The 128,322-nt window shown below is 41.3% G+C and overlaps 9 protein-coding genes across 10 annotated transcripts; 2 read left to right on the top strand and 7 right to left on the bottom strand.

Annotated features, from left to right (window-relative positions):
* Positions 1–3,723: 3,723 nt before the first annotated feature.
* Positions 3,724–34,122, bottom strand: akt1 (v-akt murine thymoma viral oncogene homolog 1). 2 transcript variants are annotated; one of them, XM_062439714.1, is made up of 14 exons: positions 34,000–34,122; positions 28,973–29,158; positions 16,201–16,329; positions 14,601–14,712; positions 14,168–14,294; positions 13,016–13,147; positions 12,807–12,872; positions 12,183–12,251; positions 11,901–12,026; positions 10,559–10,687; positions 7,450–7,664; positions 7,162–7,249; positions 6,844–6,946; positions 3,724–5,660 (listed from the first exon to the last, which is right to left on the bottom strand). In XM_062439714.1, exons 2-14 carry the CDS (start codon positions 29,016–29,018, stop codon positions 5,581–5,583), a joined length of 1,422 nt encoding a protein of 473 aa, XP_062295698.1. In that variant the 5' UTR covers positions 29,019–29,158; positions 34,000–34,122; the 3' UTR covers positions 3,724–5,580. The 2 variants fall into 2 exon arrangements, with proteins under 2 accessions (XP_062295698.1, XP_062295697.1); XM_062439713.1 differs by having other exon boundaries at positions 33,943–34,093.
* Positions 34,123–40,048: 5,926 nt separating this feature from the next.
* Positions 40,049–43,451, top strand: zbtb42 (zinc finger and BTB domain containing 42). The gene is made up of 2 exons (XM_062440532.1): positions 40,049–40,177; positions 41,466–43,451. The coding sequence occupies exon 2, from the start codon at positions 41,480–41,482 to the stop codon at positions 43,073–43,075; it is 1,596 nt and encodes a 531-aa protein (XP_062296516.1). The 5' UTR covers positions 40,049–40,177; positions 41,466–41,479; the 3' UTR covers positions 43,076–43,451.
* Positions 43,452–52,873: 9,422 nt separating this feature from the next.
* siva1 (SIVA1, apoptosis-inducing factor) lies at positions 52,874–57,115 on the bottom strand. The gene is made up of 4 exons (XM_062440214.1): positions 56,963–57,115; positions 56,475–56,639; positions 53,881–54,034; positions 52,874–53,104 (listed from the first exon to the last, which is right to left on the bottom strand). The coding sequence occupies exons 1-4, from the start codon at positions 57,081–57,083 to the stop codon at positions 53,056–53,058; spliced, it is 489 nt and encodes a 162-aa protein (XP_062296198.1). The 5' UTR covers positions 57,084–57,115; the 3' UTR covers positions 52,874–53,055.
* A 572-nt stretch (positions 57,116–57,687) lies between these two features.
* Positions 57,688–62,471, bottom strand: adss1 (adenylosuccinate synthase 1). Its single transcript, XM_062440213.1, has 13 exons — positions 62,171–62,471; positions 61,128–61,230; positions 60,980–61,042; positions 60,837–60,887; positions 60,645–60,711; positions 60,374–60,481; positions 60,214–60,295; positions 59,997–60,123; positions 59,737–59,891; positions 58,611–58,735; positions 58,352–58,449; positions 58,072–58,221; positions 57,688–57,844 (listed from the first exon to the last, which is right to left on the bottom strand). The coding sequence occupies exons 1-13, from the start codon at positions 62,354–62,356 to the stop codon at positions 57,792–57,794; spliced, it is 1,368 nt and encodes a 455-aa protein (XP_062296197.1). The 5' UTR covers positions 62,357–62,471; the 3' UTR covers positions 57,688–57,791.
* A 266-nt stretch (positions 62,472–62,737) lies between these two features.
* On the bottom strand, positions 62,738–67,040 carry LOC134000764 (inverted formin-2-like). Its single transcript, XM_062440239.1, has 9 exons — positions 66,926–67,040; positions 66,734–66,841; positions 66,575–66,645; positions 66,336–66,456; positions 66,064–66,228; positions 65,679–65,781; positions 65,414–65,566; positions 64,323–65,183; positions 62,738–64,046 (listed from the first exon to the last, which is right to left on the bottom strand). Exons 1-9 carry the CDS (start codon positions 66,986–66,988, stop codon positions 63,994–63,996), a joined length of 1,698 nt encoding a protein of 565 aa, XP_062296223.1. The 5' UTR covers positions 66,989–67,040; the 3' UTR covers positions 62,738–63,993.
* A 3,066-nt stretch (positions 67,041–70,106) lies between these two features.
* On the bottom strand, positions 70,107–72,476 carry inf2 (inverted formin 2). Its single transcript, XM_062440240.1, has 4 exons — positions 72,080–72,476; positions 71,321–71,436; positions 70,952–71,111; positions 70,107–70,144 (listed from the first exon to the last, which is right to left on the bottom strand). Exons 1-4 carry the CDS (start codon positions 72,474–72,476, stop codon positions 70,107–70,109), a joined length of 711 nt encoding a protein of 236 aa, XP_062296224.1.
* Positions 72,477–82,725: 10,249 nt separating this feature from the next.
* dnajc17 (DnaJ (Hsp40) homolog, subfamily C, member 17) lies at positions 82,726–117,025 on the top strand. Its single transcript, XM_062440191.1, has 11 exons — positions 82,726–82,886; positions 90,201–90,270; positions 91,635–91,693; positions 91,788–91,875; positions 92,113–92,189; positions 92,856–92,976; positions 93,820–93,869; positions 95,989–96,066; positions 97,988–98,068; positions 99,212–99,331; positions 116,759–117,025. The coding sequence occupies exons 1-11, from the start codon at positions 82,806–82,808 to the stop codon at positions 116,873–116,875; spliced, it is 942 nt and encodes a 313-aa protein (XP_062296175.1). The 5' UTR covers positions 82,726–82,805; the 3' UTR covers positions 116,876–117,025.
* LOC134001192 (cdc42 effector protein 3) lies at positions 105,268–105,867 on the bottom strand. Its single transcript, XM_062440760.1, has one exon. It carries the CDS (start codon positions 105,865–105,867, stop codon positions 105,268–105,270), a length of 600 nt encoding a protein of 199 aa, XP_062296744.1.
* A 3,323-nt stretch (positions 117,026–120,348) lies between the features above and the next one.
* gchfr (GTP cyclohydrolase I feedback regulator) lies at positions 120,349–122,459 on the bottom strand. The gene is made up of 3 exons (XM_062440904.1): positions 122,301–122,459; positions 121,664–121,758; positions 120,349–120,986 (listed from the first exon to the last, which is right to left on the bottom strand). The coding sequence occupies exons 1-3, from the start codon at positions 122,334–122,336 to the stop codon at positions 120,857–120,859; spliced, it is 261 nt and encodes an 86-aa protein (XP_062296888.1). The 5' UTR covers positions 122,337–122,459; the 3' UTR covers positions 120,349–120,856.
* Between the last annotated feature and the right edge of the window lie 5,863 nt (positions 122,460–128,322).

Here is a 128,322-nt window from a genome sequence, read left to right as displayed (position 1 = left end):
TCAGACCAGGCTAATTGCCAGGGTTAGCCTGAAAAAATGAGATGATTTAATATATTATATATTATATACACGTATATAGATAGATAGATAGATAGATAGATAGATAGATAGATAGATAGATAGATAGATAGACAGACAGACAGATAGATAGATAGATAGATAGATAGATAGATAGATAGATAGATAGATAGATAGATAGATAGATAGATAGATAGATAGACATATGCATACATATGTGTGTGTGTGTGTTCATAATATCTCACATTGAGACATTGAGGCATATGCTTAGTGAATCTAAATTACCCTGACAAAATAATAGCCTCATAAATATTATTATTATTAATACGACTGCAAAAATATTTGGACAAGAGATGTAATATGTAAATCCATATGCCTTTAACTGTTATATTTCTGGTAGGAAACACTATTTTAAAAGGTATTGGTTTCTGATTAGTAGCCTACATTTAATAGAATGTCTAAAAAGTAGAACTAGAACGTGTTTAGTGGATGCATGTCTAGGCCCTTTTTCTCTTAATTTATTAAGGTCAAGTCTATATAACGACCTCAACCCATACGCTGTTTCTCTGTTAGTCATGGCGTGTCCCTTCATTGAGGAGCTTGTAAATGACAGAGCTGCCATAGTACACAGGGCACTGCAACAAGAGCACATCTTCAGAGACACATCAGACTTATTCAATCGATCAGCTATTTCCTGCTCTTGGATTTTATTTATTGTTTTTTGTGATCATATGTCTGCTGCAGACTGCTGCTGCTTTGTCGCTCTTTTGTAGTGGATTTTGTCATTATGAATCCGTTTAATCTGAGTTCGATGTCATTAGTCTGAATACTTATTATTGAGTATGAGACAATGCCATTTATTTTTATTTTTCTTTGCCACTGTCAGTGGGAGGTGGTTTTGTACGGGGGGGGGGGGGGTTATAACGTCATTTAGTACATTAAAAAAACCTGCAGGTGTATAACTCATACAAACAATACATTTAATACAATACACTTAAAGGTCATGTTTGCAGACATCGCCAGACTTTTAACCACCGGGTGATTCATCTTCTTTATAAACTATCTTTGACTGTGATTCACAGACAGGACTGTGTTGATCCGGCTCTGCTTCACGTTGACAGACAGAATAAATGTCACAGCTACAGGTGAACTATTACAAACTAATTCATGCGTTTTGCGAACTTAAACTGTTCAAATTAGTAACTGCGTCGATTCAGTGTATAAAGGGAATACATTTAACTTGTTGTTGAAAAGTTAAATTAGTGTAGAGTAAATGCCTCACTAATTATTGGTACGGTTTAACATAACATCACCCAGCGCGATTCAAATTCAGCTCGTAAGTAGTCAGTGTAAGTCATTGTTTGCTCAAAATTAGAACAAAAAAACCCCCCTGGTGATGTTCATGTGTTTGATTAGTTGTTTAATATTAACCCAGTAGCCAGTAGGTGGCGCTTTAGGTCCAATTACTGTAATCATCTACTTCATTACATGACATGACATTATATTACGTTACATTTTTGTCATAGGGAAATTAAGTTGAGTGAAACTCTTATGAAGTGACAATGACACAATATAAATAAATCCATCCCTCTCATTTACCTCATGTTTACCTCAAAGTATGATTTCCAGTCTGGATGTCAAACATCTCTACTACACTAAAATAATCTGCACATATTACACAAATACATTACTTACAACCTATAAACAGATGTTTATTCATATTATTATTATTATTATTATTATAATTATGTCACTTTGAATGAGTAAACTTGATTTAGCATAAAACGGATGGTTATAATCAGTTCAGGTGGGTTTGTACCCTCCACTACAACCCTGCTCTAGTATTGCCAAGAGGCTTGTAATGAATAGGATGAACCTGTTTCTAAGTGCTCTGATCTTGTTCACACTAAACCCACCCCCATAATAAGAAACCTGCTCTTTCACCAAATCATGACACCAGCTTCTTACCAAGCCCCATAAACAACAGCAGGACTGTTCATGGAAAACATTTCACATGTAATAGTGGGAAAATCACAGGTGAAAATAATTAAATTAATGACAGCGATATTCCACGCAGCTGCTTCAGGTTCCCTTGAATAGAACAGAGCCATCGTTAATGTTATTAGTGACACTGGGTTTTTTCCTTTTATGACACAAACACATTTACTTTTTTAAGGTTACATCACCTGAACCTGAACTGCATATTGTGTTAGAATTGAAGAAACTGACCTGCGTGACATCGCATTGAGTGACTTTATGATCAAGGTAACTGTTCATGAGTCATCCTGTCCAGTGTGCTCCTCCTACAGCTACTATGAGTTTTTTGATACTTGTCTTCTCTTTCTGGTTTTGGCAGCAAGGCTGTGCAGTCACTAAGAGAATGCAGGTGTCTGCTCTGTAGCCTATCTTGCAGTATCACCTCTGTGAACGCAAAAGATAATGAATCTGTATTTTGAAAGTAGAAAATTGAAGGTACATCCCTGATCTTGGGTTTCACATGTTCTATCCCAATTGCCACAAAGCCAACTGTACTTTTTAACATTTCTGTAGCTTCAATAAGCCAAATCATCATGGGATATTGGCTTAACTGGATTCACATACCTTTTTTAAAGAAGACTAATACTGCCTGATATTTCATACATTTAGACTATGTCAGCGCCAGCCTCTCTGTATTTTGACATCATACTGTAACAAGGAATATTTGTTCCTCTAGTGAAAAGCAGAGAAGAGCTCTGTCTTACAGTGTGTGTGTGAGTGTGCGTGAGTGACATGTTCCTCGCACAGCACTACATCACCCAGGGGAGGCCCGTGGCAGAGCTGCAGCCACAGCACGGTGTGTTTTTGGCCAGTGCAGCTGGAGTCAGGTGAGGGATGGTTGTCAGGTGAGCGCCACACTGGGCCAAACCTTGGTCTCGCTGTGTGGCGCTGTGCATTGCAGCTGGCCAAAGACAGACTGTGAGCCCTGGCTGTCAACATCTGCTCCAGAGACTGTACCATCTGCCCCAGGCCCAGGGGGAGCATCTTCCCCGTCTCAGACCAGCTGCAGAGCCCCAGACGTAGACCTGAGCAGTCCTGTGGAGGCACAGAACACAGCCAAGACACAGTCAGGAGCTGCTGAGTGCTGGAACATTTGTCTCACAAAGTTCGCGATGTTTTGTCTGTGGGGTGTGATCACAGTGAGGTTTAGATAAACACAATTCCTGCTCGCATTAATTAATTTTTATTATTTTTTATTATAGTCACTTTTGCACATTAAAGGAATTTACTGGTGAGAAATGTAAATGTTTTTTACCTGCTTAAACACACTTTTTTTAAATTTATGTAAATATGGTAAAAATCCAAATAGATGTGGCAGGATTTTCTTAAATCTAAAGTGGCCTTTTATTTAAAAAAAAAAAAGAAAAGAAAAAAGAAAATGAATGCAAGGATAACACTTTTTTTTTTAAAAAGGGGACGAACATGACCAGGTGTAAATAGGACAACAAGGATGAACATTTATGTGGAAAAAAACACAACTGCACAAAAAAAAACAATTTTCCTGGAAAACTCAACATTGAAATTCCTGCATATGTATAGACACAGTCTACCAGTGCTGTTAATGACTGAATAATGGATGAATTACTTTGACTTCAGTGCTCATTTGTGTGTCTTCAAGTGGCAGGACTGTAAGATTGGCAGTGAAAGAGGAGTCTGTACAGCTTATTGTTAAGACCTTTTTATTTCATCAATTTGAAAGAAACAAGTAAAAACAGTGTACAAAGTTTATATTATTTGTTTACTAAAGCTGGTGTCCTCGGTCTCAGGAATATGGGAGGGTAGGTACAAAAAAAGTTGAAATAAAAAAACCAAAAAGTATAAAATGAATTTCCCTATTTTCAGAAGGTGACAGCAAAGGGTGAGTGTGCATAGGAATAAGTAACAATCAGATTTAAAAAAAAAAAAAAAAAAAAAAAAATGAACAAAAGGTTTGCAAAACGATTGAAGTGAAAACAATACCATAAAAACCATTACATTCAATAACATATGATGCACTTTTGAAAAGTGATTATGCCATCTTAAAAACACCCGAGGCATTCAGGAAACCCAAGTCCCAAGAGTCTCAGTTCAGCCTCCGCTGTGCGTAAAAGGGGAGTAATCATACAAACAAGCAATTCTTTTTATTTGTATCCACAACATTTGAATTTACATCATAATAGACGCTAATTTAATCTTTACCAACCATAAAATACAAATAAGAGTCCAAATACAATCATTTTGGGGCAGCAAAGTGCATATCATTGGCACAGTAAAACTCATTTTAGTTAATGCTGGTCTCATATAAATAACTAACAAGCTCGTGAAGGGACACAAGTCCCCCTAAAGTAGCAAATCAAAGATGTAACTTTGTGTGTTTCCCCTGAAGCCCAGTTTGCTTGCAAAGTTTTCCTAAAGAAATGTATTATGTTAAAGTGACCTCATTGAGGCTGCAGTGAATGCACTGGGTGGAAAACACCCAATACAGTACATAGAGGGAAAACCCTAAAGGAGAGAAGAGTTTCTGAAGGGTCAGAGAGGACTGGGGTGCCTGACTGATCCTGATCAGAGGGAAACCAGGAGGTGTTTGCAGCACAGCATTGAGATAGGAAGGCATCAGGAACTATAAGCACTTACTTCAGGGGGTCTGGAGAAGCTATTTATTATCTGGACAGGAAACCGGGGTTCTCTCAGTGACTCCGATGTGCAAACAGGAATCCACCGCAAACCAGCTTTTACTTTAATGATTAATCACTCTGCGTTCTTTGCATGTCTGCCATTCCTAACATCAGGATGTATTGCACAATTGATTCATCAGACTCATCATGGTGTTGCATGATAATATAACAGACCGACTGGTGTCAATTTTGCATCAGGGTTACAGAAAAGTCATACAAATCCTGTCCAGATGATGGCATTTCAGTCTTAGGAGAATCAACCATGTGTTACAAAATGTAAATATGCAGAAAGATTGACTTTATTTGATATGGTACATTCACCTTTGAAGCCAAAAAAAAAAATGTCTTGAAGACTTGATCTGAATGGTATTTGAATTGTTCGGACATGGTTTTATCACCCAATCAACAAACAACACACTCTGCTCACATGATGTTTTGGTCCACAGTATGCCTACTTCTATTTGAAATGGTTGATTCATATTCTATCATATATTTTCAATACAAAATGGCCCTTTTTGAAATTCATAGCAGTGGCCTAATTTGTGCATAACAATACTACATTTCCTCATTCATTATGGTGTATGGATGCCTGCTCGGTATACAACGTAACGACCAGGAAATGCAGGGTAGTGTTAACTCTCTCCGTGGTCAGTCTTCAAAGGCCAACACAGAACAACCACAGTTATCTTTGTTTTTGTCTTGTATTTCCTCCTTCCTGTAAAACACAACTTGCAGATTGTAATGTTGCGTCCAACCAACGGCATCTGCAGACAATGCTGGGAGGACGGGGACGTGGCCCCGGTCTATTGAGAGTGCAGTCGGGTGGGGAGAGAGGGGAGATGGTGGGGCCAGAGGAATGTATGAGAGTCGTTTATGCCGTCCCACTGGCAGAGTAGGAGAACTGGGGGAAGTGGGGTCTCCGCTCGCTGTCGAAGGACTCCATACTGTCATCTGGGGATGGAGGGCAAAGAGTTGGTTAGTTTAAATGTAGAGATTATGGACTGACAACATGACAACACATATACACACTGTGTGAGTCTCCCTCTTTGATATCTCTGGGCGTGGACACAACACAAACTTGTAAATCAGTGTGAATTAGCACCTTAGTTTTTTTCAGTTAATTTTCCAGAAAATCTACTATTTTACGGTATTATAATATATAACATTACATATACTGTGATTTACTGGATTATATCCATATCCTGCATCCCTAGTAGAGATACATATTAATATTACTATTATGGGAGATAAAATGCTATATTACTTGTCTTGAATTTAGCTTTTTTTTAATAATATTTAGTAGAATAGAGTACTGTCTTCATCTTAAAAGCTGCATAAAAATGAATGTAAGTTAAACATTGTCTAATCTTGTTAAACTGTCTTAGCTGAGTAAAATTAACAGTGGATTCTCTACCTACATGATCATCCCATCCACATTATTAATAGTTATTAATAAACTTATTGTGTAAATAAATTGAAAACACAAAAATATTAAATAAAAAAACATTTTATTCCAATATACTGCTATTTATCTCAGTATATTTTCTTTATACTGTATAATCTTTGCATCAATCACAGCTGTCATTGTCATGCATATGATGACTTTGTAACGTACTATCCTTCTGTTTTTATGCCACTGGCTCTCCAGAAGAGGGCAGACTGTTCTCAAGGGAGCCAGGTATGCCTGCAGAATGGTTTGTTTACTCACATTATTAATGAGTTTGCCAAAACTAACTCATGTCTCATCCCAGGAACGCAGTATGAAATTCAATATAAAATGGAAAACACCTAACTTCTTCAGTTTGAAAGTAAATTCATAGGTTATTTTCTCACAGGTCAGTCAGCTTGAAATGAAACTTGAAACAATGATGATCTCATGTCAACTTGCATTTTGAGTGTATTGAAAGTTTAGTTTCTCATTAATAAAGTCTCACAGCGTGGGTGGGAATATATCACACGTTAGGTGACAGTTCATCTCCTCTTTCACAATGCTCATCACATTCAAACACAGGACCATTCACATTCAGCTACGTGTTACAGGGAACAGTCTAATCATTTGACTTACCGTACATAACTAAGGCCCTATTTAAGTATACAGTATGTAAGGGTCTGCGAGTGTATAGTAAGGTGCTACCTTGTCCGGGTGGCGTAATAGTGATGGTCTGTGCTGTGAACTCTTCGTCAAAATATCGTGTGTCCGTCTCCGAGGTAACTTGGGGCTTAAACGGTGGGACCAGCTGTTTGAGGGGAAGAGACGCAAACATATCAGCTCATCAGTGTCATCAGTCAGGTTGGTAACAGTTGTTGGTCTGATGACAATCTACATATTTTTTTAGATGGTGGTGCTTCAAGTGACGTAACTTTATTGATCCTGGGGGGGGGTCATTTCAATAACATCATCACGCCAAGAACAAGGGAGAAACGCTGAAATGTGAGCATGTTAGAAACTGACCTTCTTCTCATAAACATCTTGCCATTCAATCCCGGAAAAGAACTTGTGCTGCATGATTTCCTTGGCATCGTCAGGACCGCCACCTAACCTGAAAGATCAGCACAAAATGTGTTATGATGAGATAAATATCAATAAATATGCAAACTTCTCACTGCTGATCATTTTCTTGTCACTTTTAGTGTTTAACTTTAATTGCAGTTTTCCAGATATTTTATCATAAAAAAAGATCATGAGCTCATACTAGAAGCATGTCTTTGATATAGGATACAGTTGGGGGGGGGGCCTAACCTCTGCATTGGATCTTTCTTGAGAAGGCCAGAGAGCAGCGAGCGTGCCTCGGGACCGAGTGTCCGCGGGAAGCGGATGTCTTCCATAAGGATGAGCTCAAACAGCTTCTCGTGGTCCTGGTTGTAGAAGGGCAGTCTGCCGCACATCATCTCGTACATCACCACCCCCAGACCCCACCAGTCCACAGCACGCCCATAGTCGTTGTCTTCTAGCACCTAGGGGGGCGAGGGGTAAAAGTTTATTTAATGCAGCTGTTGGGTTATTTGCAAGGGTATATAGTTAGTTTTCATACATATTTCCTTAACATATAGTACAAATAACTGAATTAGCCCCAGGTCATTTGTGTTTGGACATCACAAGGCTGTGAAGACAGCAGCTCTTTCGGCTGAATACACAAACCCTAAAGCAACTGGGTAGCCCCCATCACCCCACCCCCACCAAAATCACCTGCTCTCCCTCCTGGTCTGGGGTTTTGAGGCAGCCCCAGCCAACACTGACTCACATCTCACATTAGGAGCAAGGATAGTGTTTCCCCTGGAGCACTGCATATTTAATCACCACAGGGCCTTCCACATATACACAAACACACATACAGATCAACAAGCAGCAGAGGTGTGGGTCGCTTAAATAAGCAAACGTGGAGCAACAAACACAAACCAGGGTCCTACAAACAAACTGCTCAATGAACACAACCATACAACCATCACAGAGATGGAAATATTTAGAAATGTATTATTTCCATAAGATTACTTTTCTCAACAGTTCTTAATGAGACAAACTCCTTCGGTGTTGTGCTTACTGAACAGTGCAACCTGTTGCATGACTAATGTGCTGCTGAGCTGAGTTGTTCCAAGGTCCCTGGGGACATGTACTGGATTCTACCTCTCCAGGCGGATGTTGAAGGTGAAATCAAGACAAGGAGAACAGTCTGTTCTCTTAAACAAGCAGCGTGATGCTAGGCAATTCAGACCTAAGAATAGCAACTTCGGTAAAAGACGTGGGTGGATTAATAGAATTAGATATGGACACAACAGCACACAGGCCAGGAGAGAGGGTCCTGGAAAACAGATGGACGGATGTGTCCGTAAAAGGAACAAAACTACTGTGTGTGTGCGCGCACCCAGCCGCGTATGTGTCTGTGGGCACGCCGCCTGGCGCTGTGGTGAGTGTTGAGCATCGAGGAGGAGGACTGAGAGGGCAGGGGGAGTAACGTGAAGCCGGTGTGGGGCTAGGATTACTGGGCCGTCTCTATTTCCAGCGCTGCTGTCGTGTGATTCACACCGTGCGACAGCTGGGCCCGCAGCTGCCCCATATATGTAGAAGAGCACCACAGCTGTGAAGCTGCCAGGAGCGCAGGAGCCAAGCTCATCCCTCATATACGTAACCAGCACTGCTTGTCTGCTTGGGCCCCAGCCCCAAACTAATACTGTTACACTGCCCCTAAGGAGCAGAGACAGGGAGAGGAGAAAGTGAGGAGATGGAGGATAAAAGACACAAACACTTGCTGCTGTTCCGGTACTCTGTACTTTTGTTCACAAACTTCTACTCTAACAGCCATTAATCTTCCAAGCTCCTGAATCCAGATCAGTTTCAGTGGCTAGATTAAACTCGTCCACATTTTTCTTGGTAGATATTCCCTAAAAGCTAATTCCCTCAGAAATATTAGTTCTCTCTTTGTAACTAATTAATAAAAGTGACAAAGTGAATTTGTCCCACTCCTTACTCCAGAGACACACTGGTCAGGCTTTGCAGATTGGATCTCACCCTCCTCTTCCTCCCCCCAGCTCGGGGTGGAATATTCCCAGACGTTACAGCATTCCTGTGCAGCTCACACAACAAGGTCATTGTTTACTGCAGAACAACCTGTAACACTGCCTGGCCCGCACTCCATAGAGACGGTCGCCAGCGACCCTGTTGCCATGGTAACGCCCCCTGGTGTCTCCCTGCTCTCCGCCGCCGAGGCTGGAGCTGTCACACACTGTGCCTCTCTGTGGAGGAGAGACTCGGGCTGGGAACAGCTCAGGATGGACAGGTGGGGGTTGGAGGAACTTTCAAAAACTCATGTATGAGTGCATAGATAATATACAACTTTTTATGTATATGCAAGGTCAACCAAAGCCTTGCCTTGATGTCCTGGTGCTCATGGTTAGAGGAAGGTTTGGTCTGACTGATGAACACAACAGGTATGTGTTCCAGTGCGGCAGTCTGAAAGATTGTAGGATTGCGTGCTCACACTGGCTCTGGCTCTGCCCAGGTCAGCTGAGGCATCCCAGCAGTGGTGGGTCTGGGGCTACCCTGGTTCCACACAACAGCTGTAGCCAATGTGGTCTCTTTTTTTTTTTTCCAGGGGTGGAAGCTCACGTTTCCTCAGGCGCTGTCAGCCAATCACCCCTCCTCCTCCACTAAAGAGAAAATTCCAAATGGAGGCTAAAAACAATGATACGACAACTGTGTCAACATGGACACCCTTCTCCCGGAAAACATTTTTACGGCAACAGGCGAGGGGCTAGAGCAAACACTCGTGCACTTACTCTTGCATACACACCGCCCACGCTCACAATGCTGTATCAAGTTACACAGCCCACTCCAACACTTGTCATACCTGCACGCAATAGGGAGTAGCCACACCCCTCCTCATACAGCAAATATGAGAGCAGGCTGCCCTACCCTGGGCACACGGCACACTGATTAACTCAGACTTCAGCTGGAGATTAGAAAGGCATTTTGGGACAGCTGCCCTTTCTTCCACATGCTTCTTATTCACTGATGTCCAGCAACACACGCTGCATTTTTTGTTTGGAATCTACTCATGTCTCATGTGGACTAGCATTCATTATTGGGCTCCACCTTTATGCTATTCTTTATCTACTCCAATCAAGATGATCTCACTTCATTTTTGTTTATTTTTGTTACACTCCATTACAGTCAACAAAGACTTGAGCTCTCTATAAAAACATCTATCCAATAGGTAACATACTGGTTAAGCTGAAGAATTAAGGTGACAATTTAATAAATGACAGAAACGTAACATGCAGATTCTTCCATACAGAGAAAAATGACACGAAAGAAAGACATCATTATCTCAGATGGAGTTAATCACTGTCGTTACCTCAGGTGCCAGGTACTCTGGTGTCCCACAGAAGGTTTTCATGGTGGCGCCATCTTTGATCCCCTCCTTACACAGGCCAAAATCCGTGATTTTTATGTGTCCATCTTTATCCAGCATGAGGTTTTCCAGCTAAGGGGGAAATAGAACAAGGAAGAAAGTGAACTTAATTTTATTATGGGAGGTGATGTGAATATTATTGATTCATGTACAAAGATACAACTAGTTTTGAAGATCTGTTTCTGTCAGCCTATTACATTATCTCTTTTCCATATGGCATATACATCCACTTCAGCCCAGTATCAAGTTTCTTGAGAAATGATGGCTTTATTTTCATGCTGGTCATTTAAACTCAAGTTTTATTATGCACAGATTGAACATTTGCATAAATACAAGTGGACAGAAATGCACCTTGTGCTAAAATGTACAGGTTAAATGACCTAAAGGCCTAAAGGATGTGCATGATGCAGTGTCATGACTTGAGGTTGCATGGTCTTTTAATATCTGTGTGTCCTCCCCCCCCTCTCTTTCTCTTTCTCAGTTAAAGTCACCTGGCAGCTGTAGCTCACACGTGGCCAGCAGTGCCCGGCCAGAGTCAGCACATCCTCCAATCCTGCTACCCTGGCATTTTCAGGAGAACCCTAGCAGGCTGGGAGCTTGCCTCATAAACCCAAGGGAGAGAAGGAGGGAGGGGTGGGGGGGTGGCAGAGGGAGGGAGTGCTGTGCTGTGCTGACCTGGCTGGTATAGTTTTATCAGCTGGAAGTAGTAGGGCTACAGATGCCAACTGCGACACTGATAACCCCCCATAGCCCTCCTAAACCCAAACATGTCGTATCAGTCCGCAGCATCCGTCACTGATCTCATCTTTAGAGTGTTGGTTTTGTTTTAGCTTTTCAACTCAAACACAGAAAAACAAGCAGCTGAGACTTTGCAACTTCTTTATTTTAGGATAATGCTGGACATTATCCCCTTGTTAACTATTGTGCTTTATTTCCCGCACATAAAATGAAATCACTCACACAGAAAATGCACAAATATAGTGACTGAGAACACGTATGTGTGCTAATAGGGGGAAGCAGCGGTGATCTGTTCAAGTAGGACTGGTGGTTATTTCTGTCTAGCTCTCAGTAAGCGTGTGGACCGAGACTCCAGCTGCAGTGAGATCTGGGGAATGATCCGGGGGAGGCGGATCAATAGGCCCTGGCCACTGCCACTGTTCTGGATGGAGGCAAATCCTATTTATATCCTGCCAGGGGAGAAATGAAGGGAAGCGGGAAAGGAGAAAAACAGAGGAGAGAGGCTGACAGTGAGGATGAGGGAGAGTAAACGCGCTTCCCCACCCACCTTTAGATCTCGATAGACCACGTTTCTTTCAGCATGCAGGTAGTCCAGAGCTGACACTATCTCTGCTCCGTAGAACCGTGCTCGCTCCTCTGAGAATACCCGGTCCCTTGACAAATGGAAGAAAAGCTAAAGGGACATGGGAGATTGACAGTGAAGGGGCAGAGGAAAGATGAGGAGAGAGATGATTAGTTCGAGGAAAATAGGAGCAGTAACACAGTTTAAGTTCACAAGTATTCTGTCACAGCTACAGGTGCACATTTACTGATGATTAAGATTGTTTACCTCACCGCCGTTTGCATACTCCATGACAAAGCACAAGCGGTCATGTGTCTGGAAGGAGTATTTCAGGCCCTGAAGACAAAGAATTAAAATGCTCAAAGCAGAACTTTGAAGTGTGTTTCCAGCTAAGTTAAGGGGGAGCTGGCATTTAAACAGCTGATTGTAACATAAAAAATCACAATAGTGCATAGTGCAATAGTGCAGCGTTGCCCCTTAAAGCTTAATTTTAAAACAAAAGTCTGAAAGGAAGAGAATTAGAAAAGCTACGGCAAAGTATATCCAGTGTTGAAGCTTTTTAATAACTGTTGTGTGGCAAACATTGGTTCCATTCATTGCACTGAGCACATTGCATTATGTGTGCCCCCCCACCACTTATTCTGAAGTAGCTTTTCAATCCAACCCACCTCAGACTTATAGAGAAAGGGTTAACTAATAGAAAGGACATCCAGTGTTGCTATAAAAAGGCCTGGCTCGACTGCAGCCTTTGTAAGAACAACTCTTCAAAACATTCCTGGTAAAATGCCCCCATTTTCTGAATGGATGCTGCTGGGTTGGATTGAAGAGGCCACTGAGGATCTCTGCGAGTTAAAATAAGGTTTGGTATAGGTATATGGAGGGGATCCTTACTGTCAAGAACGGATGCTTTGAATTCTGGAGGACTCGGTTCTCTGTGAGTGTGTGCGCCACTTCATCCTGAAGAAGAAAGGGGAAAAAAAGCCACAAAGAGTGTTTGTGCAACTATCACAATGCCTAACCATTTAGGTATCAGTCATTGCTCCACTACCCTCCCCCCAGTGTGTTTTCTCCCCTTTATTTGCCCACTGGCAACCACTCACTTTTGCTACGATCACCTCCTTTTTCAGGATCTTCATGGCGTAGTAGCGTCCTGTGGCCTTCTCCTTTACCAGGATAACTTTGCCAAAAGTGCCTTTTCCCAGGAGTTTGAGGTATTCAAAGTCGTGCATAGTCTAGAGAGCCAGAGGAGAGAAAGTGGCGTCTAATTACAAATAGAAGCATTAACAAACTCATGCTTTAACTAGCCAGGACACACAATCCCACTGACAACAACATAGAAGCATTTAAGGCACTATTTCACCCACCACGCAATTTCCACTCCATTAATGGTTTGTCCTATATGTGGTTGTGTCTCAGTTAACCTTTGACCCCGATGCTACGGAGAATGTTGGAAATGGTTGTGCGGGGGACATCCAATCCGTGGCCTTGGACCTTTATGTCATGCCACATGTGGGGGTTGCGAAACCCAGTGGACACGCAATCTGGTGCTAAGCCACCCACGACTGATGTGGGGAAAGTAAAAAGAAGCTGGGGAGAGGCGAGGGAAGGTGGGCTTAAGTGGTGCAAGTACAAATAAGGCAGGGCAGAGTTGAGGAGAGGAGTAGGACGCACTGCGGTTGAGAGGGAATAAAGGTGGCTGAGTGAAAAGTTTATGTTAATTAGAGCACAACCAATATATCGGTCAGCCGATATTATCAGGTCTATTACAGATATATCGTTATCGGCATATATGTTGTCTGATATGTGCTGATAAATATACTTTTTTTGGGGTTTGTTTTAAGTAAGATAAGCAGCATTTTATGTATAGTTGATCTTTCTTAATTCAAGTCTAATATATACATAGATATGTTTTTTTTGTTAAATGTATACTTCTATGATTATTAAATTCCCAGTTAAGTTTACTGCTTCAGTGCACTGATGTCATTTTATAGAATAGAGTTTATTGTAAACTGTACATATCTTTGTCACAAGTGTTTGTTAACCACATCTGGGGGATCAGTGAAAAAACTGTATGTATACACACACACATATATAATCTGTATATCTAAGATTATCAGCCTATATATTGACATTTGAATTTTTAAAATAACCAATATCAGTAAAGGGGCCAAAAATCCAGTATCGGTTGGGCTCTTAAGGTAATGGACACAAACATGTGTCAACAAACACAATAGAGTGTAAATGGGCCATACCACTTTTTGCCTGGGTTTGGTCAGGTAAACCTCCATGTCCATGGGGTCCGGAGAGGAGTCCATCATCTCCTCCTCTTGTTTCTGCAGGCCTTCAGCCACTGCCTGGATGGCTTTAGTCCATTCTTCCCTGAGGGAGGCGCAGGCAGCAGAAAGATTACATCAGCCCATTTACCATCATGCAAGCCCAGCAGCCCAATCACATAATTGTCTTCTTATCAACAGGAAGGCAATTTCAAGTGTGAGTTCTGCCAATAGCCAGTGGACCTTGTGCGAGAGCACAACAATGATTAAATGTGTATAATTATGTGAGCGTCTACATGCTAGAAAAACAGAGGTCCTAAACTGCTTTCTAGAAACAGGGGCAAATTCTCTACATGTAAATGATTTGTCTTTTACTGCTCTGTGAGTTAAGAGGTGTGTGCTTCTCGCTTGCCTCTCCTCGGGGGTCTCCACGTGGAAGGTGCGCTCGATGACAGTGGTCCACTGCAGGCAGCGAATGATAAATGTGTTGGACTTGGGCCGTTCCGTCTTCATCAGCTGGCACTCTGACCACAGCCAGGGAAGGAGGGGAAATAGACGGAGAGAAGGGCCAGTGTGTAGGGGAGCAGAGAGGAGAGACAGACCCACAGTTATAGCCATTTATCTTTATCGCCACCCTAACAGACACTGCTGGCCAATCTGGAGAAGAACAGGTGCACTTTGGTGAAGGAAAACAACTCTGATCGTTAACTTGTCCACCCCTAAAAACGTAACATTTGCTGATACGGGTTTTGATAATGATTTGAAATCTGTGGATTATCAAATAACAACAGTTTTCGAATAAAGAATGAATAAATACAGCATTTTATTTAATTCAGTCCGAGTTAAAAAATTTGCAATTGAAAATTTGCTTTTTTCAAATATACTGCAACTGCCACACTTTAAAAATGACTGCAACACATTTTCCACAAATTACTGAAATAAAAGGATTTTTATAAAGAAAATCTCCTTTAATGAGTTCTCTCAAATCTTCACACTTTTGCACCAAATAATTGTCTTGTAAGCAGTCTGCAAAACAATTCATCAAAACAGTCTAATAAAGCAATTTAGAAAAGCAGAGATTTCCATCTGCACCTCCTTCGCATTAACATCTGTTACCAAATGAAACATGTCAGCAAATATGTCAGAATGTGACACAAAATGGCCTCTGCCTGATAGATGGAGGACAGAGGAGTGGACCACCACTGAGATCCAACATGGCTCCATCAGGGTGAATATGTAATCCAGCTGCAGCAGCCTCGTCAGCAGCAACGCACCATGTGTCCTCTGCGGCGGGGTCGCAGTGGTGACAAAAACCAAAGCCGCCGCTGATGGAGACAGCGCCTCAGAGCAGAGCCTGGATAAATACTTGAAATCAGGCAACTAATAGCCACAATAACTCGAGAGTGTCAGAGAGGAAACGTTTTGGTAGACAAACAGTATGCTGGCTAATTGCTGTGTTCAGTCATTCACGCAGCTTATCACAGCAACTTTCTCTGATGTGAAGATGGAGTGGGCTATGCTGCTCTGGGCATTTTTTTTTTTAGGGAGCTGGGGAAGATGCATACAGAGAGGAGGCATCCAGTGTATTAATGTCAGAAGGCAGACATCTTGCATGCATGTTCAGCTTGCTTTTTGTCTTGGAGCGGTGCCCCTATTGAAAGAAACTTGCAGTGATGCTGCTGAGACGTTACTACAGCCAATCTGCTAATGTTTCTATTCATAATTATTCAAAAGTAACATGCGATGATAGATACACTATCATATCTTTAGAGATTACTCACATTTATTCCTTTACCTCTTAGGCTCTTGGACAAGTTTTTAAAATAATTTCATCTTCTTAATTACTTTTCAAAGTGGGTATACAGCTGAGGTAAGTGTAAAACAAGTATGTGAACATATTGGTTACAACAATGCAAGTAAAAACAAGAAAGCAGCAAACAAAACCAGTAAAAAATAGCTGCCAAGAAACAGAGGGGAAAAAATGTAGTGGTTTCTCTGAAGCAGATACTCACGTGCTACAGAGAAGTTATTTAAGGGGGTTTCCAGCTGGTCAACATCTTGTGGTCGCTCTTTGTAGCCAATGAATGTACCATCACTCTTCAGGAGAAAATACCTTGGCCTCCAGGTCTTGATGTATTCTCCTGATATGAGAGAGAGAGAGAGAGAGAGAGAAAGATTGAAAGGGGACTGCTGAAGTACAGGAGAGAAAATTAAACTTGTGGCAAAGTAATAAAAAGCGTTTCTGCTCAAAACAATTCATGATGTGCGTTGAGAAAGCATACGTGCTTCCATGCACAACAATTTTGTTTACATTGTGCTTTCATGATTAATGACAAAACTGTGTTGTCCTCTTTCTTTCTGTTTCAATTCCCAGAGGTGCAACCCATTTCCTGCAATCTAATTACTATGCAATTCACTAGGGCTCACTAAAATGACCGTCTTGTCACCGTCTTTCTTTTAGTGTAGGTCAGCTGCAGGACAAATGGTGGTTTTAGTAGGAGTCAGGACCCTTTCCCCTGCCCCGTCTGTCCCCTTCCCAGCAGTCATTGGCACTCTAGATAGACTCTCAGGGAACATTCAAACTGTCTAAAAACCTTCCCACCATTACCTAGAGCTGCTGAGTTTAAGCTTTGAGTCTAAGTCTACAAATGCTACCAGGAAAAAGTTACATAGACACAAACAGTTAATATTCAGTATGATGCTATATGTCACATGTCAGATGCTATATTCCGTAGACGCAGTTTAACTTAACATCAACCACAGTCACTTTTCTGACTCTTTGCTATCAACCTTTTATAACACCAGCATCATGTCCGGTCAAACCTCAACCTGCTTTTCAAATAAAACTTGCCACAATGCCCATTTTCTAGACAACACCCATAACCTCAGGCCATGCATGTCCATCCCATTCACTTAGACACACTAGCATCACACAGATGAATCTCTCGTAGGGCAGACGAAACTCAATTTATTCCGGTGATGATTCAGGAAATGTCGTGCCAGATGTTTTGCAGACGGGGGAAAAAAATAGCTTACATACCATAACAAAGCAGTGGCACACAGTGGAGTGGGACTTGAATATTTATACAGGAAAAGTGTAATTTATTTTTAATTACGGAGCCGCATATTAACCCCATGCAGAGCCGTAGCAAGCTGTCCTTAATTGCCCCATTTCCTCCAACACAGAAGTGTGGCATGCGTTTGTGTGTGAGAGGGAGAGAGTGTGTGTGTGTGTGTGTGTGTGTGTCTGTAGGAGAGAGGTAGCAGATCTGTCAATATGAGCTTCTGTTACCCTCTTTCAAACACACACACACACACACACTTCTGACTGATGAAACTGATAACAGATCAGTTTGAGACAGCGCAGAACAAACGGCAAGTTGTAATGTCGCCTCTGTTTAATATGTGCCCTTATAAAATATTTAAGGAGAGGAAAATAATTTACTCTGACTGAATGTCACTTTTCAAGATTTGTCACTTTTGACACATCAAAATTATGAACTTCCTCTTGCCGCCTCTTTTCAGCATTTTTTTTTTGAGAAAGTGATGACACGAGCAGCCAACTCTAATAGGACATCCTCCATATGGCTTTTCTCTGTCAAGATAAAAAGGAGGGGAGGAAAGGAAAAGGACACTTTAGACAAGTACAACCACTCTGGCAAAGCTGACCTCATACAGCAGGATGAAGCCTTGTAAAACACACTTTACATCACCTTTCAGCAAAGCATCAAGTCATTAAACCCAAAGCAAACACCCAAGTGTAAAAAAAACACCTGATTACTGCGACTAGCAAGGTGGTGGCACCAGTCACCACTCTAGAGGAAACATCTGCCCCATAGCGTGATATACTTTAGTCCTCAATCCACAGCAGATGTCCAATACATTATTACATTTATCATGGCACAGGAGCAGATTTTTCATCCAGTTTTCTGCAGCGTTGGTGTTTTCACACCAAACATAGCTCATTTATAAATTAGCTCGACTTTGTCAACCGTCAGATTGCCATTCTCACCTTCCGATAAAGCCACTCATACTAGATGTGCTGTCGTAATTGAAATACTCGCTGGCAGGAATCAGTTTGGTGGGTTTCCCTCATGCCTGTTTCAGTGTAACACGATTACTGTGATGAGTCGTTTGTCTGTTTTAAACTACAAGCCGCACCAATCAAATAGCACATCAGTCACCCACACGTGCGTGCTGGTCTCCAGAGAACACACATGCGTAGTGTTATTTATCACAAGCTTTCAGGATAACCAGACTTCCTTACTTCAGCACATTGGTGGTTGCAGACATGGATAGCATAAAAATGTAAATCATCAAAGCACAAAAGAGCAATTCAAGAGTACATGTACTCGTACAAATATCAGCATGGAATTCAACCTAGAGCTGGTTCAACACAAACATAAGTTGCCTCAATCTTTCACACTGCGGCCAGAAAGTCTCCTGAGCCCTCCGCACCGAGCCTTGTTTTCCTCAGCTGGGCCCCAGCTGGTGCCTCACTCTGTGGTCAGGTTTTGGCTGACCCATATCCCCCAACTATAGTCCATGCCAGCCCACACTGAGGACAGTATGTGCACAATGCAGAGCCAACATAATGAGCCCCGTACCTGACATAGTGACACCAGATGAAAGGCGCAACGTACATGCTTGTGTAGCCGGTGAAGTCTAAACTTTCAGTTTAGAAGTTTTGGTTTGGCAGCAGGAACGCAGCAAATCACATCCAGACTGATTCCTTACTTACACTATAGCATTCAGATCGTGATAGGCAGAGGCAGGTGTTTATGTGTACGCATGTATGTGCTTGGGTGTAAATACATTTGTGTGTACGCTGCTAGTATGCATCGGAAGGATATTTGTGTGTAACAAATTACAACAATGGTTGGAAGGCTCTCAGCTTTTGTCCTGCCAGTCCCACTGACGCACAGCAAACACCAGAAGTAGCACGGGTGGTCATACATGACGCAGCAGTGCATGGCTTGGCATGCATCAGCGAAACATTCTCCAACCATGAGGTGGCCTCAGTCACATGGATGTCAGATGGATGACGATACCAACTCACCACTTTTAGTCACTAGACTCCTCTGATCACTGTCACTGTACCTGAATGATGTAACTGTGATAAAAAGGGCATTGTGACAAATATGTACAGTCATAATGGAGAGGCTGCACACAAGGAGGTAAATAAGCTCATGAAGGAATGTGACACTTGTGAATCTAAACCCCTCCTGTGATTAATGAAACAGCTACTTTGATACTATGACTGTAAATACTGAAAAAAAAATTCACACATTCACCCAGACACCCATCTCTGTCATCATCAATAGAATGTTGCAGGGATGCGGTGCCAAAAAAAGATTATTGAGAAACAACACACATCTTTCACTAGAGCATGCTCTTTCTAGACAGGAGGACGCAGCGACTTCCTTGTCTATAACCACACAAACCTGGTCACATGACAACAGTGGAAGCAGCCATATCCGGTTGTCTATGTATGTGTGTAACGCCGCAACTCTGCAGTGCAACCCCCCGCTAACAGTCTGCATAAACAATAAAGATGACCCTTGTCAGCTTCCTATTTACACCCATTTCCTCTTCTACTCTTATTCAGTTCTATTTTCCACACCGTGGCCTTTCTTAAGCACTGATGTGATGGTGCCAATGAAATTGACAGTTAGGTATATTGCATTTTTGTTGTTGTTGACTGCATCACACAATTACGGTAGTAAATCCTTAAAATGACTGTGTTATGGGTGTTATGCAGCTATAACAGAGCAGCAAAATAAATCAATCAATATTTTCACTTTACATTAATATTATCTGAAATTTCTGATGGTAGCTCTCAAAATTGTATTCTTGACTTCAGTGCTTTGCAGAGTATATGCTAAATACATCCTGTGTACAGTAAGAGAAACAGTGCAGACTGCTGACAAAGGACAATGGGCCTCATAACAACACAGGAGAGCCTTCTGCTTTTAAGTCAGTTCATCATCACAGCCTTCCAGTAAACTAAACCCGTTTGATGTCAACATGTTCTCCAAAACAGGAAACTGGCCAATAGACAGACTGACCACAACCTAGATAAGATAAAACCTGCTTCGAGTGTCTAAATGTTACTGCTGAGACACACAGACACATTTAGATAAAGAGGAAATGCACTACGCGGTCTGTGCCCCGGAATCAAAGCTTTTCTAATGAAAGTACAGTGTGACAGCAGCATGTGGCTGAACTCAATGAAATTTGGGGGGAAGGACAGATGAATAGGAAGACTGATTTGACACCAGATGAGAGATGAGAGATTTAGAGGTGATGAGAAACTACGCAGTGTGCAAAGAGTTGTGCTGAAGAGAGTGGTAGTGAGACAGATCACTACATATGTTCCCCACATATGTAGGACTGCGAGTGTGGGGGGGGGCACAAGTGAAGTGTGTATACGCCATGTGCACTGTGTGTGTTTGTGTGTGTGCATAGGAGGAGCTGTCAGGGCCTGATAGAGTGTCTTTACATGACAAGCAGCTGCTGAGGTCTGGGATGCGCGCTGGGCAAAGTGGAAAATAATGAACGGAGAACCGCTGCCAAACACAACAGAATTCATCTTTATTTGCCAACTGCTGCATGGCCCTGTGTGTGGACAGCTCCAGGCTGCCACGGCCACGCCCTCTATACCCCTAACACACACATACACACACATCAAGGTAAAGGGGGGAAGAACAGGTTCCGCCACAGCTGCACATGAGGGGGAATTGTCTTGTTTGGTTATGCGTGCATGTGTGACAAATCATAAGCACTGTATAAAGTCTGCGTATAATGGTTTGTGATCTACCAAGGTACCCCCATCAGAGTTTGCATGAGAGCAGAGGTAAACCTGTATCACAAGACACCTCTTAATCAAAGTTCATTAAAGCGAATCTTTCTACTCCAGATGCTGGACTGCCATTTTACAAATCTTAGTTCCCCCTGATTCTATAAATGAGAAAAAAATAGGGATTAAAGAGATTAAAATTTACAATACTGCTTCTTTCAATATTGAAGCCATTAGCAAGTAAACGTGGATCAAGAAGCTTTAACAGTGAGGGCTGGCCATCGAGGGGTCAATAAATAAAAAAAGGGAAAAATGTGGACGGCTTTAGACACTAGAGGCATAGAGAGAAAGAAGAGAGAGAGAGGAGACAGAGAGTGACAGAGGTTAGTGGCTGTTTCCGAGGAGCGTCCTGTTCTGTTCATCTCTACATGACAACGACAGGAATGTTGAGGTCCCAGCTGCTGTGGCTTGTTGGCTTTTAATAAGACACATCAAGCAGCATTCATCGTGGCGCCCCCAAAAAGAGAGGCCACAGTGTCCTCACAATGTGTCCAAACTAACAGCTCTGCTGCCTATCATCTCTTTCTCTCCCCCCATGTTCGATCCCATCTTTTAACTATTTCAAGAGGCTTTAATAAAAATCCAAAATAATAATCTTAAAACTGAGTGGCCCACCTTAGTCATCTGGTACAAGATAAGCCATACACACACACTTGCACTGTATGCTAGTGACACATACACATACACACATACACACATACACACATACACACATACACACATAAACATATACACACATACACACATACACACATACACACATACACACATACACACATACACACACAGGGTGAGAGGAACCAAGAGAGTGTCAGACAAAATGCGCCTCTCAGTGCCCACACCCAGTGGTTGGACTTCCTGAGGGGGCTGCTGTTGGGTTTTGTCCCCGTCTGGCCATTCATGGCTTGGGGATGAGAGGAAGGGAGCCAGTGGTAACTGCATGAACTGTGCGTGTGTGTGTGTGTGTTTGAGTGGTGAGAATCGGATGGCGAGGGGGGGGGGGGGGGGTCGAGGATTAGGGAATTAGAACTCCAAAGCGAGGGAGGAGGGGGGAGGGGGCTGCGCCTTTTGTTGGTTTTTCCTCAGCCGCCCCCGCCATCCCTTCGGCCCTTTTCTGCCGGGTTCTGCCTGTAGGCTGCAGCTGCGGCCTGCCACCCTGTGCCCTGCATCTCAATGAACCACGGGCCACCGGCTCCAGAGGAGAGGGGGCTCCCTGATGCAGGGGTCATCACTGAGCCCCAGCAACCACAAACTCCGCCTCCACCATCCTCCTCTCTGAGGCGCAGAGCTCTGAGCTGGGCCTCTCGTGCTGCCCAGACGCCCATCTACCCATTTGTCCATCTCATTGTGTCCATATAAGGCAGCACCAGGCTCACATGCCATCCTAAACTGTCCAGGAGTTTCTCCTTCATTTTTCCCCCCTTCTCTTTATGTCTTCCTGACATCCCTCCTCCTTCCCAATCCTCTTTTGTTGGCCCTTCTCTCTCCCATGCAGCTGGATAGTGGAATCCATTGCCAGGGCATTGGCAGAAGCATCAACAGGTTGTGGGGAAGGGCCACCCCAGCCTCCAATGTAGCCCTCTCTGTCTCTTCCCCTTATCCCTCTCTCTTTCTCTCTGTCACTGCGGTTGCTGCTGCTACCCCAACAGGGGGAAAAAAACGGGGGGGGGGGGGGGGGGGGGGGGGGGGGGTGAGGGCGCAATGGTGGCTGCCCCTCTTTCTCACGCTTGTAAGAAAGCCCTCACTTCTTCTCTGTGGTGAGTGACACCTGCTGATTACCATAGAGACACTGTGGGAAGTTCCCCCCTGCCACCCTGGGGCTGAGATTTGCCCCCTCTCTCTCGGTAAACAAGCAGTCCATGGATTAGTTAACTGGGTTACTGCATGGCAAACAAATAAACACACATTATTTAGAGCAAATTAGTGCCAATGAACTCTCAATGACACTGTAGGATCAAAAACTCTCGAACAAGCAAGGAATAAACTCCAGAGCATACATTTTTTGTAGAGACAGGTACTTTCCAGCTGTTGATACTACCAACATCAACTTCCTTCTAAAAGTATGCTAAATCCTTTTGCTTTGGTGTACATTTAACCTCTGAATAATTTGCAAAATATGTTCCCAGTATCAGAATATGCTGATGTGGAGTTGCACATGCCCACATATCTGAGCATACAGTCAACTCTTAGACTGCAGACAGCTGAGCATCCCCTTCATCTCTCCGTCTCCCCTGCCCTCCCTAAACTGGAGAGAGGTGCCAGTGATGTGATTGATGTCAGAGTCTGGGAGCTTTTCGCTGGTCCATAGCCGCTTCCGCCATGGGTCTGAGTTGTCAGCAGGGTCATTATCCTAGCAACAGGGTGGTGGGGTGGTGGGTGGTTAGCATGCGCTGGAAGTGGGGGTGGGGGGTGGGGGGGTACTGAGAGGCGTTGAGCTGGAGGGGGCAGGCAGAAGCAAAGAAGAAAGGGGGGGGGGGGGGGTGTTAATAGAGACTAGGATAAGAGAAAGAATGTGGGAGTAAGAATGAAAGAGAACAAGAGGAAGGACAGAGATGAAGATGGCGAGGAAGCGACGGAGACAAAAAGGAAGGACAGAAACAGAGACAGAGAGCACTGCTGAGTACCACAGTTGTGGTGAGCAGGCGGACTCTGCACAGCAAAGTAAGCACACAGCAGGCTTGCCGTGAGAGGAGGCGAGCGGTGGAGGTGCCACCTCCTCTCAGCCTCCTGGCCCCCCCACCCCCACCCCCACCATGCCAGCCAGCCTGCCTGCCGACAGCTGCACCCCAGTAATTTACTTCTCTCCACCACATTTAGCAGGAAAACTGCTTCCCATTACCCAGAGCAGGGGGTCCACGCTGACGGCCAGACACCCGGCCAGAGCGCTGGCTTCCCGGTGTGACACCCTCTGCTGCTGGACTCTGCCTACAGGGGCCCCAGCTCCCTCTATCTGGCACTACAACTTCCACTGCTGTTGATCAATTGGGTCTCAGTGGTTGTTCGGTCTCAGTATTTAACCACCAATGTCGGAAAGTTATTTGCAAAAAGTTATTAAAAAGTAACACACGCTATGATCGTTTTGGATCAAACTAATAAATTACCAACATCAAACGATATTTAACAGTTTACTTGCTGTTTGCCATCTATAAAAATCTATTTTCGCTCTCTCAGCTTTTTAAAAGAAAACATATTCTTATTGATCTTCTTTAATTGCCTTTATCTGACAGTTGAAAGACGGGAAACGTGTAGAGAGATGGGTAGGACATGTGACAGAAGGTCCACAGCCGTGGATGTTGCCGTCATATGGTGTGTGTCTTAACCAGTAGGCCCGGTAAGGTGGCCTGAAATTCAGTAACTCTCTGATTCTATGCCTTTATATGAACTAGCTTCTTAAGTGCTTATAAATTGAACTTTACTATATAAATATTCAAAATCTACAACTCTGCAGATTGATGATATAACATATTCCATAATGTTTAGTGGCCATTGATCAGTTAAAAAAATTCAGCAGACAGCAATGAACTTACAACAAAAGGATACAATATATAACTGACATATAAATTCATGTCACACTTCTAAATTTAACCAATAAAGCACTGCACATTGATAATTATTAAAGTAATTTCATAACTGTAAGACATTGTCCACAAGCTTCAAACAGAATAATTTTGGGATGCATTCAAAATAGATTTTATATGCACTTGAGACTTTTGCACTATATATGCAAATGCCTCACAAAGTAGCTGAAAATATTAGCAAAATGGATGAGCTATTGTTCCAGTTGTGCAGTACGTAACGTGTGTTGCTGCAGTGTGTGGCCCATGACAGCCATAATAAGGGGATGTGTGGAAGCCTGGGCGAGCCTAGCAGCAGAGCTGGCAGCCAGTCAAAAGTCCTGAAGTCCTGAGACAGTCAGCATTGCAGCATCATGAGACATTCTTAATCAGGTGGGTCTGCTCCTTTGAAGAGCTTTTAACAGTACAGAAACACCACATTCCCTAACTGAGCTCTTACAGTGAAAACTAATACAAAGGTGGAAAATACTGGCTGAATTGTTGCAAGGCCTGCTCACCAGATGCACACGGCACAGATATTCAAAAGATGAAAAAAAAATTGTTTCAGCTACACTGACTACTGTGTCTGCTGTTTCACAAAACCCGTGCATTCTTTTCTCCTCTTTCCCTCCCTCCCATTCCGTCTCTGTGTCTCATGCGTTTTCCTGGACCACCAACAAGGTCTCACTTGGAGGAGCAGCTCATGGGTGTCCTTCAGCCGCATGACCAGCAAAGGACCCAATCAGCTGATGAGCTCCAAAACAAACCATGAGAGGGTCTCTGTGGCACGTCGCACACAACATCCATCCACTTTCCTGAGGCTGCCTGGGTCACTGAGCAATGTTCTGGGAACATCACAAAGACGCTGCACAACTTCTGTCCCTCTTTCTCTCTCTCTCTCCGCCTGCCCCCTCTACCTTCCCCTCACTATCTCTACTGGTGTGCTCTCTGCTTTCGCTCCCGCTCTCTCGCTCCAAACCTCCTCTCATGAGACGATGCCAGCTGAGCGTGCTACCCAAATCCAACAGTTGTTGCGGCCTTCGTTAGCCTAACGAGGGGGCCGGCTCTTTATACTTGTCAGGGAGCAAATGAGTCAAACAAACAAGGGCCAGGGAAGAGGGGAGGACAAGTGAGCGCTGTTCTGTCGAGCTTCACTGGGTTCTTGGCCGCAGCACTTCCCTGGAAACTAGGGAACCCACAATCTGCCTCTTTGATGTCTGATGATGCTCTGGCTTTGATGGAAACTTTGGAAAAACACACTTGCAAAAAAAAAACAAAAAAACAAAAAAAACATGCTGCTCGGTCTCTGTGGCCACTAGAGGCCGTAGGCACATTCAAAGTGTGTGGGTGCACTCTGTGAAGGATCTAAAAGGGAAGTATCATTTGGGGACGTATAACAACTGGTTAGGATAGTAACAACAAAGTTACAGTGTTTCTGCAAGCTTGTACTTGCGATGCGGTCTGTGCATAAGAGTAATGTCCTGCTGCCGTTGTAACTTCTAAATAAATTCCCTTCAAGCTGTCCCCACATTCACACATTTGCATATGTATGTCCAGACTACTCTCCTATTCGGCTGCTTTGTCTCGCATTCCAACACTGTCCTTCCAAAACAGATAACCAAGATAACAACCGCAACAACACATCCCAGGCGGTGTCCACAATCCAGGCGCTTTACTACAGCACAAGGCTTAAGGAGAAAGTATGAAGGTGTGTCCTTCAGAATGAGATCATCTCACAGACTGCAGCCTGTCTGGAACAAATGTACAGAGCACTCCAAGGCTGAGAATCTGGAGCTCTAATGACAGATTAGCTCTACTGGGGGTTTTTACAAGGTACTAAGGCACAATGCGTGTAGCACTTTCTTTCAGGAGCCTTTAACATGTGCACGCTGAACATGACTAATCAGACAGGAATCAAAGAGTGAGAGTGAGTGGCGTGGATGTGTTTAACTGAAGTGCCAGAGCTGCTGTGCTAGATGCATGTGACTAGCCCACCATGAAATCCATTCATCATGTAGCACCATTAAACAGGCATTACTGGAAGATGTGGCCACACTTTAACTGTACCTGCTTTTGTTAAGACCCATAAGAACACATTTCGGTGCTAGACCGGGTCCGTGGAACACACACTAAATGTTGATGGAAATATAGGGCTATCTTTTGTAAAACATTAAATTGGTGTTTTGAGTGCACACATGGGAGTAATGAGCATGCTGAACACACTTGGAAGTGGTATAAGCCATTTATTATTACGCCCACATAGAGATGTGAGTCACTTGGGTGGCGCCACCGCACAAAAAAACTCCACACAAGGTGCAACATGGGAGGATAGTGGTTGAATGGGCTGCCTTGCTGAGGTGATGGACAGCGAGACAGGGCTACTGCAGGTTCACCTTCTGTGCGGTGGCTCTGGGGCAAAGACTGCATGACAGTGATGCGACACTAAAAGCTTTCCTGTCAAGGAGGCAGGCGGACGCCCTCCAATCAAAACACAGAGCCTCTGGGTGACATTTCACAGGGCACAGCTGCTGGGCTGCGACAGCATGCCAACTCACTATTCCTGAAGGGTTGTTTGTTTAGTGTGTGTGTCACCGCTCGAAGGGTGTCACTGTTAGAACTCTGTGTGCATGCATGTGTGAATGTAAGTGCACATTCACTGCTGCGCAACCTGATTGTTTTCTTACGAGTGACTATTTGACCGCTCTTATGGTTATATTTTACACCAGCTCTCTATCAGATTCTTCTGTGCTGATCAGCGCTGCCAACGGTTTGGAAAAAGGAACCCGGGCCACTTTTGTGCTCCAGATGACACACAGAGAGCCAAAAATAAACTAATTTGCAAATTTACAGACTCAGAATGAATGACACTTCAGCCTTAACCTTTGACAGGCGTGCCAAACAAATGTGATTTTACATGTTCCCTTCCAAAGAAAGAATCTTCCTGTTCTCATTTTTCCCCTGAATAAACATAACAACACAGTTTGACTGTGAAAGCATCTGACACATAACAGAAATGTAATTCATGAAATGAACTTGCTTGTAGATTGCTCGTGAAGAGCTGCAGGAAATCATGAAAGAATGACACATAAATTGCTATATAAGACTTCCTAACTCTGCAGGATTGATTTATACTCAAAGCTGATGAAACACTAATAGCAGCTAATGTTTTATCCTTACGGGAAGGACCAGGGTGTGTCTGCCTGAAACCAACTGAGCCGAACCAGGCTGACCCTCTTTCTAAAACAGCAGTCTGTTGTGCTCTTAGCCCATGCCTTGAGGAGGGGGAGCGCGGGCTAACACACCACAGCGGCACTCTGTTCCCCCCAGAGTCCCAGGAACTCTCCTAGAGACCTGCTCCCATCACCTTATCCCCTGACTCAGAGTCTTGGTTTCCCCTCTTCCAGTAAAAGCCAGGTTCTTTGGCACCAGGCCCCAGATCCTTCAGTGGATTTGGAGAGGTTTCTTATCCTATTTTGACCCTGGTGTTGGTGTGGTGGTGGTGGAGTGGGCTCAGCGAGGCAGCCGCAGTTTGAAGGCAGAGTTAGTATGCACACATAAAGCGCTCAAAGCCAGCAGGTATGTGAGGAATGCCTCTTCGTCCAAACAACAGGACTCACGTCCGACACAGAGCCACGCCACGCCACGCTACACAGCGCTGTCAGAGCAGCTAAATGGGGCCCGCTGGGGACTCTGCAACTGGATGGCTCTTTCCATTAGATTGAGCCTATGCCTCGTTTAGATAGGCTCACCCTGGTATCAATCACCTTAAATAATTAGTTATCCAGTTCAGGTATTACTTAACATATCTGTCTATATTGCACTACTGTAAATTCATGCTAATATCATTAACCCAAGAGTGACGGTAACACAGATTTGTGAAATATTTGAACTATTAAAAAAAAGTACATTTATAATGTTTGCACTCTACTTATTTACATTATATTTCTTTTTAATATACTACATAAAAACCGTCATGTGCCTGTATTCCTCAAAATCAATTACAGTTTGTTTAGTAGTCAAAATGCATTTCCCCCCGACGTGTATCGACAAGGGATTTTGAAATATTTGCATAATGAATATATTTTAGGGCCATTGCATATTTTGTGCTCTGCGCCAGATTGGTTAACCCATAAGTTTGCACAGTTGGGGTTTCTAGTACATGAGGTGATGATGACGGTACTACATCTTGATTGAATTGTAAACAATACATAAAAGAAACCATGGAACATAAATGATGAGGGAAAACAGTCAGTAATTACCTCCAGTTCAAGCACAGAAAAGCCTCAACTGCACTTAGGTTGAAATACAAATAAAACTTTACAGCTAATATTAAATCCAACTTCATAGTAAAAACTTTATGCGTGCGTTTACCTCTTTTATGCAGCCATCCCTCCTTGACGATCACCACATTGGTCATGTTGGTGGGCAGGATGGAGGATCCAGGATTCCCACAGGGAGAGTCACCACTTTGTTTCCCAAGTTTCCTTCACTCAGCCCTGTGCGGGAGCCTGGAGACGGGGTCCTGGGGTTTACAGCTACCTTCTCAATTGTGGTTACCTATTAGTAGGAAGAAGAGTAAAAATGGGTTTACAGCTACTTTCTCAATTGTGGTTACCTATTAGTCGAAGAAGAGTAAAAATTAGCCCTGTTTTGAGGTAAAAGATTTTTTTTCCCCCACTTGTCTGAATATTAACCTTCAGGTCAACACAGAGGAGAGGCAGTGCAATCCAGAAGATCCTGTTATTCTGTGGCCTAGTTAGCAGGGGGTATATGCTTAAACCAAAGTCCCTTTCAACTGTGGAACCTGCAACACAGCAAGGTTTAAATATCTTGAGTTTTTTGGCATTCATCATGAAGTCTCCTGTATTGTAATGTTGCACAAACACAACAAAACCATTCCTGGTAGATTATATCTTTTTTCTTCTCATGACCAGAACAGCAATGAGTTAAAACAATTATGACGTTAAACAATTATCACACAGGCTGCATAAATAACAGGTCTGAAAACTTAATTAGCAGTTTCGTGGCTGTTTCTCCTTATGATTTAGCCAAAGCTAAGTTTTTATTTAAATCCCATTTGTCAAATGCTCCCATGTCAATTTTGTAACTATATATTTTTTTAATTATTATACTCTAAGCAGCTGGTGACAAAAGTACAAAATTTAAGGGATCCTTGTTTATTGGTTTGACGATTGCAATGTTTTTGTTTGTACTGTGTTGGCCTGTGGGTTTCTGAGGAGGGTGACAGGGATTATTATCCCACTTACAGATTTATGCTTTGGATAAAACTGGAGGACACACTTAAAAAGGTGCTGACAAACAAAACAGTTTTTTTAAACACTCTGTTCTGAACAGAGCATCACTCAAATGTGTCTTTATCTGCCACAGTGAAGTCCAACGTACATGAGTAAAATTACTCATCGGTCATTAAATTCACTATATTATACATTCATGTTTCACCCTATATGACAGAAAATATGGGCTCAGCAAATAAGCAAGACATTTTCATAATTGTTCTAAAGTCATCTATCTAATGATTATTTCCTTGGACAAAAGAAATCATTAGATGTAAAATTCACTGCAGATTATTAGACTATCTTGCAACACAGCATTTGTGCTACTTCCTCTGGTTTAAATACAAATAAATGTGTGATTGTAATGTATTCAATATCGTATGACATCATGAAAATGGTGTGATATGATCAAGAGCTGAAAGCTACTAAATGGACCTTGAGATGAGATTGTTTCGTCAATTGCCACCTAGTCATGTTTAATTTAGGAAGCGTATCCTGATTCAAATCTTCAATGGCCACTGATATGTTTTTTCTCATGATTGAAAGCTCCAGAAGAGCTACTATATAGACTTTGACATTTATTGCTTTGTCAAAAAAAAGTATACATCTGAAGAGAAAGCACACTGGTCACAGTGATGATGAATACTGTATGTTAAATCTGTCAAAAAAAACGTAGATACATTTGTGTTCTGTGAGTGATGTTGCTGTTATTCACACCTGACCTGTGGTGGAAGTTTACAGAAATGTAACTCTGATCAGAAAAAAATGTTGACACATTTATAGAGCTCAGTTCAGTACAGAAACTATATGCAACAGCTATCAAAGTCAAGCTCCAGCAATACAGATGACTGTACAGTGAATGAGGATTAAACTACTTTACTAACTCCATTACAGAGTTATCAGCGATTGAGCAACTGCACATTAAAAAACTTGGAGGCTATCACAACAAAAACACTTGACCTTTTGATTCAATCAGTACTTCTCTTTGATATAAAGACAGCTTTGAATGAGGGCAGAGGCAAAAGAATGATCAATTGCCATACTTGTTCACACAAATGTCACATAGTGCGCCAGGCAATATCTGACCCTCGACTGAAATCAATTTGCCTGCTGCTGCTCCGTCAGAGTAAAGCCATCAAAAGAGAGCTCTGTTTGAGTGGCCTCATCCAGCTTACTGGTGGGGACAACAACAGGAAGTGGATGTGACTATTGACAGACTACGAGTTATATCAGTACAGCCCCGGGCTCAAACACATGTGTCAGTGAATGTGTGATCAGCACGCCCTTTTACTGCCATTCTGCTCACTTCCATCAATGAGCAAAAAGTGAGTTTATGAAAGCAGGGTTTATTTTTGCTCTGTGTTTTTGTTTATTGCTCTGGGGTTGTGGTGCTTGTGTCACACAGTCGATGTTGGAAGGATCTTGGAGAGGGATTTGAAAAAAGCACACTGAGTGCAATTCAAACTTGAGATCACACAAACCGTTGGATCCCTTCGGCATCTTGGTGTGTACTCTGTGACACAGGCACGCACACATTATACATACACATTGGGATACATCACACAAACAAACTTGAGCGCACACACCACAGCCAAAAAAGCAACACATGCACAGGACCGGCTCTGGAGCCACAACAGAGTGCTGCTGTTTTAATGGGAGCGACCTGTTGCTACTGCGGCCTGTGTGGAAAAGCTGGGCTGCTGCCAGCGCTGCAGCCAGCAGCCACTGAATGAACCCAGTACCCTGACAGCGGGTCACATGGTCCTCAGGCCTCTGGGCCACCGCCTGCCTGCCTGCCTGCCTGCCCGCCTGCCCTGCTGTCAGTGCAGCTTTCAATCATTCATCTTTCTGGCTCCAGGTCCAGGGCCACCTCATTCAATGCAAATCAGTGTCATGCAGCAAAGATGCCACACACCAAGCCTGTCACTGGGCCAGAGAGGACAGTCCCATGTGTTTATGGCAGGAAGCAGAAAATCAGGCCGACATCACCACACACTACTTCCTTCATCACAGATCGATAGATACAAGTCTGTTTTTGCTCCATTTTCTGCTGCAGCTCGGGTAAACAAGACAGTCAGCAGCTGGTTACAAAGCTGTGACATTTTCACTCAAATATTTAAAACAATTCAAAGAAATGAGACATCAAACATGCTCACCTGTCACAGGGAAACGGCTCCTAAAGCGTCACTTAGCTAGTATTACAAAAGCCACAGTGGAACCAGTGCTGGTCTGATCTACAACACTGGGCCAAGTTCCTCTTTCAAGTTCCCTGAAAACACATCACTAATGATAAGAAGATTGTGGGTAGGTGTAGTTGAATAATAAAAAACAGTTAGTGCAAGTCTGAAAGTCAAGTAGACTGTTTAATCCTGGGACGAAATTAACAGCAACCCCGCTATGAGTCATGTTAATGTACTGTAATGTAGTTGTTTTTATGCAGGTTAACATCAACCATCAAAAACTAATGTATTCAATCCATTCAAAGATGATCCTAAAAGTTCTGTTGTTGGAAATTTGTCGCAGATCAAATGACCTGGCTGCTAACGTGAGCAACAAGATAAATTAAGCTAAAAGTATTTTGGGCTGCAATGTTCTTAGTTTTGTGACACCAACCGAGAAGCCCACAGTCAGCATCATGTGATGCTGACAGTGGGCTACCATCATAAGGAGCGTATCCTCCTCAGTGATAATACATTAACTCCAGTGGCGCAGGCAGGGGGACGGGCACAATAAGTCTGACTGTGTACAGGGACAAAATTTCAAACAACATTCCTCAGATTCTGCATGCAACTGGTGGCACATTTGCGTCAACGGGGCTGCAAGGAGATTGGGTGGGAGGTGACTGGTATTTTCTAAATAGAACAGGGAAAGCCAAGCAGTCACTGGCTGCATCATTACACCAGCTTGTTGCGTCTTCCTCTGGTCACATGCCATGTCCCCCTGCGTACACAGTGGACAGACGTAGTCTCATGACCGAAAAAACATTTTGACAGTAAAGGCTTATCGGGTACAATATGCCTGGGGACAATGTACTCTTGGGAGACTGTGCAAGCACATATCAACCCTGGCAAACAGTGATATCTGCAATGTCAGTAATATCAGCAATGTGAGGTTTTGGGTTTAGCTGGTCATTAAAACCTTTGAATCTTACATATATCTATTAAACTTTTCCATATCAACTCCCACCACATCCTTTACATCACTCCCATTTTGGAGGAGATCCCTTCAAAAAAAAAAAAGCCACATGACAAAATTCCTGTAGTTAACACTGATTTAGTATAGACATGGATAACTGTCATCACTGTAGGTGGCATTATAACATTGAGGACAGTGAAACTTACCACCATGTTACAGCTAACCACATGCATTCTCCAGCTGTACTGATTACAAGGGAGGAAAATCAGAAAATAACACTACAACACCCTGCTCTTAGGAGGTCCCGGGGCCCCATTTTGAGAGGCAATAGAAGATGGGGGGGGGGGGCAAGCAGTCACAGCAAAGATGTGCCACATTTTACCATTAAAAGTGGGTGCAACAGTGTAACATCACAACAGCAACAGGCCAGGGAAGCTAATGACTAAAACTATTGTCTGGCAATAAATAGCTCACTCAAACACGTAAACAAACGCAGTGGTAGTTCATAACAATGAATGAGCTGCTCTCTTGTTGAGCTCATTTGTTTTCATTTGCCTCCTGGGCCACAAAGCACAAGCAAAAACAACTTTCTCGTAGAGGTGAAGCGTTTAAAGTAACATGACTGCAGATATTTTGGCCTGAGGGCTGAGTCTCAAAAGTGGTCATTGTCAAAAAATGAATGGAGAGAGATTCACTGTTGTTTGTGGATAAAAAACACACAACAGCGCGTTGTAATTCACTACAAAACGCGTATGTGCCCTTGACTTTACTGCTAAGTAACTTCTACAGCAGACTGGAGCTAGGAAAGTACCTCATTTCAGGTTTGCATTTAGCGATAGAAAGGATATGGGGCCTAGCAGGGCAGCTTGGGTGAGAATAACCGCATCCCATGTAAGTACAATGGGGACCTACCCTGTCTAGCTGTCGACCTCTTGTAGTTAACCATGCGAAGGAAACGCGGACATTTACCTGGACAGGAATTCAACAATGTGTCCGTCTCATTATAGTGAGCTGTTTCGGCGGTATATAACGTTGATAAGTCCTTCAACAATCTGGACAAAAGTGCTCTCATTGACTCCGTTTCTCTTGCCTTTCTTCCACTACACCTCCCAAACGCGCTGTCTGCAATGCCTCTGTGGCAGCCTGCTCTCCCGGGTCCTAACGCCGACCCACTTTATGATTCACAGGAGGAGTAGGAGGCTGTCAGCGGTCCCATTGAAAAAAAAAATCTGCAGTGTTTCTGTAGGGGCTTATTCTGCATGGCCTTGTTGAACTCTGCGGTGCTGTCTGTGGCGGTGGTTTCCAATGTGGGGTCCGGGGACCTACCGAGGCCCCTGTGAGGCATCCAGGGGATCCTCGATTCAATGTTGGCTATCACCGTTTTGTGATTTTATTTTGGTACTTGCTGTACGATGGGTTACAGCTAATTAATTGTTTTCATTGTCAGTTATTCTGTGGATAATTTCCTTGATTAACTTATGAATCGTTGGTTTATAATATGTCAAATAAAGGTTAACATGGACAATTTTTCAGTGTTCTATAGTTGACATATTCATATTGTCAGATTTCTTCAAATATTCATATCTGTGGAGCTGGAACCAATTGCATTTGAGCAACTTTTAAAATGGACTTAAACAATTATCAAAATCAATATCTCTCAATGGACTAATCATGAGACAGTTTTTTATACACCTTAAAGTCATATTACAACAAGATCTTATCAAATGTCATTTAATTATGTAAAAGTAGTGATGTAAAAGTACTCCAAGCAATACATTTTGTGCTTAAATATCAAAAGAAAAAAAGCTTTTGAAGAGTGGTCCCTTCTGAGAGAATTAAATTATTTATGTGTTAAGATGTAAGATGTTGCATCTGAACCCTTTGGCAAATTACTTGTTGTTTTGTACATCAGTCAACAGCAATGTGAGATTTTTCATAAGCTTAATCATATTTGGACTGTTTATTTGTAATGTTACTAATATACTGTAGATATGGAGAAAACGTACAATGTTTTCCCTCAGAAATAATGTAAAGTAAATGTAAATGTAATTAGTTCAATCAATCAATAAAATTTCATTGATAAAGTACCTTTCATACATGTCTTTACAGTTCAAAGAACTTTAAAGTAAAAGTAACTGATACAAAATGATTACTAAACTAAATGAGTGCGGAATATACAGTTTATTATAAAAGGTTAAATGACACATGGTTAACAAAAATATCCACTGTGAAACAGTGCACAGACGGGGGTTTCCAAAATGTAAAAAATATATCAATAAAAGAGAAGTGTGCTTTATCTGCGTCTGTGCAGACTGCATATAAAGCCATCTTTTGTGCTGTGTTCATAAACACTTTGTGAGATATGTGCAATTAAAAATGTTTATCTTTGCTTATTCTGATCTATTTAAAACAAATGCACAAGTATAACATTTAAAGATTGAAACTCAAAAGAAGAAAACAGCCAAATGAGACATGCCAGACAAATGGCAGGCTTTCCTAAATGAAGTGCTTCATGCTTTAGTAAAATAATATTAAATAATAATTTTTGAAAAAACAGATAATCACTGTTAAGTATCTCAGGAATAGATGTGATGTTTTCTCTCTTTTTATCACTCAAGCAGAAGTGTTGGTTTGTCTGTTTATTAATTATTTTTGGGGTCACCTGATGGGAGATAATTACACAAATCTGCTCATGCAACACACACACACACACACACACACACACACACACATGCACACACACACGTGAGTTGGAAGGGCCTATAGACTTTTTTTTTTTTTTTTTAAAGCTGCCTAAATCATGAAGTGACGTTCAGATTTAAACATAACCTTTAGTAGTGATCAGATATGTCCAACATGTACTTTTGCAGCCATGTTCTCTTTTTTTAGTACTTCAGTTCTTCATGGTTGAGATGTAGAAAACATTTTCTCATGCTTATATTAATAACTTAAATACTGCTCATTTAAAAATGGCATAAAGTGGTCTTGAAGACGCAGCAACCTAAAGTTACATAACATCAGGAGAGCTATGTCCTGATAAAACTGCCACAGGAAATATAAAGGCCTTCATAGTTCTCCGTGAGGTCGTAACACAATTTTATAGCTATCACAGTCATCTGCAGTCATGAAGAGCTCCTTGCCGGATATGTAGGAGTTAAACCAGTTTAGGACAGGTATAGACAGGCCAGCTCAGTCTGTTCAAAGAAGTCACGAATACTCTTTATCAAATGAAGCCCTCAGATGACATGGTCGACTTGGTCAAAGTGTGGAGACGGTTGTTCACAGAAAATTGGATTATTAACTGTGATATTTGTGAACTTTGAAATGTTTCTCTCTTTTGAAGATGCATCAATTATTTTTCTATCTGTAAGTTTAACACAGCCTTGCTTATCATGCTGAATTTTAAGCAGTGCAATGCAGAAAATTTAAAATGCATATGGTATAAAAATGCAAAGCAATAACTGTTGCACAATCACTGATTTTTTTATTTAAAAAAGTGTTGCAAGACCAGGATAGCAGGGACAGCTGCCAGCGCTCTCCCAGTGCTGAAAAACTTATTGGCCTCTGCCCTCTGTCTCTCAGCCTCCTCTGTTGTCATTTCCCCTCTTTGTCACTTACACTGTAATGTGTTCTCCACTGCTACTATGCGTCAGCCTTGCCAAGCTGTTCCTGTCATACAAACAGAGCTGACTGAGGGTATCCCATATCTTCTGCTGTTATTCAGCCGTGCCCTCCTCCTCCTCCCCATCCTCCTCCGCCTCCACCTCTTCGCCTGTCTCTGGTCTGGTGATGGGAATGCCTACCCTGTGGTTTTGAAGGTTCAAAGCAACAAGTAACAAGATCAAAGTCCTTTTCCAGAGTCGCTCTGTTTAGTTTGCGAGTTAATAATGTCTTTCCCATCAAACACTCATCTGATCTCTTTTCTTGTGTTCTTACATTTTTACAGAATGTAACAAACCACAGAACTTAATGGGTTGTTGAAGCAGAATGGATGTTGTGCAGTAGCAACAATTAGACACAGAAGGGCAGGAGGGCTATAATAGGGAGGAGGTGGGGGGTCTCACCAGCACCGCATCTCCCGGCAACAGCAGTGCAATGTTGATAGCGCTGTCACATTATTTTCCAGGATTTTTAATCCACCTACAGCTTTGCCTACAGCGCTGAAGTTTCAAGATTCAAAGCCCTGTTGTCGTTTGCACAGAAATTGAGATGCACTGAACACTTAAATTCTTACCTTGCTGTCCCCTCTAACTGCCATACATAGAAAACAATTCTTAAAAGTCAAGTCAGTTTAAATCATATAGCTTAAAATCCCAAATTTGGCTCAAAGGACTTTTGACACACAGCATTCTCAATCTTCAGATCCTCAATTTGGATGTGGAAAAAATATACCCAAACTGTACAGAGGAGTCCAATTTGGAAAAGTAGTGTAATTCTGTAAAGTCTAACAGTTGAGCAAATCTGTACTATAACCAGTGGTGGAAGATGTACTTAAATCTTTAAGTATAAGTGGTACCACAGTACAAAAATGCTATGTTACAAGTAAATGTACACAAGCATTATCATATGTACTTAAGAAGTAAATATATTCATTATAATTTCCCCTTTTTTTAATACTCTTTTATTGTTGATGCATTAATGAGTGAGCAGGACTTTGATGTTATAGCTGGTCAAAGTAGAGCTAATTTCATCTACTTTGTCAGGTTGTCTAATTTCTACAATGGCATTATATCTAAGAAGAACTCTAAATACAAATACAAAATGTGTTTTGTATTTCAAATCTTAATCTACAAAGTAACTATTGTTGTCAGATGAATGTAGTGAAATAAAAAGTACAATATTTGCTTCTGAAATACAGTGAAGTAGGAGCATAAAGTAGCATTAAATGGAAATAAGTACAAGTACTGTCAAATGAATTGCAGTGAATGCTTAGTGTTACAGCTTAATGACAATACATGAGTAAATTTGAATGTTACTTTCCATAACTCAGGTGTGCAACAGTAGAATAAGATTGTACAGTATATTTAGATGTGTGTGTAGAAGAGATCAAGAAAAACTACATCAAAAACTGATACAATATATTTCATTAATGGGTATTCTATCAATCTTAACTTGCTGCAGGTGATTTTTTAAAATCAGGACGCGCTACAAGCATCCTCAGACAAACACCTACAACGCAGCTGAAGTTCACCCCTGTGATGAGACTTGGGTCCAGTGGGGAGAGGGATGTGGTTCAACTGTGGCTGGACGGCTGGCTGGTTGGCCAGTCAGGCTACACTGGAATGCGGGGTCTTTTGTTTGTCTGAGAGAGGAGTGGGTCAGGGGGAGAATGCCATTGATGATTGCAGAGAGGAAGAATGAACCTCCAGGAAGTGTTCTCTCTCTCTGCCCGCTCCCCCACTCTCCCACTCTCATTCTCTCTCCCTCTTTCTCTATCTTTTTTCTGTGTGTGAGAACCTTCACCGTGCTGAGCCTCACTCTCTGAGGCCACGGTCCCCAGGCACAACCACTGCTTTGTCTTGCCCTGTGAACACACACCCCTCCTCTACTGGGCGCCTACGTTTGCCAGGGCCAGAGAAACACAGGGCCACTGCTCCTATTCTTATCCACATCGCTGCTCCTGCATGGATGGTGTGTGTGCGTCAGCGCTGAATGGTAAATTGTTTTTCATGTGGCACACACATCAGTATAAACATTTAGTTTACTGCTGTTTTGTGACAAGCAAGTCATTTATCATTTTGTGTCTTGCTCAATACACCATTATTTACTAGCATCCAATTAAGCTTCCAGACTAAAAAACAAGAAAAGGAAATGACTAATTTTATTTAGAGAGCTAGACACTGCCTTGCTTTTGCTCATCTGGACATGAACAGAGTGAAGATATCCACCTTCTATAAAAGTACCAGCCAGACTAAAAATGGAATAAAGCAGTAAGTGGATAAGAATCTAGCCAGTGGCCCCTTCCGACCAGTGGCTGCCGCCTCCCGTCACATTGCTCATTCCCCTCTGTGTCAGAAGGCTGTGAGGAGCTGCAAATGGCCCTTTCAAAACACACGACAGCTGGAACACAGGCCAAAGGTGACCGAGGCAGTTGGGGGAGCACAGGGAGGGACAGGATGAGGAGGAGGGGGCTTGAGGAGGGGGGGCACAAGATGAGCAGCTGCAACCTCGAGCCTGTTTCTCCACTGTGCCGCCATCTCTAGCTTTAACAATTACCGAACAGACTCTGCTAGGAGAAAAGAAAAAAACGTTAATATTGGTGTCCCCTAACATAGTTTTTTTTTTCAATCTTTCCCCACTTCAATCAGCATCATTCCTGTCTTAAGACAATTTAGGCTAAACAAATCACAGCCAGGTCCTGGTGTGGTCTGAGAAAACAAAGGCACTGGGTGGTTTGGTGCCAGGGAATTCCACAACTCAAAGAAGGATTAAAAAGAACAGACCTTTAAAGTTCCCAAAAGCACTGACACTCCAAATTACAATGCATGATTTATAATTCTTGTATCACTTGAAATTCTTTAAAAAACATGCCTTATTCATCCACAGCTGATGTAAAACCACAGGCAACACTTTGGGAAGCTTGTTAAATTTAATCAAATTAACAGTCTGGATTTGAACTTCATAAATCCCATTTTCCTCAAACTGGTCTCCCTAACAAAAGAAAAAAAGCAGTTTCTTCAGTAAAAACAGCCCCATTTTCAGTTTTTAATGATATAAAAAGAGATTAAAATAGCCAGACATCCATTTAAAAAAAAAAAAAAAAAAGACAAATCTTTAGTCTAAAACACAGCAGTTGCTCCACTTGTCCACTTCCTCCTCTTTGCCACACTTGAGGAGTTTCTGCACTCCCCGCTCATGGGACAGGTGTTGTAATACGACAGCCAATTGATGTTCCCAATGTACACTGCTACTTGCTGCCGCTGTGTGAATTCACGGAGTAGTACAGAACTTATTGTGGCCTGGTGATATCGCGAGACTTGTGCCATTATCAACCTGCTTGACACACAGCAGCGCTGAGTGCAGCCTGCCTTGCCAGGGTCGGACTGAAGCTCAAGAAACGACAAGGAGAAGCGAACATCTGGCCGCACATCATGAAAGGACATCGGGGCTTCTAGGAAAAAACACGACGAACTGGGCGGAAATAAATGTAAGTACGGCGTTTTTTTAGGCTTTGAAACGGGGAAAGCGAAAGTTAAAAGAGTGTCCCCCCCTCGCCGCTTCGTTCAGCGCAATTGGCTTTGCTGTGAGTTCCTCTGCTGTTTAAAAGGCTCCCAGCAATGCGTTTCCCAACACGGACATGGAGCTCGGTTTACTGCGCCCTTGGCCCTGCTGTCTCCTGCTTGCACTTTTCCTTTTCCTTTAAAAGAATCTAACTGCTGCGCGGAGTATTACACAGCTGCGCTATGGGGCTCGGCAGCATCAAACTTTAATATCCGATTGACTTGAGTTAAAAAAAAAAAAAAAAACCCAAACATCTGTATTTTCTTTTTGCGAATTCACCCCTTTAAATAAATATTTCCCAGTTGTGTGCGTGTGTCTGATGAGTGCGTAAAAGCTTTTTTTTTCTCATTCACGGTTGTCGGCTGCAGTTTTCTTCCACTCGATTAAAAAAAAAAAAGTTGAGGATGCCGGTGTAATCGTGTAACATTTATACATCAACTCTTTATCTATTTCTTGTATTATTATTTTTACAAGTTGTGTGTCTTTTCTGGACTGCGTCGCCCAGTGTTAACATATGGCATAAAGGGGAGCACAGCTGGAGGTAGCGTTTCCATTGCGGTGATGTCAGAGCAGCTGACTCCACAGCTTGCAGTGTAATTAGCAAACAGAGCACCAGTTTACTCACTCTGCACTGGTCTTATTTTTTCACGTTAGTCTCCTTCCCTGATGGACGAGTGGTATCATTCTTAGCCCCACTTGCTTGTTCTGTAAACATCGGCGCTTTGTGTGCGCTTGGAGACGCGCCGGTGCGTCACTTTTCGCAAATTTTGGGAGGTCTAGAAGTAGGCAGACCACTACAAATCGGAATACTTTGGATCATTTGGAGAGTGGATCCCTTTTTATACCGCGATACATGGGTGGGTGAGCGCAGCGTAGCGTGTCCTGCACCACTGGAAAGAATGTAAAATTGATGTTTTCAAGTTTGAGAAACTTAATGTAATAGACTGTTAGTTAGGTCAATCTTTCAAAATTCAAATGTGAAACTGGGACTTATCTTTATGAACTTTTTAATTTTAAACATGAGAGTTTGAAGTAACGGTATAATTGCTGACACTTTTAAATCATTCGCGCTATTTGGCTCAAGTTATTTGTCACGTTTTCTGTGGTTTTAGTTGAGTTCGTGTTTGCCTCTGATGTGCTCGCCAGCTCCGCTCTACCCTCTAAATGGCTTCATTTCGTTTATCCAGTATCCTGTTTTTCCTGTTTTTCATCAGGTTATGAGGGAAGAATGGAGTTTCCAGACCATAGCCGCCAGTTGCTGCAGTGTCTGAGTCAGCAGCGTCACCAAGGTTTCCTCTGTGACTGCACTGTTCTTGTCGGGGAGGCTCGATTCAAAGCGCACAGAGCAGTGCTGGCCTCCTGCAGCATGTACTTCCATCTCTTCTACAGGGACCAGCTAGACAAAAGGGACGTTGTGCATCTCAACAGTGACATTGTGACAGCCCCGGCTTTCAGTCTGCTCCTTGAATTTATGTATGAGGGGAAGTTGGAATTCAGCACTCTGCCGGTGGAGGATGTCCTGGCCGCAGCCAGTTACCTCCACATGTATGATATAGTCAAAGTGTGTAAAGGCAAGCTGAAAGATAAGGAACTTTCCCCCATTGATGAAAAGGTTGGTGAGGGTTTTGGACTCAGCTGTCAGGACAGGGAATATTCCTCGGATGGCGAGCTGCACAGTAAGCAGCTCATTCGGCGACAGCCCCAGACACAGTCTCATGGGCTTCATAGGCCCCCCCAACCAGAGGAGTTTGACATGGACAAGAGCGAAGTCAGGCTGGCTGTCACAAATTGTGATAGGTCTACACAGAGCAGGCAGAAGGCAAACGGTCACTCTGGCAGGTCCCCGGACCTTGTAGGTGTCAATTATGTGTCAGCAGAGGCCGAGCCCTGTGTCCAAACAGCTGGAAAAACAAAAGCTGATGTCAGTAGTTCCACCGTATCGCTGTCCCAGAGGTCCCGGGCTTCGGATGACATGGACTGTGCACTGGATTTGTCTTTCAAGCCTCTGTCTAGCAGAGATCCCTTACACCCCTCCTACGTCTCGGGACAGCTGGCCCTCGACAGCCAGCAGCAGGGCACTGAGCCACTTGTTAAAGACGAACACGACTTGCTGTCAGAGCAGGAGGACAGTGAGCCGATGAGCCCTGAGAGCCAGCGCTTTGGGAATAGTGCCAGGAGCTCAGTGGTGACAGGGTTCGCTGCCCTCTTCCCAGGCAACAACGGCTCCACAGCCGCCCTGCTCTCCCAGGAGGAGGACCTGATGGACGAGGAGGGGGAGGCCTGCAGAGGGAGGGAGGGCGCCCCAGGAAGGGAGGTAGAGGAGAGGAGGGGTAGGCTGCTGGGGGACAGCGAGGAGGAGGAGGAGGACGATTTGGCCTCTTCAGACATCTCCACCTCCAGCGGGGTGCTCCTGCCCCCGGGGCAACAGGTGTGTGTGTGCCCCCTCTGCAGTAAAGTCTTCCCCAGCCCCCATGTGCTGCAACTGCACCTCAGCTCACACTTCCGCGAGAAGGACGGCGCTCGCTCCAAGCTGTCCCCCGACGGCTCGGTCCCCACCTGCATGCAGTGCAACAAGACCTTCTCCTGCATGTATACCCTTAAGCGCCACGAGCGCACACACTCTGGCGAGAAGCCATACACCTGTGGCCAGTGTGGCAAGAGCTTCCAGTACTCCCATAACTTGAGCCGGCACGCTGTAGTTCACACACGTGAGAAGCCTCACGCTTGTAAGTGGTGCGAACGGCGCTTCACCCAGTCTGGAGACCTCTACCGCCACATCAGGAAGTTTCACTGTGGCCTTGTCAAGACTCTCGCCATTGGATAAAACGCCTCTCACCAGTGCCATAACATGAGACAGAATGTCTTTTCATACACTGAATATTACTACTGAACAATCTTTCCATTAGTATACACATGTTGGCAGTTTGCTGGAGACATATCTTTTGGATTCTACCCCATGTGGTATTTCCCATGTTTAAAATGTAGCAACTTAAAAAAAAAAAAAAACTGGAGCTGTTTTCTGAGCAGGACTGTGTCAGAGATGTACATGATGGTCAGAGGCCGACAGTTGAAGGTGCACAGGCTGTTCAGATTAACATGGGTGCTGTGAAACTCAAGCTGGATCTGTGTCGAAGGTGAACAAATCAGATGATGCACTTGTTTGTTTCTGTCTTGTTTGAGTTTATTTGAGGAGTGTATTTGCTAAAACAAAGGCATCCTAGTTCATACCCTATTGGGGGGAGGGTGGGGGGGGGGGGTAGCTAACGCTAACATATGTTAATACAATCGTCAGAGTGAGTGAGACTTTATTTGTGCACATGGGAGATCAGAACCGTCCATAAGTAGCAATATATGATTTTTTTTAACTCTTATTATTTTATTATTATTATTATTATTATTATTATTATTATTATTTATTTTGGGATTTGTTTAGTCCTTAACAAGTAAACTATCATAAGGCAGCAAAACTAATGAAGTTTGACTACTGGAAGTATGATTTTTTTTTTCTTCATGGAAGTAGAATTTTTGTTCGGTTGAAATGAAGTTGGTTCAAGTTTTGTTGTTTTTAATGAAAGCAGAGCAAACCCATCATATCACCAACTTTTTTTCATCTTTTTTTTTTTGCCTTGGGGAGAATTACCAGCTCTTTGGTTGTTAATGTGAGCAGGCGCATATTGATGGAATTGCCCTCTAACTGCTACTTTAAAAAGAAGTTGTATAATCAGAGGAGGGATGGAGAGTAGGGAAAAGCTACAGCTAATGCCTGTAACACTGGTGCCTACTGACATTCTTAACACTTCACCTAGTGTACTTACATAAAGAAGAATGGGACATATTGCCTTGCCTTCTTGTCCGGTTCAATGAGTTTTCAGGCCTTTTTGTTTAAAAAGAAAAAAAGAAAAATCTGGATTAGACTGACTCCACATACCAGGTGGTAGTAAGGTAATAGTCTACTCTGGAATGCCAATTGATCCATGAGTGCCCTTAATTAAATCATTTACAAGAATGTAATAAAAAAATATGTAAATCACGCTCCTGTCAATTAAATCTTTAGACTCATTTGGTTAAAAAGGAAATAGGTGCCAGTAAATTACCTTGTTATTTCCTGGTATAAACAAAAGGGTACACTGACACAGTGTTTAGGGCAGACCCTCAGGAGGCAGGGAGGGTACAGAAGGAGACCGGTGAATATTCGGTGCTGTGCATGCGCCTCAGCCACGGATGGACTACTGTGTGTGTCTCTTGGCAGCGCTGTTGGTTCATCAGAGCCATGCTCCACGTTGCCATTCTGCTGAATCTACTGACTTTCTTTCTTTTGAATTAACCTTTTCACGTTATCAAACCTTCTTACTGTATGCGTGTACATTACTACTGATGAAGCTGGAGCCTTTAGTGATGGCAGTCCTTTAAAGGGTCTTTTTGGGCAGGAGGAGCGTCGAAGAGCTCAGTCTGTTCAATTAGTTGCTTAACGGGGGCGTAGCACTAAAAGTTCGTGATATTTGTCTAATCTGTCCTGAGAAGACTTGATCAGAATTTATTTATTAGTTTGACTTGGTTCAGGGTTTACTTTTAGGTGTAGTTCTTGTTTCTATAAGCTTGAAAGATGTTGCGTCTTGCCTAGCGATCTTGGTACTCATTAACTGGTATTTGGGGCTGTTTATTCATTTTCTCTGTGCAAATCGAGTTACTGTAATTGTATGTAGAAATCTCCACGGAGCATTCAAGATTTGTCACATGGAACATAGAGAAGCACTTGTTTTTAGCATGCATATAGTTTCAACACTATTGTCTAGGCTGCTATTTCTTACTACTTGTATATTTAATGTAAATATATATTCTATTTATCAAACTGTTTTTGTTTTTCCGTGTTACAACACACGTAAGGTCGAAGAGAGTCAGGTGTCTTATTAAGGCTGTGGTCCTCCTTAAAGTGTCACGTCTTCCCCAGGGAGTTTTGGTTCCTTTTTTCCATGTCCAAGACTTGATTGAATTCTGCTTCACTACAAATCAGAACAGTTAATACTGCTCAGACTGCTGTTCTGCAACAGGAAACAGTTGTTCACAAGCACAGCCACTCTGATACGGCGTAAGCTACCTATAGAAATGAGACAATATATGCATTGTCTCTCCCGCCACCCCACCACCCCCCCACCCCCCAAATCCCAGGTAGCTCTCAAGGGGTCATTGTGTATCTCTCTCCTAGCTGTGGGGAGAAGACGCAGCGCACGTCTCTCTTTGCACTTTTTCTGTATTGAATGGAGCTGTTGGAATGTGAGAAATGTATTTAGCAAAGGGAGACCAAGGAGACTGTAAACAGGTGTATTGTGTGGAGGCATCAAAGAACAGCCCCTCCCCTCTATCCCAGCATGCAGTAGATAAACGCCTCATTGTTCTTCTACATGGAGGAGATACCACGGTGATTTGATTGCACATCTATCACGAGAATATCGGAATTATCACAGTATTGTTTTTCCAAGTGCGAGATTTAGACAAGTAATGTTAACGTATCTGGCAATTGTGATTTTATTAACAGCAGAAGTCAGATATACAGTAGGTGTTGACCTGTTCATTTCAGCATAGACACCTTTATTGTGTTTGGGGTTTTTTTTTCATCACCAAGACTTCTTTCAGGTGGTGGCTGTGGTTTGTCAGCAATTTCTACAAGAAATGTGATCCGGTTCCCTGTTTACTTGCACAAACACTCAAGAAAAAAAGCATAACCGTTTTAGTTTCATCACTTTGGTTAGCCGATAAAACAACTGATATATTTCAGATACGTAGTCATTGTGTAGTGTTGATACTGTATATTTCAATCAGAACATGCAGGAATGTAGTTTTTGGTCACAATTTCATTTTATTTAAAGGAACATTTCTAATGTGGCGCGAGTTACATTGCTTGATTCTCTAATGTACATGTGTACAAAGGTAGAAAAACTAACAATATGTAAAGAATTTTGTTTTCTTTTTATTGTTTCAAGTCTTTATTTATACCTCCAGGATGATCACCAAATGTGCCTTGTAGACACACTAATAGGTGTTGCATCTGGAGAAGCCCTTTTTCTATACTGTACATTCTGCCCTCCACTGCGGTGGTTAAGTTCACATCACAGCAACAGTGGCCCACTGATACAGAACAATTCACAACTGTTGTTCCTGTTTTGTTTTTTTGTTTTCAAGTCCAAATCAAAATGTTAAATCAGACAAACTAAGAGATGGAAGTCAATTTATTTTTGCTGCTTTGCGGGAGATTACATTGAGATTTATTTGACCTTTTTTTTTGTGAATAAATCAGTTTTGTTAAATGTTAATAAAGACAAGCATTTTTCTGTTTTGGCTGGTATTAGCCAATGCAATTGGGAACTAACAATCTGTTCCTTTAGTTAATGTCACTGTTGAATGTGAAACACTGAGATTTTGATTGTTGACTTTTATGGAAACAGCGCTACTCTTGATTGAGGGCTATGTTTGCCTAACTCATGCTGTATGATCTTTAAGTCTAAAAATGACTTTATACTGATACTGGAATTGTCCTCTGCAGGTTACAACTGTGAAATTGTGTATAATCATGAGAAATATTTATTATTGCATTTTGCTTCTTGTGCAACATTTGACTGTCTCAGTTTTAATTTGGTTAAAAAAAAACTTCTAAATGTCAAACGAAAATCTTTTTAATAGAATTTGTAGAAGTGCCATTAGAATTTAATATAATTTTTTAATAAGAAAGGTATATTTTATAGTAATCGATTGCTTCAGTGTTAGTGGTGTAGAGATTAGTGGACAATCTTTATGCAGAATTGACATTGCTTAGATATTGAGGCAATTTACTTTGATCTATAACTGTATGTGCATTTCATTTGTTTGCGCTTTTGGAGTGTGCTTGTGTGTGTGTGCTGTGGAAATGTGACAATCTTGATTTAGGTCTTTATTAAGATTATGCATAGAATTAAATGGAACAACTTTCATTTTTGTGTGGATTTCATTCATTTCTGTCACACGTGATTTCACACTTTAGAGGTTTATATTTTGTCACACCGTTATCAATATCAGACCAAAAGAAAAAGAAAAAAAAAGAACCCTGATTACAAGCATAAGATGAGTTTTTAATTTAATTTAATTACACTCTGATACACTAACAACCTAAGAATATTACAGAAGGGCCTTCGTCTGAGACACCGCAGCAATAATCAGCCAGACAGTGTGTGTGTGGGCAGCACTGCAATGTGTACAGAGACAACAGAATGTGATAATACTGCTGGTCTTACAGGCCCTATCCCTCTGAAACCATAAACTGTGCTCAAGGACGCAGTGATTTCAAGATGGGCCCCCATTGTTCCAGATCTGTTGCCAATACTATCCAAAGGAGATAAACCTCGGATAACAAAGCCAGTTGACTCTGACATGTAATTATTACTTAAACTCAGCTTGATTGTATCTGCTACAACAAACTAAATTGCACACACATCTATTTAGAAGTAAACAAATAGTAAATGTGTGTGTCTAATTGAGGTGCTCCGTGCCAATTCCCTGGACATTTTCAATGGCGAGAACTTTTAATTATTTCCCCGCTGCACCATGAAAGAAATCCAGCTGCTCTGCTACGTGATCCCAATGGGGATGGACTCGGGTTCCCACCACCCTCCCCCAATCCCAGTGCACCCTTTCTGGGAACGCCATATAGACAAGGGCCGCATCTAACTGCCCCTGCCCCCATCTATCCTACCTCCACCCCCACGGCCCCCAAAACCTCGGCCTCATCCCACCACTCTATTGTGTGCGTGGGTAGTAGCTCAGCCAGGCTATTGTCTGGCCCAGCTCCCCAGCACGTACTTTATGCACAAACAGACGACACAGCGGCGCTAGCCAGGCAGCTCCAACATAAAGAAAACAATGTCCTCCCAAGATCATTCATAAACACCCTGAACAGCCCCAGCCAGCTCACAGTAAATAAGGGCCCTCTGCAATGCTGCGGCCGTCTCACACTGTAAACATCCACAGCAGCAGGCCTCCGAGCGCTCACTGGCACCAACATCTCACATCTGCCTAATGGGATCCAGGGCTTGAGCTGCCTGGTGTGTGTGCGTTTCTTATGGACCAAAACCTTCACATGGAAAGTAGGGGCCATGTGATAGGGCTTAGCTGCAGGGTGACGAGCTGGGATATGTGCAGTGTAACTCGATGGTGTAATAAAACATTCCTCTCCGAGGCTCAAAGCTGGGCTCATTTGGCTGCGAGCGGGTTTTGTGTGTATGTTTGTGTGTGTGTGTTTAGAGGTACTTGAGAGAAGTTGAGAGGAAAGTTGTAAGTGTCCACCACCTCAACAAGGCCAGCGGTGGGAGCCCTTGACCTCTGAAGGGACGGACTGCCAGGGACAGCTGGTGTGGCCTGTGTTTATTTATTTATTTCTTAACAAAAGACAGGTGGTCACACTTGAAAAGGGCACACAAACACAGACACAGACACACATGCGCTTGTGTACAGACAATACACGCGCACACACACACACACACACACACACACACACACACACACACACACACACACACACACACACACACACACACACACACACACACACACACACACACACACACACACACACACACACACACACACACACACACACACACACACACACACACACGGGTAGTTTTTCTTTCTCTCTCTCCATATTAACGCACATGCATATGGTTATCATCCACTTAATTTTTGAGGAGCCATTCTTTTGACTTTCAGAAAATCCAGATCACATTGCTCCCAAGAATAAATAATATTAATTGGAATTCTTAATGATATAATAGTCTGATGTAAATAAATAAATAAATGAATAAATCTCAAAAATCAGCCATTATTGCTACATTTTTAAACACAATCTACAACTTAAGTCTGCTTTCCTATAAAGTGCTGGAAGTGCATAAATACATATCAACTAGTGCTCTCACACTGGGTTTGCCTTTTTAGGAGTGGCTCGCCCTGACAGTGCCAAGACAGTGTGTCCTTGGTCCACTGTACAGCTGTCACTTACTCACACTCGTTGACGCATATTTATAGCAGCAGCATCACTGGGCTTGACGCTCGCCACACTCAGACCACAGCTGGTCCCCAAAAGAATGGGTGAAAGACAAAGCCACGTGTTCCCCGTGGCCGGCTGCAGTTGGTCCTATCTGGAGCGCTGTGGGTGATTATGTGGCCCCTTCTCCGCCGTACATGCATCAGGGAGAAGATGAGGACCATTCTTGGGGAGGGGGGAGAGCAGACTCCCCCTTTGGGTGGCACAGATGGGGATGTGCTGAAAACCTTGACAGCTGCACTCTCCTGTTTTGAAGGTACATAAACCCACATCACATCATCGTCATTTAACAGACAGCAGAGCATCAGTATCCGCCCTGCTAATAAATCTACAATGAATATAGTAAATATTTTATATGGAAGACAGACATGTCATGCTTAATTCCTCTGAACTGGGTTTGCTCATAACTTCAGGTTTATGGGAAAAAAAGGCAGTGGAAACGTCTACGACCAATACTTCCTGATATAATTATCAAAGCAGTAACTGAGATTACAAGAAAGAATGATCAAAGTGAATGAAAAGTGGATGAAGAGGGTATGACTCATGAGATGCTAGTCTTTTCAGACACTCTTTTCTCCACTCATACGCACTGAAATCCTGATGCTATGATGATGGATCACAGGAAATGAAGTGAAACAACTGGATAGAGGAGTTACTTTATGTTTATATATAACTGAAACAGGGCTCCAGATATTTGTTCATAATTCCTCACAATCTTACTCAGTTTATGGCAAACTCTTCTCCCAGGTAAAAAAAAGAAAAGAAGGGCTTACTTAAGTTCTTACTGGGATGCATTGTTAAGAGCTCTTGTATCATGGATTAAATCAGACAGACAGGTAAAAACGGGGAAAAAAAGGTTTTGACAATGTCAGCTTTGTTGGAGATGTTTTGGGATTTACATATTTTAATGAGAAAAAACAGGCCAGGAAAATAAAGACAATTTTGAAAATTGACTTCCTGTTTGAATCTTTTAATTTATGTACATTTAGGGAACATTTTAGGAAGATCTAGTTCTAATAACTCATCAGGGCTGCAACAGGATAATTGTCAGTATTATTTAATCTAGATTATCTTTACAATAATTTGATTAATTGAGACATCTCCAACTGGCCACAAAGATAGTGCATTCATAATACTTACACTTGAGAAGCAGGATATAACCAACATTTAGTGTTTTTCCTTGATAAATAATCAATTATCAAAATTCTCTGCTAGGTTTGTTGATTGAGTAATCATTTGGGCCCCACAACTCACAATATGCCAACCATTAATTGGCACAAACTACACTTGATCCACCTGATTTAGTTATGGACATAGATTGCATTGTGTGAAATAAGCATGTGTCATATCAAGAGTTAACGTCTTTCTTAAATGTGTACATGTCCACCTCATAGTTCTTAAAGCCTTATCAAGAAATGTGCAGACAACTTGACGCCTGGCTTGCCAGCAGCTGCCTGCTCACTCAGCCAGAAATCAAGCGGTGCCCTCGGACACCAACTGCAGAGCTCCCCAAAGACCGGAGCCACAACTGGCCCGCTGAGCAGGGGATGTGACTCAACAGCTCACAGGCGCATTTGCAATAAGCTCCAGGAAGTGCACTCATCCAAGCTAATATCTATAACACCATGTCATGTGATTGATTTCTATAAAGCAGCGGTGAGGACTTCTGCCACCAAGAACAATTACTCACAGTGTACAATACCTGACCCTGAAACCAGTCATCATCAGTGATGAGCCAGAGCCAAGAGAAAGTGATGACTACACCTCAAGGTCATGTACAGAAGGGATAATTGTAGCCAAACGGTCTGCTACGAAGGCCTGGATTTGTGTAACCTCTGGGTCTTCTTGTTTTAATAAATAAATTTGATAGCACATTCTCAAGGTCAGACCAGACAGGCTGGATTGGAATTTCATTATCATCACTAAGCAAAGACAAAACTTTCATAGTTCAGCTAAAAAAAGGTTAACTATGTGCTATTTTAGCATAGTGAGATAAATGTGTTCTTCCACTGAGAAAAGGAGGGTTTATCCGAAACACAGCCCACTGCGAAACACATCTTCCAACCAAGTCCTTGAAGTGTGCTGCCCTCTGCTGATCTATGCATCATACAACACATGAAGACAGTCGGGTAACCTTTTAGCTAACTGGCAGCAGAGTTGTTCACAAGTCATTTTTTACAAGTCCAAGTCAAGTCTCAAGTCTTTGAGCTAGAGTCCAAGTCAAGTCTCAAGTCTTTGAGGGTCAAGTCCAAGTCAAGTCTCAAGTCTCTGGTCAAGAGTCCGAGTCAAGTCTCAAGTCTCTCGCCAACACTAAATCAAATTCAAATTCTGACCTTAGAGCTGTACAATCCTTCATCCTGATCAGTTAGCCTTGCGAGCACCTGCCCATGTCTGTTTTTGTGGTGTTTTAACTGTCTGCTGTCACTGAAGTTTGTATGTAAGTATCTGTTTGTATGTTGAGATGCCCTCTCCTGAAACTGTAACCAAATCTACCTTCGGCTATTACCTTGACCTAGACCTTGATATAGGACAGTATGAAAATGTATCAATTGTAGGTTCACTATAGAGAATCTACTGCAATGTGATGTGAAGAAACATACACTAAGAATTATTTCAATTCCATAACTGTATTTTCTTCAACCATAAAATAATTATTTTAACAATGTTGTAAAATACAACAAAATGAACAAAACATGAACATCACAGAAACACTGCAGTTTAGCACTGTGGTACAAACAGATGTTCATTATTTTTTTCTCCAAGCTGCCTTTTATCTGCTGCTTAACACAACACACAGCAGGGGATGTGTGGGGATATTATAATATATATATAAATAAAATGACCATAGTTAACGCAACGTTGTGTTTTTTAATAATTAGTAGCGGAGCCACTAAGTTAGTGGCACTAAATAACGGAGTTGCGGTGGTTTCCTGTCTGAGCTTTCAAAATAAAACCTTTGCTATTGTGCGCTTCTTATTATTATTAACAAACAAATTTGGGGCTTGTCAATTACAGGAGAAATGACGGGAGGGCGGCGGGAGATGGGTTCGAAATATGGGAGAACCAGGGAAAAACGGGAGTGTGAAGGCATTGTATCCAAACGTAATGATCTGAGGCACTCCTGCTGAACTTGTCGCACTCGCCATTGTCAATGTCTGATACTGAAGATGCGCGCTTCACACATGGCGCATGCGCGTGGCATGACGTTGGCGTTTACATCTAGCTCAGAGCCAGAGATCATACAAAAAGATGAATGACAGATAAATAATGAGAATAATAATAATAACATGAAATAAAAGTTGTTCGCGAGTCTCAAGCCTCGAGTCGAAGTCAAGTCTGAAGTCTTTTGAGGTCGAGTCCAAGTCGAGTCTGAAGTCAGTTTAGTGAGACTTAAGTGCAACTCGAGTCAGAGTCGCGAGTCCGAGTCCCCAGCTCTGACTGGCAGACATTTGTTCAGTCAGTTTTCATTGCTCCCCTAATCAAAAAGACATTAACTGTGAAATGTACTTAAAAATATGTTACCAGATAACTTCATACAAAAGTGTTCAAGTTTATTTCAGTTAATGTTGGAATGAATTACATATATACACACAAAAAACCCATTTAGATCCCATTAAAAAAATAAAAAAAAATAAAGAAAAAACAGGTATAAAACATAGTCTTAGTAATATCTCATGTGAGGCAATTTATATAATGTTCAAAGGGTAAACTTCTGATCCCTCCCTTTAACGTTCTCTTTACGTCGAACAACTGCAGCATAGTACTTCATCGTATTGTCCACTGTAACTGTGGGAGAGAGAGAAAGAAAAGGGGTTTAAAAAAAAAAAGAAAAAACCTCTACTGCTACACAAATGCAAGATTAGTATTCATTGGCGACAATTTCAACCCTCAACAAAGCAAATTTTGATGCTCATTTCCTCATTTTCTGCAGTGATGATGAATGTATCATAAATCAGTCTGGCATCCCTTTACTGTACAGACACCCTCCTCCAACATACAGCGTGTTTGCTAAAAGTGACTTGTGCTGAGATCCGAACTCCTTAGTCACGATACTCAAAATCTTTGTTTTGAGCATCTAATACTCACCCCCTGCTGGCTTGTGTGTAGTTTGTTTCTGTTCATACTCAAAAGATAAATAAGCAGCTATATTTCTTCCTGCATCCACCTTTAGAAGGTCTAGGAAATCTAAAAGGACTTTTTTTGTCCAGTGACACTGATGTATGCAACTCTACAGTACTGCAGTTCAGAGTGTCCCTATGGTACACTCCACACACGCACAAGAGGAGTGTCTTTTACAGGACAGATGAACCCCCCCCCACCCCTAAAGCAAGTGATTTTCCAACTGACACCTAATTAACCTCAGCATGGAAAAACCCCACTGTTGCTGGATTCCAGCTTGAATTTGAGACCAATACCTGCCTGTCCAGCATACATTTTAATTTGTAAACACAAATACTGGTGCAGAGGAGGTGAAGCTTTGATGACATGCCTACTCTTTGAAGGCGTTGGGGTAAAAAAAACGAAGAAGAATAAGCTGAAAGAGATATCAGGATGTGACCTACTCTATAATGGTGCAGACAGAGCAGCAGAGGCTAGAGCAGCTGGAGCACTGTCGGGTGCAGGAGGAACAGGCTAGACGGTCACACTGGAAGCATGGTGTCCGGGACACAAGGCTCTTCTGACACACGCAGCAGCCTGTAGGAGCCGTTGGTGCACCTAGAAAAAAAAGTACACGCCCATACGGCACACTGGATGAGCATTTTTAGAAGAACTTTAATTAAAAAGTAAACAAACTGTGCATCTAAATCTGTTACAATGCTGACATCTGCTGCTGAAAGGCATGAACTGAACTTACCAAGTGACCTCTGGTAAATGTTTGTTGTAGTCAGTAACTTTGTTTCTATTCACATGATTGATGCTTAGTCTCGATTTCTAGGCTGAATAACTCATAGATAAAAAAAAACAACCCTGTCCTATTTCACAGGCTCCTCGGTTTGTGGATGGAAACTGATCCTTTTGTGCAGTTTTGGAAGACACAAACCATTAATAGCCCTCAACACACAATAATCTACTGTGTTTTAAAATACCCTGAGCAATTTGTACTCTGGATAATGTGACCACTTCATATTTATCATGCTTATGATTTTAGGCCAGGGGTGTCAAACTCGAAATCGTCACATTAGCATTGTGTTTACCCTCAAAGGCCTGTTGTAAATCTATGTCAATATAAATATCTACTTGTTATCACATTTGCCACTGCAGTTGATTATTATTGGTTTTAGTAATAACTTAATGATGAATAACTAGCTCCGTGAGCAGAATTCCAGGAAGAAACAATGGCAAGCCAACATTGAAGTGTACCACTAATATCAAATTCATAAATGAAATATACTGCCAAGTAATAGTCAAAATAACAATAGATAGCTTTGTTCAAACAGGCATGCTTTGTGTGATGGTGGTGTTTGCATTCCCACTCTTCATTATGACCACTGTATGATTATAGTTTAAGCACAATGGTCTCATTTCATTGAGGCAAAATCTCAGTCCAGTGTTCATCACTGTCAACCTCTTTTTTTTTTTTGTATCAGCTAGTTAAACAAGACATTTTATTTTACCAAATGGACCTCCAACGTTCCTCTTCACCCTTACTAACTGTGGTGACTAGTGGCAGCTAAACGATGACAGGTGATGGGATTGTGATGCGTCTCTCAAAAGCACCTCAGTCTGGATCTGGACCAGAGTTTGCCTATTAAGCATGTATGATACAAACATTCTCACGTATTTTAGACTCAAAGTCAGGCGTTATTTGGACCATGGACTAAAAGTTTGAAACATGCTTTCCGCGGTTATCAATTACTGGTAAATGTACCACTTTATAGTTTGAACAATTTTTCAAGTCTAAAACAACAGTCAGGTTCCCAAATGAACATGTTTTTCTTGTTGTAATCATGCCTCCTGTAGATACAAACAATTAAGAAATCTCTTCATAATGCACTTTTAATGTAAGTGATGGGGGACAACAAAATCCAAAGACTTCCTCCTCCGATGCAAAAATGCATTTAAAAGTTCATTGGACGATAATTTGAAAAATTAGTCAAATCAAGTCAATATCTTGGGGTCTCTTTCAGTTACCATCGTTCTACTGCAGCTGAACAAAAACAGTGTCCACTGAGAAAAACATTTTTGTACTGTAGAAAATATCCACTTTACTCGATTTTTTCCCCCAGAGCACCAAAGCATCCTTATCTTTAGATTAACTTTTAAATACATTTTTTGTCAAAAACACGGACTGGATTTTATCCCCCTATCACTTACATTGCAAGCACATTTGAAGGGGATATTTTAATAGCCAGTATGAACAGGACAAATGATCACAGTGAGGAATACCTCTTTCAGTGTTCATATGGACACCTGACTGTTTTAATACAGACTTCAAACATTGTAAACCTATCCTTTAACTATACTCATAACAAAGCCCCTGCGAGATGTTAATAAGGTAAGCCAGGCAGAAGCTCCACTGCTTGTCTTTGTTAGCAGCCTGGATGTGTTAATGACGGAGCACACTAGATAAATGGAAGTTATGTGGATATATTTATTAGCTCAATCCACACTATGTGCTACATTGTAACTTAGTCTTAATTGAGGTGTAATTTAACTTTTTTACAAGTAACAGTTACAAGCTACAACTTTTAATTTACAAGGTTTACAAACAAATTTAAAAACGTTACAGGCTCCTCAGGGCCGCTGAGCAGCTCAGTTTTGGTCAAAGCCAAACATCACCTTCTCAGATGTGAAGCTCATGTTTTTCCAAGATAATTAACCATTTTAACATTTAGTCACACAAAACCAGAAAATTGAAGACGTTTGTGGCATTTACCGCTACACTCTAACATTTCATAGGCTAAATTATCTTCTTATTGAGAAATGAATCAGCAAACTGATCAATAATGAAAGTTAGTTGCAGTCCTATTTAAGTGCTTTGTTTGAATCAGTAGATGTCACTGTTGTCCCCTATTTATATACATTTATTTATTGGCACTCCTGATTACTGTCGGTCCGGTCATCGACTGGGGACATGTTCCATGTGTTCCTTGGATCTCACCCAATATGTTTTTTGGGGGTTTAAATTTCAACTTCAAACCTGGAGGTGGCTCACCTTGTGCTCTGGTTGATTTTGTCAGCCTGCCATCATGCCCAATCAGTGTCTGTCCTCTCAGCAGTGTTTGGCTGCTCACAAGTGTCTCAGCGCGCTTCTCCTCTCCACTCCATGTTGTGCCCACCACTGCCTTGGCACCGTTGAACAGCATGCTGTTAGTCTTCTCTGTGATGAGAGTTAAGCCAGTGAACATTAAATACAGTCTCCACCAACGAGTTATAATGACAAGAGTGACTATTAAGCTCAACTATCGCGTTACTTATCGTTGTTTTGTTAGTCCAAACGACCAAACTACAGATATGACATGGACTGTACACAACTGGTCGTTTCGTTAACATTAAGAAACGTGTCTGAAGTAACAAACATTAGTGTTTTACAAGTGTTTAGATACATTTGTTTGCATCGAAACATTGAAGCTCAATAACAACTGTACGTGCAGACGACGCTAACACTGCAACGCGGCGACATATCCGCTAGCATAGACTTACCGTAGATTTCTTGCTTATATTTGTGCCCAAACACGCTTGAGTGATTCAACTCCTGCTGCCCCACATGTACTTTGTATTGTGAAGAGAAGGTTTCCGAAAAAGGACAAGCTCGTTTTGGCATTTTTGGCTGTGAAAAAGTCCGAAGTGCTCCTGCTGCGCGTTCCGTGGCCGTACACTTGTTTGTTGCGGGAAAAATGCAATGGTGGATTCATGGAGCCAATCACAGGAAACCTTTATTGTCACGTGAAAGCTCAGAGCCAATCCGACAGCTGTTTTACAAGCTACGTCATTTTTGGTTCTATAACTTCGCCCACATTGTGCTGCTTTCACGGGCTGTCACAAATATTGGAATTTACGCCTTTGAAACATCACAATACCTGTAGACTCTAGGCTGGATCTTTATCTTGAATAAATCTCCTCACTTCCATACAGTCAAGTTTTGCTCAACAAATTAAAAAAAAAATGGATGATCTATGGAGTGATGGCCATAAATCTATACATTTTTATTTGTAAACATTTGTGCTGGTTAAATTAACAGATTTACATCTTAAAATCAAACCAAATTATTAAAATGACCAATGAATAGGAACATCTAACTGAAAATAAGAGAGAGAGAGAGAGAGAGAGAGAGAGAGAGAGAGAGAGAGAGAGAGAGAGAGAGAGAGAGAGAGAGAGAGAGAGAGAAAGAAAAGACACCCAAAATCTTAGCCACCACTGCTAAAAGGTTTCACAGATGTACTGTTTATTAACTGATGAGATGATCATTTTAGGTGATGAGAATATGCCACATCATCTGTGCTTCCATCAATGGGGAGGTAAAGCTTTCCCTCTAGAACATCTGGATCATGCACTCTCTGGACTTGCCAACGCCGACCCACTTGACTAAAAAGAGAAAAACATTAGAAAAGTTTTAAAATGTTACCATTAATCCACTGTAAAAATAATAATAACCATCCTGATATTCTGAGAAAGGAAACAGTACCATATAAAGGAATTGCTCATGCTAGTTTGGGAATTGCTGACAATTGTTTTCTCCATTCTTGTATATTTAAATGTGTGTGTTGTGCAAGATAAATATGTACATGTTTGTTGTATTGTGTCAAACCTACTGGGAACTCCAATGTGGTTCTCAATGAAGCGGATGTAGTTTTGTGCCTTGGCTGGGAGGTCATTCCACTTCCTGGCTGCAGATGTGTCCGTCTTCCAACCGGGGAAGGTCTCATACTCAACTTCCACTTTCTGCAAAACGTCCATGTTGGCTATGATTAAAAGAAAATAAATATTAATTCAATACTGGGTCTTGAATGCCATCCCCACATACATCTATCTTATCAGTGATCCAACAAAGCAGACGGGCTTGTGACATGTATTTTACACGTTGCTAGTTACCTGGGAAATGGGGAATTCTTTTTCCATTGAGTTTGTAGGCGACTCCAACTTTGATTTCATCCAACACATCCATAATGTCAAGTTTTGTCAAAGCAATGCTGTGGGAAAGGTAACATGTTATAGGAGAACTGCTTAACATGTGCAGTCTATCATTCTCATCATGTGGTTTTACTGGTGCAGAAAAGTACTTCAATATTCAAACATATTAACCACAAAACACCTGTTGATTACAATTGGTTTAACTGCTTTAGCCACTTACGCAGTGAAGCCATTAATCATGTGAGCGTATCTGACGATAACAAGATCCAACCAGCCACAACGCCGCTTCCTTCCTGTGGTTACACCCACTTCGTGACCCCTTGTCTGCAGCAGCTCGCCAACTGCCTACAGACAACAGGAAAACAAAGCATACCTGTTACCTTGGTGCTAATGGACTCAAATTATATTAGACATTCATTGTTGGGACGTCATCTTCAATAGTGTTTATTACTCACAACAGGTAGATGTGTGCAGTTGTTTCCATCACTGCAGTAACAGCCACTAATTACTGAGCAAGTGTTAGCATGTGGCTGGCAGACTTTATGCTATTATCTTTGATTTCAACTGAACATATTTATATTGCCAATATAAATTCAAGCCACAGAAAGACACATTATACAATTCTTCTTAGATGTTTCTTAACAAACACGTGCATACTGTAATCACTGGCACATTCAAGTGTTTGCAGGCAAACTAATGACAAGGGAGCTGACTGGCTGATTACTATAGAAAGTGTTAGCATGTGGCTAGCAGACTTTATGGTAATATCTTTGACCTACAACCAAATTGAGTGAAACTACTATAATACACAAATGAACAAGACCTTCATCATAATAAAACAATTCTATAAAAACTTAAAAATATGCTACCAGTACATTATTTATATACTTTTTAGTACTTTTTTTGAGTACAATAAAGCATTACAGGGGCAGGGGGACAAAGTTTTAATATCTTGACTTATATTACAACAGTCAGTTCTCGTGACAAGTAACATGATGCTGGCTCACACAGTAAATATATCCTGAACCCGGACTCTGGCCCTAAATTTATCCCTGTACACGTGACCAGCATAAGAGGTAAAGAGTGTTTGAGCCCATCTCTCACAAAATTTGACAGCTGCACTCACTCACTAAACGCCCCCACATTCCCCCTGCCAGCTCTGCTGCCTGTGTGTTAGCCACATGACCAGAAACAAAATATACACGTCAAGCTCGGTATTAGGGTATTACATAACATGTCATGTGTTTTTTCTTCATACAATGAGACACGGCAGGCGAGGAAGACACATCTAGCTTACACGTCCCCAACAATATCAGTGATTGACTTAAGTGATATTAAAATCTTACATTAAGTTGTTCTGTTGGGAAGGCTCCAATTCCAACCCTGGTGGTGTAGGCCTTTGCTACACCAAACACATCACCAATATTCAGCGGAGGGATACCAAGACCAGTGCATGCCCCTCCCACGGTGCAGTTTGACGATGTCACAAAAGGATATGTGCCTATAGAGAAGAATTTAGTTTGTTAAAATAGCTCGGACTACTTAACAAATTCCAAATATCACCTATACATTTTGAAATAATGCAGCTCATCATTGATAATCCTACCAAAGTCAATGTCGAGGAGAGCAGCATTGGCCCCTTCAACCAGAATTTTCTTTGGGGATCCATGAAGAGCTTCATACATGTAATAGACCCCATCTCTAACCATTGGCCGCAATCTCTCAGCATAGTCCTGCGCATAACAGGGAAACAGAAATATGTTTTCCTGCTGGGAGCAGTGACAATTCATCACCTTTTAACAGTCTGTTTTATCAGTGTCTACCTTGAGTTTTTTCAGTTGGTCCTCAACGTCAACTGTCAAGGATGGATACATGGATTGATACTGGTGGACAAGGTTCTTGAATCTGAAAGGATCCAAGAGGAAAACATATGAAAAACATCAGCTGGTTGGGGCAAAAATAGTCAAGAGATTATATCCCTACTTGGTAGAGAAGTCCTTAAAGTCACCCAGGAGGTCACAAACACGTAGGCCAGTGCGAGATGCTTTGCTGGAGTATGCAGGTCCAATGCCTTTCTTGGTTGTTCCAATGCTGTCGTAATAAAACAAGTGATTTGAAGACAAATTTGGAGTTATAGATAGTATTAATTGTAAAAAAAATAAATAAAAAAACCCCAAAAAAGCTAAAATCTTAGCTTTTGGCAGAAATTAGGAAGGTCTGAAGTTTCTGTCCTGATCTCCAACCCTATACTTACTTCTTTCCATCTTGTGCCTGTCTTTCAGTTTCCTGCAAGCCATCAACAACCTGGTGGAAGTCAAACACTGTGGAGAGACATGAACAAAACATAACCTTCACAGACTCTTAAAAAATATGATTTATGCATGATTTCCATATTTTAATGAAGTAATGAACCACTATGAATAATTAGCTAACCAACTGTACGTACCAATGTGAGCTCTGTCAGAGACAATTAGTCTCTTCTCCCAACCTTTCAGCCCTTTCCAAAGAAAGCAAACAGCATTTATGAGTTTAAACCAATATTTTACGCCAATACAACATGTATTTAAGTGTATTTTTAACTCAAAATACCTTTCTTGTCATTTTTATCACCCTCCTCAAACAAGCCAGGTAAATGTATGACCACACCGTTACCTACAAGAGTGGAAAGATGAGATATTAGTAAGACTCTATGGTAGACTCAAATGCTTTAATATCAAAGATGCTTCTCCATTTTTACCAATGAGTGATATGCTTTTGGTGTTGATGATTCCACTGGGGAGAAGGTGGAAGTCATACTCCTTGCCATCCACTACCACTGTGTGTCCTGCATTGTTCCCCCCCTGTAAATCAAAGTTTATACGCTCAATATTGATGACAATCAAAAGCAGTATGACATTAACACCTACAGGAGATAGCACCACAGGAGCTGAAGCCACATGCCACAGCTACGCATGTCCGCTCTTTATTTTCGTGAGGTGATAAGCCACCCTCTTCCCAATTCACAGAGCTTTTCCAGCACCTATTTTAACAGACTTGGCTGGTGCTGGTGGATCTTCCAGTTTGTCCCCCCTGGCTAAGACCTGGCCTTCTCACATATCAAGTCACCCTGAGAATGTGACCTCTCTGTAGCCCAGTGGGTGGGGCTCTCAAGCCTCCAGAACACAGGGTGCTAGTCCTGTCAGGGGAGAAAGTACAACACGGCAACTGTTGGCAGGTTTCACCCTGCCGGAGTGACGAGAGTGTTATATATCTTATGTAGCCTAAGTGACAGCAGCTGACTTGTCTGGAGCTGTTTTTATTATGAATTTAATGCAACTTAGAGTCATGCTTTTCATCTATAATCTGTTTGATTAGTTGAATAAATCAGAGATTTACACCTGATTTAAGAGTGGGTACAAGAATCAAGAGATAAATCATGCTTATAAATTGCACTTGCTCACGCTAAAACAGACGGGCATTCTAAGTATGCAAAATGTTTTTGGGCTGAATGAACACAGTCCCCATTTTACATAATTTAAATTCTTTAGTGCACCCTCACAAAACTACAACACATACACAGCATGGCTTCTTATAATAGTCAAAAAACGTAGATAATAAATGTGTTATGCTGTTCAGTATTCCCCAAATCATAGAGGTAAAAAGTGTTTTCACTCGGTGCACCTGTTGCCGTCGGTAAATGCGGATTCCGTATTGGCATTATGCATCAGAAAATGGAATACAGCAATAACACAAGTACATGCCCGTGAATGATTTTCTAAAATCATGAATCCAAACGTTTACCTGACATCTGCACACAACATCAGCTTCAGTCGCCAACAAATCAACCACTTTTCCTTTGCCCTCATCGCCCCATTGCGCACCGAGGACCACAGTCGCTTTGTTCCCGACGTCGTTGCGCGATCGCTTCAGTCCCGTCGCGGCGGGCTGATTCGTTTTGAGGTCTTTTGCCGACCAGGTGACCGACATGTTGGTGGTGGCTTTAGGCTGTCCGTCTCAAGAAGACTAAACCCTCTCCAAGAGTGGCATTGCCATATCTGTAACCCCATAGCTCATGATGTCAGAGCCAGACGCACAGTGCGTAGCAGTGTCTAGACTAGCTATCTGCCAGGCTGATAAAGCACTGACACAATGAATAAAATACAACAGACATTGGGGTGCATCATATAAATCGATTCGCCAATCAAAATCCTGATTAAGATTTAATGTGTAGCCTGCATATTGGGCTTTTCGAATTGATTATTTGCCTCATTACTGCCACCCATCTGCGTGAAGAGGTAACAATCAAACACTTCATTTGTAAATTTACTTTTATTAAAATATATAACATTAAAAAGATACAATCCACTATACACTCATTATATGTCTTGTTAAAGATCATTTGAACAATACATAAAGAAATTAGGACGTACGATCCAAGCAGTTTTCTTTTGATAAGTGAAATTAAAGTATATTTTTTGCCAACACTGCATCTCTTTTCTATAGGGGCTGCAAGATAAATATAGCAAAACAGATTCACTGCATATTACAACAATTATACAAAGGCCCATTCAACTTTTTTTTAAGAGTTCGGAAACAAAACCACTCATATAGGCCGTTACACAAACTACAATTCATTTACATAAAGTGACATGTTTACATCCATGCGTGAAGATCCCATCCAGCCTTAGATGTGTTTACTCTTTTTGGTTTAGATTAACAAATCATTGCAAAAGGAATACTCCTGCATTTTCCTGAAGAAATCAATGTTCATGTGGTCTCACAAAATACAATATACTTCCAGTTCTGATCTGTGAAATTAACATTTTCTTTTTCTTCTTGATTTCCTTTTTCTGGAGTCACCTAGGGAAACAAAGATTAAAATGAATGAACAGAATAATATATTTAAATGAAATATTTTAATACCCTTTAAAATAATTATATCTACAGTAGCATTTTTAAAAAGGCTCTAATGCACTTGGTAGAATAATTTACTTACATACTTGTTAAGCACTGAGATTGTTTTGGCTTTCAAATAGGGTTACATCTGCTTTAAAATGTTTTTTTAGTAGTGAAACATTCATGCATTTACATCATGTACAGTATCTTTCATCCAAGTCCGATTAACATAGCACAGTTTACAGGAAGCACACAAGACTGTTAGATTTTTTAAAAAACAAACAAAAAAAACAGTCCCAGTTGCAGATTTGGGGAATGGACAAGAAAATATGGAGAGAGAGACACAAAAGTGACAGCTTTCATGAAATAACTCAGTCCACGATGACGTCACGATAGCTTCAGATACTGCAGGGCTGCTTAAGATCAGTGTAGTGTTAGATTTCTTAAACATCAATTAAATTAAAGCGAATTAATCGTTTAATAGACATTAGAATCACCTCAAGACAAATATGCACCGGGTCGAATGTTAAGGTTTTAGCCTGACACCATTGGTTTGGAAAATTGTTAGATATAGCGCATGTTAAAAGCTGGACAACACAGACAAATGAAACCCAGATTCCAGTTAGACCAACAAATGAAAAGTTATTTGGAACAAAGCTTTGATGGTGATTGAGTTCAGTAGGATGACACTCCTGCTTACAGTTTGCCATCCCATCGATTGACCTACCTCACTGCAACACACAGCCTTTTTTATGTTTAGTGTGTCCTTTTCCACTGTTACCTTGTGTTTTAGAGAGTCAGAACGGAAAACAGAGCATTCAAATAAACCGGATCGATTTCAGTCCATTCAACATTAAAATCTGCACACTGCATCCATACTCTTTAATAAAAAATGCATGGTGTCATGCAAAATACTCATGAACATAAGCTAAAATAGCCCATACATAAAATATAAAATGTAAAATGCAATAAAAACAAAACAAAGATTTCCCTTTAAGAAACATCAAGAGACTAGCATTCCAAACATGATCTTTATTTAAGTTAATGGATTGATTACCTTGGTTACTCTTCCTTTTGTTTCGTTTAAAGAGGCTCTGCTGTTTCTTTGGTTCGGGCTTAGGGGATGAAGGCTCTGCCTCAGAGACTGATGTCTGATCACGTGACTCCAGTCCATCTGGGACGTCAAATGCCTGGATTTCCTTACTGAGTGTTTTCTTATTGCTTTTAGGGTCAGAATGTTTGTAACTCACAACCTCATCTTGGTCAGCCGTTCTTGGACTAATGCATTCTTGCACGTCTAGACCAACAGTGTCTTTTGAATGGCTTATTTTATTAGTAGTTTCAACTTTCCCACCTCCCATTATATTGCTTTTACTACTCTCTGTAACATTGTGTATATCAGGAGCAGGGCTTTCTGTGAGCTGAACATTTACATTAATGTCCACTGGCTCCTCAGGAATCAACTTCTCAGGTACTAGGCTGGAAGTGCCATCCAACACAGCCTCTAGTAGGTCAGAATCTGTGAGGGAGGATGGGCTGAGGGTGCTGGTCTCAGTTGAATCTACTGAAAAGCCATTTGTGGGGAGACATGGTTGATATTCTCCTTCTGCCTGAGGGTTAGGTTGCATCATATCTGGGGACGATGCAGGGTTCTTTGGCCGTTTCTCCTCCTGCAGTGATGCAAGTCTTTCCAGGGGTGGCAGTGTCATTGCGGCTGGTTCTCCTGGGGGTGCATTTGGAGGCGTTTGGGGTCCGCCTTGCACCACTGTCTGAGGTGCTGACGGAGTCTCTTCTGGTGGACTGATGAGGCCGTTCACCTTGCCTGTGCTGGGCTGGTGACCCTCGGCCTGAGATTTGGTGGGAGCGGACATGGTGGCTGATTCTACGGCATCTTCGCCTACAGGCTTCACACTTGATCCTGAGGGACAGATGTAGGTAGTATCAGTTAATTAAATTTTCTCAGAAATGGATTGATATTTCAGAGTGAGCAAAGATGCATGTAAACAAACACTCATGTAGCTTAGCAAGATGGGAGTGGTGAGCAAACACAAAGAGCCTAAAGAAAGCAGCAAAGCTGTGGCTCGTAGTGAAATGGCTTAGGAGTGGAGCTAGGAACTGCAGATGGAGGCCACAGTCTCTTGTCCTTACCAGGTGGGCCGGTATCCCTATGCATTTCACCTGAAGGGAGGTTTTCCGAATCGCACCTGGGCCTGGTCTTTCTTAGGCTGAAACCTTTCCTGATATCTGCAAGGAGGTGGTCGATAATGCAGCCTTCGCTCTGTGGCACAAAGCCTTTCTTGACTGGCAATAGAGGGATAAAAAGGACAGCTGACAACACAGTCTATCCAATAAAGTCACATTATGGTTTGGGATTTCTAGCACAGTCAAAGAAGGGGGTGCCATCACAACTCACTTATTTTTCCATTCTCTCCCTTCTGTCTCTTGGACTCTTCCTCTGCCAGCTGCTTCTTTCTCTTCTCAGCCTTGGCTGCCTGCTCTTTTCTGGTTTTATTTTCCTGTTATTGTGGGAAAAAAAATGCGTCACTCACTGCCAAGCACAAAATGTACATAGCAATTTGTCTTAGTATCATTTGGGCAGAGACATCTTAACATCTTCCCAGTTGTTGCATGCACACATTCTAACAGCACAGCAGATTGAAAAACTACACAACATAAGCCCTTTAGTGTATAAAAGGCTAGAATCAGTCTCAGCTTTTGTCAGATAGAACTGATGAATAGTGGATGATTATAGGGATGATCATACAATGACTAAAAATCAACTAAGTATCCTTTCAGACCTTTTTTGCCTTGATAAAGAGTCCTCGGAAAGTCCTGATGGTTCCGAAGAGTTCCTCAAGCGAAAGCTTATTAGCATCTTCACATAAGTAGACTGCCAGTTCACTCCTCTTTTTGTCAATGTCAGCGAACCGTTCGTTCAAAGCTCGACATGCTTCCAGATTTTCCTGCAGTACAGAAATGCAAGGCATTTGCGGGTTGGATCCAGCATCTATGACAGTTTTAAGTCATCCATTTTTTAAAATTGGAGGCAAAGTAGAGATTATAATCTTACGTCAAGCACTTTTTCATATTGCTCCTTCACCTCCTCCACAGAGTTGGAGACTTTCTTGGCTGACTCATTCAGCCGTTTTAGTAAGGCATTGGCTTCTGACTGAACACAGTCCAGACTTACTCTAAAAGGACAAAACAGAAAACCTTTATGTGCATGTTAAAAATCCATTGAGAATTACATAAAAAAAAATTTAAAAAAAGAAGGACATGAGCAAGTGTAGACGTGAAAAGTTGCTGTACCCTGCTGCTTTTTCACAGATCTCTATATCATCTGGTAGTGCCAACAGCTCCGGGTGGTTCGCCTCTGCTTCCTTTGCAAAACAAGCCACACAGTAGGTAATTAAAAAGGTTCATGACTGAGGGGGAGAAGTTATGGCGGCTATGAGGCAGTTTGTGTACCTCAAGGATGTGATGAAGCAGTGTAATGCGGCTCTTGTTGGCCTTGGTTTCTGTAAGCTTGAGCAGAGAGCTGATCTTGAACCCCTCTGCGTTCCCAGTGTGACTTCCCTGGAAGTAGACCGATGATTAAAAATGCAGGCTCTCTAAATGTCAGCGTAAGTGAAATATAAATGAGACGGTGGAAGTTCTTACATAGTTGAGAAAATTTCCCACATCAAGGATGAGCCTGCAGAAACTGGGCATGAGCATGCTCATCCTGAGAGCTGTGAAAATTGTTAAAGCTTGTTAATTTTATTGTAAACTGCTTGAGCTTGAGTTCGACATGTTGGAGAAGGACAGCAGGGACGATCATAACAAGCTGTCATTTCATAAAAGCAAAGCTGAAGGCATACTTACACTGGCAGGCCTCCTCCACCAGTTCAACTTTAGGTTTGAGCATATCCAACACTGATGCAGTCTCCTCACACAACAACATGCACTCAATCCTTAACTGATAGCTGAAGACCATCAAGAAATCAGAGTCAATCAGGATTTAAGCATTGTGATATACATTAAACATAAATTGAAGTGAAAACGTTAAGCATTCAATATGTACATAATTAAACCAGAATTCCAGTAGAAAGTTACCATGGCACAGTGAGAAGAGAGGTATAGAAGCGGTCGACGTTCGCCAGTTTCTCTTTTTCTCCTTGGAATGACTTCAAATTTTCAATCTAAATGAAGACAACACTGTGACTCAGACATGCAATGTCACTTTTAAACGGCAGACAAGTGTGCATAAACCTCTACAGAAAAGGATTCAGGAGTGTTCATAGCACAAACCTCATGCTTCTCTGGTAGGAGCTTTAGAAGCTGTTTTAGCACCTCTACATCAAACTTAGTTCGATCCCCATTCTCAATCATGGCTACAAAATCCTCATTTTTGCTGGAAAGAAAAATGAAAATGATAAAGCTGGAAAACAGGCCAAAATATATCTAAAACACATCTAAACAATGTGCACTCTTACCATTTGAACTGCTTTAGAAATATGTTCAAATTCAAGTTTTTCTTTGGATCAATGAATGTAATCTACAGAGCGAAAAGACAATGATTAGGAGCCATATTGATAATTCAGCTTTGATAATCAGGTGGGTTTGTTTTCAGTGCTACAGCTCTGAGGAGCTGTGTCGAGTGTTGACCAAGCACACCTCTTTAGGCTCCTTCTTGACAGGAGCAGCTGCCCCCTTGTCTTTGTGCTCAGTCACCGGGTAACAGAACAGCTGCTCGATACTGCTGTAGTCCGGCTCGCGAGTAGGAGGCTCTTTCTGAACCGAAGCCCACATGGAGTGACCATCTGTGTGTGCATGGAGAGAGAGTAACCTGTCATGAGCTCATGTGGCTCCATTTTGCATCATCAAAACCCCGGCTGAAAATCACATCAAAGAGATGTTCTTTCCTCTGAACTTGGGGGAATTCCATATTGGTTAACACCCAATTTTGGATTAATGTTCTGTTTCATTTTCAACTGAAGTACTCTTCATGTTAACTTTCCACACCTATCAGCCATTTTCTACTCAGGTACCTTCTGTCAATGTGTTAATTTCCCCAAGTTATCGCCTATTTAAATCATACAAAATGGCCTGAAGGGGTTAATACAGACAGAGGCAAAACTTTCTAAAAAACGTTTAAGTCTTAGCATATATCAAAGATGGCTTTGACACTCTTAAATTAAATTCAGTTAAGGATTGCTGCATTCAAAAAATAAATGACAAATTGGTACTGAAATAATTGGAGCCCTCAGAAGAAAGGTTTCCCCACTTACCAGTAACAGTACGGACTTTCTGCCAGTTGAGCTTTTTCATTCTCAAAGTTGGGCATCGGTTTGCCTTGATAGGTGCACTGCACCCCAGGGTGTGGCTGCTCTGAGCCACTATCATGCCAGCGGGAGGAGGTGGGGGAGGCGGCATGCCAGGTAAGGGAGGTGGTGGTGGGGGTCCGCCTCCGAACCCTGGTAGGGGTGGCGGGGGAGGAATACCTGGACCGCAGGGCAGTGGTGGTGGCGGTGGCATTCCAGGCAAAGGAGGAGGCGGAGGAGGTCCACCAAATCCTCCATGTAGTGGTGGAGGAGGAGGAGGTGGTGGTGGTGGGGGGCAGTGGTTAACACCTTGGAGTAGGGGCCCAGTCATACTTGGGGGTAGAGGAGGGGCAGGTGGAGGTGGAGGAGAGGCACAAAGGGGTATCTGAGAGGACGTTGTGCTTTTGATTGGCTTCTCTATGTCCTGATGATCCAGATCAGTCTGCACAGCCTTGTCCACTCTGACCCGCAGCCCGTCCACTTCATGATGACCTTTGCAGCTCTTGCCTTTAGAGAACATCAGACGCTGCATGATCTTCTCACAGGACTCCATCTGAGCTAGAGCACAAATCCAAACAGAGACACTGATAAACCCTATTTGAATTTATCTTAAACGAAAACTTTCATCCATTCTGTCACTAGCTATCCACAGAAAACCCTATTTCTACACCATGATTTGTTTTACTGGATAATCACTCCCTTTCACACATTAATCACTGAGGAGGCCATTTGGCTCATCAGAGAGTTGAACTAAAGTGAATATATTATTGCAGTGCTGACTCACAGTCCTGGGCCAACAGTATTGCTCTGTTAGTGATGGCCTCCAGAGCCAGCCAGATATCCGAACGGCCTGGCCCCAGAACCAACAGTGTCTGTAGGATGGACAGCAGCTGGAGAGAGGCCGGAGAGCTGCTCACCTGCACACACATGCGAATGCACAAATTAAGAAGGCACGCCGTGTTTACACACTTAAGAATGATAGTAATGTGTGCTAGCACAATGAAAAGTCAATGCACAAAGCTTAATTAAACCAGAAAGATAGTTTAAAAAAAAAATGTTATTGTGCACAATTGCAACTAAATTTTCATTCAGTCAGTCTCAAGCTTACTGGACCATCCTAGTTCTGAAAGCCAGTCAAACAGTCAGCTCTCACCTTGTTGAAGAGTGTAGTGAAGACCTCCAAGTGATTACTCATATCAATGCCCCCATACACTCGCAGCAGCTCCTCCTGATCTTCAGCCATTGCTTCTTCAAAAGCTTCACATTGAATAATCAAGTCTTCATCTTCCTGCTCCCTGCACACCACACACATACAGATCAGCGAGAGGCAGCACTTCTCTTCACATTTAATGCCATTTTAATTACACCTGCTTTATTGAAGACCTTTGTGAATTGTTCCCCCATTAATGGACACAAATGGCATTAAGTCTTCTCCTAAAAGCTTAATTTTACTTGCAATGATTGTCGACTATTGTATAAAATCTGCTTCAGAAATGAAAGGAACTGACTACATCAAATGTGAACAATGGAAGGAAGGCTCACCTTAATTTTGGCAGAATACCAAGTAACTGAAGCCCTGCAAGACAAAAACAAAAACAGGCCTGGGTACCACAACACTCAATTATAAGTTTGTAAGAAAGTACATCATAAAAGAGGCCACTTATGTCATCACAGTGGTAAATGTTAGTTAGTTTGGGAGTTGGCAGGAAGTCACAGGTGAGCAATCACAAAAGAGGAGTTGCTAATCAAAATACTGATTGGCTGAAGGTGTGCGGTAGCGTTTTAATGAATTTAGTTTCTTTTTATATAGCTGCAACTATTTGTAAAACAATTGCATCAGTCTTTCTATGGATTTGAACACAAAAAAGTATTGTATTCAAATCGGTGTTGCTACTTTCTCTTTTGCTTACATACACAACAGGTCCAAATTAATTTCCTGCGGTACATCCTGGCTCACTACCCTTATGCAGGTACAATAGAAGATGCCTCTGTGGATAAAGCGTGAGTTTCAGCCAGTTGGCCCACTTTGTCTTAACCATATCATCAAAACTTCATAAGGTCAATGCGATTTAATCTGTGTAGTGATGACATTTTCCTGAACCATAAAATGTGATAGTCAAATGCATTACTTATGATGCAAAATACATGAATGCAATGTTTCATACACTTGGTTTGCTTCGTTCTCCAGCGTCAAAATGAGGCCATTTCACCTATTTTTGGAAAGACCCAGTGACAGACATATTTGTAATACAACTCCACTGGTGGCTTGTTCTCCCTATTGTATTCACTTTCACCACAGGAAACACTGTATAGCTAACAGTTTACCACAGAGTGACCTTTCTCCTGATTTAATTGTTGGATAGCAGTTGAACTGAGAACCTACCGATAAACTCCTTTCTCATCTTATCCCTCTGCCTGAGGTCATCTGTCCCAAAAATGAGGGCATTGACGACACTGAGGAGGGTGACCATGTAAGGGACGTTATCTGTGGCCTGCAGCTCGTTCATGATCACACTGAAGCGATACTGCTGTGTCTTCACGCCCTGAAGGAGATATCAAAGTCATATCAAGTAATTAACACAGTTATCATTGAGGAAGACTGTAACTCTGTAATGCTTGTGCACCCAACTCCCCACTAGAGGGCATTGTTAAGGTTAAGGGCTTTATTAAGGCTGATGTAGGATCATATGAGGCAAATCCCACAGCAACTTAACTTTAAAAAAAAAGAGAGACATGTTCCACTTCTACTTGCCTTGTAGTGGTCCAGGGCATCCAGAGCCAGGCGATGCCCATCTGAAGAAAACATGCTGAGGGCTGCAAGTAGCTCAAACACCTGCTTCTTCACCATGGTGTTGGAAGTGTCCAAGGCTGTGGAGCATCATGATCACACACATCAATACAGGTAAAGCATTCATATTTACAAATTATGTCTCTGACAGGAAGCTTTTCTATCTACTCTTAGATAACTTTTCTCTAGTGTTTAGACCCAAGCAGGATGCTTTGTTTCGCTGCCTTTAAGGACAATTTGAACTTTGCCCTTCAAAGATGTGGCGTTGTGCTATAGATAAAGATGTTTGTGTGTTTGAAATCCAATATTTACTACACAGAATGACACTATACTGGTATGGTTGTCCCAAAGTAACCCCCAATGATTCATCTCTGTATGAAAAGCTGAGCACATGGCTGGAAATTTCAGCACAGAGAAGTGAGTCATGGACAACGGTCAAATCATGTGAATTATGACTGATATATTACAAATGTTACATAATATGTAAGAAGTGTCAACTTGAGATGCCTTTCTTTTAAATATGATTTAAGTGTCTTATAGTGCATAACTATAGTGCAGTTATATTAATTACTGTTAAAATAAGTATACTTAAAATACTACATCTGAGCCACTCTTTTCATGAGTAAAGCTAATCTGAGACATAATTAGACAAACACTGTATGGAGAAAGTAGTGGATGACAATTTTTTTACAAAATGAAAAGCCTGATGCTTGTATAGTCAACCTTGGGAGAGCTTCCGAATGTATCCCTCATTGTCAATAATGAAGTGGATCCCTGCTGAGGAGTTCATGACTGCCCGGACGCAGCTGACACAGGTGAGCTGCAGAAGGGCATCGGCAATGCGTGAGCACCCTCGCCCCGAGAGCCGGTCCAGGGCCTCCAGGAGGAGATCCAGCCCACTGAGCTCCAGGAACTGGACCATCCATGTCTGGTCACTGCCCTCCAGGCGACGCTTCAGCCCAGAATAGTTAACCACAGTGGGAACCTGCAGCAGTCTGATGCACAGCTCTGGATCAGCACTCTCCAAGTTGGCCTCCTGCTGAGTATCGGAGTCCTGCGAGGAGCCCAGGCGACCCCGAACTGCCGCCCACTTCTTTTTCCCATCTGACTTCCCTGACATATTTGCTGGTAGGACTGTGGAGGAGAGAAGGAACAAGTGTTTACAGTTGTGACAGTATTAGTGTGGGCACAAGAAAAGAGACATGTTTTAGTAGCTATTTTTCAGGACAAAATTCAGCTTGCATTCCAACGCTGCACTCCCAACGCCTCACCCTTTCGATTTCTTGTGCTCAAGTGTCTCTTTGCATGCAAAACTCTGTTTTTAACTTTCGCTAGAATTGCCTTTCGGGCTGCAGATGGTGTCTGGTTTGCAAAGATATCCAATAGTTACATCCACTACACTGTACAAAGTCGTCATTGCTATCCAGAGCAGAGGAAGCAGGCCAAAACAAGGCCTTATCAGAAAGGGAAAGTGAATAGGAAACGATAGCTCTACACTTTGTGGATGAGTAAAAGATATGTCAGCAGTACAGTCATCACCAGCTCTGCCAAACATTCCAACTTAATCCTGCATGAAAGAGAAGAAAGTCACTGTCAGCTCATCAAAACGCCACAAAGGTTCAACGCCGTCTGGACAGTGCATATAGTAATTTATGATATGAATAAATGCATTTTAGAGCTCATCTGGGATTCTACCATTGAAAACATGCACATTAGCAAGGAACACTTGTGAATACACTACTACATAGAAACTAATGTGAAGGCAGAACGCTTTAAAAACATATACAAATATATTCGACACTGACATGAATGCACATGTTGATCCTACAAGTAGCTACCCTTTTCTGCTCTAATCACAGAGTACAGTCACTTCTTTTACCAACCTGGCTCACCACCCGAAACTTCTAAAAGACATCTACCACTAGTATAAACATGTTCCCACATGCTAATAAAATCAACAACATGAGGTTTCAGCCCAAAAAAGGGAAAAACCTTATGCAAAAGTCTAAAAATACTTTCTCTGTAATTCATTTTGTGATATTAGGTGGCCCAGCATGAATGGACAAGTGGTTTGGTCCTTCTGTCTCCTGTTGTTTTGCCTTACTTGGCAAGGATAAGATTTACAGACGAGGCATTGAGTGATGAGCATGAACAAACACAATGCTTTGCAGAAAAGGTCACTCGGGAGCTTTGGCAAGCCTAGTAGGAATGATATCTGCTGCATTTCCCCTATCTTGATATAGACAATGTAAGACCCTCCTCAGGAATCTTGCTCTTTTTAGAGAAATATGTTTAGAGATTAAACCAAACACCACTTGGAGCCATTTGCAAATGGCTCCTGGTGGTGTTGACTTGTTAAAAATCTGACAAACTGGATTTCTAATCCCCATGCAGAGTCAAGGTAAACTGATGTTTTTCTTTTCTGATATATTCGTGTGAGGCATTTGTCAGCTCTAACTGCAGCATTAGCTCTGCTGCCAGTGTGAGAGTGTTACCGTGGCAGCAAGCAGACAGACAATGGGGTTTTACAATAGGCCTTCTCAATACTCTCAATAGAGCAGTGTTCATTAGCCATGAAATGGATGGAATGCTCCCATCCCCATTTAGGCAAATAAGATTAAGCCAAACAACCATTTTGGCACTTTCTGACTCACATTTACACATTGTATTTTCATGATCAGTGTGAGGAGGGAACAAATGTTGCAAGTTTATACTTGTAATCTGGAGAATTTTTACAGTCACAGAGCACTTGTGAAGTTATAACAGTTCACGGAAATGCACTGAGAGTTTTGTTTAATTAATTCTATTTAGAGCAAAGCCATAGTTATGACTAATACTTCAAAGAAGATGGTGTGCGTGACATACCGGTATGTGCTCTATACTAGACTACCCAACATGGATCAGGAACTTTTCAGGAGGAAGGAAAGGACTTTCTGGGGGCAGGAAACTTGGTTCAAGATAAAAATGCGGGTGTGACAACTCACGTTCCTCTGTTGTAATTCCAGTTTCATTCCTAAGAATGTTGATTTGGAGAAAATGGATATTCCATTTATGTACAAACTGCTGTTTGAGCATCTAAAGTAAAAGTCAAAGGTTAAATGTAATGGAAAAACAACATTTGCATATTATTCTGCACACTGGTATATAAGCAACTTACATTTTTTTCGACCTTGTCTGCCAGAGCTCCCACATGTACTGCTAATAGCAGCCTGATTCACTGCACACAGGACATGCCTACTCATCTGTCCTCTGGTTCAGCCGCCCACACAGCAGCCCACTGCTACTGTACAGCATCGACACTTCTGAATATGCAGAGACATTTCCACAAATTTCCTTCCTATGAGACATATGGAAAGCTTGTGCAGGAGAATAATGCTCCCATCATCATAACTGAGTAATTGATTAGATTTAGTGAGTATGAATTCAATCTCATGGACCATTTAAACATTTTTCAAATCATTTTGTATTTCTTCCACTGAAATGCCAAATTACCATGGAGATATACAGTAGGATAGTGATACTGTGAAAGTGGATTGTACCTTTTGAGCACTGACATAATTGTTTTGATATTGTTTCATATATTAACGCATGGATCATGTAGTGTAGAGCTTGAGTATAGATTATTAAAAGAAAATATCCAGGTTTTATCAAAACCTCCCAATTTTGTATAGTATTACAACATCTGGTACTTATTTACCTGGCATCCTAACCTCCCGTCCTTTCTCTGCTATTTAAGGGAGTGACCGACATGCCAGCAATGTCCACACAACCACATTTTGGAGAGGTACTGTAGTTTCCTGAAGTAGTTAAAGTTCCAGGACTATTTGGGGGATTTCTCCAGCATTATTGCAGCATTGTCAGATTGATTCCAAATTTGCACAGTGAAAACAAACAGGAGTGACAAGTCATTCGGTCCAAATGCAGCCTTAATGTAATTAAAGTGGAATTTGGCAACACTTTTTTTCATTACAGGCTTCTCTCCTTAAGTCTGAGGGAACAGCCGATTACCACCTCCAGGAGGCATCGACACGATTGACACCAGAATCCAGTTGCCACTTTCACAATCTGCATTACCACAGTGATTGAAAAGGATATGAAATTGCGACATTTATAGTGCAACACCGTTACTTTAAGCTGCGATTTCTTTCCCAGATACAAGGGGACATAACGGGACTCGTCTCCTATACTGAGGCTTAATTGTATACACCAGAAAAACATAATGACAGCGCTGATCACCTACGCTGTTACACATGTCACATCTTAATACACTGTTGCGCCGTTACAGATCATCTACAGGCTGAGTGTAATTGATGACATACCTGGTTTTATTCCATACAAATTCACTTGGAGAGTCGCGTCCTCTTGCGTGTTTCAGATGGGAGAGCGCTCAGCAGACATCCAGACGTCCTTGTTTTTCTCTCAAAACAGATGGAAACATGGACTCCTGGAAAAAAGGAAAATCGGCTCTATGTGGCAGGTCAATTACTGTATGGTATGCGCATGGTACCGCTTTCAAATCGCTACGGCCCCTGAGCTTTCACTCTCTCACTAGTGAAACACTGGCAGTGTGAAGCCAGCAGCAACATTGAGCTGAAGCATCTGGTCACAACTTTCACAATAATAAAACTCAGGTTGGCGCAAAAATGTCGCACAACAAACACACGTTATATCTTTGGTCTACCAGGAAAGTTACCGGTTGTAGAAATTAACTTAAGTCCCAAGTCCGTTCTGCTAGATGCCACACATTTTTTCCACACCTAGATCGGTTTATTTTTCATACGTGCTCAAATGGGTTTCTAGGTTTATTGTTTTATTTTGAAGGCACAATTGCCCAATTTCCAGTCTTGATGTGACTGTCGTTGTCTGACTTGCAGCTGGTTGCGATGCTGAATGCAGCCAGTGGTTGGGCCCTCCTCCCACACTCCCCATCCCCTCAGCTGGACATGACCTCAGGCAGTCAGCCACTGCTGAAGGAAAATTAACTAGATTCCTTTTGTCAATTCACGACTCTTAACCAGTCACAGTTTCAGTATATAGTCCTATTATACTATTGATTTAATGCTGCTTATCTATAGCTGAAGTCATAATGCCTATATACCTTAAATGTGTGTCTGACTGTCCTGCAGAGGTCTGTGGGGCACTGGAAAATGCTCCAACATTTTTCATCATGGATTCATGTTATCTTTTGTATCTCAGAGGTAGCACTGGTCTACGTCATTCCTCCCATATCTACTCAATTTAAATTGGTCATTTGAATGACAATTAGATGAGATCACAATCCATCATCCAGAAATAACCTGGAGACACATAGATGTAATCTGTCCTTTGCTATTTGTTTACATAGCTTCAGGGATAATGAATTTAGAATCATCCACAAAGCACACTTGACACATTACATTCTTGATTTAAAAAATAGGGGATTCTTAAGGTCAGCGAAGACAAACAAGTTGGGGTGAGGCAACAGTCAATGTGTGGTAATTGTGACTTTTAATCATGTAACTTTTTTTAGCTTCTCTTCACTGTTCACTGTTTGGTATATGGATAGTTCTGCAAAATACAAATTTTCAAAACACTTTTTCATTTAGTATTTGAATCAGAATCAGTCATAAGTGACCATGGCTTTTGTTTGGATCTTGACTGGATTTTGTTGAAAAACTGTAGTACTGTGTATCATTCCCCCTGTGACTTGGAGCTATTTAGCTTGTCTCAGAGAAAGGTAGCTATTCAGGAATTGTATTGTACTGCCTCAGGTCCCCTGAGTCAAAGTGTTATCACCATAAAATGTGTGTTTTTTTTAAATAGAAGCAAATGGGGCTGCTATAAGAGGGATCACTGAGAAATCAACAGCATGCACTCAAGTTACACCAGAGTGTATTTCAGGACAACTACACTTCTGCCTGTCGTAGTGAAAACAACGGCTAGGCTACCTGAGACTGCTTTGTTTAAGCTGAGCATCAAAAGATATTGAGCAAATATTATCAAGTTATAATGAATACACCATAACCCTTTAGTTGAGCTAGTTGAACAGGATCATGAAGCCAAGCTTATAGTGCTTCAAAGTCAACGTCTTTGTCTCACCACCATTCATGCATCTATACGAACAAGTAATGATTTTAGGCTAACCAAACCAAACTAGCAATTTAAAAGTAAGAGGAGAATGGAGAATGGAGGCAAACGGAGAATTAAAAAAAAAAGACATACTGAAATGCTTTACTAGAAACCTGCACAGTATAAATACGTAAGCTAAATGTACACTTAGGTGTAAACTAAGGTATCTGGTGACAGAAACTGATCCCGAACCTTCAAAAGCTACTGAAAAATCTTTCACCTATGGTAAACAATGAGGGTGTGTCTTGTGTCAGTCACTATGGGATTTTCTATATACTGTATGTCCTGCAAGGTGAGAACGATCATCACAAGTGACATGATGGGCCGAGCATCCTCTCTGCGACAGTAACACAACCAGGCGGTATGAACATTCATCCTAAAGTGGCAGAGTGATCATAATAATTCGCTTTGCAAATAACAAGTAACATCTAGCTGTTTTATAACCTTTAGTTAATTTTTTCCCCCCTTTATCCAAGGTTTTTTGGAACCTTGGATTAAAACCGCCCGCCCTTCCAAATAGCAGAAAATGAATAAATAAATAAATAAATAAATAAAGGACAAAAAAATTAGATAATGAAAAAGGAGGGAAGGAATTTGAATTTGAATGAAGGCTATGGGGTAAAGAAACAGAAGACTGAAGTGTTGTTCAACATGTTCCAGGACTGGAAATGCAATCAGATTTAGTAACTCTTCCTTGGAGATGATACATTATCTTTTCTAACCTCATGAAATACAATATATTTTGAATCCAGCAATAGTGAGAGTGGGGTTCAGAACTCTTCTAATGAAACAATATCAGACATATCGTAATAAAGGTTTGGAAAACAATAAGATCTCATTTGTGTCTGGGTAGACCTGTTGCCTCAGGGAGGACCCCAGAGAGAGCCGTTTGTGACTGATGATTTGTGGATGGAGAATCCGTTTTTTTAAGCTAATTGTAGCTTATTCACCAAGTGATTTGAAAACAGACTTCTAATATGAAAGGACAGGACCAGAACATAAAGGTCAACTGGACCCTTATGGCATCAGCTACATGAATAGTCACCGATTTAATTTAAAAAGTTTAACTGACTGATACATTGGTAGGTTGATATTATATCCAGTGCACCGTGTGCACTATTTTGCATTGAATCAGCAATGTCTGGCATAGAGCGAAGAGTGTCATATACACAAATGAAAAATTGTGCTCCAACTAAAATAAGAAAAATCCCTGGCCAGGTGTTTTTCAAGTTTGTATGGAGTACATATCATAAGAAGCAGATGGAGCTAACATTTTTACGTGTGTGAGTAGATAACGCCCTTACTGTGGGGCTAAAATCAAGAATCTGGTTGATGAAGGAGATCCTTCAGCACATGTTAGGACATGTTCCTGATTCTGCAGCTCCAACTGCCTATGTGAAATGTTGCAACTATACTAACTACTATCTCCTATTTGTAGGAGCCTAAATGTCATTTGAGTTAATATTTGGATAATAATTTAAGTTCATATATTAAATGGTGATTTATGTTTATGCTGATAAAAAAGGGCTATTTACAATAATTACAGATTAAAATGTTTACAGTTTGTATTTACAGTAAGTAAGAAGTTAATAGTTTAATTCACTGCACTTAAGATATGTGTGTGGATAATTTAAAATGTTTAAATTTCTCACCTGTATTGTTTTCGTGATATTTGGGAGTACGTTGTGGCTTTCTAGTCATTTTGCATATTTCATTGCCTTTGTTTAATACGTGAGGATCTGTGTGGGTGGGGTTACCTGTGGAGTCATTCGGTCAGGCAAGCATGAAGTGGAGCCACACAGTTTTTTGACCTCTCTACCTCCTTTTGTTTCTCTTTTTTATTTTTTTAATCTTGGATTAATGTTTGTACCACTGTTTCATTTTTGAAGTAAACAGTTGAACCGAATCAAGAGGATTCTGTGGAGTTTTTTTTGTCGTTGATGTGGATAACAACGAGGGAATGATTAGAGCGTCAAGCTAAGGCTTCATTCATTAGGAACCTACACTATTATCTTGGTTAAAAAGATGGGTAATCTTTATGCCACAGACAGAACTATATCCAGAAAACCAAAAGATCACTTTATGTATATATATATATATATATCTTTTTTTTTTGCAATTTCATTACCTTATTAAATAAAAATGACTGCTAGACAAATCATACAAATTGTGTCCCAAGGGCCCTTATGTGAGAGTTAAGCTGATGCTATGATTTTATACAGGATAACTGAATGACTAGAAACAGCTAGTCTGTTCTTTTGTCACTGTTGTATAGAAATAACAATATTTCTTTTTCATAAATATTGCTACAACTAGCCTCATCTAGTCTACTGTGAGTGGAGGTTCTGCATTTCCACTTGACATTTGACCGTTGGCACAGGGTGTCAGCAAGTTTAACAAAGTAAAACTGACATCTTGCAGGCTACACCATTATCCAAATGTAAACACAGGTGGAGCCCTGCTGCTCAACATAAAAACACAACATATACACTGTTATATTTCCTGTAGAGCCGGAATGATACATTTGTCAGCTGATATAGGCTTATCACAGATATATCAGTATTGGTGTATATGTTTACAAATAGCCTATATAAAACATAAATGCAGCATACCACTGAAAATGTGCATGAGGCAATTTAAAAACTCGTTGCTATTACATAATTTGCCCAGCAGAGAGCACTATGGACTGATTACAATCAGATATAGGAGAATTGGCTGGCTACATTACAGCTGGGCAGATAAGTTTATCATTCAAATATACAATATGCTGCCTCAGACAAAGTTATGGCACAGCTCTTTAATATGCCGATTTAAGGGATTTGTAACCTAACAAGTACGTTTTCTTATGGGTATGTTTTGATATGAAAAAAATATGAATAATGTAGGCTATATTTTAATGTCCTTTTTACTTTCACTTATCATTATCTTCATAAATCAGTTAGCCTATTGGTAGGGCTTAGTCTGATAGTTTGAAAAGTTTAGTGACATGATAAAATAAGCTTATGTTTTTGAAAATTGCATTAGTTTGAGACACACACAAAATGCATTTTTATTCCATCTAAAAATGAATCTGTTTAACCACGAATCTCAAAGTTTAAGATTTAAAATTCCTAATAGTCAGGGAATATTATGAAAATCTGGGAATAAATTCCTTACCAAACAATTTCTTCACCAATGTGTTTGTAAAGGTGTCTAATAACACATATTAAAAGATTTAAATTCAACTCCTGTGGCAAAATCCGTGACAGCTCCTGAAAGTTGGGGTACCTGGAACCTTATCGGAAAATTGGAAAAAAAAGTGGAAAATGTTTATCTCTGCCTTAAGTGGTTGTGAGGGGTCAAACTAGGGTTTTTTCAGGATCCTGAATTGATTGAAAGCACTTGTTTTGCACTAAAACCACTCCTTAGTGGAAAACGGCCACACCTATTCAATTCAAAAGTAGCTTTATTTGTTTTTTTCTAAATCTCAAATACAATATTGCTCCACAATGTTACATGTCTCAGAAATCTAGGTCTGAGTCTTCTCCAGACTCTTTATCATCATGTATACCATTCTTGCATGTAATACCTTTACATCCTCCACATGCAGAGATACACTGGACCCCATTCTTCTTGCAGCTGCATCGCCGGTGTTACAAATCAACTGGTTTCCACGTTAACTGGTTACCTTTGTTTATAAACGTTGGGCCTCTCTCACTGTGACTGCAGATGTTTCGATCACGGAGAGAAAACGTAGCTGACCTCGCGTATGCCTGAATGTACTTCCATAAATATCTGATGATCTCCCGCTCCACCTGGTTAATCCAAGCATGATGCTTCATGTTGTGATGTACAATTGTGGGACCCGAAATACTGGTCACCATATTCTGTATAAATGTCTAAATAAAAAGAAATGAATAAAAAGTCACCCGACACGGGATTTGAACCGAGTGTGTCACCAACTGCAAAACCATTACAGCGTAGTGTTTAACCATTACGCCACACAATTACACCCATCAGTTGTCACAAGGTGATATAACAACTGTTGAAGTAAAAATGAAGTGTGCATAGCCACGATGTTCAAAACACCACAGCCAAATTAACATGTGACCACTGTTACTGCAATGATAGCCACCTTACAGGTCCAGCTTGTTGCACCTCCGAAAAACATTTCACGATGATAAAAGATCACGTCTAGTAAGGGGTTTGAGGAAAATCACGCATTTGATGTTTTGGACACGTTTACGTCCGTTTGTTGTAAATCATGTTGGAGCCTGTAAGGTGGCTATCATTGCAGTAACAGTGGTCAGAAGTTAATTTGGCTGTGGTGTTTTGAACATCGTGGCTGTGCACGCTTCATTTTTACTTCAACAGTTGTTATATCACCTTGTGACAACTAATGAGTGTAATTGCGTGGCGTAATGGTTAAACACTACGCTGTAATGGTTTTGCAGTTGGTGACACACTCGGTTCAAATCCCGTGTCGGGTGACTTTTTATTTATTTCTTTTTATTTAGACATTTATACAGAATATGGTGACCAGTATTTCGGGTCCCACAATTGTACATCACAACATGAAGCATCATGCTTGGATTAACCAGGTGGAGCGGGAGATCATCAGATATTTATGGAAGTACATTCAGGCATACGCGAGGTCAGCTACGTTTTCTCTCCGTGATCGAAACATCTGCAGTCACAGTGAGAGAGGCCCAACGTTTATAAACAAAGGTAACCAGTTAACGTGGAAACCAGTTGATTTGTAACACCGGTTGCTGCAATCTCCAGTACAATTACAGCTTGTGAACCAGAGTAGCTCCTCAGGAGCCATGGGGTCTAGTGTTGGAACGGGCTCATACCCATGAACTCCTAAAGTACAGTACAGATCAAAATGTTAGGTTAGGTTAGGTTACTTTATTGGTCTCCACCAGGGAAAAATGTGTCTCGGAGATAGGGAAAAAGTTGCAGCACATAAATGACATACAATAAAAACAACATGCAGCACATAGATAACATATAAAAACAACATGCAGTACAAACGTACATCAGGTAAAAAGACAGTGGTGGAATAAACACAGACTGACACTGGACGATCATACACATATACTGCCATAATATACATACATACCACCCCCCAACCCTCCTATCTACCTGAGACACTCTCTGTACGGCATCCCAGAACAAGCAGCACCACAAAAACTACATTTCCCAGGTTGCACTGCTCATCCAAGGTGAAAGGTCGAAGAGTAGACGTCAAACCTATGCGTCAAACTCATGCTGCTAACAACAACAAACAATTGGATCATTTTGTATTTGTTAAATTGTTATTTTCGTGTTAGGCCCTAGGCTCGTCTCGTAGGCAGAGATGTCAGGAAAGGCAAAGGATATCCTACAGCTGGACCTGTATGGTTTGCTCGGTATTGAGAGCACTGCTACAACGAAAGAGGTGTGTATGTTATATACTAGCTGTGAAGCTAGGTCGACATAAACCGTCCACTAATACTTGTAGTAACTACTCTACGTGGTCGCTGATGTTTTAATGAAAGGTTACAATTTCAGAAGCAGTTGTGTTTGAACAGGGAGTGACTGTAATCGTTTAAAAGGGACGTTTTTGTAAACCAGGAGGCTAACATTAAGCAGGAGGGTAGCTCCATGCTATCCTCCTGCTGTGTGTGTTTGTGTGTGTGTGTCGAGTGTGTGTGTATAAGTTAACGTTGCTTTTTCGGTTCAGAGCAACATAAGCAAAGTGAGGAAAAAGGTTTTAGGACCAGTGGCGCCTAGGTAGCAAAACACAGACAACCCGGCTAATAGCTATAACACTGAGCTGTGATACACCGAAAAGGACACCAGGTGGCGACGTCACATCAGCTCAGTCTCTGGTATAATCATTTGTTCTTCAAGTGTGCATTTGAACTAGAGGTAGCTGTACATTTCACACTGTATGGATGTTATAGGAACATAGAGGTCGAATGTGCAATTTAAAACAACTGATCACATAAGCAACGAGTAGTAATATAATTAGTTTTAATTATATTAGCACAATTAGTATAGTGGTAAGGTAATATATGAGTATATTATTATATTATCACTCAACACTCATCACTCATTAACCTTAATGAGAGAGTGTGTCCAAACGTTTTCATTGGCATTATAGATATATGTCTGATGATGCCTGGAAAGTAATGTTCAGGCAAAAAATGATAAAATGATAAAATAATACTGTAGACAGTTTATTTACAAAAGGTTACATTTCTTTCTTTCTTTCTTTCTTTCTTGTGTTGTTAAGCGTACAAAGACTCTGCCTTGCTGTTTGGCCCCACAATTGCAACATAGAAGAATAAAAATATAACTGATAGTAATAATCCAGTAAACAAATTAGTACTAAAATTAAATAAAAAATAAGACATTTTAAATCTATGTACATACTAGAATAATCATAGTTTAAAATTGAGATAAAAAAACATGAGATTATATATTGACTGCAAAGGAAATATAAACTGAGCTGCAGTCCAATAAATGGTGACAGAAAAATCTGAATAAATAACACTTTGTGGTTGTGTGGATTCTGAATTTTCTCTGGGAAGTTTCCTCCGTTCTCCTCTCCATCTCATTTCCCAGCCCAGAGTGGTTCACCATGATATCCTGAATCGAGCGTTTCCCCCACGACCACCTCTCCTCACAGTTTCTGGCGTCTAAAATCCACAGGCCAGAAGGGAAATTAAAATTGCTGCCAAAATGAGGGAAGAAGTTAATTTCTTAATTGGATTTCAAAGTCCTGTCTTCCCTGGAGGATTATGCTGCAGGAAGTTAGTGGTTGTGGCTTGTGTAGAAATGAGTCCAAGTGTAGAAGGTTGGTTCGGTGAGGTCTGTTGATGGTCGAGAGAGATAGCAAGGGTTTGTGTGTGTATTGCGTTGAGCCCCAGAGGCCTCGAAAATCAATCAAGTGTGTGAAGACAGATGTCAGCAGATGGGCTACTTATCCCAGTTGTTTGGCCCACTGTTCCACCACCACTCTCAAGCATGTTGTTTATCACAGAGAAGGGAAGAGGCTCATCCCAAAGCCTGTTTATGTGGGCTATGCCACAGCTTGTAAAACATTGCCTTGACGTAAGGGATCTGCATTCTGCATCTCCTCCTGGTTCTATTTAGCATCTCTTTCTATTATCACCGTTGTTGACTGTACCCTGAGCATGGCTGGCTGATAAATGCCAGAGAAGCTGGTATGTCAGAGCCTATGATTTAATGGCTATGGGTGACTGGGGTTTGATTTATCCTTGTACTGCTAAGGGAGGCTGTTGCTGAAGGCTAACCACCCATTTAAAGAGTTGTGCTCATGAATAGCTGCAGGGCTTAGGTAATAATTGCCTAACTGAGTGTTTTACCTACCACAGATTGCATGGTGAAACAATGTCAACAGTTAAGACCACACAAAATATTGTGGTTTATTCACCTTTTTTAGATATGGTTGTGCCTGATCTGTTGCAGTTAATGCACCAGCTACATGCCTGGATTATATAAAACAGGTGACTTATTACACTGTTATAGCACAATGACAAGTTACTTCTTTGCTTTTTTGGTTAGGGCACTTAGATTGCAGAGTTACTCTGTGCTGTGCTGACTGGCTGTAATTCTTTCTTCACATGTAATGAGAATATTTTCCTGATGTTAATACGTAAGGGTTCATGAGTGCATGTAAAAGAATCACATTTATGTTTAATACAACGATCTGTGTTTCACAGTTCAGGGAAAACCCCCTCTGCGCACTGAAGAACTTCATCGCTGATGTAATCTGGGGTTAATAGATGTTTCTGGTCTGTCAACACCAGACACCCTCGTCCTGCTGATTTATGTTCAATGCAGTGATCTGTCTGCCACTGATATGAATTACACCAGACAAACCTCTTCCCATGTCATGTACGAATAATCATGTTTGATAAATGTAAAATGCTAAGAGATGCGGTCACCACATAATAACACAATCTACGCCTAATTAAAAGTTAACATAGGGTCATTATTGAAATACATTTCTCAGCCATAGAGGAAGTTTGGACAGGTTCGCAAGTACAGAGCCATATGGAAAGTTGAACACAGGGTAGCAGCAACAATGTTTCATTGAGTCACTTCATTAGAACAATATTTTCCTTGTTTTCCTCTCTTTTTCTGCTGTCATGTCCTCTTTGCCCCTGTCCTTGCTCTTCTCTTTTCCTCTCCCTGGTGTGCTGTTAATATTTCCCCCCAGCTGATAATGTCCCATAAATGGCAGAGCATTGTAATTAAGGAGGATGGGCCCATGGCAGATCAGGCAGCTAATCAGCCACACAGGCTATGGGCCCTACTGGGGCAGTGCTGCGGCTACACCAGACCAGTTTGTCAACTATAATTGGCACCAAAGACTGGTGTAATGAGGACAAGATGTGGGCATGCAGTTAAGACTGAAGCAGGCAGGGATCAGGGCGTCACAGAGAGTCTGTTTTTCGCCAGGCACTAACTGTTATGCTACCGTTGGACTGCTGCTGCAAGATTGAAGGCTTTTCTTGATTTCTTGGTTCCTCCTTCAGCAAATGAAAGCGTGGGAAATAGCTGAGATTTCCACCATTAACTCTCTGTCGCATATGAGACAAGGAAAGAGCATGACAATCATTCAAATTGCAAGAGATGGAGAATTAGACCCTAACAGTTCTGGTCATCTGAAAGAACACAAACAGTTGGTTTTAGCCAAGGAGTTTGTATGGTTTTCTCTTCACTTGGTTTTACTAGTAATTGATTCAAGACCCAATCCAATAGGGTCATGATGAACCTTACCAAGATAATTGCTCTAGTAATTGACTGGATTACTGTGTCCTCCAGGAAGATGTCACTTGATCTGAGAGCTCTAATACACATGTGCTAACTTCAAAAGTTGGCCTGCTTTGACTACGAATTTGTAGGACCACGGGGTTTCAGGGTCTTCTAGCATCTATTAAGGCTTGCTTGTTACGGCGTGGGGGTAATTATATATTAATTTCACAAAACAGCACTGGAGGCTCAGTAGAGACAAAAATGGTTAAAGATTTAGTGAAAGGACTACAAAGAAAGAGAAAGGAGGGTGAGATAAAGAGAAAAGCATGAGGGAAAATGAGGTAGGATAATGAACTGAAAATGCAGACAAGCATGTGTGTTAACTGGATCTTTAAACTGAAGCCAGTGAAACAAATATGATGATGTGCAACATGGCTGCTCTCCACCAGAACAGCATCAATGATGACAGCTTGGAATTGTCAAACAGCTCAGCTGGCCAGACTTTAGTCCTGACAATGTCAAACATCTGCTATCTTTACAGCAGTTGTGGAGACATGTTTATCTTGTCAGCTGGCTGCAGGTGATGAAGAACATGATAAGTAGAGTGAGTGTGATTTGAGGACAGAGGATGAGTTCTTAAACGACCATGTTAGTGGTTTTCCAGGTTTTAGTCCAGTTTCTGTAAATCATGTGCACTTCATGTCACATCACAGTTAGATAGATCACTCTTTTTGTTTTGTTTTTTTAACCACTTGAGGCATTTGTAGGTTTTCAATGGTTTTGTACAGCAAGGAAATCTGTTACTACACGTTTTAAAATATTGTGTGTTGTAGTACAGTGAACAACATTAATTTTCCTCAAAATTAAAGGGTAGGTGCACAATTTTTCAAATGATATGGCTGTCATTTATTGTTTGAAATTTAGACATGTGTTTGAATGTGGGGTGAAAAGTTCATATTTGAGGTGCAATGACCTGTTTGAAATGTAGGCTGCAGTCTCTATAAGCGCATCAGATCATTTGAAGTAGTTTGCCTTATGATCCAGCAGAGGGCGCTCTAAAACTTCACTATTAGCTTGACCTGTTGCATGCCCTACTGACCTATCAGTAAACTAAGCTAATTTTATGTAGTGTTGTTTTGTTAAATGGAGGACAACAGCGAGCGGACAGTCACAACACCAAAACATCTGAGAAGCTGCCTGTAGAAGTATTTTGGGTTCCACACACCTTGGATGGCAAAGAACAAAGATAACGTTTTCTGTTGCTTTGTAAAAGGCACTTACTCTTACTCATCAACAACAACACATCTGCAGGCTCACCTGCTAGCTTACCACCCCACTGACCCAGTGGAGGCACCACAGACGTGCGTTTGACTGCATATTACTCAGCACACTCAGCCTGGTGTGGATGGGAATGCGGATGCACATTTGAATTAATTCAAATGAATGTGGGTCATGTCAAATTTCTTCGAACTGTATTCATAAGTTACAGGCCTACATAATGAACATTACTCCTATTCATACTTAACATTAGAAGATCCCTTCAAATCTGCTTACAAAGTAAGAGACTGGGGACAAAATCTACAGTCCTTGTTTTGAGAAAAAATGTATGAAAAAGTTTATTTGAAGATAATATGAGGTCTCAGCTACATGAGTTAGTCAAATAAAGTGGATCCCTTCTAAAGTCTTTAATTCAAAATGACCCTCTTTATGTCTCAATGGACAGTGTTTTCCTGTTGAGCTACAGTTCAGGGTTTGTGACAAAACAGAGGGAATTTGGCGCTAAAACGACTAACTTTGAAATATGTTGACTTGATGTGACATATTTGTCCAGCCAGAACCTCAAATTAGCTTCACATAAACTTTTATAAAGAAGAAAGGAAGGCTGTGGATTTGGTCCCCATCCCTCACACTGAAAGTGTATTATGAAGGGAACTTAATGTCCAGTATGAACAGTAGGAATGATTTACACGCGACTATTGTTTTGGGACAGACTTGAAAAATTAATAAAAAATCTAAAACTGTATAACATGCATTTGGAAATGGTTAACAAAAAGATTAAAGAATACAAAATTTGTGGTCAAAGAACTAAAGCTCACAAAAGCACCACCATCGTCCTTTATAAAAAAACTAAAACGTGTGTTTGAGGCACTGATTGCATTGTTCAAGTCTGGAAACTCTCAAACTGTTATCACTGCCTGTTATTCAGTGGTTCCCATAAGGCTTCTCTGCTTCACCTTGATCTCATAGTGGAATGACACTGTGGTTATTTTTATATCTGTATTTGGATGAAAGATAATAAAATTTTAACTTGAATTTGAGTTTTTTATTTCCCTTTTTTTTGTCCCGTATTCAAAATCTTTGAAGAGCATTGGAGAAAGCTATAATAGGGAGCACTGAGAAAAGAAAACGGAGAAACAGACAGAGGGAGGCTAAAAAGGGGAAGTAGGCTTAGTCCAACAGTAAGCATATGTGTTTGGCGCCAGTCCACAGCCCTGCGTGTCAGTCTCGATCTGTAGGACGGCTCTGTGTGCCAAGCAGCAAGACTAAATAGCCCTTAATGATGTCTAGTCTCTCAGAGCCCTCTCAGCGAACCAAGATCTCATTTATTATTGGAACTATTAAGAAAAAAAAAAGTGGATTGTAACCAAGAGATGGAAGAAAGGACTTGTGACATTTAGAAGTTGTCTGAGTCATGATCATCTCTAGAGGTTTCATTGGAGGCTTGTTACCCTTTTGTATAATCATACACATTTTGCTTTTGACAGTGGGCATTCAGCCTAATGTGTCTAAGTTGACTGTCATGGAGACTGATTGGAGTTGCTGTTAAAAAGGCTTGGACACTGATGGATTACACCATTCTGTTCAGTTCCCTCACAGTTGGGTTTTGCCCCCCCACCCACTCCAACCCCTCCAGTCAGCTCTGTATGCTTTGGCGTGTGTTCTGGAGATGCAATTGTGCAAAACAACACACAGGGAAACAGTGCGTACGCCAGAGGACAAGGCGTCCAATGCAAACGTTTCCCAGGCAGGAGAAAGAGGAGTTCCCAATTTCTGTGGCTTGCAGCATACTGGCAGGAGATTGATTAGCGCTACAGGGAAGGCGCGTGAAAACATGGCATGGCTGATTAAGGCTGGTGACAAAGTGTTTCTCTGTGAGTGTGTGTGTGTGTGTGTGTAGGTTGTGTGCAGAACGCTTCAGGATTTTCACTCTACAGCCCCCTCTGGTCTCCACGGAAATTTTCTCTGCTTGCTTCCCTTCTCTCTCCAGAGGAGCAGAGATCTAATGAAAACCACCTTGTCATTAACTGGTCCCTAGAAGGACCAATGAACGGTTAACATTCCACGCAGTGACCCAGAGTTAAAAAAATCAGCTGTAACTAAAACCTTATATGACATTACAATGCTCCAAAGTATTGTTTAGTTTTTCCAGTTTGGTTGTCTGCACCCCCCCCCCCCCCCCCCCCCCCCCCCCCCCAAAAAAAAAAGGTCTCGGCCACCAGCCTAAGATATTAATGGTGGTCTTCTCAGATTTATTATAGACAATGGTACACTGTTTGTTGTATTATTGTTACATTTTTTCTAGGTTTGAAAGATGGATTAATACTAGGCTCCCACTCAAGACAGATTTATCTTGCAACCTGGCAAAAGGCTTTGGAATAGTTTGTAATTCTTGTACGGGTGAAACAGGTGGTTAGGTTCTATTAACAACATGTCAAAAGGACAGAAAGCAGAGAATCACATCAGGTGTTGATATGATCCAAACAACACAGTCCCTGATTTTTATTAAAATGCACACCTCCTTTCACCCCTCTCATTTTTTATTGATACTTTGGCTTTCTGTGTCAAGGACGACATGATGCAGATAATGGGTACTAACTTTCACAAGGCCAAAAATTGTGGGTGATTTGTTCTTTTTGTGTCCGAATCAGCATGTTCCACTCTACTGTACATATTTTTATGTGTTGTTCTCTTTTTCTTCCAGATCAAGAAAGCTTATCGACAGAAAGCATTGACATGCCATCCGGACAAGAACCCAGACAACCCAAAAGCAGGTGAGTGAACAAATGAGAGTGTGATGATTTGCTTATTCAATTTCTGCATTGTTTTCTGAAAAATGAGGGTTAATCTGACCAAAACGGCCATCAAACTCCAGCAAGTACTTTTTTACTGTCGTGCTCTCAGCAAGTTAAACCATGCCAGACAGTCGAGCCACATCACTCTGCAGGAAGTCTAACCAGCGCCTGTCTTTCCCACCCATGCTTTTTAGCCAGACAGAACCAGTCACACACCAGCATCACCACCATTGCTTCCACACTCCATCCCTCCTTGGCTTTCTGAGTCCTTTCGCAGCCTTCGCCAACCAGCATGTCTACAATTAGGCCGGGAAATCTCAATGTAGCTTTTTGTCGGGAGGGGAAAAAAAGGCACCTTGGACAAAAGGCTGGTCATGAAGCATGTTTTCAAGTGAGGTTTATGTGGTTTCTGGTTGGTTCAGACAATTCCTGATTATGTCAGGAAAAAAAAAACTTGGGAAATTGGTGGGGCTGGGGGGGTTTGGGAGGGATAATACAAAAGCAGGGGGTCGGTTTCCCAGAAATGGAAAAGAAGTGGTTTGGAGGGCCTCAACACTTAAACTGCATATGGACAGATTTGGTCTCTATCGCACGAGAACGGAGCAAGTCTTGGGACTTGCAGCCCCTCAGGGGGAGGTTGTATGCATGTAATAGGTGAGATGGGGGTCACAATTCTTCACTGAAGATACCGCCCACCATCCCTTTTTTTCCCCTCAGCCCACCATGTTGTGACACTCTGAGCTGCCTAGTGGGCATGGCAGGTCTCCCCCCAGTTGGATTTCATTCCAGCCCATTATATGTGTGGAGGTAACCTGACCACCTCTGCTGGCAGCATGATCTCCAGAGCCTCCTGTTAGTGTGCACTGCCAGTCCCTACAGGGAGTAACAGTATCGGCCCGTCAGGCCTCCCATAAGTGAATGATTAAGCCTGGCTAGTATAGTGCAGTAGTGTAGTGGTTGTATGATTGGGAGTGGGATTGTGGTCTCCCTGTGTACTTTTGTGTGTGTGTTAGATGACAACTGGGGAGGCTGAGTCTTGCGTGGTAGTGGTGATTGCGGCAGCGGCCCCTCGAGGTGCTCTAATGGAAGATAGATGGGGAGGCCAAGGGTTTGTGTGGGAATGCAGGGCTGATGTCATGTTCTCCCTAACTTTACATCAACGTGAACTTCTCCATTTCTCATGTAAAAGAATTCAAATCCACAGATTAAACAATGCAACTATTTGTGAATTGTTAACTTTTTTGATTGCTGCTTTAGCAAGTGTTCTTTATCTTAAATCTTGTGTGCTTTTGTGTGTTATCAGTTCGGTGTCTTATCACTTTTCTCGTCTCACTTTGTTCTAGCTGAGCTCTTCCACCAGTTGTCCCAGGCTCTCGAGGTGCTCACTGATGCTGCTGCCAAAGTAAGGCCACTCATGCTTATAAACCTGTTACAAAGATACTGATACACACTCACGCTGACACATAATTCATCCTGGTGTCCAATGCTTTTCTCAGGCTGCCTATGACAAGATTTGTGCTGCCAAGAAACAAGCAGAAGAAAGAACCAGGAAACTAGATGACAAAAGGAAGAAAATTAAGCTAGGTGATTTCCTTTTCATATGCCAATGCATCTCAAAGCTCTTTCTTTACTCATTTTAGTGTAATTGATTGGTGTATTCACATATAAAGGGTTATATTATATTTAATAGATTTAGTTGTGAAACATATTCCAGAGTTAACACAATATTAACACTCTTCTCTCTTTTCTCATCTCTCTCTCTCTCATTTGTGTGTGTGTGTCTATGTGTGCGCGCGTGTGTGTTGTGTGTTATTTTGACAGATTTGGAATCCAGAGAGCGACAAGCGGAAACCGAGAATCAAGAGGAGGTGCAAATCACTAGAACACTTGAAGAAGAGGTAAGAATTTATAAAAAGAACATGAAGATGTAAAAAGCTAAAGATAAATTTCACTATACTGCAGGCCTCAGGCGAGCACTGAGAACAAGGTGTTCCAGTGCATCCAGGAAACTGAAACATACCCAGGTGCTTTTATTCTGCTTTTCATCAAATGTGGCCTTCTGATTGAGTTGAAATCTTCTAAAGACTTGGGTCAGGAACAAAGGCACTATCTGAGAGAGGCTTTTTTCACTGCCATATCATAATGATCAGTAGACCCATTAGGTGATATTGCATGACTTGATGCACTTTGTTCAGGAAGCCAATGATAAATAAAAATGGTGTACATGCTTCCAAAGTGAGTCACAGCATGTGCTCAGTGTGCTTAACGCATGTAAATACTTAGGTGACCATATGTCTTTGGGAGCAGGAGGTAACCAGTAGGTGGCACTGTTCTATTTTCAGTCTCATCTCAAGGTGTTATTGCCTTCACTGATAAAATGAGGTGGGCTGCACACTCCCCTGGAAACACAGACCAGCAGATAAACTATCTTAGAATGGGAGAGCAATAAAAGTGTTGAAACAATTCTAAATGAAAAGTCAAGTTGCATTCGCTGCCTTCAATCAAAACTTGAATGTATATCTGTTAATGCACATTATTATGTTGTTTGTGTCTGTTTTGGCCAGATTGCTCGTTTGAGAGAGGAGGGATCCAGGCAGCTTGAGGAGGAACAGAGGCTCATCAGAGAGCAGATCCAGAGAGAGAGAGAAGCACAGCAGCAGCAAACAGGAGACTTCACTCAGAGAAGTACTTACATTTCCAAGATTTAACCTAGTCTAATATAGTATAGTCTGTTTCACTCCTGGTTAAGCAGAGCAGTCGAGCGCAGTCCAGTCCTGCTTACCCTGGATAAGTCCAGTTTGATCCAGTGAAGTCTTTTTACTATCCAGAAAGTTGAGTGAACCCCCATCATCAGACTGTCATTCCAACCACAGCAGTCACCATGCAGCCTGTGGTTCACCAAATATTATTCACATAAAACAATAACAATATTTGAATATATATTTGAATTTATTTGAACTTTAAAACACTTTGAAGAAGGCTATTTTAGTTTCTTGGCAGCAGGACAACTTGGCAGATTAACAAAGAAATGCCAAGCATCCTGCACACACAAAGCTCAAACATCAAACTTTTAACCTCTTGATAATATTTTTGCATTAATGCCTCCCTGTCTCCATGCTGGAGACATGAGGAAATCAAGAGTCTAGTAAACCAATTCTATGGATATGTGGGTATTTTAGGAAAGTACTGAGTCTTGGCCCTAGAATAAACCTCTTTTTGTGGCTCAACAATTACGATTACTCATGCAGCACATCTTTTGAGTCTCTTCCATTTGCACGCAGTCAGACCTCCCCAGCCCTTCGCTGGATCATCACCCTGTCTGTTCCATCTCGGGGGGGCACTCAATGGATCGTAAGATTGTAGCAAGAGCCATACATTTAACTTGTGACAGGCAATTTTCAATAGCTGACATCTGCACGAGACCCTTAACTCCTATCTTGAGTCCCATATATCTTCCCTCAACAAAACAATTGTTTCTTTGTCTTCTCACTTCACTGTCTCATCTTTCTCTTCCTCATATTTTCTCAGACTCAGGAGTGGAGAGATGTTCCAAGAGCAATGTGACCCCAAAACTGAAGGCAAGTCTTTTGACTGTGAGGTTTTAGTCAGATGATGAGACTGGAAAGAGGGGTCAGGATGAGGGATATAATTCTTGGAGAATAATGCAAGAACATGTAAAAGGTATACTCAGGAGGAACTGCTCCAAGTGAGTGAAAGTACTTGCAGAACCTCCGCAGGGATTTTGATGGAACCTTAGACATTTGTAATTCATTATTTTAAGACCACATACGCTGTCTCACTGCTGCACGTACAGGCTGTTCTAACGCCTATCCTTGCAGAGTTGGCCCGTTGTCGTCAGGAGACCTGTAACTATGCCAAAAGAGGGCTTATTATATTTCCTCCTGGAAACGGCCGAGCCTGTGCATATTAACGGACACTGGGGATGTTAGCTAATGTGTTTAGACATCAAATCTGGTTTTAAAATTTGATAGCCATCCAGTGCAGCAGTATATTCCCTGACGTTTGTGTGTTCAGTTAGAAAAACAAACAGCAGCCATAAGACTGATAGTATCACAGGTCACCTTCATGGACATGGGAACATAACAGAAGAAATGTGTCTTAGTGGCTGCTGAATACAGCCCATGGTTTTAAAAATACATACAATTAATTACATTTCAGATTGTTAATATTGTTTAAAGAACAATCAACAAATTTAATTGCGTCTGATTTAGAAAAAAAAAAGTAAAAGTTTCGTCTTTAGGCTCAAATATCAAAGTATGGTTTTTTTTCATTGGTTTTCCTCATTGGTTAGAAGTCATAATATACCTTTAACTTGGTTTCAATAATTCAGAGCTAAACCAGATTTTTAAATTTTGACAAAATATTTGGGAAGGTTAGATAAGTGACCCTTGTTGGATCAAAGAATAGTATAATTTGAAGTCAAACATGGACCAAATTTTACCTTTGACAACTCTTTAAAGTCTCATTGTCAGTATTTATTCCTTTGATATGTTATATTGTGCATTTTAATGTGCACAAGGTTTGTGAATATCAAATGCAGAAAGAGACAGTATGGGTTGGGTTCACTAATATGTATCCTATCTGTATATTCATATTTAATAAGGAGCAAGAGAACACAGCAGTGTGCCAGTGTTGTGGGCTAAAACCGTAGACACCAACATCTTGCAAATACCTTACCATCTTATTAGAATATTAATGGATAAGAAGGTTATCAGAGGTTAGAGGGGACAGATCTTGGATGGAGAATGTACATTTTTACTGTAACTGTTGGTCAAAGAGCTTATGTAGATATTCCCAGAAATCTTCTGTTTTTCTTCTGTCGGTGAGCAGAATGCTGGAGCTAAATCAACACTTAGTGCTTGCCAGTTATAATACTATTTTAAGCAGTTACTGTGATATTGGCTAGACATTGCTATGCTCGGTAAATGGATATGAAGTTGCACAATATCTCATTTTAGGAGTACGGGAACTCACATCAGTGTTTAGTGACAGGACTCCAAGCAAATAAAAAAATAAAATCATAAATTGTATTGTTGCCTTTTGTGGAATGTGCTCCTATGCAGAAAATAGTTACATGGTAATCACTAAAATAGCATTTACACAATACAATATGGCAAGTATCAAGACTGAAGTGAAGACACAGAAATATTGTTACACAAGCAAATACGGTAACCACTGTTCAAATAAAAACTCAACACACACCAGAGGGGGGCCACCTCTCTTTTGGCCCTCAACAGAGCACCATGGGCATCAACCTGCTTTGGATTACTTAGTCATTATGGTGTTTGTTTGCCTTAATCCTGAGAAACAAGGGTTAGGGTTAGTTCAGCAGGTGTGTCACTGTGTATTTTCTGGCACAGGGACCAAGTGTTAAAATTTCACCCTCTCTAGCTGTCCTGCATCCTTGGTTTGAATGGAAATTGACTGCAGGTCTCACAAGGGATGCCAGGGTGGTGTTCCAAGAGCTCAATAATGTCTTTCTCCCTGTAACTCCAGTCTGTCCTGGCGGTTATAGTAATCTGTGTGTTATCAGAGCCAAGCCTGCCTGGCATGCTTAGCCTTCTCGTCATAGCTGACTTTAATCAATTGCGCAATACTGATTAAATCATGCACCTCTTTCATTCATCAGTGCTTCTGGCTGATCAAACTATCTTCTCTGTTTTCTTTCTATTTCAGTTGAAGTGGAAGTGTAAAAAAGATGACAACACGAATGGAGGCTACAGTCAAGACACTCTTTTCAGACTTCTACAAAAGGTAGATTTCAAGGGTTACTTATGATTCATACAACACACCTGTTCACATTAGGGCAAAGTTACAGCAAGGTACAATCCAGGGTTGTGGAATATAATAATATACAGTATATATGGTATAAGATGTTTTTTTGCTACCACTCATATGGAAGTAGTCATGGCTTTAATATCTCTGCTTGCATGAGAAGGCAATGTTGTAAATTATTGAGCAGGACTGCATTATAGTAACTAAAGTTACATAATTTTGCATCAATGAAGTGAAGTGCCTTTATTATTTAATACACTGGTTTAACCTAAACCCACATTCCCATCTGGTGATTTAATTCAAAAATAGATTATGAATTGATAATCCTCAAAATTTGTTAATATCATATTGTTAATATCATACATATTTTTATCCTGTCCCAAAGCAGAGCGCCAAACCTGCCTGCAGAGTCCAGCCATATTTGAGGTCTGCATGACATCAGCGCTGTAGATCGTTTTATTCTTCCCCTTAAACAAGGCCCATTAAGTTTTGTTGCAGTGAAAGTGCTGAAGGCAATGTTGTAGTGCCCTTTTAAAGCCATGCACGCCATTGTTTGTGCCCCTCTTACCAGGTGATTAAGCAGTACCAAGGGAGGCATTAGGAAATGTGCTCTTCTCATGCAACCCTGTACCACCTTATGCTGTGATTTGTCATGAGGGCTTTTGGTGGGGCATGGGTTGGCCTGAAATGAGGATAGGGCAAGTGTCACTGACGTCAAGCCGCCCGGAAAAAGGCGTTTGAATTTCTCCTCCGCACGCACTCAATCAATATGATCCCAGGCAGGAGGGCTGTGTTGGAGTCAAGACTGGAAAAAAAACTGTTGTTGCTTTTAAATTCTTTAGCAAAGGGAATGATTTTGAGGAAAATATTTTGTTTGACATGGCAAGCTCTAATGAGTGACAGTTAATGGTTTGGGCACGTAGAAATAGCCACCGCTGTGTGGGAAAGCAAGTATGGTATGTGTATACTTGTACTTGCGTACATGTGCAGACTTGTGTACTTTGGCCGATTAAAGTAATATATCTTCGTTTAAGGGGGGAAAAAAACATGTTAAGATATTTATATTTTTTGAAACACAGGCCTTTTGAGAGTCTCCTTTGTCACTGTTGGCTTGCTCCAGACTGTCCTCAGTAAGCATTAGCATTCCTGGACTTTCCCGTTCCCAGGAAGATAGATTTTCACAGAATGAGATTCTCAAAGGTCACGGTCTTCCTCCTCTTTGCTCCCAAGCCTCTGCTTTTGGCTGGGAGAGGGTATTGACAGAGGGCCTCAGTTACAGGTGATACAAACTCTGAATAACTAATAAAATACCTTTGCTCTGCTAATGACTGCATTCAGTAGAGATCTCAGTCCTACTATTCCCTGCTCAGACCTGCTTTTAGCCTGCCTTCTCCTCTTTCCATCTCTGTCAGAGGTCAGGGGAATGGCTGAGATGCTCTTTCCCCCGCTGTCCTTTTTGGCCAACCTTTCCTTCTTGTTCTTAGTTTCTGTGACAGGGAGCTGTATGAGAGATACATCTAGTTTCAGCCTTCATGCTGTAACATTGTCTCTGCACTCCTTGTGCAGTATTGCCTTTTTCCTCTTTTAAGATGTCATAGAGGGTCTCACTTATATACATGATGTGACTTGAATGTTCTTTGCAGTATACTGGCTCTGTCCCAAACATATGAAACCGATCATTAGAGATTAGGTTTAATAACCAAACACATATTGAATCCTTACTTTTATTCCAGAAGTCTGTTACGATCACCAGTGTTTTGAATTTTTGTGTCTGCATGTGCTTTGTGTTTTCATGGTTATGGGTTGTGCTGTGAAAGGAAATACTAATTTGAATGTTTTGCATCTCTCCTCTTCCTCCATTTGACTTTTTTTTTTTTTTTCTCCCATGTCTTACGTCTAGTACGGGGATGTTTTGAATGTGATTGTGTCGGCCAAGAAGAAAGGAAGTGCTGTGGTTGAATTTGCAAGTGTGAGAGCAGCTGTAAGTACCTATCTCTTCCACACTCAGTGCTCTTATTTCATTTTATTCAATAATGAGAATCTTCTTCAGAGCAGATTTTTGCATAGAACCACATTTCTTTGCCACTCATTTGCCTCGAAGTCCCATGTCACCTGCTGAGTTTGATTATTGCTAAGAATGGCACCTGCCATAGACTTCCCAGCCCCAGGGCTGTCTAGGTAACCTAAACTGAAGATTTAGTCATCCTGCATAGTCCAGATCTCTGTGCTGATGGGAACCAGCAGACGGAAGGACTAGAGCCTCCTCATTGTTCCACACTGTCTGGATCCTCAGGCCCTGTGTTGTGATGGTGTACTTTGTTGTTGTGGTTTCCTCACCACGGCGTGTGGTTTTCCTCTAGAGAACAAGTCTGCCAGTCTGCTGGGATCTGGGCATAGGTTCTGTGGTCTCTGCCTGCCCATCTTCAGGTCCCTGCCAGTTACAATCCACCTTTGTCATAGTCTACATGTGTTTTTCATAAGTATATTATTCAAACTGTCCCTGCACAAACAACCAGGTGAAAGATGATACAACACATCTTTTACATACAGTGTATGTACATTTTACATACAGTGTATGTAAAAGCATAATATATCCCTAATTCTTCAAAGCCACCCAGACTCTCAATAAACACACACGGTGACTCTGAAACAAACTTAAAAAAAAAACTTTATTTATATATTTGTGCAATATATACTAGTGCAATATTTTACACTCTTGCACTCACAGCACTTCATCTTTTTTTAATTACCTGTCTTGTCTTTATTTTACCTGCCTTGTTTTGTTTTGTTCTGTAGTTTTATGATGAGTCGTGATTGATTGTGTGTGATGCTGAAGGTATGTAGTAGTATATATGTATGTCTCTATGCATGCAGTAATATGTCAAAATACCACTGTGATGGGCACTAGCAATTTCATTGTATTTTAAGTACAGTGACAATAAAGGCATCTTATTTACTCTTACTTACTCTCTTTATATAGCTAGCTTTATCAAGAAAATATCTTGTTATACAGTATGTTTGTGGACATGAACCATTCTCTCTTGATGTGTGTTGTACCTATTGTACAAAAAAAAAAGAAAAAGCATCTTTACCATCAGGTGATCCCAATCTATTATTTCTTTAGGAGCTGGCAGTTAAGAATGAAAGTGGCCTGAGTGACAACCCATTGAAGATTTCGTGGCTTGAAGGACAACCAGAGGTTATTGCTCCAGCATCACAGCCTGGCCATTTCACATCTACACAGGTACCGGTATAACCTGAAAATGCATTGTTGGAATTCCCTCCGTCTCTCATAAAACACATCAGCCCTATGTTACAAAATCTTCCCATGTACACTGCTTCCAACATAAATACTATTTCCTAAACACTGTCTCACAAAGAAAGGTATGTAAACCTCCTGAGGTTTTATTTTCATATCAGTGGTGCAAATATTGCACCAGTGCTTGCACTCCTCCTTTTTGGCCTAGAACAATGTGTTTGGTTAAATGGGCCTCAGTTTATTTTCTTTGGAGTGGCGAGGTGCTGGCCCGGCACTGGCCCAAAGCCCCCGGTCGGCTGCTCATTAGCGGGCCTGACTTGGAAGACCCCAGGAATGCTGTGTTTCACATAGCAACCTGGAGAAGCAGTGTGCTATAATGGAGGCCTGGCACGTGAGACTGACTAAATACCAGCACTGGTGCCAAGCGAGCCTGTGTCCCCATAGGTCCTGTTAAGAAAACAAAATGTTTTGTGTCTTATTTTCTTTTCTTTCTGATTATTTACATTTTAATATTTGTAGATATTTTTTTACAGAGTGTAAATGTATAGGATTCATTTTCTTGAGGCCAAAAGTTTCCTGCACGAAACTAGATTTATTGTGGAAAAACTATCTTTCTTACCTCTGATGGGAATGTGTTGTGTCTTGTGATTTGGAAATCACAGTAGTCTGTATTGTAATCTTTTAAATGTATTTTGCATGGCTAATATTTTGTCTCTTGCTGCCAGCATACATACAGACACAAGAGGCACATTAACTCCTTTCCTGTCCAAGGATAATCTCATTTTGGCTTTATCCACTGAGAATATACAGTTTTTCTCTCTTGTCATTGGATTAGTACGAAGTAGTATTTCTTTTTTTTTTGTTGCAATGTCGATTTTACTACACTGATGTTGTGATCTGTACCTGTGTGAGATTGCAGACTCTCTACCTTTTCGTATTTGTGTCTCCAGAGCTGCCACTGAACAGGGTTTCACCCATCAACCAGTACAGTGTCTCAGACCTCCCTGTCAGGGCTGTGTGACTCAGCCTGCACACTGGTTGTTTTTATTATGGTAACCCAGTTTTCCTTTCAGATATCCAAATCTGATTGCTTCATATTTTCTTTGCCCTGCACCCAAAAATGAAAACATTACTATGGTAGGGTAATTTTCAAATTGGTCTTCAGCAAGAATACTTCTCACTAAACAGACACCATGGTATAGTTGGTGAACCGGTGTGGATAGTAATGTTAATCCACATCTGGCCTGGGATCAGTGAACATGGGGGGTATTTGAGAAAGAGAGATAATAAAGAGGTAATAAGAAGCCAGAGCCTTGGAGGTCCTTCCTTGGATTCTATCTGAAATCGAAAAATCAGATCACTCTCCTGTCATCTACCCCTCCATCACGCTTCCACACCAGCCAGCTGCAGTCAGGAGGAGGAACTTGGGTGACTTGCTTCTTTAACCTCATCAATCCAAACACAGTGCTCAGAGAGGCAGGGTCACAAGGGAGCCCAGAGACACATACATATGACTTCAGCCTCAGCTTCAGTTCCCACTCTGTGGGGCTTAATAAATGACTCTGGGGCCAATGTGAGGGACCTAATAGCGTGCCACAACTTCCCCTTGAAGACCCACCTCAGGGTCCACAGACCTTGAAAATTACTAAGTTATACTGTGGTGTGTTAGATTTCCCAGCTCCTACACAAAGACACTTAGGAGACCTGTTAGGCGTGTTATTGTTTTGCTTAAAAGAAAGCAGCTATGACATGATTTATAATGGCCATCTGCAGTCACCCAGTTTTTCTCACCATGGATATTAAAAATTTCAAAATAGCGAAAGGCCACATTTTCCACACTGTGTGGAATTGCTCCAGGCTATGCTCTTTACGCCAGAACTGTCTTTTAGGATAAGATCTAGAGTCATCTCTGTACCTTGTTTGGTCTTTTCATCTTGACATAATACATTATCAGAATGAGAGATTGGGAAATGGGTAGGCTTGTTAAATACGTGTTTAAGTTGTTAAGTGCAAGAACTTGTTTTAGCATTTTAGTGTACACAGATGCAAATCTCAGGGAATCCTGAATGAGTCATGTTGCCTGAATGAGCCTGAAGTCAAATAATAAACAGTTGTTTTATATCAATTGTGGCCTGTGTGGTAACACAGACCATGCAGGGCTCAGACACTGTACATACACAGTACATGCTGTGGTTTTCTGAAAGCTGTAAATAGTTGTTGCATCAAAATATGATTTAATATGTGTGGCCGACTTTATGGATTCCACAGAGTATGACTAATAATTCATTTCTCACCTCCCAGACTGCAGCGGATATGGAATCACTATCTAAACATCTGCTTTATCGCTGCCAGACGTAATGTTTTCTTTTCAGGAGATGTGATGCCATCATTAATCACTATGAATCTTGATTCACGGTTTATTGTGTAGTTTAGCATACCATATTATTTAAAGTGAATCTATCATAAAGGTTTTAAATTTGAGCTCTCTATGCCTGCTTCTTCCATCTAGAGCCGGAGAGCCACTGCAGGGTTGTCACGATACAAACCAGATGCAGCAGATCAGCTATTCTAGGATTGTTTTTCCAGCCCGCCAGTTTGCAAGTGCTTGAAAAGAGCACTCTCCCCTAAAATAGTCCTTGAGTCTGGAAGAGATGCCCTGGATGTGGCCATGTTGGCATATTCAACCCTGGTCTGACCTCTCTCTGAATGGAGATAATGCACATCTAGGAAGTATTGTATTGTATTATCCAAAGAGAGTGTATTATGTTATTATTGGTTTGTACCTGATGCTACTTTTGTGTTCCAAGTTAGCATAGATAGAGTAGAGAGAGACAGGCAATGAAAAGGTTGGAATTGTTGGGATAAATTGTGTATATCAAGGAACAAAAGCAGAGACGTCACAGTTTATAGAAAAAATACACTGGTTTAGGAAAGCTTATAGAGTATAAAGACGTGTTTGCATTTTCTCATTAGACATGGATTGTATTGCTTGGTGTGATTATGGTGCGGTCAGAATTTCAAAATGATTGTGTTACACCCAAGTACACCCACTTCATCGTCCATATCATGAGAAGGGAGAGCTGTTGTGTATTGGCTTGGCAATAACAATCCTATAGCATGATACAGTCAGAATAAACAATATCAGTTTCACAAAATCCCCTTTTGTGTGAGAATCCATGTGAAACCATGCCGCATATTTCAGTAGCATCAGGTTGTTCTTAGAGACGCAATTACAGTCGAAGGATTCGCCAAAACAATATTTTTAGTTTTTTAGTTAGTGCCTGACAAAATAAATAAATCATAAGCGCTACACTTTAGTGAGATGACAGGGTTTCTTGCTATTTTGTATGACAGCAAGTTTAGATTTTTGGAGGGAGAGAAGTGGTACCAGATGTGATTGGGATACTTCACAGCTCGGCCAGTTTGTGCAGTGCAGACAAGATAATTTGTCTTCAATTACAGGCCCTTTCTTCCTACATCAGTCATGTGGCTGAACACTTGTTGAGTTCAAGTTTATGTGATTCTTCACATTAAGGGCAATGTAGTCATAGCGGCCAAGGACTTGTGTGACTAAAGGAAGAAAAATCAGTCTGTGAATGCTCATTATTGAAGGTTATAATGAATGAGTATAATATGTGTTTTCACAACATTTGTGGGTGATTTTCTTTATCAAATCAGGTTAAAGTACAAGAAACACCAATATTTGGTATTTATTGTGGTATATGTGTGGTATTTGTTTTTTTAAATTCTGTTTTTAATTGGTTAAAGTGGTCTAACCTCATGTTCTTTCTCAATAATTTGTTTGCACAATGTCTGTCTGGCATTACACAATGCTTCCTTCTCTTGTGAACAAATAAGACTTTGTTCATTAACAAAGGGAAACGCTGCCTAGTGTAAAGTCTGTATTACTTAAAGGCTCTCTTTCCCACTTATCATAAAAAAGTAGCTTCTATAGATAAGACTGAATACAAATTTCTGGTACACCCTCACTCTACTTACTCATTGAATGTCACCTCTTTGTGACACAGGTGTGCCTCAGGATAGTGCATACCTAACAAATCCTGCAGTTGCTTCAAAGTCTACTTTACTGTAATACAATATTTGCGGTTCTACGCAAAACCCTGCTTGGCATGCCTGTCTAATTTAGGCTTGTGTGTCTCTCCACCTTGAAATAATATTGTGCTGCTTGTTGTGTTGGATAGTCCAAGGCTATAATTTATTTAGAAACTCTTAGCTATAAGTGACACACAAGGCCTGTTGCCTCCACAGTGGCTTCTGACAGTTAAAATGCCAAATAAATTTCAGTCCTTCAGGGTGTGTAAACAATCTTGTGAACTCTCTAAAATGTTGACATGAGCGGTATTCACAAAACCATCAATCTTGGAATTTGAAAGATATTTTTCTTTACTTTCCCAAAATACAAAACAATACAATACAGTACAATTTTCAATGCAAATCTTGTTTTCACAATCTGTTATTGTCATGAAATATACAAGAAACAGGGGCAATGATCTAGTTTAAAATAAGACATACCACAACAGATATACAGTGTAGATGTACCCACAGACATGGCTGTTTCTGTTTGGACATGCATAGAATTTCTAAATCTATTGCTAGAAGCGGGACACTTGTGGTTCCTGTATTTTGAAGCATGACCCTTGGGGCATTTAGGAATTTGACTGGTTCTGGGTTTGCCCCACAGCCTTTCCTACCAACCCCCTACTAAGACACAGACTGAAGCTCTGTCTTAACTCTCTTCTCTCTCCTCAGACCTGAGGAAAATAGACCTGGACTGTCAGGAGTACTATGCACAAATCTTAGTTTAACCAAATGTGCTTAATTCTGTTTCTCTTTACTTGTGGGCAAGTGTATGTGAGATGCAAGCATGTATTTTACATGTGTCGGGGATCTATTTGATCAGAAGGTAGTGTTTAAAGCCTCATCAGGACTTTTCCTGCAGTAATAGATGTCTCTGGTCCTCTTCCCTCGACACCCCCTGCGTATGTGGAAGTATCATGTTACCCTTTACCACTCTCCCTCTCGTGCGCCACTCACCAGAGTATTGGACTCTGATTTGCAGCTAAGAAAACAGCCTGCTCTGGCTTTTTTTTTTTTCTTTCTGAGGTCTTGGACCTGTGGCCTGGCTTGGTCTGCAGCCCAACCTGCCACCACTGGCTGGCTTTTATTGGAAGCAGAGCTAAGTGTTTGTTTTCACTGCATTGTTGGGAATGAGAGATGGGGGGTACCTTGGTCTACCTTTGAGTGGGGCCTCTGGGATGCGTGCGGAGGAAAAATTGCCCTTTGCACACAATAGATTGGCAAGCACGCCAAGAGCCAAGACATCACAGCTCGAGGACCTTGGATTCCAGCCGCAGCTTTCCTTTTCTTAAACACAACACTTTTAAGTCTTAACAGCCGTCTTCAGTGCTGTGCTGTGTGGTTTGGGGGATTACAATAGCAAAGGATGAAAGTAAAATAAGGTGAAAATGTCCAGCTTGAAGTTTGACATCAGACAGAGTTCAGTTATTAGCGTAATCATTGTGTCTCTTCAAGGGGTGAATCTACGGACAATAATAACTTTGCTTGCTGTTCATCTTAGAAGGTTTCCATGGTATCTGATTTAAAAAGTGTTTTTACTGAAATGCTGAAGAAAGATAATATTGTTCATCCTGTGTTTCAGTCTTTTCAGTGTAGTAGTTTACCTCAATCAAGACGTAGTTGCTACAAGGTCTCTCCACAAGTCACTCATAACTGCTTGGTACCCAGGGATCATATGAACAGATATCTCCAGATACATTTGGACAATGACTCTCTAGGATACTGGTTTGTCCATAAAATCAGAAGTGTGTCCCCAAGAAGGTTTGGAGTTAGATCTCTTCTCTATATTCCAATCTCTTAGTAAAGCCTAGTAACTATAATATTTATTGTTGGAGTTTGTCCATCACCTGGAGAACATCATCCAGGATTGAAGGACCCAGGTCAAGGCTAAAGGAAAAACCACTGTCCTCCTCCCTTTGCTGTCCAGCAGGTTTGTCACAGGTTACAGTGGAGTCTCCATCCCTGTCTGAACTCAGGCTGCCCCGTCCAAAGCTGTGAGTCTGATTCCCTCTTTGGTACCCATCCTCCTTTTCCATATCTCCGTTGTCATCGAGCAGTGGCATAGAACTGCATTTCTTCCTCTTCTGTGAGGCATTGTGCTGATGGCCCACTGACCAGTCAGGACTCTCTGAACCATCTGCCTCATCCAAATTCAGACGAGGGGGTTTGGGTGGTGGAGTGCAGGCCAGAAAGAGGTTCTGCTCACTCTGGGAGCTTTGCAGAAGCAGACTGTGGCCCATCTTTAGGAAGGACAGGTCTCCAAAGCTGTCTGCATGAGCATCGTTTCCAATATGTGAGATGTGGCGGAAATCAGCCAGTGGTAGACTGATCATATTGACAGACAGCACCTCTCTGCGTTTTGAGTTTCTGCTGGACCAACGAGCAGAGGATGGTTTTCTGTACAAGGATGTCCGAAGTGGCATCTTGGCAGATCTTTTTAATATAGGATTAAATGTTCTTTTTATATTATCCTCAAAAGTCTTTGTATCCTTTTGTATTTCCTCCTTTGTTTGATTATAATCCTTAGGAAGTGGTGAATATTAAAAACATAATGCCATCTGCAACAAAAGAAAAGAAAAAAGAGACACTTATTATTTAACAAATGTACATCTAATACCAAATTTCCTTTGAATTTTTTTAAATTTTTTATAACACAACACTTTTTTATTAATCAATTTTTGATGGCTAAAGTTTCTCTCTTATCTTGCTAGAATATAGAGCAGGTCTGTGCTTGGACTTGTCATGTAATTAAATGCCAGATGTAAGTATTGGATTGTTTCTGAATTGGATTGGACAGGACTGTAGAGATTGCACCTGCTCCATTTGATTTTGGTTTAATGAAATTCAGTATTATTTGGCAGCAGAAGGATGTTCCAACAATGCTTTGAAGCTTTCATCTCTAAATATTTACTTTTCAAATCCCAGTTTTTTTCCCATAAATGCAGGTGTGGTCTGCTCTGTGTCATCCAAATGAAGTCTAGTTAAGTCTTCCAGTAAACAATGCAACAAATATGCAGATACCACGCTGCCATTTGTTACCCTGCATATATGTACATAACATCTCTTCACATTTTGTTTAGGTAAAATGTGAGTATTTAGGACAGTTTCTGTCAGAAATTATGTTGATAACTTGATTTTGGAGCACATGTTAATGATATTCATAGAAATACAAATAGTTGAGATGCAATCTGTTTATTTTATTGTGCGGGTTATGTAGTGACTCTGGATGTGAAGATTTTTGTTCCATAAATAACATTTAACAAATAAGCTATCCATTTTCAAATATAGTATGAGGATATTATATTATTAAAAAAATCACTTCTACCAACAAAACTTAAAAAGAAACCTCTTGGTTAAAATGAAACAACACAGTAACACTTGTCAAAGTTTGTTTTAAAAAAACAACAACCCTTTTTGCATTCCGTGACCTGTAATCATTTTATTGAGTAAGTCAGTTCATCAACGTTGGCATGCCAATTAGATAATCTGTTCAGTGTCTGTGATTTTACGGTCTCCCAAACAGCTTTGCCCACATTAGATCTGTGTTCGTGACTTGAAACACTCACTCTGTAAATTTGTAAGCCACTACAGCAAACAGGTTTTGTTGGCCTGTAAAGGTTTTATCGGCACTTTAGTAGCAGCGGGAGATTGGAGAGCGTGGACACAACAGCATTCCTTTCCAAACATGTCAGTTTGGCCAAGGAGTCGTCGTAGGATTTCAGCCATGATTATCAAATACAGGAAACACTCCATTGCCAAGTAAAAATTAAAGAAACCCATTAAAACAGATTGGCCAAAAACATTTCAACATTATCCTTCTAAATACTGCCACAAATGATCAATCTGTCGAATGAAAAGACTAAGCTACGTATAAAAGTAATTGATCTGAAGGTTTTTCTTGAAGTTGCCTATCTAGTAGAATAATGAACACTAGAATAGATAAAGATTGATTACTTAGTTCTTACCTGTCTTCCTGAGAAAATACCGGATATTTGAATCCCACACTTGCACACACGTCTCTGTCAGGAGAGTAGGCTGCGTCTCATACCTGCACACCCTCACATGCCCTTCCTTGACATGATGGGGCTTGTTCAACGGTAACAGAGAATACCTCGTTTTACAGCCTTGAGACAGAAACAGAGTAAGTTCATATAGTCTTTTCCTCAGTGACAAAACCAAATCCACTTATCTACTAAATTGACATATTAAAGATACAACATCCTAACTGCAAAGAGATTGTCTTACCTTTGTCACTACTGCTGCCTAGGTGATTGTTCTCAGTCCTTGGACATTTGATCCTTACGTTGCTAATCCTTCCCAGTGTATACTCCCATTTGCACTGCAGAACACTCCAGGTATATTGTCGTTGAAAGTCTTCTTTGCCCAAGAGATAAGGCTGGTGAGGTCAGAGTACAAGAGCGTCAAGACATCCAGGTGGAAGCTTTCTATATTTTTTTCCCCCTAAGGCTTTGCGTAGTTTATATTTGCACTCACTCCACTTTAAAATGGTTGCCAGCCATCAGATGATATCATCCTGATTGTGATGTGAACTGGCCTTTTAGTTGTAAGTGTTAAAGTAAATCCTGCTGGATGTTTGGCTGCACCCATTACCAGAGGGAGAGTCTTCGCAGGGTAGGAGCTGCTGATTTAATTCCTGCGATACTGAGAAAGATTGAACCGCAGGAGAAACTATAGCGTACAACTCATTTTAACTGCTGTATGGTGTGTGAATGTGTTTGAGAGAGGGGAATGATGCGGGAGGTTGTGTTTGAATAGGTTAGTGAGTGTACAACAGGTTGTGTTTGTGTCTGAAAGTGTGTGGTTTCATCATGTGTGAGCTTATGTAAAAAAAGGAAGTCATAGTCAGTGAACAAAAAGGGTCAGCTACCCAGAGGTGCGGGTTAACTGATCTCTAATCTCCATGTCATTGTCCCTCTGCTCTGCTGATTTCCCGATTTCCTGCCTGCTGTTAGCTTGTCTAAAGCCCCCAAATCCAGCCCACTCTACAGGCCCTTCTGCCTGACTGGAGGCTTACAGCTTCTCTATATATTCAAAACACACTATCGCGCACAGACATGTATGTACAGGCACGCCGGGTTGCACAAGGGAGATAAGTTGTTGCATTTCTAATTCTCATGCCTCCAGCATGTTGTCTTTGCCTTAGGAATGTTATAGCAATACAGGGCTAGAAATTGTATCAGAGCAGCAACTTTTTTCTTCTGTATGGGATTTGTCTTTGTTAAAAAAATAGTGGGATAAAAATAGATTTATGTGTTTTCACATGCAGTAATTGCTACTTGTGATCACACCTTTTCTGATGTCCTTTGGTTTGCAAAGATCTTTTTTGCTATTCAACTATTTAATCTTCAACATGTGTCCCTGTGTCACACAGAGAGTAAATTAAAATCACCAATGCACCCTCTGCTTTCATATTACAGCCAAGTCTTTTGTTCCAGCAAAAAGGAGGACATGGCTCTGGATCCTTTTGTCTCAATGCTTTCCTCTTGTTTGTTAAATTTAAACAAGCAGGGTGTGAAGGAAATGGACAAATGGTATCTTTCACTACTCATCCATTCCTTTCAAATTGATCCAATAAGCAATAGGCGTGCCGCCTGATCCTCTCTTGTTCTCCAGCTCTGCACTCCAAGGCCAGAACAGTCTGAAAGACCAGACACAATTACTCACGCAAATGAAATTATCATAACATTTACTCAAGACTGAAACAGAACATTTTTGAACATCTCTCTTCTGAGAACCCCCCTCCTTCTTCCACCTTCAACCACAAAACAGCTTTCATGCTAGTAGACGATCAGGGTGTTTTCTACGGTATGTGGGAATGACCTCACAAGACCTGCCGTCTGACCAAGGTTGGGCTTTGCTAGTTGTGTTGTCATGCTATGTAGCCCCTGGGCTGATGCGTTTAGCCATAGCTGAATTTCTGTATAAGCCTCTTCTCTAAGGCCTGACCATAGCGGGTAGTGTGGTTGATGCAGCTATGCTGGGCCTGATATCTGGGATGCTGCATGTTTTTGTTGTTGGAGGATAAAAAGTGTTTCCAGATATTGCTTTGACTGGCGCTAGAAGCCCAAACTGAGGCTTTGGTGGATATTCTTTTAGCCCTTTGTTGTGTGTTCTCCAGCTTCCGCTGTATCAAGGCCTTAAAACAGACAGAATTTAGGCAAGTTTTACAGCAAGCACTGTCTGATTCTTTCATATGAAAAGCATTGTTCAATGATAACAAACATATGACATACTGTACATTGATAAAATTCTGCCTGTGGTATGTCCATGAATTACTCAGAGTACAATAAGCCTGATACTAGACACACAAATTACTTTGATGTGGTAGACTATCTCATTTCTGTATCAATCTCTAAAACAGTTCTATTTTGTAGTAGCCACTCTTTGTAATTTCCTTTCATCAGTTTTTCCAAGAATGATCCTAGTGTGCATTTGTCAGCCTCCTAACCCTTGCCATCACTGTTTGTCTCCAAATGATGACTCAATGATGAGGTTTTTTTTGACACGGCTCCAACAGAAACCTGATGGTCTCGGTCTGGCTGCTAAGAGGAAGTGCAGACACTCATTTGCATGACTGCCACATGACAGGGAGATCTGACACCACTCAAAGTCCAGGTGTTACATTACTTACATTCAGACTTTTCAACACATGACAAATCTCAACAGTAGCCTCTAATCAACCCAGTAAGGTCAGGTGAGGCACACAGTAAGAAGATGAATAGGCCAGATAATGAATGGAGAGAAACAACAGATCTTTCAGATGAGGTAATGTATATTGATGCCAAGTACTATAACAATATAAAACAGCTGAATGATTAATTAAAACAGAACATCTGAGAATTTGTCACACTCTCAGATATACTGTTTATTATGGGTTTTTAGAGCCATTCTGGTAAATACATATGTACAATGGAGTTGCAGCTTCTTGGGGTTGAGTCAGGTGCTCCACATTTGCTTTGTGTGGTTTCCTCTTTTGTATGATTCTGCCCAATAAAGGTAATAATAGGGTAACAATAAGATAAATAAGGTAAATAACAATAAGGCAAAAATCACCCACCAGAAAATAGTAATGTATGATGCATAAAAATATTGGACTTGCTCTCATGTTGTTTGTGCCGGATGGAGTTTAAAGGGGACCTATTATGCTCTTTTCCAGATCTAAATGTTTTATTCTGGGACTCCATTAGAGTAGCTTTGTGTGATTAACATTTTAAAAAAGAACTTCTTATTTATCTTATACTGGCCCTTTATGCAGTTCAGTCTCTGTTTCTAACAGGCAGTCTTAGCTCTTCTGATGAGACCACTCTGTCCTGACTGGCCAGCTTTTTGGAAGCCTGCCAAGGGACAGTCATATCAGAGTTGTGTTAAGTTACAACAATGCAAACCCAACATTTCCTGCATAAGTGCTTCATATTAAAAGCTTTTAAATAACTAAATAAAAGGATACGTTATTGTGAATAATTTACAGGAAATTAAACATGTACCTGACCGAATTAGTGGAGCTTCATTGGCAGCAGTAAAAACTAAAGGAATAGTGCAAGCAGTGACAATGATTTTTGACGAAGAGCTGATCAGCAACACCCCAACAGGTAAACTACTAATTTTAGTTGTGTGTGTGTGTAATGGAAAAACAGTCACTGTGTGCCAACTGAGTTGTTGCTTGGTGTGACTACCTCCAAAACAATGGAAAAATGCGGTAATGCAAACTTGCACCGTGTGAGGAGCAAATAACCATATTAGGAAATACGTCACGAGCTGACATCAATTTGGGCTGAAAGTTGTTTAAAAAAAAAAAAAAATGGAATACGAGATTTAAGATCAGTCTGAAGCTGGGCCTTTTTGCTTACAGGGATAACTTCTGCATACATTTTCCTCATTATTTGACACTTGAGCTATGTTAATTATGAACATCAAACATTGTAAATTATATTTATGACTGAAAGTAATCAAAAGCATAATAGCTCCACCCCAAAAAAAGATGTACATACGCATAATTCACAAAATACTAGTTTTCCCCGTAAATGTGGGTGGTTGGCGTAGGCTGAGAATATACTGCTGTGTCTCCTGGCACCGAATCATTAGTAATTATTAAATCATGGCTGTGATATTTAGATTACTTGGAAGACTGAAGATTTGAAGTAAACAGTATGCAGCACAATACATTCCACTAGTTGTTTATTCTGTATGTTAATTACATAAGGAGCCATTTTAACAAGGGAACACAGATACACACACAGAATAAACAGACTTTACAAATTTGTGTAGTTGGAACCTTATTTTGATTTTTCACTTTTTCCTCCTCTCACAATGCCCAAGCTCTTTTTTGACATCTCCAAGGTTCAGACTGCATTCTTACCAGTCCCATGGCCCCTTTTGTTTTAATGGGAACTCTGCTGCAATCAGACGGCTTTTCCCGGAAGGCTAGGATGTGAAAGACATAATTTTGCTTTTACAACGATGTATTGTTGGATATTAAAGTGGCCAAACCCCACATCTCCCTATTCTAGGATCCCTAGGCTCATCCATCATAAAGAGAAATGCCAGGGCACCAGGAGTTCAGGCCTTTGCTGCCATTTCTCTTTTCACTGTTTATTTCTTTTGCTTTAACAGTTTCCAAAGGCACTCTCCATCTCCGTCCAACAGACCTCTCTTCTGTCCAATACCGTGACCGCGTATGACCACATGCATTCACGTCCACACATATACACACCTACTTACATGGCACCTCACATCCTCTCCTGCCTTTTTCCCTCACTCTGAATATTACTGGCTAAAAGTCTGCAAAATCTGCAAAAATCTCCAGTCCTCACGCAACTCCAACTACCTACTATACACAGTGTTCATTCAGGTACTGCACTGTACTTCTGGTACAACAGAGCAATATACAGTGTCTCTTTCCTGTTGCAGCCTGACTTTGAGTGTCAGATTTTTAAAATAGCTTTATTTTTTCATAAAATAAATATATTTAGTTTTATTAATATTTATATTGTAGTGTACTTTTTGTAGTTTGCGTATAAAATAATTAACCTTTATAACTGCAGGTATCACAGTCAATGGTCTGTAGATGCATTCACTAACACAGCATCTACAGAGTTTTTTGTTTCAGACATATTGGCTTTTGCTGTCCAATCAAAGGATGTTTTGTGCCGGAGTTACATTCAGAAACCAGATGTTTGCAGGACACGTGCATGTAAAGGGTTAAATACAGGAAGTAGATTTGGGCCTTAATCTCTGTGTAGTGTTTGTTCTTCACTAACAAAAACATTATAATAGACCAGACCTTTGGGGTTTCATGTCTGCCGAGTCTTATAATGAATGATGATTAATCCTCTACCATTTACAAAGCTTAGGTTTTTGTCTGCAGAGGAATTTCACCTTGGCTTCAGTGTTGCATGTGTTTGTTTGAGTAAGCAGGAGTGCTTGGACACACACACACACACACACACACACACACACACACACACACACACACACACACACACACACACACACACACACACACACACACACACACACAGGTTTGTATAACTATCTGACATTCATTGACATAATGCATTCCCTAGCGCCTAATTATAACCTTAACAATCACAACTAAATGCATTACCCTAAACTGAACCTTAATCCAATTCTAACCCTAAAACCAAGTCTGTAGCCTTTGAAGGTGTGTCAGAAAGTGAGGACTGGCCAAAATATCCTCACTTCCCTAAACTGTCCCCACTTTCCAGGTATAGATGTGATAGCCACACACATACAGACACACACACACACGCATACACACACACACATACAGACACACACACACACACACACACACACACACACACACACACACACACACACACACACACACACACACACACTTGCACACAAATGATCTCTAAATCTCTTAAGTGTTCACCTCTCATAAATCACCTACTCCAAACCTCAGTGACGTACACACTTAGAAACCCACACTACGCTGCCACACCACACACCCCAGATAAATAGTTCCTTGATTAACTTCAGCAGAGTGCATTAGAGACAGAAGTGTTAATCTCGAACACAAAACATGCTTGTTTTTTATTTGTTTATTTTTTAAGATTTGTTTGGCATTTTTGCATTAATTGGACATTGGGCAGTGAAGATATAGACAGGAACCAAGGGGAGAGAGAGAAAGAGAGAGAGAGAGAGAGAGAGAGAGAGAGATGGGTGTGACATGCAACAAAGGTCCCTGGCTGGAATCGAACCATGGTCGTTGCGGTTATGTGGCATGCGCAGCAACCATTCGAGCGCTCTGCAATTTCTTCTTTTGGCAGTAAAGCGTGTTAAGTTCCTTCTTGGCTCAGTGACTGTCTGGTTAGTGGTATGTGATAGCTGATGGCGTTAATGAATAATCCAGTTATAAAGTCTGAATTTATAACCACTCCGACTGCAATGATAAGAGACAATAAGTGTCTAATGGCAAATATAATCTAATGTTTTAAAAGTCATCACAGCCTAGTTTCAGTTAAGTACGAGATTATCCATGAGGCACTGTTAAAACAAATATCCTGTGATATTTCAAGATTTAAATGTCCAGTTTAATAATTTGATGACTTCAATATTTATCAGGTTGCTGCACGTGCATGTGTTGTCTTTTTGTCAAATGTCTCTTTTTGTGTTTCTTTCCCATGTGTTCATTTACATTCACATCTTAGTCACTGAGTTGTTTCTTAAGACTAAAAAGATACGATGCAACAGTTGAATAAACTTCAATTCCGAGGGACATTGTCACAGCATCTTTTACTGATACAGAATGCAGTAGTTATTAGATTGGTATAATCCTGCTTGATAGAGAATACTGGAGTTTCAGAGAGATGTCGGAAGGGAGTTTTGCTGTTTCTTTCTGTGTGTCTCTTTTATTTCTGGGTGGCACTTAAGTTGTGAGCTATGATGGTTTCCTGCTCAAGTGCAGCAGCGGATCTATTGAAGAAGATTATATCGAGATAGTAGTAGTGTTATCTTTAAGCAGCACTAGTAATCAGTCCTTCCTCTGCAAACAGTACACATACACTTACACTTACTCACTCTGTCAGACACTCTTGCACGTGTGTGTGTGTGTGTGTGTGTGTGTGTGTGTGTGTGTGTGTGTGTGTGTGTGTGTGTGTGTGTGTGTGTGTGTGTGTGTGTGTGTGTGTGTGTGTGTGTGTGTGTGTGTGTGTGTGTGTGTGTGTGTGTGTGTGTTGCCTGACTCACAGCAGTGGTGGTATTCATGATGTCATTACTGGCCTTCTGGTCAGAATGGGTGTGCTGTTTGGAGGCCTAGCCATGTGCTGATGTCACATTGCTAATCCTGTACTTGTTTGTGTGTATGCGTGCGTGTGTGTTTTACTACCATCCTACCTCTGCAGTGGCCTTGCACCCACCTCTTTTGGCTTTGCACGGGGGCCCCGTTGTTGTTGTTCTGCGGTTTCCTACTCACCCTAGGCCCCCAGTGTTACTGCAGCACAGACACACACACACACACACACACACACACACACACACACACACACACACACACACACACACACACACACACACACACACACACACACACACACACACACACACACACACACACATTCATGTATATCTACACACTAAGTGTTAAGTTACAGTGATGCACTGGCAAAGTATGTGCATTGTAAGTTAGCACCCCAGGCAAGGAAACAACTCTCATCCTGAGAAGAAATGCATCACACTGCCCATAAAGCACCTGTCAATGCTCATAATTCCCCTACATCATTAGCCTGGCACTATGCGCCCGTGACCACACTGGGTAGAGAATAAGTCTCACCAATTCCGACAGATTTTTCAGTTGCACTTGAGTGTTGTGACCAGTAGAGGGCAGGGCAGAGTATTTGTGAAGAGGAGGGAGCATTTTCATCAGCTTGCTTGTGTACTTGCTTGTGTTTTGTTTAATTTGAAGATGCAAGAGTTGTTTATTTACCTAATGGCGTTTGCGTGATATTTCATTGTTACGTGTCAGACGAGGGCTTGAGCTCACATTATTGGAATGATAATAGCAGCTTTCCTCAATCCAGGGGAGGGGTGGTGAGGGGAGGTGAGGGGAGTGGGGGATGACTTCCACTTTTCCCCTCACCGATCCTCTCCTCTTCCTCCACCCTTACCCTTTCTCTCTCTCTCTCTCAGCACATGGATGCTGGAGTCCCCGTGATGTTTTCCAGATGCCTTAGTTCAGCAAGCACACTGACAAAACCTGCCTCTCCTCTTCAAACCGCTTTCGCTCTCTCCCAGTCCTTCATGCACACACTCACTCACTCTCTCCTGCAGCTCACTGTCTTGTTAAAGAGACACTTCCTTGGCCCAGCAGACTTCCTGGATATAATCTTATAAAACAATGGCTTGCTGTGTGGACACATAGCCTTCCTCCCCCTTAAAAATGGGATGATGGTGTTTGTGAGGGAATGCGCATGCTTGAAATGTGCATCTGCATTATCCTACGTATATTTAAATATTTTTAAAAGCATCTCCTCATTCCTCTTTACAGTACCCCTTCTTGCCCCCTGATTGTGTGTATTCTGGCCTGTGTGTGGCAATTGTGACCGCACAGATTGTGGCCTGTGTGTGTAAGACATCTGGCCTGTGTTCCACCCTGCTTGATTAGCCATTAGCCAATGGCTGCCCTCTCCGATTCTCCCAATGTAAGAAAGTATCTCGCCATCGTCATCCAAGTCCTTCAAAATAGTCCCACGCACACATACACATGCACAGTGAGAGGCCGGGCAACTGCCAGGCCTAATCCCAGCACTCATTTTAGGGTTTAATGACCTCAGGCAGTGGAATTACCCTGTCACAGTTGCTCTGCGGGCTGCTGTCTCATGCATGTTCACCCTGCCGCATGCCGATGGTAACTGAGATGAGAGCATCTTTCTGAGTCCGCCTCTCGTCTTCTCTGCACCCACAAGCTTGGTCGTGAAAGCAAACAGACAGTGGATGGTGACAGTGGTTTCTATTGCTCCATGTTCTGCCCTGTGTTGCTGTTTTCATGATATGAAATACAGACACACTTGACTTTTCTATGACTTCCTGCCAGTGTAATGGCTCATTAGACATTTTCCTCAAATATTCATTAACAAAAGTCTGATGTGATCTTTGAAGATTTACATCAAATATAGGGCTCAAACTGCATAGAAACTTGAGCTTAGTGTCAAAACAAATACTGATATGCAGTAAAGATTGTAATATGTCCAGCTTTTGTGTAACCATTTTCCATTTTAAAATCACTCTCTGTGTTACCTTTTTGACCGTTTATATCTGTCTCTTCACCAGAGTGCCCTGACAAATGAACGCGACTACGAGAGCGTGGTGATGATGAAGATGAGGCAGGCTGCAGAGCGACAGAGACTCATAGAACAAATGCAAAAAGAGGATGAAGAAGATGCCTAGTCATTGCATGGGAAGATCCAGTCCGGTATCAGCTTACAACCATTTACAAATACCTGTTTTAGGCTTTAGTTCCATAAAGCCTCTCATTTGTTTTATTATTTGTTTGTGATACACTGTGTACTAAAATAAGTCTTTAATAAACTAAAGTGAGACTTTTTTAAAAAATCTGGTATTTTATTCAATGTGTTGTGTCTTTCCCTTCTTTAAGAACATAGGATGGCTGAGTGAGTAGAGAAGATTAAAGTAGAGAAGAAGTGAGGGCTCCTGCAGGACTCCGTATTAAAGTCAGAGGTAGGAATCCTAATACTCAGGGTGCACAGGTGAATAAATACAGCATAAACTTTTTCTTGGAACATAATGTATCAGTACATGGACGCCAAATGCATGTTTGCATTTAATTGGACTGTATTGTCCTTTTAGCAGACAGTGCCATCTGTGTCATTTGCATATACAATTTGACATAGTTAATTTTTAACTTTGTTAATCTGTTAAAGATAAGAGACATTTTTCAGTTACATAAAGATGAAAATGTAACACATTTCAGTATTTCTATGGTAACAAAATACTCCGATCATTAGAAATCACAGACATATTGCAGTGTGGCTCATACGTCATTATAATATGTTACTGCGATGCCTCAATTATTACCTGTAATCAATGCACTATCACTGAGCACTACTACATTTGTTAAATTATTATAAGACATTTAGAGATTGAAGGCATCCAGTGACAACTTAGTCTTTCTTCATTATATTGTAAAAGAGCCAGAGGAGATTTGCCGTCCAACACCACACGTAATCAAAACGGTATAATGATGTAATTTTCATCTGTCAGCCATTGTCTGGTTAGCCGTGACAACTCGTTACCTCATTATTGTATCCAACTGTGTGTAATGTAAAAAATCATTCTTCTTTGTTGTCTGCATATTCTATCAGTGAAATGAGTTGGGCATTGTAGCAATCCAAACCACAGACCGTGTGATGTGACTATGTGGAAATCACTTCACCCCCATGTTAAACCAGTAATCAGGCCGAGATTGGAACACTAGGTAGGCTTTTATGAGAATTCTTGTGGGCTCACGTGATGAAAAGTGAACATACCCTGGAGGCCCTCTATTATAGATCTAGTGGTTTAGATGATTGTTCCCTGGGCTTTGTGTACTATACTTTGTATAATATATCTAAAGCTCTCCTCCAGACTGAAGAGGCCTTGTGGACTGCACAATTTTAAGGCTGCACAATGCTGTTCATTCAGCTCATGTTTCTGTTCTGAGATAGATGTGTGACTGAATATTTGTAAGCAATCTGAGCTGCCCTATACTTCATACAATACTTACATACAATACAAAATAATGCAGATCAGTGTTTCCCAATCTTGGGATCAGGAACCCCCCATTCCAAGGGGTCACTAGACAATTTACAGGATAGAAAGACATAATTTTATATAACACATTCCTATTACACATTATGTTTTTTATTTTATTTTTATACAATAATTGTGAAATACTTCTTTGGACCTCTAAAAATCATTGAAATGAAACAATCTGGGGAAGACAAATCTTTCTTTGGTTGTACTGCTCATAATTGATAATCGCACTAAGCCCATAACTTGTGATGAGGACAAGTAGATTTGGATTCATTTAAGGATTTACAAGCCAAAAAGGTTCAGAGCCACTGATGTAGATCATCATGATCTAAGTTGAAAAGGACCTTTTAGGTGCCTAAAAACTGTAAGGTGTTGACAGATGGTCAAATTGAGTCCAGGAGATAGTTAGCATAGCTTATTTGAAAGTTTAGAGAAATACAATAACAGCTGGCCTGACTCAAAGATAAAAATCCCCCTGCCAGCACTTCCAAAGCTCATAAATTAACATGTTTTATCTTGTTTCATACAAAAAAACAAAGTGTAAAGCTGACAAGTTGTGCTTTATGAGTGACCTCTTTTTCACCTTCATTATTCTCGAGAGTTTCTCTAAGACCAAGCTTGCCGGCCACTGGAGCAGCTGGGGTTAAAGGCCTTGCTCAAGGGCACCTGAGTAGTGGTAATGAGAGAGGCACTGCTTCCTCTGCTTCCCACTAAAATGTAGCCTTCCAGTCCATGGGATTGAACAGGTGACTTCTTCACCTCAATGTTTCCATTTCACACACTTCATGGGTTATAAACCAGCTTGAATTGAAGTATGCACTGCTTTTCAAAAAATGTCTTATGATGCTGACCTCAAATTTCCTCTAAGTTGTTCTATTACTGTTCTAGGCTGTTTCACAATAGGCTTATGTAACAGATACCTAGAAAATACTCTGTTTTCTTTATTTATGTTCTCTGAAATGACATGCTACCGCTCTGTGACCCACATTGAGTCAGACCTTACAGTGCCAGACTGTTGCGGTCACCATGCATTTTGTAATAAAGTCCTCTGCCTGCGGAACATCTATCCATCCAAATAGTTTTATTGTTCCTGTCCCTTGAGGGACTATGGTGTAATGGTGTGTCTGTATTTGTAGGGCTGTATGGCAGCGCTTTCTCCTGTCATTGTGTTATTCAGGAGCCACATGGCAGCTTTGCAACATCCATCCCAGTCATCCATCTCCCTGCCACTCCTGCATTGCCCCGCCGTGGCTGTGTTATACAATGTCCAGCTGTGGAGCGTAGTGGTGTGGTGGGAGACATCTGCTCCTCTCCTCCTGCAAAATCCCCTCATCACATGGTTTTGTTTATGCATAGCCTTTTTCATATCCCGGCAATGTAAAAAAAAGCCCAGAAACACACAAAATCTGTCCAAATGACAACAGAGGAAATACAATTACAGGAAACACATTCACCACCAACCCTGCCCTGAGCCCACAGTGGCTTGTGCTGCATGCGAACCAGGATGGGAGGATGAGCCTGTTGTACAGTCTGTGCTATCAACAATTACAGCAGAACCTTGGAATCTTCATAGCACCTTCTTCCTCTCTGTCTTCCTCACATTGTGTGCACCGAGGCTGTCATGTCAGTGAATGCAAACAGTATCTGGAACCTCTGCAGTCACAGGACTAGGAAGCACCAGCACCTTTTGATCTTTAGTGCGGAGGTGGAAGCTAAGTCATGTGTGAGGCAGCAGGTCTGGTAAGAGTTTGGCTGTGAGCTGGCTGGCAAAGACTCTAGTTTGCGGATTAGGGATGCAGGCTGGCCCTAGACATGCGCTGGCAGAACTGGGGTTGTAATGAAACCACCCAGCGTTTTTGGCTCTCACAGGCAGACTCCTGCACTCTGTGCTCCTGCAGTGCCAGTGCCTCATCTTTGGGCATGCACCTTCCCTGTAAGGTGCCACAGAGCTAAGTACTCACAATTAAGAGTATTTTTTTATGTGTGATGTTTGTTTAGTGTCTGTTCAATGGATTATCAGAAGGCAAATACATGTTTTTCATTTTGTGTGTGGTAAATCTTAAAAAGGAGTGCAAATGGTTTTCTTTTATTAATAAGAACACAGGCAATCCACATCACTGCATCATTTAATCATAAGCATATGATACACTAACAAAAACATCTTTACAAAAGCACATCTAGCATAGTGGTCTATAAGGGAACTGGGTGAAGCTTTTCCTATGAGCTGAAATCTTTCAGATTTGCCTTTTATCAAGTTATACTGCCAAATTATATGTTAACAGTTAAACTAGCTGTCACTCCCTATACTTGGTCACGAGTTCTAAAGGGCAAATAATATTGGCAAAGGGTCTTACAAAAGCTCTGGAATGTGGTTTGGAAATTGGTGGCCTATAACCTAAACAATGTAATCTCAAACCTTACGTGTGGGATAATCTCAATTTAAAAAAAACGTTTTCATTTGACAGTGCTCTGATTTTTAACAGTCAATATACTAAATGTACAGCAGAGAACCAAAGTATAAAAAAAGAAGTAATTTAAATTCTTCAGCATATTTCATTCAACTTTTAAAGGCTTATATAGGTATTTGGATTCAGTCAAAACTTGCTCCACGATCAATCAGTCCGTCTCCTTGTGAAGGCACCACACCAGCGTCTGTCCCACTCCCGTCATTGTCATTACGCGGAAGCCCATCTTCTCCAGCTTGTCCAACACCAGGCGAGGTGGGTCGTCCACATGGTACTCGGAACTAAATGAGCATAAACACAAAGTAATTCCACTTTCCACAGATGTGAGAATTCTCTGTCTTTCAGTAAACTTTGCTCGGAGAGTTGAATGCTGTTAATTGTTCTGGTGCTTGTTCACTTCCTTCCACACCTTGGTTCATTTCCCAGCAGCATTTGAATCAGATTGCCAATGACAACACTTCCCTGATCTGTATTCCATCAGCTTGAATGGTTTATTCTAAATCTGCAAAGCAGCAGGCTTCCTCGACCACATTGGAGTTTTTTTTCCTCCATGTGACCTGATCTCAGCTCTGTTGTCAATAAGTACACGTTAACTGCCAAAATGAAAGCAACACCAGTCTAAAGCTTCTAAATATGTAAATATGGTATAGTGTGGGCACATACAGTACACCTGGGAGTCCAGTGGATTTCAGCATTGGACCAGTTTCATTACAGTTTACTTTTTCCTGGATGGGCAGTGGTGGTGGAGATGGTTTCCCAAATATCAAACCAGGAGAGAAATTCTTTATCTTGTGAGAGACATTAAAGTCATGCTTGTTTTGTGGATGAATCTGTGTCAAACTATGCCTACAAATCTCTCGGTTTAAATTCTACCTTAAGGTATTTGACTACTTGACTAACTACTTGCTGCATGTATTCCCACAACAATAACTGACCCCCCCACATTTTCAATACTCACAAATTGTTTCCCAGCATGGTTGTTTTCCTTGCTCCCAAGTAATTCATGATTGCTGGATCAGAATATTCATCTCCTACATTTGTGGGACCGTTTTCCTGAAAGACCGCAATTAAGTAGGTTACATTACCCGTGACAGCTGACTTTAGATAGTCTAAGACATGATTTCTTTGCTAAAAACAATATCTGCTGCCTGTTATTTGTGCAACTCAAGTTGCAAGTCAGTGGATACACCTGCAGCCCTCTGGCAGGTGCTGATCATAATCTCCAATAACTGGACAGCCTAAAAATAGATGATCCAATACTCAGAGGCTGCAGACTTAGGTGTCTTGATTCTTGCAGACAACAAAATGATCATGCGCAATAAGAGGCGGACGACTGGGCAACATGTGTTTTTAATTTAGTGTAACAAAAAACAACCATACACACGCTTTTCCGTCTGTAGCATTAACTGTTTGCTGTTGCCAGCATGCAACATATTACAGGCCGCTGCATAACCATAATCTTCCAGTGGCAATATTGATTGATTAGTAGCATGCGCAATGTTGCGTAGCCAAATAAATAAATCACTGACACTCTAACTCGAGCGCGCCTTCCCTAAAAGCACATCACCACTCGACTACAGATGAAGGATACACACCAGTCTGATCTGCGTGCTGATGAGCATGTAAGGCATCCCTCCTCCTTGGCTTTGGACGGCTATTCCCCTGGGTGTGACTGAGGAGGTTTCTTCCCAGACGCGACAGTCCCCGCTCCAACTTGCGCTTCTGCTGACAGCTCTTTGCGGAATGCGGAAACACACCCACCGCCACGGACCAATCAGGACTCCTCTTTCAGCATCTGTCAACAGTGCTGCCTGCTCAGTACACAGTGTTGCTCAACTGATGTAGCCTAATCAGTAGTTTGTTGACACGAGAAATGCTGGTCAATGTGCATGTACCAGAGGATTAAAAAAAAAACCCGTGTATGTATCTTCAGTACAGAGCCCTCTGTAAATTCTCTGTTGCTGGGAAAGTGTAAATGTTATGTCCAATTGTGTTTAGTTAAGCTTATCATATTCAAATTCATAAATTGCATTGATCATTTTATTTGTATTCTTTTTTTGTGCAACAAAATGCACACTTTAAAGAAATAATTTCAATTTTGCTCACTCTGCCCCCCTCACAAGTCCACATGGATACAGCTTATGTAATGCATTTGCTAAAAAAATAAATAATTAAACAAACAAAAAAAGATATGAGGAGGATGTAAGTGTGCATACATGTATTACATTGGACCTACACTGTCTGGAACTCTTAATTTCCTCCTCTGGAATTTATTATTTTCCTCCTCAGTGCAGCAGTAATAAATTTGGATCAGTCTTGTGACTCAGAGGGAAATGAAAGACATAGACCAAAGGCAATCAACAATGGCAGGGACCCCGATAAAATCAGCAATATGAATGTAATGTCTCACTGATGCCAGAAGAGCCTGTCTGACATTCAGTTAGGCTTTGCGTGTTATGATATTGTAATGGTAGGCAGACATGAATGTGAGCAAACCACTGCTCATCAGAACTGCAATCAATAATACTTTAATAATAATAAACTTTTTTTACATTAATAAAAGTTTAAATTTTTTTTAAAGTTTTTTTTTTAGATTTTGTCATATATTATTCTGTATTGTGAATCTGAATGGTTTGTTTACTGCTGAAATTATCCACCACAACAGTGTCATTACCACCTCCAGAGCCTGTAATCTGTAGCCCCATCAGTCAGAGGCACTCAGGTGCTTGTTGAGCCTTGCTGAGGAGATTGCCACCTACTGGCTTCCAAGGTCATTGTCATCTACAGTTTGTGTTTCTTGTCTTTAGAATTGATCCACCTTATCTTTCACATTGATCACAAATTTTTACATACTCATACACATCAGAATCAGTATTTCATTCCCCTTTGAAAAACAACCACTTGTTGATTGACAAATTCGTGTTTTGGCTTTCGGCAGTCTATAAAATTAGTGACCTACTATCTGAATCATTTGTGGCGTTTAAAAAAAATGGGTGTTCCTGAAGAATGTGTCTTTTCTTGTGTTTTATCTGTCCCTGTTAACCTGAGACCTAGTTCAGGAAAGAAAACAGGAAAGCAGCAGGGTTGTCACTGAGGCCCCCAAAAACAAACCCGAGACCCCCTCTTGCCAAAAGAACAGTCTTTCCAAACATGTTCCTACCCAAGCCACTTCCTGTACTCCCACTGTGTCTTCCTGCACTGGCTCATCTGCTGCTGGTTATTGGAGTCCAAGGTCACCTCTTCTATGACCTGTGGTGACAGTGGAGCATGTCCCTGGTGGGTCCACAGGAAGCAGTTTGATCTTTTGATGAGGCCTTTGCCTTCACCTTCTCAGCTTAAGTGTGATGGCTTGTTGCAGGAAGGCTTCCGTCAAATGATCTACTAGTACCATAAGATAGTCATCCGCAAGTATAAAAAACAAAACAAAAAATGTATAAAAAAATGCATTTTTTATCATTTCCTTTTGCAGTATCTCGATACACATAAAAAACACCATAAGATTTGTTTATCTGGCTTGTACAGAGCTCTTAGAAATGAACAAAAAACTTTTTTCCTGTTGCCGGTTCAAAAGTGAATCTCATTGTCAGAACAAAAATGATCTCCCCCTTTTCTCACATACCCTATAGGAAATACAAGTTTCTTAGTGAAAAATAGTCAATTATTCTATAATTATAATTGTATTCCATGCAGTACAACATACGTTACATGTGGCAATCAGACTAGAAAAAATCACTCTTAGAAAAATAAACTTAATGTCTCGTAATTTCTACTGCCCCAGACATCCCACACACAACATCCAGCTTCCTATGATTTACTTACTGTGAACATGTGTGGGTGAAGCCCTGCAGTGGATAGCTGCACTGCTAAAGCAATCGTTTTAAATCACTGATTGGGGACTGAACGGGGGATGGATTATGCAGCAGGTAGTGTGAGTATATGATGATTTACTGTAGGTGTGTGTTGGAGTGATATTCCAATATGCAGGAGACAGATTTAAACTGTGGGAGAGCAGAGGCAACAGGCAGCTCTCTGATAGATTGGGTGTTAGGGTTATACACCATATAGGTTTACATCGGCTTAATTGTGATGAATCACTGCATTTTTGAGCCATGTATTTCTTCGTGAGACTTTTATACTTGTGTGTTTATTCTTGTGTGTGTGTATGTGTATGTGTGTCTGCATCTGCCTGTGTTCCCCTCCCAGGACTTCCACAGTCCCTCCTCTGCAAGAAGATACATCACTGACCTCCTTTTTCTTTGCTGTTTTCCAGATTACACCCAGCATCTTACATAAAGTGTCTCCAAGCTGTAGATATTACCCAGCAGCCTTAGCAAGGTTAAATTGTCCTTTCCTCCTCCTCTCTTTGTTCCTTTTTTTCACCTTAACTTACCTCCTACTTTTTCCTACTGCACTCACTGATAGATGATGCCTCTGGTTTTAGGACTTACACAACACATCATGGCTGAACGTACAGCGCTGTGAAACATTTCAAGAACTGTCACCAGGTTAAGATTTTGTTGAGAAACACCAGGATGCGGTTTCAGTGGTTGTGCATATTGGAGGGATTTGTTTAGGGAGACTTTCTCTCTGTGATTAAGAATAATGTCATCAGAAAATTGGAAAGACACGCTCTTACACACTGCGCCTTTTCTCTCATCACCTCAGCTCAGAGCTTGATTTTGTGCGAGTAACATGTCCCTATGGGCTATGACAAATGGGACTGATTGGACTATTAGCAACAGGAAACAACATGATGCGTAACAAACACAGAGGCGCAGAGGAGCGATTTAAGAGGGCTTGGATGTATCAACTGTCTCCTTGCACATCTTGTCCTTGCCTTAATTTACATCCCACTGAGTTTAACCACAGCACTAATGTGCATTCGTAGGACTAATTATCACCTCTTAGACTAAGCTGCTTCTGGATGCTTTACAGAGAGGAAAAGAGAAAGAGACAAAACTGTTCCCGTCTTTGTTAAACAGAAATGATGTTGAACCAGGAGTACTTAGAGCCCATTGGAAAAGGTCCAGGAATACTTTTAGTTGTGGGCCTCTCAAGGTTGAAAGCCTGCACAAATCATTTCACAGTATGGTTAATTTAATAGATTTTTTTGGTGAAGTCAAAGAATTTAGATTCCTTTCTGCCCCCCCCACCCCCATGTTCTAACTAGAGTGTAGTTTTTGGATGGACTGAAAGGACTCTGTCCATTCTTGGGAAATTCGGTAGGCCTCCTAAAAATCTGAACTATCTCTCTTTAAAGACCCCAGTCTGACCACCACTTTTCAGCTCATTCATTAACTTTTATTTCCTCTCATTACCAGATCATAAAAGTGTTTATTGCTATATATTTCTCCCCCAAAAGCTGACCATTTGTCTGGATTAACTATACTGAAATCAGATGAAATCCAAAGAAAACTAAGTGAACAATAATGATGCAGATAAACACTATAATTTTGTTACTAATGAAGGTTGATAAAAAACAGACCGTTACTATGGCTAAGTTTTAAATTGAATAAAAACTGAAGAATTACTTTCGACATACAGTCAGCTTTTTGGTTTGATATACTTATTAGATATTAAATATGTAATTATTATTATTAAGTTAGTTCATTAGTGTTCAGTAGACTTACATTGATGGAGGGGAAGTTAAAGTTCAAGGCTATGATTGAAGATATGATGTAATATTTTTCCAGAAAATAGTAATGTGACTACTTGAAAGCTGTGATATAAAAAAATCACAGTGCACTGGAAAGTCCAACACCTAATATGATTAGTAGTATTCACGACGTGTCAATATCTCTGAAAAGTAGTGTGTACAGAGACAGAGCGATGGATAAAGAGTCAAAACGATGGATAGATGGAAAGAGAAAGAGGAATGACAACATGGATACACACCACGAGGACGGAGTCATATCACGATTCCCATCAGGCCTGCGGTTATTATCATGTTTTTTATTATATGTTGCAGCATGTGGTTGTTGTTTATGAACAAGTCCAGCAGAAGTATTCTGCTCAGTGTATCACCGCAGCTTCACTGCAAGAGGAAGGGCTGCTCTTACAGAAACAACTATGGCAACGAGCTTGGCAAGAGCGCAGGGACAGCTTGACTTTGTTTAACGCATAACAACAACGGCAAGAGCAGCACAATAACTGCCCTGGCACTTGCCCCCATCGTACAAATGGAAGCTCTGAAGAAGTTTCACTGGTTTACACTGAAACATTTCTTAGCAGCTGTACAGCATTGTGTGATGTGGGTTGTGATGACATTTTGAATAGCAGCTGCTTTATCGTAGCCCTTGATGTCATCAGCGGACAGCATTCAGATATTACTCTTCTCCCACTTCCTGTTGACGACTTCTGGTGATCACTTGTTGCCATGGTTACTTGCTATCTTGCTGAGCCTGAACCCAATATGAGGGCTGAAGTGTTTGTGATTTATTAGGACTGTTAAATCCTTAACGAGTGTGCGTCAGCTACAGAAGCAGACATTACATTGTCCCATTCAAGGCTCTACATGTTTTTCCATGAATAAATCAGAAAAACCTTGAAAGGAAGAGCCCGACTGTCTGCTAAATATCCGGCTGGGAAAGATCTGTATGAGCAGAATATCCAGATGCATAGCAGTCTTTAATGTTGTAGCCCACAGTCAACAGCATAATCACGTGAAAGAGGAAAACTTCAATAGCTGCGGCCTTCCATTGCCCTGAAAACAAAGAAGGAAAGAGAGTGACGGACGATGAGAGTCAATTATGTGACAGTGATGTCATGGTACTACAGGCTCTGATCACCACCATGTGTCTTATGTGGTTCCCTTGCTGTGCTTGGTGCCCTGCATCCTTCACATTACAGTCGTGATTTTCTGTCTGAGAGTGATTGGAAGTACAGGTGACACATACAAATCGTGTACACGCAATGAGCAAACATATCAGTGAGAACAAGTTACACACGAAATATGTTATCACCAGAATCATGGCTAAAACGTCACTTCAACGCAGGAAGACGATAAATTACCATCTGGCAGTGTAGTTTTATCATCTTGTTGTGACACATAACAAGTCAATTACTGTCTGGGGTCTGAATCCATGAAGGGAATGCATCCGGAATCTGACCATTTAACACGTTTTTGGGGTTTTGAGGTATGTTAAGACCGGCCCGACTATCGTGAGTAACTCAGTGGAAATTCTTGGAAGCATACATATGTACTCACACACACAGGCTGTTATCGTTTTACAAGATGATAGATGAAGTCGAGGGCAGAAAGTCACATTCTGAAATGTAGTGTTGTGGGGATGGTTGCTGTGTTCCCAGACCAATAGCTCAATGACACTTATCTAATTCGTAATTTGCTGCTTTATTACAAGTGTCCACTAAAGCACAAGTTCACGATGGGGGGAAATGGACACCCACACTGGACACCCACACTGTGACACGCACGTATACCATAACATTTCTGTTTGCATTTTTACTTTAATTCTCTGTCCTTCTCTATCTCGCACTTTATTAAACTGAGTGGGAGGTTGAGTAATGAGGCTTAACATATAATCCAGGCCTCCCTCACTTATCTTTAATCATTCTTCCCCCCCATTGTATCTGCTTCTAGGAAAAGTCTGTTTTATC

The sequence above is a fragment of the Scomber scombrus genome, chromosome 19, assembly GCF_963691925.1.
Source record: "Scomber scombrus chromosome 19, fScoSco1.1, whole genome shotgun sequence".
Classification (NCBI taxonomy): Eukaryota; Metazoa; Chordata; class Actinopteri; order Scombriformes; family Scombridae; genus Scomber; species Scomber scombrus.
The sequence above is the reverse complement of the archived record's forward strand: the minus strand, read 5'-3'. Positions and strand labels throughout refer to the sequence as shown.

Excerpts from the sequence above, each read along its gene's own strand:
- dnajc17 (XM_062440191.1), top strand. The coding sequence starts at position 82,806 with ATGTCAGGAAAGGCAAAGGATATCCTACAGCTGGACCTGTATGGTTTG. Across the intron at positions 82,887-90,200 it reads GCACTGCTACAACGAAAGAG|ATCAAGAAAGCTTATCGACA; the intron begins GTGTGTATGTTA and ends TTTTTCTTCCAG. Across the intron at positions 90,271-91,634 it reads CCCAGACAACCCAAAAGCAG|CTGAGCTCTTCCACCAGTTG; the intron begins GTGAGTGAACAA and ends ACTTTGTTCTAG.
- LOC134001192 (XM_062440760.1), bottom strand. The coding sequence starts at position 105,867 with ATGCCACTTCGGACATCCTTGTACAGAAAACCATCCTCTGCTCGTTGG.
- siva1 (XM_062440214.1), bottom strand. The coding sequence starts at position 57,083 with ATGCCAAAACGAGCTTGTCCTTTTTCGGAAACCTTCTCTTCACAATAC. Across the intron at positions 56,640-56,962 it reads ATATAAGCAAGAAATCTACG|AGAAGACTAACAGCATGCTG; the intron begins GTAAGTCTATGC and ends CTCTCATCACAG. Across the intron at positions 54,035-56,474 it reads AAAATCAACCAGAGCACAAG|GTGCACCAACGGCTCCTACA; the intron begins GTGAGCCACCTC and ends TTTTTTTTCTAG.
- LOC134000764 (XM_062440239.1), bottom strand. The coding sequence starts at position 66,988 with ATGAGCATGCTCATGCCCAGTTTCTGCAGGCTCATCCTTGATGTGGGA. Across the intron at positions 65,782-66,063 it reads TCTTTATCAAGGCAAAAAAG|GAAAATAAAACCAGAAAAGA; the intron begins GTCTGAAAGGAT and ends CCACAATAACAG. Across the intron at positions 65,567-65,678 it reads GGGAGAGAATGGAAAAATAA|TCAAGAAAGGCTTTGTGCCA; the intron begins GTGAGTTGTGAT and ends CTCTATTGCCAG.
- akt1 (XM_062439714.1), bottom strand. The coding sequence starts at position 29,018 with ATGACCAATGTGGTGATCGTCAAGGAGGGATGGCTGCATAAAAGAG. Across the intron at positions 14,295-14,600 it reads GTGGAGACCCCCGAGGAGAG|GGAAGAATGGACTAAAGCCA; the intron begins GCAAGCGAGAAG and ends CGCCTCCCTCAG. Across the intron at positions 12,873-13,015 it reads AGGAGGTGATCGTAGCAAAA|GATGAAGTGGCGCACACACT; the intron begins GTGAGTGGTTGC and ends TTTCTTCTTCAG.
- gchfr (XM_062440904.1), bottom strand. The coding sequence starts at position 122,336 with ATGCCTTACATGCTCATCAGCACGCAGATCAGACTG. Across the intron at positions 121,759-122,300 it reads TCAGCACGCAGATCAGACTG|GAAAACGGTCCCACAAATGT; the intron begins GTGTGTATCCTT and ends GCGGTCTTTCAG. Across the intron at positions 120,987-121,663 it reads ACCATGCTGGGAAACAATTT|TTCCGAGTACCATGTGGACG; the intron begins GTGAGTATTGAA and ends ATGCTCATTTAG.
- inf2 (XM_062440240.1), bottom strand. The coding sequence starts at position 72,476 with ATGTCAGGGAAGTCAGATGGGAAAAAGAAGTGGGCGGCAGTTCGGGGT. Across the intron at positions 71,437-72,079 it reads CATTCGGAAGCTCTCCCAAG|CCTTGGACACTTCCAACACC; the intron begins GTTGACTATACA and ends GATGCTCCACAG. Across the intron at positions 71,112-71,320 it reads ATGCCCTGGACCACTACAAG|GGCGTGAAGACACAGCAGTA; the intron begins GCAAGTAGAAGT and ends TATCTCCTTCAG.
- zbtb42 (XM_062440532.1), top strand. The coding sequence starts at position 41,480 with ATGGAGTTTCCAGACCATAGCCGCCAGTTGCTGCAGTGTCTGAGTCAG.
- adss1 (XM_062440213.1), bottom strand. The coding sequence starts at position 62,356 with ATGTCGGTCACCTGGTCGGCAAAAGACCTCAAAACGAATCAGCCCGCC. Across the intron at positions 61,231-62,170 it reads ATGTTGTGTGCAGATGTCAG|GGGGGGAACAATGCAGGACA; the intron begins GTAAACGTTTGG and ends TTTGATTTACAG. Across the intron at positions 58,736-59,736 it reads TCCCAACAGAACAACTTAAT|GCAGTTGGCGAGCTGCTGCA; the intron begins GTAAGATTTTAA and ends TGTTGTCTGTAG.